The sequence below is a fragment of the Cyclopterus lumpus genome, chromosome 7 (assembly GCF_009769545.1).
Source record: "Cyclopterus lumpus isolate fCycLum1 chromosome 7, fCycLum1.pri, whole genome shotgun sequence".
Classification (NCBI taxonomy): Eukaryota; Metazoa; Chordata; class Actinopteri; order Perciformes; family Cyclopteridae; genus Cyclopterus; species Cyclopterus lumpus.
The window spans coordinates 3,252,139-3,363,467 of record NC_046972.1 but is presented as its reverse complement, the minus strand read 5'-3'; the positions used below and the strand labels follow the sequence as shown (position 1 = coordinate 3,363,467).

The following is a 111,329-nucleotide window of genomic DNA, read 5'->3' as shown; positions in this document are numbered from 1 at the left end:
AATAATGTGACATATGGATGTGAATATTAATGTAAATGTCCACTGAATGTGATGAGTGCAGATGGGTGAGTAGGCCACTTGAAAGAATACACACACACACACACACACACACACACACACACACACACACACACACACAGACACCCTGACCAGTCTCAGGTCGTTTCTCTTGGGACAGCTCCTCCCAAGCAAAGGTGCGAGCGGCAAAGCTCTTCACACCTTCGGGTGCTTTTGGGAGATCTAGACCCTTTTTCAAGTGCATTGACCTTATGGGTCACTCTTTGGCCCATTTTCAGCTCATTGAAGCCAAGACCTCTCTCTACCAAAAGGCCTGCGCCCCAGTGTTTTGGCCCCGGTTTCAGTCTTTCCTTTGAATAGACCAATAAGTCCCATTAGCTGACTTGTCACCTAGACTTCTGACATGTGGCTTCGCCGGCTTGCTGTACTTGAAGCTGACACAAGGGTGAATGGATGAGGACATTTTCACCGGGTGAGCATTTCTGTTTCAGCTTCCTATTGCAGCAGCATGCTAGCGATCCGGGACCCAACGGGCTCCCTAATTGATACTCTCGGCCCATTTGGCCTGAATCTCAGCCACGCCGGTCCAGATCGGTCCTCGCTGTGTTTGCTGCAGAATACTGTGTCACTGCGCGTGCCTGGAGACCTGCCGCTACGCCCAGCATGATGATTAAACTATCATCTCCAAGGTGGCGAGCGGCATTGGGCTGTCTGCCAAGCCCACTAGACGCTTTACCTCCGCCACACGTCCACTGGAAGGACAGGGAAACCTTGTGAAGTTTCATAAACTCTGACATGTGCTTGCAGATTAACAAGGTTGACAAATACCAATTTAGATTGAGCAGAAAAAAGGAATAGAGGTATATTTTATGTGAAGTCAAAAATGTCCAAATCCAGAAGTATTTTTTTTTTTTTTGATTTAACTTATGGTATTGTAAAGATCTAAGCCCCGCCCCCTCCGCTGCACAGTGCACTTGTTGATATTGAAAGTTCCACGCTTCCATATTGACACAACTTTGGGTCAATAAACCTGCTCAGTGTGAAGTAGATCGGATAAACGGTTCACGAGATATGCGAAGGACACACAGACAGATAGACAAAGATTCAAGGCTTTAAAGTTAGATGTTTGGATGTGAAGAATATTGAATTATGTTACTGTTCTAAGGTCCTGTAGACCAAAACATACACAAGTATGCAACTCAACTGTATAGTACTTACTGTGTGCTGTGAACAACATGGTAGAACTACATTTACCCGACGGAGCAGATTCAGATTTTACTGATGGAATATCACAATTAAATATGATGCGTCATTATTCATCAAACTATTCAGCACCACATTTCATTTTTCACTGAATGCAGAACTTTTCAATGAGGCTGGTAAAAAAACACATTTCCTTTCAGACGTTTGTTTTTCATCACAAATACTTTTCAAATGATAATCTGAGGCAGTCTGTGTAAGGAGGAGGACAGGGGGGGGGGGGGGGGGTCTCAAACAAACACAGGACTTTCACCTGCTTTGATTAATGAAGACCTGGGTTCAATTCCTGAAGTCATGACGATTAATAGAAGAAAGAAAATCTGTACCTCTTTCGACACACTCGGCAGAACAGAGGACGGAGTGCCTCTCTCTTCCTCTCCCCCCCTCTCTCTCTTTCTCTCCCCCCCTCTCTCTCTCTTTCTCTCTCCCCCCTCTCTCTCTTCCTCTCTCCCCCCCTCTCTCTCTTCCTCTCCCCCCTCTCTCTCTTTCTCTCTCCCCCTCTCTCTCTCTTTCTCTCTCCCCCCTCTCTCTCTTCCTCTCTCCCCCCTCTCTCTCTCTTTCTCTCTCCCCCCTCTCTCTCTTCCTCTCTCCCCCCCTCTCTCTCTTCCTCTCCCCCCTCTCTCTCTTTCTCTCTCCCCCTCTCTCTCTCTTTCTCTCTCCCCCTCTCTCTCTTCCTCTCTCCCCCCCTCTCTCTCTTCCCCCCCCCCCTCTCTCTCTTTCTCTCCCCCCTCTCTCTCTTCCTCTCCCCCCCCTCTCTCTTTCTCTCCCCTCGCTCTCTCTCTCTCCCCCCCTCTCTCTTTCTCGCTCCCTCTCCCCCCCTCTCTCTTTTTCTCTCTCCCCCCCTCTCTCTTTCTCGCTCCCTCTCTCTCTTTCTCTCTCCCCCCCTCTCTCTTTCTCGCTCCCTCTCTCTCTTCCTCTCTCCCCCCCTCTCTCTTTCTCTCCCCCCTCTCTCATTTAATATGCTGACTGTTTCCGTACAGAAAACTGACTCCCACCTATTCTGCCTGGCTTATTTATCACATTGATCAGCTGACGAAGGAGTCATACAGGATCTCTATGTGCTTATAGATCCTGCTGCTCTGGCGACTCACAGGTCAGGTCCTGCTGACGTGGTCATTTTACTCTCGGCCTGAAGATCCATGTGGATTGAATTTATTTCAGCATTTCTTTCGGAGAAAACAATCTTAATATTTTCTTGCAAACAAATCGCTGGAGATCAGCATAATATATATTTTTTACACACAGTAGCAATAAATCAGACCAAACTTCATAATGTAACAGTGTGGGTTATTCTGAATAATCAGTCAATATGAGCATCAGAGTCTTTATCCTGAAAGTGGAATCAAACTAAAAAAGTCAGGAAAGCAGCTCTTTTTAAAGATCTGATTCCAAATGTCAATATTTGCTGTTTTTCTGTGAACTGAACATCATTGAAAAAAAGATATTGTGCCATTATCGGCTTGTTGATTTAATTGACTATCAAGTAATCAATTTATTTTATTAATTTAGTTGTGTGTTAAGTGTTAGTTTTCACCCCCTACAGTTGTAGATGGAATATTAGCAATACTTTTGTGTTCAATTTTTTTTAATTAAATAAAATAAACGAAGTATATAATGACTACTATTCCCTATAATGTTGTCTCATGAGTTCTCACACATTGCCACCTCCATACGGGTCCTACAGCTGTGGCATTGGGCAGACCTAAACTTGTCAATGGCACACTCGTCGCCATCACTAAAGCTGTAATCTGCTCACGAGAGCAGGAGACAAAAAACAAAACATCTATAAAAACATGTAATCCTATCGACCTGGAATCATAAACAATAACCCCTAAACGGCATGTGCCATGAGTACATGTGCGCCTGCGCCGCTTTAAACCGACGCGTGTTGGTTTTCAGGCAAATTAAGAATACATTTTTTTTAAAAACACTTTTTTATTCTCACGTACACGCGAGAATTCTCACGTGATACGACGTTATTATCTGAGCGCGTGCCGGTGCCACTCCGGTACACTGACCTCAGAAAGCCGTAATGATGTTATGATGTCAGACCAGTTAGTCTCTCACGCAGTGTGGAATACAATATATATATATATATATATATATATATATATATATATATATCATTTAAGTTAGAGACCCTGCACATTTTGGTGGATTCAAGGGCTGAAAAAGGTGTCAATGCAGGATTGTGGGTAAAGTGATTATCTGATCAATCAGGAAAGGAGAACACTGTGTGCTGCATGGTGGCCTTTCCTGCAAACCAGGAGGGTCAGCTGAGTTCAGGACGGGGATTCCCCCTCATCAAACGGTCTTTTTTTATAATTGATGTCGTATTATTATTGTGTATGTAGTCTGTTCTAAGTGACAAAGTGTGCCCTACCGCACAGCAGCTGCATCCAGGCGCAGGTCTTGTAAACCGTGGAGGTGTTGCAGAAGAAGAAGAGCGCCATGCAGGCGATGCAGCCGAGGATCAGCACCATGGAGAGCAGCACGAACACCGCGGCCGCCTTGAAGGCGCCGGACGGGATGGAGCCGAAGTCGGAGAAGCTGCCCGTGCAGGTGAGATCCCGGGTGGGCGACGGCCCGGCGCCCACGCAGTAGTGGAAGAGGCCGAAGTAGCCGGCCTGCGGCGTGCTGACGCTGTCGCCGATCCAGTAGGGCTGCATGAACACCACCACGTTGACGATGGCGAAGCAGATGGTGAAGATGGCCCACAGCACGCCGATGGCGCGGGAGTTGCGCATGTAGTTGTCATGGTAGATCTTGGAGGCTTCTTGGGAAGGCAACATGTTTGGTCGTTTTTTCTTTTCTTTCTTTCCTTCTTCTCCTTGTATCTCTGTGTCTTTGTTTTTGGACTCTCAGGCACACACACACACACACACACACACACACACACACACACACACTTTGGCGACCTCAATGTGTCTGTTAAAGGCTATTTAAACAGGCCGACATAACCACACGGTCAAAAGGCAACCTGCACATGTGTGCGTGATATCACGAGGCTAAACATTGTAAAAAGAAAAAAGAAAAAAAGAAGAACAAAATTGAGTGAGTGAGGGGAAAATGCTACATTGAAGCAATAAAAAAAAAAGAAAACATAGCCTACCTACACCTCTAATGAATAATTGACCGAGACCAGTGAGTCAACATTGCCGTCTGAGGCGCGTCTCCTCGGAGCCACCATGAATGATTGAGAACAACAAAAAAATCCATCCAAACAGGATTTTTCTTTTATTTCACAGTGGGTGGGTGGATTGGTGGGTGAGGGGGGTGGGTGGGGGTTAAAGCTGAGTTTCTTCCTCATCCATCAGTCCGTCTCCCGGGTGTCCTTTTTTTTTTTTTTTTTACCATCCGTGGGATGAGGACGCGCCGGCCGTGGAGCCCGTTGTTACCGTTACCGAGGCATCCGCAGGGGCTGCATCCCCCCTTTTCCCCTCTGCTCGCCTTCAGCGTCCACGCAGCATGTGTGTGTGTGCGGGGAGGGGGAGGGGGGGCGTGGGGGGATCAAACGGAATCAAAACCGATAGAAGGTGGGAGAAGAAGAAAAAAAAGGAGTCAAATGTCAACAGTCCTTTCTCGTAAATCCGACATCTTCCACCGCCTCGACTCCATTATCAGCATGTTTCTCTTGTTCTTGTCGTATCCAGTGTGTCTCCTCTCGCTCCCTCTCTCCACCTCTCTCTCTCTCTCTCTCTCTTTCTCCGTCCTCTTCCTCCCGTTTCTCTGCGCGCCCCCCTCTCCCTCTCCTCCGGAAGATGCTGATGTTGTACTGATGACAGCGTCGATGCGCGTTCTCGTACGCGCGGGCGCAGCAGTATATTTTTTTAAAAAAAAAGGGGGGGGGGGGGGGGGGGGTCAAAGTGCGTCTCCGCCCCCAGTTCACCTCGACAGAGGTGCTAAAACTGATTGAATGCATAATAAATGTGTCATGTCAAAAGTTGTTCTTTTATTTGGGTCATATTATTGGCATGCGTTCAATATCGTATGCAATATACTTATAGAGTAAATAATGTGCATGGTGAATAGTCCCTGCAGTGTCATAGTAGTGTACTCTATATTTATACTATTGGATGATTATAACTGATTGTTACGTTTGTCGTTGCTGCACTCTCTCTCTCTCTCTCTCTCTCTCTCTCTCTCTCTCTCTCTCCACCCCAGGGTCCATACAGGTGACGCTGCCTGCAGATGAGCCAACAGCTGAGGGCAATTGGCTGATTGGAGCTTCAGGTGAATAAGAGGATGGGGAAGCCAGCCAGACGACCCCGTGGGCCCAGAGACGACTACAACCTGTGTTTGTGCTGTTACGTGTGGTCGGCCGGGAGCTGTCGTTGTAGAGTTCACACTGTTGTCAATATTTCCTGAGCATCGTCGCTTCCTCACTTTGAGGAAGTAGTTCTTGTTTTGCCTTTTGATTAATAAATTACCTTTTTGTTTATCCCTTTGTTGCCTGTGGGTAATTGCCCCTAGGGTAACGCTACACTTATTGTTGCTCCCCGTGTTGTCTCCCCTAGACTTCAGTCGGGGAACGTAACGCTGATGCATTGGTGTGTCAGTATGTTTGCGTTATAACTGATGTAAAGCTCTTATGGTTTATAAACTTATTTCAACGTTTTTTATTTAAGCCTGAATCGGCAACGTAACTCATGCCTGTCAGATGAATGTAGTTCAGTAAAAAGTACAATATTATCTCTGGTTGTAGTGGAGTAGACGACTCAAACTGAAATACTCAAGTAAGGTATAATTGTACAGGGCTCATTCAATTCCTCCACTGCATTTGTAATGCTAGTGCACTTGAGTTCCTGAGGACCACATCTGCCTATAGTTTATATGAATTTGGTGTTTCCGGTGTGAAATAGATTTTTATTTTCAAAGCTGTGACGTCTTTTTTAGTGAATGGTGTGCACATCCAGTTGGGTAAAGGTCGTATCAAAGTAGAATAGACACAACAGTGCTGGATGCTCAGAGTGGAGGCCATTTTTATGTCTACCTTTGCCAGTGCGACGTTTGCAGCGGGCTAACGTCCTTATAAACCAACCCGACGTACATCGAGTCTCGGACTCACGGGGGTCAGGTTGTGGTAGATTTGTAAAGTATAACAACTCAATGCTTCACCAACACACTCTTGTCCTGTAACCAATGCAGCATTAAAGTGTGGTATAATTAGAAAGTTAACCTAGCTAGTTTGCCTCATTTTCTGTAACCATTTTAACGCTAGCATTTAGTGTAGCTTTAATGCTACACTGGTTACAGAAAATGAGGACAAGCTAGCTAGCCAGTCGTCCATCTCCAGGGCAGCATCCACTCTCTTCCCGGCGAGGTGAGACAACACACTTACATTTAAAGTCACCATGACGAATCAACAACAATCTCCATTTTCTTTTGTACAACTCTTATTATAGAGAGGATGCCCCGTTATATTTCTATGGTACAGGTGGAGGACAGACACAGCAACGAAGGAAGGATGTTTTTGTTAATGCAATGTTTCAAAGTTGCAATGGTACATTAATAATAAAAAAATCGCAGATATCTGAAAATCCAATCAGGCTATATGCATATCTATGGCGTTCCACGTGATAAAATGGGCTCCTCTTCCCCAGGCCCATTCAATAACCCCTAGCATTGAACACAAATTACAGCTGAGGCTGATGGGAATGTCCTTAGTTTTGCGAGTATTTGGTCATTCACCAAAGTAAAGGGCGAATCCAAATGTTTAGCTCATGACAAAGTTTGACAAAAAGTTAGGGATTTACCAAAGTTATTAGAATTCATCCTGATATACAGTATAACTGAGCCAAATCTTGTAGCAAATCAATCCAATAGTTGTTAAGACTAGGCGGCAACCTCCGGTTCCGCAGATTGAAACCGATTAGAAAGTGTCCTGAAACTTGCTTTCTCTCTACTGACCAGAAGGGGGCGTCTCCTCCGATTGTATGGAAGTCTATGCGAAAAGTATTATTTCGCACTTGATTTATTCCCTCAGTAAACATTGAAAACATGAGTTTATGGTCTCAATCTCTAGTTTCAAGTCTTCTTCAATACAGTGTGATGTTAATTTTGTATATTATGCTCCATTTAGAGTCAAATTCACCATTAATGTAGTGACCCCGTTGCCTATCTAAAAAAGGCCACAGCGGTTGCTGTTGGCTTAGTTTAGGACGTGTGCGATTAACGAGGAAATGTTCAGGTTTTAAACGTAAAGGTTCTGAACAATTGTACACACAAAGAAAATAAACCACGTTCCGTCATAACCGTCAAATAAAAATAAATCAAAACATTGTCCTAAATTTCCACCCATTGTCACACACTCTCACAAGGTCCAAAACTGTGTGCTCCTGCCAACAACTGGCCCTAGTGCTCCTCCTGATTATATTGGCCTCTGTCCTAATTGACAGTGGCCCTACGCCCCCTAGTGGTGGGAGGTCAAACCAACCAAACAAAACAAAGAAAATGGCTCTTACAAACAGGGTATGCTTTAAGGCGGGCTTATGTGATTGACAAGCTGCTGTCGCTACGAGAAACATATCCAGTGTATCTACGTCTCACTCCTAAATCGCAGAAATGTAGGCTTTAAAAGGGCAGTCCACAAACCAATGGGTGATGTCGCGTTGAGTATGTCAACTTCTTATATACAGTTGACGGTTGATAACATGATAACGTGGTGACGCGAGAGGGAAAGTTACAGGATTAAAGACCATTTATAGGAGTCATTGGGACAATTCCAATCTGGACCTTCTTGCACACTCACACTCTGTAACAGAATGAAGTCCGTTTTGTAGTCATGGATGAACGTCTCTCTCTCTCTCTCTGGTGGAAACAGGAACTGTCGTAATTTTTCATTACCATGGTTTGTCACAGGGGAATGTTTATGGAAGTGGCAACCTAAGCATAGGGAGAACAATAAAACTCCCAGGCGTCTTTGGTAGCAGTTATTTTTTAATACAACTTCTTGTTTTCAACTAAAGATTGTTGATTTCTGCTGCAGTAATTACACAACACTCTACAATTAATTAAACATGTCTACCTTTCTCCAGACAAGAAAATTGTATATTTGGTCTTAAAAACAGCGTATTTACATTTCTGACAATATGAAATACCCATCTTAGTTTGAGCAGTTTTTACAGGTATGTTTATTTGGGAAGTTACGAAAACCACTTGTACGGAGCTTCTTCCATGGCAAACACGAAGCATTGCCTTATTAAGGACAATAAGTCAAGTGCAATTCACTTGAACGTACAAAAGTCCATGACAATTTATCATGTAGCTTATTATTTATCATGTTGATTTCAATCCAGGGCTGCACGGTGGTGTAGTGGCTAGCACTGTCGCCTCACAGCAAGAGGGCCGCGGGTTCAATTCCCGGTCGGAGCGGTCCTTCTGTGTGGAGTTTGCATGTTCTCTCCGGGCTCTCCGGCTTCCTCCCACAGTCCAAAGACATGCTGCAGGTTAATTGATCTCTAAATTGCCCATAGGTGTGAATGTGAGAGTGAATGGTTGTATGTCCCTACATGTGCCCTCGATGGACTGGCGGCCTGTCCAGGGTGTCCCCTGCCTTCGCCCTATGTCAGCTGGGATAGGCTCCAGCACCCCCGCGACCCTAATGAGGATAAGTGGTATTGAAAATGGATGGATGGATGGATGGATTTCAATCCAGTCCAAAGTGGTGGACCAACCGACTGATATCGCCATGCTAGGTGCTAGCATGTTCTGTGGGAAAATCCATCGCTTTTCCTTTCAGCTTTGGTGATCATGCAGAATAAAGCGATCAGTAGATAAAGGGTGAACTAAAGGTTATCACCATGTATGAGAGTGTAACATGAGGGCATCCCCGTACTCACTTCCTCTGGGCTCTGCATAGACTCTACAGTAGAAGAAGTGGACGTAGTCATCGTGAAAGTTTTGAATCCTCGACTTCAGCATATTGGCCATCGCCATCTTGGTTTTGTGCAACCAGAGGTGACGCGAGAGGGTGGAGCTAAGTTCGAAAACAGTAAGGCATTTTAGGCGACCAAAACATTAGATTTTCATGAACTGAAAGCAGTGTGAAAAGGTTCAAGTTCAAGAAAAAAACAACTCCCAGACACTGGAGAAAACCAGTTAGCCCCGCCCTAAGGAATACGTTATGGTTTATTTGACTGTAACATAATTTACTAAATGAACATTATGCTGTTTTGAAGAATTCTCAAAACTACAGATGGAGACCATAAACTCATGTTTACAATGTTTAGTGAGGGATTAATTCAAGAAACAAGTAGACTCATTTTCTCATAGACTTCTATACAAACTGACTTCTTTTTGCAACCAGAGGAGTCGCCCCCCGATGGCCAGTAGAGAGACTGCAGGTTCAAGGCGCTTTAGCGTCACTTTTCAGACTTTAGCGTTAAATTATCACCCAAATGTGGGTCCTCAAGCAAATTGTGTTTGAGTTTTTACAAAATAAAAGTCTGCGGAGATCTCCGAGGACCAAAAGCACATTCCTCCACGTCTCCACACGCATGCTTCACAATTCATACATAAATCCGATTAATGATGCACAAGCTCAATTCTTCCCGTCGTAGCTTCTGGCCGCGCTGCTCTCGCCCCGAACGCACGTAGCACATCTGGATGCTGTCTAAACAAACGTGTATTTTTTGCCTTCCTGCACTCAGACTATCTTTCTTCAACCTCGGGGGCCTCCTGTCATCTGCTCAGCGGGGGAGTTGACAAGCTGCGTTAGTGTGTTCCTGTGTGCCTGTCTTTCTTTCTTTTTTATACGTGTGCACATGTGGGGGATTGGTGTTTAGAGCGTGTGTGTGTGTGTGTGTGTGTGTGGTAGAGTGAGGGCAAAAAGGTGGCTGCTGAAGTGAGTACTTGTACACGGCGAAGGGAAGCACCTCTTGGGGAATGAGAGGTGTTTTCAGAAAGAAGAATGTCTGCATGACTGACTGCATTTGTGTGTGTGTGTGTGTGTGTGTGTGTGTGAAAATTGTCAGAGGCAGGCCAGCCTTATATTAAATCAATTGCTGTATATATTGCCCATTATTAGACAATATGTATGTTTAACACAGTATTTTCAGAGCACGTTCCCATCGTGGTCGTTCACATGATCTTGTGTTAGGTCGCCATCTGTTGGCAGAACCGTGAACTGCCAGTGCACTATGTGGAAAAGAGAGTCCACAGTTGTTTCCCAGAAATGATCTGATGACCTTAGAGCGCCTACGGAGCCGTTAAAGCTTTCAGCATGTCTGAAAACAGCTCATGAAATACAGAAGATAAGGCTCACGATATCTTGTGACTCCATTATGGTCAATATTTGGATAATTACAAATATTGGCCAATGAAACAACCTGTGTCTCTATATACTTCTACGCCCTGTTCATTCACTGTTATTATAATTATTAAAGGTATTACAAAGTGAAGTTCTATAGGTACTATCTTTAGCGACAACAAGCTGAGGAATATTTTCCGACAAATAACATACATCAGGCCTTTGGCTACACAGACAATACATGTTAGTTTGAGTTTTTCGTGGGATTTGTTGACAAAAGAAATATTTTTAAAAAGACAGAATTATCCTTTCAAAGGGACACATACCATTCACATGTTCAGGTTCATACTTATATTTTGGGTGACATGCTGTAATGTTTCTAAAATAAATTATAATAGCTGTTTTGCAAGAGTGTTAATTTATTTCTTGTTTTAGCTGTTATATCTACATTTATAGTTGTTTCACTTAGCATTCCCATTGCTTAGGAAATCCAACATCCCTGAACAAACACAAGCCATGCTTACTTTCACACACACACACACACACACACACACACACACACACACACACACACACACACACACACACACACACACACAATTTTATTATTTTTCTTCTTACTTTCTTTTTCTTTTGCTGTCTATCTTATGAATATTTCATGTTATGTTTGTAATTCTGTAAAAGATTAGATTGTAATATTATAAGGAGGCTTCAAATAAGCCCAGTTGGCTTTTTGCCACAGTGATATTAATTTATCTCTATTATGTTTGTTTATTTCTTAATTGTATTGCTTAAATTGTGCAAATAAATAAATCTAAACCTAAATGTTAAGAAACATTTTTTTATGTATTCCTCATACTGTCTGTCTGAATATACCCTCTGTTTGAAACAGGCCTGTCTCTTTAAGACCCCCTCCAGAAAAAGCCCAGTGTGCTATGATTGGCATGCGAGAACAATATGGTGCACAGGGTTCCCGTGTATCCTTAAAATGTCATCAAAGGCACTGCATTCATTATTCTAAAAGGTATTAAAATATCTTAAATCAATCTTTCAAAAGTCTTCAAGCATACTAACATTACTGACATTGTAATTAAAAAACTCATGCGCAGTTCTGGTTCTGGTTCTCCCGTGCCTCTCTTCCCTCCAGCGGGCCCAGTACCGCCTGGTTCTCCAGCAGCGTGGTGCCAGTGTTGGTTCCCTGTGGGGACCAGCGGAGTAGCTGGTCCAGTAGCTGGTCCAGTAGCTGGTCCAGTAGCCGGTCCAGTATCTGGTCCAGTAGCTGGTCCAGTAGCTGGTCCAGTATCTGGTCCAGTAGCTGGTCCAGTATCTGGTCCAGTAGCTGGTCCAGTAGCTGGTCCAGTAGCTGGTCCAAGCTCTGCTTCTGACCGGAGGCCAGAGCTTCCATCTGCATGTCGAAGGCGGCCGTGGAAACCGGATCTGGGCCGGTCCTTGGTGGGCTGGTTGCTGACATAGGAAGGGCAGCCAAACCTGAAGGGCTTGTTGAATGACATCTTTTCTCAACCAGGCAGACGGGGTTGTCTTATTGGTCCGTTTGTGGCTTCACAGGCAGAGCGCCCAGCTGTCCACTGCTGAAAAAGGTCGACGAGGACACGTTTAAGGAGCTTGGACAACCTGCAGGTCTTTTTGTTGTACAATTGCTGAGCTAGAATGAGCAAAACCTCATTCTGTTGCTCACGTTAAAGAACATCCACTCGGAGTAACTCTGATTGATTCAGACGCTCAAAGCAGAAGATGTAGCCACGAAGAAAGAATAAGGAAGCGAATAAAAACTCACTATTTGATTTGAGGCGTATTGTGCATCATCAACATCTGTATGTGGAACATGCCGCTGTCCGGCAGCCCCATTAAGTACAGCACACACAGCAGATTAAAGTCACATTAGGTGAGCTTCCAATCAATTGGCCAGAAGATTCTAAGTGAACTCTTGAAAGTAGGCGCCTTTTGCATCAACTGGTTTTGAGCGAATACACTCGGCTACAGCGAAGCTTCATCAGAAGTTGTCCAAATAAGACAGAGAGAGGTCTCCAGAGGGGTTTGTTTCAATAAGGATACTTTTTAAAAGTTCTTTCATGTTAGTTAGTACAGGCTGTGTTTCAGGCTGTCGGGAGACAAAGACAATATCAATATATATACCATCGATAAATATATCGTCACATGTAAGTTCAATGTTCACCACGTCAGCACTCATTTTCATCTCAACTCTGTGTTGACAAAAACAAAAAAAACACCTTGAGCGAGTGTAGAAACCTTTGTTGTGAAAATGTGCCATTTCCATGCAGCTTTTTTTCTGATCGATTTATCTATCTATCTATTGTTTAAGTAGCAAAGAAGATATACGTATATCCATCCATCCATCCATCCATTATCACCTCTTATCTGGGGTCGGGTCGCGGTGGCAGCAGGTTCAGCAGGCCGACCCAGGCTTCCCTCTCACCCGCAACACTTTCCAGCTCATTCTGGGGGATCCCGAGGCGTTCCAAGGCCAGCCGGGAGATATAATCCCTCCAGCGTGTCCTCGGTCTTCCCCGGGGCCTCCTACCAGTTGGACGTGCCCGGAAAACCTCTAATGGGAGGCGTCCAGGAGGCATCCTGACTAGATGCCCGAACCACCTCAGCTGACTCCTTTGGACACGAAGGAGCAGCGACTCGACTCCGAGCTCCCCCCTGATGTCCGAGCTCCTTACCCTATCTCTAAGGCTGAGCCCGGCCACCCTACGGAGGAAGCTCATTTCGGCCGCTTGTATCCGAGATCTCGTTCTTTCGGTCCCGACCCAGAGTTCGTGACCATAGGTGAGGGTTGGAACGTAGACCGACCAGTAAATGGAGAGCTTTGCCTTCCGGCTCAGCTCCCTCTTCACCAAGACGGACCGGTACAGCGCCTGTTTTACTGCTGCAGCCGCACCGATCCGCCTGTCGATCTCCCGCTCCACCTTACCCTCACTCGTGAACAAGACCCCGAGATACTTGAACTCCTTCGCTTGGGGTAGGCAGTTATGAACTGCAGATATACGTATAGAGAAACCAAATATCAAAGTATCATCTCAGCTACATGAGGAGGGTGGAGGGGGGGGGGGGGGGGGGGGGGGGACTCTGTCTCTGATATAAGTGTAAATGTGTATCTTTGAGGCACCAATCTACAATTTCCTTTCCTTGAAGTGAAACCGCTCTCCCCCATGTGTTGTTTCCAGCTCCTCGATCTAAGCCGATGTTCGTACATTTCCTCCCTCGCCTCTTACACGCAGAGAGCTTCAGTGATTACGCGCCAGGTGGATAGACCAAAATAAGAAGAGTAATGGCGTTGAATAAAACATGCAGTTTGGGGTGATTCCCGCAGGTAATTCCTTCCCTATGATGCTCGTAAGCTTCTGCCAGTCATATTGAGGCTAGAAACAACTGGAGAGTTTAATTATGCAGAGGTTTTTTAAAATACCTGCACGTAATCACCAGAACATTGTGCTGCCGCAATATACTGTTAAACTACACTCAAATAAATACCTAGTTTTCCCTAAAGAATGAGCGATTCCAGAGACATTGCTCTGGTTAAAATGCTCGTATTGATATGTTCTTGCATCTATAAATAACGAAATACGTGTTCGTCTTGAAATTAGTTGGATGTTGGATGTTGCATCCTGTGACATGATGAACACATTTGAACTGATGGATGAGAACATTCTCAAGGCCACCATCTGAGGCTGAATGCAACATATTGTAGTTGCAGTGTGCTGCACTGGACACTAGGAGGAAGCATTTCATCAAGCCTGGCACAGTCAGAGCTCAGACTGCTCCTCTTTCATACAGTTGCACTTTGTCATGGCTTTCTGCTCTTCATGTTAAGTCACAGTCCTCGACAAAAATGGAAAGTTAAAGGACAAAATGTAGCTCCAAAACTCATTTTCCATTAAGCAGTAAATAAAAATGAATAAATAACTCCTAAACACGCATGTCACACCCCAAAAAGTTTGTGAGTGTGGCAACGCAGTTCTCTCCTGTGCTGAATGCAATGTGGTGCTGAGTCGGGGGCGAACACACACGCCTTGTGAATCCAATATGCTGTCACATGATCAAAGGCTGTTTCAAACTGGGATCTGAGGTGAAAATGTGCAAATGGAAATGTGTTGCGAGGCTAGACGCGGTCAGAAACTCAGTGAGAAACTTCAACTGAAAGACGTTTCTGAATGGTGCAAAGCCCCAAAATGTGGAAAATCCGTACTGAAATTTCATCACAAAATACATAAATATCCCTCATTTTACATAGTGCCCATGTCGAATACAGACAACCCCAATGTACAGAGAATGCCTTATGAAAATAGAATTGTGAGTGTTTATTTAAGTCCCTGGCTGAAATAACCTCTATTGCTGCTTTCTACATGTTGTGCTTGTTGTAAGTACCAGGTATCCATGGTAAGCACCAGGTAACCAGGGTAAGCACCAGGTAACCAGGGTAAGTACCAGGTATCCAGGGTAAGTATCAGGTATCCAGGGTAAGCACCAGGTATCCAGGGTAAGCACCAGGTAACCAGGGTAAGTACCAGGTATCCAGGGTAAGCACCAGGTATCCAGGGTAAGTATCAGGTATCCAGGGTAAGTACCAGGTATCCAGGGTAAGCACCAGGTATCCAGGGTAAGTATCAGGTATCCAGGGTAAGTACCAGGTATCCAGGGTAAGCACCAGGTGTCCAGGGTAAGTAACAGGTATCCAGGGTAAGCACCAGGTATTCAATTCAATTCAATTCAGTTTATTTTGTATAGCCCAATATCACAAATTACAAATTTGGCTTTACAATCTGTACACATAAGACATCTCTGTCCCAGGACCTCACATCGGATCAGGAAAAACTCCCCAAAAATAACCTTTGACAGGGAAAAAAGGGAAGAAACCTTCAGGAGAGCAACAGAGGAGGATCCCTCTCCCCGGATGGACAGAAGCAATAGATGTTATGTGTACAGAATGAACAGCATTTACAAAGTTACATAAACACATTACATGAATATGACAATGTATGAATGGAACTCCAATCCATGAAACAGAAGGAGGTAGAGAGGAGGGGGCGGGGCATCAGCAGGGCCAACGCGGGAGGCCGGCTCACCAGGCATCAGACACCTCCAGGTCCAATGGACCCTATGAGACGTGAAGTCACAACGACTCCGGGGAGGAAGCAGAGTTAATAAGGTGCAATGGAGAGATGTAAATTCATCCATAGGAGAGAGAGAAGAGAGAGGTGCTCAGTGTATCCTAAAACATCCCCCAGCAGCCTATAAGCCTATAGCAGCATATCAAGGGGCTCGACCAGGGCAAACCTGATTCAGCCCTAACTATAAGCACTATCAAACAGGAAAGTCTTAAGTCTATTCTTGAATGAGGTGACTGTGTCTGCCTCCCGGACTGAAAGTGGAAGCTGGTTCCATAAAAGAGGAGCTTGATAACTGAAGGCTCTTGCTACCATCCTACTTTTTAGGACTCTAGGAACCACGAGTAGCCCCGCATTTAGTGAGCGCAGCTCTCTAGTGGGGCAATATGGTACTACAAGCTCCTTAAGATATGATGGTGCATCACCAATCAAGGCTTTCTAGGTGAGGAGAAGAATTTAAATGTGATTCTTGATTTTACAGGGAGCCAGTGCAGAGCAGCTAATACAGGAGTAATGTGATCTCTTTTCTTAGTTTTTGTGAGTACACGAGCTGCAGCATTCTGGATCAACTGGAGGGATTTAAGAGACTTATTAGAGCAGCCTGATAATAAGGAGTTGCAGTAATTTAGTCTGGAAGTAACAAACGCGTAGGTATCCAGGGTAAGTCCCAGGTATCCATGGTAAGTACCAGGTATCCGTACCAGGTATCCATGGTAAGTACCAGGTATCCATGGTAAGTACCATGTATTAAGGGTAATCCTGATTAAGTACCATGTATCACGGGTAATCCCGGGTAAGTACCAGGAATCCCGAGTAATCCTGGGTAAGTACCAGGTATACAGGGTAAGTACCAGGAATCCAGAGTAATCCAGGGTAAGTACCAGGTATACAGGGTAATCCTGGGTAAGTACCATGTATCCCGGGTAAGTACCAGGTATCCAGGGTAAGTACCAGGTATCCAGGGTAAATACCAGGTATCCAGGGTAAGTACCAGCTATCCAGGGTAAATACCAGGTATCCAGGGTAAATACCAGGTATCCAGGGTAAATACCAGGTATCCAGGGTAAGTACCATGTATCATGGGTAATCCTGATTAAGTACCATGTATCACAGGTAAGTACCAGGTATCACGGGTAATCCCGGGTAAATACCAGGTATCACGGGTAATCCTGGGTAAGTACCATGTATCACGGGTAAGTACCAGGTATCCAGGTATCTAGGGTAAGTACCAGGTATCACAGGTATCCAGGGTAAGTACCAGTACCTGGTATCCAGGGTACTTACCCTGGATACCAGGTATCCCGAGAAACTACGTTCACAACATCATCCAGAGGCCATCTGTGAAGTTCATTGATTTCACATTTTCTATCAAGCCACACATCGGCTGGTGTACTCCAGCTGTGTGAACCCAAAATAAACTAAATAAAATGGGCGACAGTGGTTTCATTCAGGGGGTTGGTGGTTCAATCCCCGCCCTAGTCGATGTGTCCTTGAGCAAGACACTTAACCCTGAGTTGTTCCCTGTAGCTGTGTCTACAGTGTATGAATGTAACATGATTGTAAGTCGTTTGGATAAAAGTGTCAGCTAAATGACATTTAATGTGAACTATTTATTTGATATTTAATTGCAACAGAAAAAGGAATGCTGAAATGTTGATGCCGATTTGTAAAAAGTCTAAATTTATGCTTTGTTGGGTCAAGTACACAACTTAAAATGCTTGTTTTGGAGTTTGGACCAATCAGTGCTCGGCTTTTTGCTAACATCGTGATGACAGGAGGAGAATCTCAACGTTGAAATATTATATTATCCGCATTGCTTCATTTGCCTCATCCCTTTCTGAACACAGCATGAGGGGGTAATGTTAAGGAAAAAATACACAAGACATTCCCCCATTTTGGCATTAAACTACCTGGAGCTCTACCTTGAAGTATGACATCACTTGAAACAAAGGGCTTCATTGGTCAAACATATATTTGAGCAGATCCGCTGATATTGGGGTCTGTTCCAATATTGTTTCCCACGCACGAATGTCCCGTAGGGTTGTGCACTCTTAGAACCAACACAATCTGTTTTTATGAATATGCGTGAACAATTTCAGACAAAAATCCATGTTTCGTGGGACACTGTATATAAGAAGTGGACCTAATCATAGAGACGTCATCTTTTAGTTTGTGGACTGCGGTTTTGGGACGATGGAGAACCTGAATAAGGTTTTTTAGCAATCAAAATGTTACAATTGTGAACTTCAAACAAACTGTGAAAGGGTTAAAGTTGTAAGAAAAAATGACGGACAACGCCGTGGTAACAACCTGTCAAGGTAGCCCCGCCCTGAAGCATACATGCTTTACGGTCTATTTGACTCTAAATGGACCATAATTCACTAAATGAACATCACGCTGTATTGAAGAAGACTTTAAACTAGAGATTGAGATCATAAACTCATGTTTACAATGTTTACTGAGGGAATAAATCAAGAGAAGTAGAGTCATTTTCTCATAGACTTCTATACAACCAGAGAAGTCGCCCCCTGGTGGTCAGCAGAGAGAATGCAGGTTTAAGCCATTTCAGCATTGGCTCTAAAGCAGAGGCCAGTTCATTGAAGACATTTTTGAGGAGCACCACATGGTTCCATGGTTGGCTTTTACCACTTCTCCTAGACATGTACATGTACTTGTATATTCTACAGCTACCTGCATCCCCTCCTCAACTCCTTCTAGACTGAATCCCAGAGGCAGATATGATGTGCTTGCCTTGCATAATGAGCTTATTTGTGGGTAGTTATGTGAGTTTGAACCATGAGGCACACTTAGCACACTCAGACTGGCTCTTCATATCCTAATCAGAGAGGATTGTGACTGTGGCGAGACGTCCTGAATGCAGCAGGTCTGAAATTAAATGTGCTTATTTAAAAGGAATTGAAATGTCGTTGCATTATTCATAGACATCTAAAGCAAGTTTTTGATGGATTGTTAAAAAATAAAGAAAAAATAAAGTTCTTGCTTTTACTCGACCAATATATGGGGTCAAAACTTTTTTCATTGTTATTCGGACTCAGTATTTATCACCACGTTAGTGCGACGGGACAGCAATAATGTAATGAGGAATGGAAAAAGAAAAAAACACCTGAAGAACTTCAACGAATTCATTTCTCCATATACTTTATTTTTCTCTCCATTATTGCTGGATGTTTGCTGTATTTGGGTGGCTGCTTTTTTTCTGCTGCGAAATGGAAACTAAACAGGATTTCTTCCTCCTTGAATAATTAGCTGATGCTGTGCTCACACACACACACACACACACACACACACACATACACACACACACACACACACCTAGCCAGTGGACGCTGCTCTCTCGTCAAACACTTTATTTATAGATCGTCCAGAGTGGAATATTTTTAAATAAGTAGACTTTATTCTCTCTCTCTCTCTCTCTCTCTCTCTCTCTATCTATCTCTCTCTCTCTCATTCTCTCTCTCTCTCATTCTGCATCCCCCCCACTCCTCTCGCTGGTGTTTTTCCTCAGCCCATGAAAAATGTAAATTTCTGTCTGATCAAATGCAAATCACACACACGCACGCACGCACGCACACACACACACACGCACACTTATGTCATTTTTGGTATCACACTTAATGTTATATTTGAACCAACACACAGTACAAACCAGTACAAAAACTACATATATATAACTTTTTTTTAACAAAATAGAACAATCCCTGACATAACACCTCACCAAGGCACATGATAAAAATATTTGCAATAATAATAATAATAGTGATAATAGTTTAGCAAATATACACGTGTACACAAAAACATTAATAAGAGGGACACCTATTATTTTATACTTAATAAAACATACTATGTCAAATTTCACAAAAGGGTATTATTTATTATATCAGAGCAGGATGATTTACCGATGAGCATAGCAATGGTACCTGGTAGGACTTCACTAGCCATCTTTATTTAAGTCTTTGTGTGTTTTGAAAAGCGCTATATAAATTCGATGTATTATTATTATTATTTAATATTATCTCAATTGTTTAAACCCCTCGGCACAAGGTGACTAACTCAGGTCCACCTTGGTATGAAAGGGTCCATCCTCAGTTTGCAGTCATTTCTTCCCACTGTATGAACCTGTTTCAGTCTCTGAAACCACTGTCTTATGGTTGGTGCTTTTGCATCCTCCCAGTTCACAGTTATCATTTCTCTGTCAATCATTAAAAGTACCCACAGTGTATAGCCAAGAAGCAGCACACAGATTGACTGATGAATCAACCTCCAGGAGATCGAGCTGCAGCGCCTCTCCTCTTTGTACTAAACTCGAACATTTGTTTTGAACACACTCCTTCCTTCCTCTCATCTGATTCCCGAACACCTTTTGCATCTTTGTTTTCCAAAAATACAATATTTCAAAACAACGCTTCTTTCCTTTTTCTTTCCGGAGCTCGAAAATGTAATTGTGTAGATTGGGTCACCGTAGGAGGCTTTAAAAGAGTGTGTCATGATGCTTTCAGGAGAGCTGATTAATGGGAAATTACAGAGAGGCTCCTCTCCAGATTTAGAGGCGTCTCATTAGCATATGACAGCTTTGGCTGCTTCTGTTAGGGTAAGTGACCTCGGCTGTGTGAGCCTCGCGGTTGGATCTCCTGCTCCAGTGAATACATGCAGCTCTGGTGTTAGAGGAGGAGAGGAGGAGAAAGGAAGTCCTGTTCAGGGTTTCCACAGCTGAACCTTTAGAGCTTTAGTTAAATCACATGAACGTATCACTAACATTAACTGGTTAACTTGTTTCATAATGCAAAACCTACCCTGGATACCTGGTACTTACCCAGGATACCTGATACTTACCCTGGATACCTGGTACTTACCCAGGATACCTGATACTTACCCTGGATACCTGGTTCTTACCCAGGATACCTGATACTTACCCTGGATACCTGGTACTTACCCATAATACCTGGTACTTACCCTGGATACCTGGTACTTACCCCGTGATACCTGGTGCTTACCCAGGATACCTGGTACTTACCCTGGATACCTGGTACTTACCCAGGATACCTGGTACTTACCCTGGATACCTGGTACTTACCCGGGATACCTGGTGCTTACCCCGTGATACCTGGTACTTACCCTGGATAACTGGTGCTTACCCCGTGATACCTGGTACTTACCCTGAATATCTGGTACTTACCCTGGATACCTGGTACTTACCCTGAATATATGGTACTTACCCTGGATACCTGGTACTTACCCTGGATACCTGGTACTTACCCTGGATACCTGGTACTTACCCGGGATACCTGGTGCTTACCCCGTGATACCTGGTACTTACCCTGGATACCTGGTACTTACCCGTGATACCTGGTACTTACCCGGGATACCTGGTGCTTACCCCGTGATACCTGGTACTTACCCTGAATACCTGGTACTTACCCTGGATACCTGGTACTTACCCGTGATACCTGGTGCTTACCCAGGATACCTGGTGCTTACCCCGTGATACCTGGTACTTACCCTGGATACCTGGTGCTTACCCTGGATCCCTGATACTTACCCTGGATATCTGGTACTTACCCAGGATACCTGGTACTTACCCCGTGATACCTGGTACTTAACCTGGATACCTGGTGCTTACCCTGGATCCCTGATACTTACCCTGGATACCTGGTACTTACCCTGGATACCTGGTACTTACCTGTGATACCTGGTACTTACCCATGATACCTGGTACTTACCCTGGATACCTGGTACTTACCTGTGATACCTGGTACTTACCCATGATACCTGGTACTTACCCTGGATACCTGGTACTTACCCTGGATACCTGGTACTTACCTGTGATACCTGGTACTTACCCATGATACCTGGTACTTACCCTGGATACCTGGTACTTACCTGTGATACCTGGTACTTACCCTGGATACCTGGTGCTTAACTATCTTTACATGTAAATCTGAATTGTTTTTGTGAAAATATATGTTGAAATAGTAGATGGGACTAATGACCTCCAGGATCACTCAAGTCTCTCCTCGTGTCTAATCATTTTATTTTTCCCCGTTGTAGCGTCACTATTTAATATTGTTCACAATTAATGAAGATATTCTTAGTTCATCACTGTCAATGTCGTAAATAAACTGAATTCAAACGCATTGCTTACAACACATAAGCGACGCACTGTATTAAACCTACATGGAGAAAAGTGCTGACTAACAGGTGATTTCTAACATTAAGACGATTCTTTCTTGCGTCACAAATTTTATGAAACTGTATGTTTAAATTTGTAAAATATCCCTTCTCTTGCAAATTGTCATACATTTCCAGAGCAGATATCTGAACATTGGATAAAGCCAGGTTCTATAGTCTTGCCTCATATTGTTGACATATTAGAGTCAAAGGTTTTTACAGAGAGGAATTTTGAATATGTCTTTGCGTCACTCCATAAATCAGAAAATACAGTCAATAAAATCATGTTTTTCCATGTTTTTCGTAATAAAATGTTGTATAAATAAGGCATGGGCGGACATATTCTGTGTGGAGTCTGCATGTTCTACCCGTGGCAGCGTGGGTTCCTTCCGGGTTCTCCAGGTTCTCCGGCTTCCAGTCCAAAGACATGTCAGGTTAACTGGAGACTTTAAATGGTTCTCTGTCTCTACATGAGCCCTGAGATGGACTGTAGACCGGTCCAGATGAACCCTGTCTTCACCCAATCAGCAATCCAGGGCCCTAAATAGGATAAGCAGTTTGAAAAATGGAATGGAATAAATCAGTCTTTAAATGATATGAACAGACCCCTCAATAGAAACCTTCAAAATACAGGAATGAAACTGGAAAGTTTTCTGTATTCAGTTCAATTCAGTTTATTTTGTATAGCCCAAAATCACAAATTTGCCTCAGAGGGCTTTACAATCTGTACACATACGACATCCCTGACCTTTGACCTCACATCGGACCAGAAAAAAACTCCCAAGAAACCCAGAAAAAAGGGAAGAAACCTTCAGGAGAGCAACAGAGGAGGATCCCTCTCCCCGGATGGACAGATGCAATAGATGTCATGTGTACAGAATGAACAGAGTTACAACACATTCAATGAATATGACAGAAATTATGAATAATTAGTAGGCATGGACCACAATCCAGACCTCCACAATCCATGAAACTCATATGTTTTGTAAAGTTACAGACATTGTGAAGAAACTACAGGTGAATACAGTGAAACATAGAGATCACCATGAAACGTCCCCATGATTACTTACATAAGGACAACTCTTTTTTGTAACACAAGTTTTCTGAAATGATATGTGATAAATATGCACATCTGGCGTAATCTAATGGTAACTTGTAGTGAATCGTTTTGTACCACTACCTTCTGAAAGAAAACATTTTTATGGAAGATACATTTTAATTCTTAATTCGCTTATTAAAATTGCAAGATATGAATCGGACTCCTGTTGCTATAGCATTGCCAAATGATCAATGCTCCTTCATTGGTGATCTCATTAGCACCACCTGAGAGAGAGAGAGAGAGAGAGAGAGAGAGAGAGAGAGAGAGAGAGAGAGAGAGAGCGAGACAGAGAGACAGAGAGAGAGAGAGAGAGAGAAAGTACCGAGCCGTTGCCGGTCCCTCCGGTTGGCTGCGCTCTCCTCCTCCTCCTCCTCCTCCTCCTCGTCCTCCTCCTCTTCCTCCTCCTCCTCCTCCTCCTCTTCCTCAGCGCCGGACAGAGAGACACCCGGGAGCGCACCGTGGACGCATTCAGGATGAATGAACTTTAAATCTGCCTCACAACTTTCACTGCCTCTCTCTCTCTCTCTCTCTCTCTCTCTCTTTCTCTCTCTCTCACTCCCTCTCTCTCCCTCCCTCTCTCTCTCTCCCTCTCTCTCTCTCCCTCCTCCGCGAAACACCACAAGAACATTTCTCCGACAATGGATTTACCGCAATCACGATCCTCTTGAATGATCGCACCTCCATCATCTTCATCTTCTCCTCCTCCTCCTCTTTCTCCTCCTTCTCCTCCTTCTCCTCCTTCTCCTCTGCGGATGCTCATTAGCGTCGCGAGTCGCGATGATGGCATCGATTGGGGAATTCGACCCTCTCAACACCAGAGTCCCTGCAACTAAAATAGAAGTTACCGTCTCGTGCCGGTAAGGTGGAACCCCTGCATGCAAATACACGCACGTGGACGTAAATGTGTAAATGTGCAGGTTAAAAGTGCGCATCTCTGGAAAAGAATATGCACACATAGATATGGAACCCAGATGCATGCGCGCGCCATCAAAGTGATATAAGTTAATTACACGTGTGTGTGTGTGTGTGTGTGTGTGTGTGTGTGTGTGTGTGTGGCGGATGTAAATGTCGCTTTTCTTCATCTGGTGAAACTAATGTGCACCTTTTAACATTAGTTTATTTTTTTACATTTTAGATTTAAATGTTAAGTGGCTGTATGTCCAATGCGTTGACCAAAAAAATATCTCAAAATAATTGATATGCATCCGTCCCATGAGTGACTTGCCCTCTGCTCTCTGGTGAAGGGTTAATCAACTGCCTCCCAATAAAAGCCGACGAGCCTCTGATTGACACAGACGCGCGTGCGTGATCATTGTTGCTGAGCACAGCTGTGTCACCGCTTTAATTAAGCATGATGCAATGTGATACATTTTTAAAAAAAAACGCTGTCAGTAAAATCGTCATCCTTAAAAAAAAGAAGAGAAAAGAAACCCGTATTGATTTCATCGCCCCTGACTAAACATCCCACCTGCTCCTCTGCTCGGGGGCCGCAGCAGGAACTCAGTCACGGGTTTCAGACTGCCAACCTGGTCTGAATAAATGAAGAGCATGCTGCTCCTGTGTGGCCCCTCCTCAGATCCGCCTGACACCGGAGTCAGAGACCCCCAACCTGGGAGAGGGAGTGGGCTTTTTGGATGACAGGGGTTTTTCATCCCCAATAAATACAGTACATATACCAAAAAAAAAAGGTAGAATTACACGTCAGATGTTTTTCGCATTATTGTTAAATGTATGGCATTAATTGACATCTTTATGTCGGCGAGACACCCCCGTCGCTTTTTCATGCATTTATCAATTTGGAGCTCTTTTGCTTCTGCAGGGAGCCTATTCTGTCCAAAGGTAACACAACATTAACATTAACAGTAAATACTTCTTCATCTTCCTCTTCATCAGACCTCGACTAGTGTACACTAGGTGGCTTACTGTGACTCGTGTGTCGGGGAAAAGGGTTGCCGGCACTTATTTTTAGATGTTGGTTCCACACAATTATTAAAGGAGCAATTTACATCGGCCCATGACCTGACTGAGACGGAAACACTCGGGGGAGCGAAATACGAGTTGAGGAAATGTAAATGAATGAATACATTGTCTCAAAACTATATAATAAAACAAAAAGGATCCATTCTTACCTGAACCTTTGCTGTTTCTACAGGAGTCTGCTGGATGTGGACACCTTCTCCAAGTCTGATCCAGGTATGAAGTCTTGTTGTCTGAGGCCTTAATAGAATAATGTTTGTTTTGTCTGCCATGTTGGCTTTAGCAAATCAATTAGTGTGTTACCAATTTGGACATTTAACTCAATTTAAAAAATAAAATAACAATGTATTTTGATTTATTCATCTGCTGACCCCGTTATGTGTCCACCAGTGTTCTTTCCTTCCGTAAGAACAGCAGTACGATATAATGGATGGTGCACTGGTAAATAACCCAGAAGGTCAGAGCTATTGATGGTCTGCTGATTAAATATAAGAGGAGGGAGAATAAAAAATGAGGACAGGAGTAAGTCAAGGTCGATGAAAGGTCAGGAGCTTCGGTATGTTGAATATCTAAATAAATAAATATCTATATATATACTGTATGTATAAGGGAAGTAATATATACTATCCAGAAACAGCCGAGGCATTCTGGACACTTTGAGAACGCCCGCTCGAATCCGTTTCTTTCCGGATCGTATCTACATTTATTTAAAAAATCTGGAAAGCAAAAAAAAACCAAAAACAAATGAAAGTCGGGTTTTTGCGAACCCACATTTTGAGGTGGTTTGAAATGTGATTATAATATATTTTCTACAGGTGCAGCTCAGTCATAGCATGTAGGGCAGACATGGCTGCAAACGGTCACATGACCGGATAGCGGCGGCCTTCAACTGCGAGACGGTTATTCCATTTTTTTTCCTCTTAAATCCTTGATCCTGGGTTGTGAATTGCCGACGAACGCAATGAAGGCCAATCGTCTGTCTGCGGGGACGCGGTCTGGTTGTCACTCCGCCAGCAAATTACAAGAAGCTCTCAAATATTTATTTTATTTTCGAAGCACAGCGTCTTTACAATCGAAGAGAATAAAGGAATAAAACATGACGAGATACAAAAAGGGCAGGGCGGCATTAAATAAACACAAAGAGCCCGGTAACACGCTGTGGAAGTGTTAGGGAGAGAAATTAGGAAGTCATTCAGTACAACTAATAATAATAATAATAATACATTTTATTTGGAGGCGCCTTTCAAGTCACCCAAGGTCACCTTACAATAAAATACAGGATAAAAGATAAAAGCATGAAAGATAGGAACAACTTTAAAACAGAACATTAACATAAAAACATGTGACGTGCACAGGGTCCAGTTATAAAGAGTATGCCAGTTTGAACAGGTGAGTTTTGAGGTGAGACTTGAATGATGTGATGGAGTCTGATTGTCTTATGTGTGGGGGGAGGGAGTTCCACTGTAACTCTAACACATTACTCATCAAACTCGACTGCCTGCTACAAGGGATCAATTTACACACTTTTCAAGAATTGTCATTAGCAAGAACTACCTTCACCTGCAGCTGTGTTTTAATCCATAATTAAATAACAATCATTTTTAGCTTCACAGATGTCGCACAAAGTGTGGCAGAAGAAATGCCAAGAAAGTGCTTTAGTCAGAAAACTCAAAAGACTGAGTGTGTTTGTCCCTCGACAAAGACCACAAAGAGCCGAGGGGCCGTTTCAAAGAAAATCTTATTTCTCTTCAGCTGGCAGTCCAAACTGCTCTTTTACAAGTTCTAGGTGTTTATCCACTTTGGCCCTCCTGACCCTGAAGCTTTCTACCAGCTGAACGTCTTTGAGAGCCCCTCAGGTGCAGCTTTCACAGACAAATGTTCCCCCAAATCAGCCAGACAGTCGGGCCTTTTTAATGAGTCACACAGCTGTCTTACTCCTCGCCCGATCTGGTCTCCAGGCTCGGGTCATAATGCCCCGTGACTGGCTGCAGATGTGAGGGGCTACTGGGCTCCAACCAGTACAGACAGGGAGAAGTGGTGCATGAGTTTTTCCTTCAGTCCAGAACATAAGCCGACGGGGTGAACAGTTCTCAGAGCTCCCTGGACAGATGTAATCATTATAGACGCTGTTACCAATTGTAACCTAAGTCACGAGGATGGCACAGGCGAGAGGGAAGAGATTTAAGGCACAGCGGAGGGCCGAACCAGGCGGCAACCTCCGCTTCTGAAAAGTGAAGCCGACGCTGAAGTGCCTTAAACGTGCATCCTCTCTGCTGACTCCTCTGGTTGTATAGAAGTCTATGCTTCATGTGTTAAAGCTGCATTCTCTCTCCTGACCACCAGGGGGCGACTCCTCTGGTTGTATAGAAGTCTATATAAATGACTCTACTTCTCTCTTGATTTATTCCCTCAGTAAACATTGTAAACACGAGTTTATGGTCTCAATCTCTAGTTTCAAGTCTTCCTTATTACAGCCGCCTCCTTCAGCATTCAGTTGTACTTATTACTTACTTATACTTATGTAGTTATTATTATTATTACTTAGCTCCTCCCTCTCGTGTCACAAACAAAATGGCAACGGTCAAAATGCCAAACCCGAAGCCAAAGCTTATATAGGGTCAATTATGTGCATTTAAGTTGAATTATAAAATGAAAAACTCCCTCCAATGAAAATCAATAATGTCCATATGGTGTTTTTTGTATATCCCACAAGACATAATATGATCATACACACCTTGAAAGTACAGCGTACAAATGACAGAATCACATGGTGAGACTGAAAGGGTCACATCCCTCAGGAACCAATCCTGCCAACGTGCGGGGCGGAGCGTTCCACATCCTTAGCGTGGTGCTACAGCCAAGAGAAGGGAATCAGACGAGGAGCAAGATGCCGGTAGTCAAATGTCAAAGGTGAAAGTCAAGGTGACCTGATGTCCAACCCATTCTTATGAATGCAATATCTCACCTGGAGGAACATTCTTAGAATTTGGCAAAAATGTCCACTTGCTGATGAACTGATTAGATTCTGGTTATGTGGGAGCCAATTCAAGGCTTGAAGGGGTTCTTTTAATGAAAAAACAAACAAATTGTAAATCTAATGAACAGAAACCAAAGCCTGGAGAGGACCTTTAAATGATCATGTCTTCTATCCTCTCTGGTTTAAACCCATTGAAAAATATAAGTATATGTTTGCTAAGATAACAGTAATCTGTTCAGTTAATTTAAATAAAACTTGCCAGTAGGTTGGATGTGCAATATTATTATATACAACTGTATGAAAACCTGTAATAGAATACATTTACAATGATATAGATCGACTTAGTTACACACATAATTGAACTGTACAGGAAACAACTGTTTGGTAGCAGAAAGTTCTTTAATACGACAAGATAATAATGCACATTAGAGTGTCGAGGACAAAAAATCACATCAGAATTATGTATAGTTATTTTTGCATTAATATGCACACAAATTAGGGTGATACTTGATAATGATTACTATTAGTATTCCAGTGTTTGCTAAAACTACGTGGGGATTTGAGCAAAGAATGACCAGAAACAGACAGAACAGGCAGTATATGACAGGAAGGAAGTCATTAACCGTGTGGGTGCCGTACATTGACCTCCTCAATCAGTCGCTCTCTTCCCACCTGCCTGTTTTAATCACATTTTACACGCTAACTCGGAGCTTCTCGTATGGGAGGAACTACTGTCGAGGCTGATTGTGGAAATGCTAAATATAGTAACATCACAGGACAGAGAAAGACAAAAATACACAAATATGAAACCAGGCTGAAAAGAGTTGCTTGACATCACACAGCTGAAGGTGAGTTAATCACTCCGTTCTTATGTTAATATTATTCAGTGCTAAAAGAGCGCACCCAGTAAATGGGTCAGCTGTATATAACCACCCCAAGTTGGTCCATGGTAGACGAGGTGAGGAATATGAGGAGCCCGCTTTATTAAAACGTGTTATTGCTCGGTATAGAAGCTTAAATGGAACTTCAGGGAGAGCCCCGACCGAAACAAGAACCACCATTCGAAACAAACGTCCCTGATGAGGCTGATAGAACGATGAGTTGATGAAGCTGATGGATCTGATGAAGACTGGGTGGAGATAGAGAGGTGGAGGGGTGCGTAACGGCAACATGAATGAACTGAAGGTAGAGAGACAGCAGCAAGATGATAGGCTAACCATGTTATTTTGTTGTTGTGCTTATTGGATAAAGGAGACCAGCAGATTTAAACAGCTGGTGTCTTGATTGACAAGTAAGTAAAGTAAACAATGAGTTGGCATGCGTGAGGAATGATTGACATAGGGCTTAGGCATGCAAGAGTTTGGTCTTCTTGACTGAACTTACGCTACAGCTTCATTAGGAGGAAACACAAATGGCTGCTCTACGTCACGCGACTTCTTGGCAAGGAAGCAAAGGTGGTAAGGCACCACAGAAAGTCTCGTCACATAATGACCTGATTAACTGAAATTGAAATGGCACACGGGCTGCACGGTGGTGTAGTGGCTAGCACTGTCGCCTCACAGCAAGAGGGCCGCGGGTTCGATTCCCGGTCGGAGCGGTCCTTCTGTGTGGAGTTTGCATGTTCTCCCCGTGGCAGCGTGGGTTCTCTCCGGGCTCTCCGGCTTCCTCCCACAGTCCAAAGACATGCTGCAGGTTAATTGATCTCTAAATTGCCCATAGGTGTGAATGTGAGAGTGAATGGTTGTATGTCCCTACATGTGCCCTCGATGGACTGGCGGCCTGTCCAGGGTGTCCCCTGCCTTCGCCCTATGTCAGCTGGGATAGGCTCCAGCGCCCCCGCGACCCTAATGAGGATAAGCGGTATTGGAAATGGATGGATGGATGGATGAAATGGCACACCTCACACCCCGCTGTTTTCAATACCAAGGGCCATTAAAGTGCCGATTATCAAGTCATAGTGGAGGACAGACTCCAATTATTTGATCACTATGAGTCACGATTAGACGGAGGTCACCTGAACACACCTCAGATGTGTTTTTTTTAAATAAATATTCTATTTAGTGAAACATTCAATTGATATATCATGTCAGTCGAAAACCAATTAACAAGTTTAACAGTTACATTATCCATTAGTTTATTAACATTTTAAACAAATTTCCAGAGGGAGTTGTCCGTGTTTTCAGTTCAAGAAAGTTAATTGTGACAATTTAGTTGCCTAATAAACGTCTTACTCAGCGTTTGGCTGCACTTAGCTCTGCCATCTCGTGTCACTTCTGGTTGCAATAAAAACAAGATGGCAACGACCAAAAACCAAGATGGCGACGGCCAAAAACCAAGACCAAAATGCTGAAATCAAGGCTTCGAAAGCGTAGTCCACAAACCAACGGGTGACGTCACGGTGACTACCTCCACTTCTTATATACAGTCTATGGTGCCAACATAGAGGATTCCAATAAAACAACACACCCACACAGTCACAATTGCAAAATAATAAAGTTCATCACAGTGATTGTGACCACCGACTGTGGCGGTATGCAAAGAGGATACATCAGGGGAACAGGGCAGAACATTTGGGCAGAACATTTGACAAACCAGGGACAAGTGATCATTCTTATTGGTGGGTGTAGATTTGTGACCTAATTAAGTCCTATCAAAGTTCCGGCGATCCTTCAACCAGAGAGGACAAGACTTTTTTTCAAGTATTGTTGTCCAATGTTTCTGCAATTCTGAAAGTGAAACCAGGCGTGCGTCATCAGGCCCTCTTTGCAATGAGTGACTGAGCTTTCCTCGTGTGGTTTGCGGAAGAGAACAGCGTTCGCTTTTGCAAAAAAAAAAGGACACGAAAAAATCTTGACCTACTTACTAACTTCCTTTTAGGAGCTTTCAACATGTTTTCGTGGTCTTAATCTTACTCGGCTCTTAAAGTCAAGGGTGAACTTTCACTCTCCAAAAGAAAGAAGCTCACTGCAAACGAAGAGAGTCAGAAGAAGCCAGCAAGAGCCTCGGAGGCCACGACGATGCAAATGCAAAATACCAAATGCGAGGCTCCAAGGAATCAAAGTTAGTGATCAATGACGGAATCCACAGTGCAGAGCGGTAACAACACCGACATGAAAGACGGGAGAACATGATTTCACATTTGGGACACGTACACAAATAGAAGGAGAGAGCAAATTAGAGATGGGAACCCAAAAAAAAGGAAAAAAAGCTTCCACACTTTGATGGTACTTGAAGATGCTCTGTGATACTCAGTTATTGATATTCACTCCCATTCCAGAGCGGTGTTGAATCACCGTCTCGTGTGTTACACCTGAGGTCGTCGGAGCCTCGTTGGCCCTGATTAGATTCTCCTCAAGGATGCGATGGGGAAAATCATTTTCTTTTTTTTCTCCTCTGCAGTTTTGTGCTGCAGCTCTGTACAAGAATGCACCGAGCAAAGACTTTGTAGCACTTCTCTTTATCTAATTTATCGGCGACTCAGTGTTTGCCCTTGGGGAGGTTGTATGGCGTTTTCCTGGTCATTGTGTAAATTACATTTATTTCTCTTACTTCCTTTCATCAAATTACCCGATGCCTCTTGGTATATCTGCCCACACGCTCCGGATGTATAACAATCAATGTGTGTCTGGAGGGAGGATCCAGGAGGCTGGCTTGCAAAAAAATGTCTCATTGCCGTTTCATGTTGGATGTTTGGAAAAGATACTGAATGAGAGACGGCATACTTTACAGTGAAGCAATAAAGCTTCCGGTTCTTTTCACCTTTCTTATTCTTTCGACTCACAATTTCTTTGTGCTGGGTTACATTGCAAGAGTTTTTACTTTTTACTTTGATGGTTATTTAATCTAATATGCTTTACAAAGAGTGTTACAAAGTTTTCAGGGTTGCAGAGCTGAAATTGGTTCTTGGTCTCGATTATATTTTCTTTCCCACTTATCTCAGACTCTCTCATTCTTTAGCCTCCGGCCTCGCCTACTACTGTCTGTGATCTTGATCTTGATCTTTTCCCCTCCTGCTCAACGATGTTGCCGGGTGATTTCTCATAGAATGCAAAGCGAAACTTGCTACCAACCAACAGAGATTCATCACCAGCTCGGCAGCTCCCTTGAGCTCCAAGCAGAGTTTTAGCGTCTTCAAAGCTCATTGTTTGGGTTTTTACAGCTGGCGGCTTGTTTTTGGTTGAGTCTCACCTACTTACCCTGCTCACCCCTCTCTTCGGCAACATAGAGGCTGTTTTACCTAATTCAGAGGCTGCTGGGATTGTAAGCAGCCTGAAAGAAACCAGCGTGGTTCTCTGTGACATTTTTACCTGACAGATTACAAACATGGCATATGTGCACGGGATCAAGATCAAAGAGAACCTTCTTAATAAATATTCAGGTAAAAGCCAAAAGGGCTTAAGATGTTAAGTAACATGGCGCAACAATGAGAATAAAATGTAACGTTTGGGCAACAACACTACTTGGTTAGGTTTTGAAAAGAACATATCATGTTTTGGGTTAAAAAACGGTTTGTTACTTAACTTCTTCTAACTACTTGAATTCTACGTACTTTAAAATAAGTCCCTTTTATTTTCAGGAGACAGATATTTCCCTCAATTGAGACCAAAACAGAGCTAAAAGGAGGGAAAACAGAACTCATAATGAATGCTTATACAGCTTAATAAACCGGATTAAACACGTCAGCAACATGTGGCGTAATAATCGAATCAATCACGTGTTGATTTTGACACTAATATTTTGCTACGTTTGGAAAGCACTCATGCATGCTGTGTACCAATTCACACCAGTCAGTCAGTGTTTCAGAGTAGCTGTCACATGTTTTAAATGATGGATGTTTTCATTTTGAAACAATGCTCCATTCATACGCCATGCTCTGCCTTGCTGCTAGTCAGCTGGATAAACTATCCGGTCCATTCTCAGACTGGGTTTTAACATATTCTGGGCATGTTTGACCTCAGACACACTGATGTCGCCCTTGGGGAGATGCAAACGGCTCCGGTGCAAATAAATGTCCTCTTCATTTGAACTGAAGAATTGAGATTATGGGCTGGTGAAGGGGGGGGGGGGGGGGGGGGGGGGGGGGCGACACAAGTTCTATCATTCGGTCAGAGACAAACTCATCTGTACGATTTCCTTCTTTGAGAGCCAGATTAAAATAATGGAATTCATGAGATATTTCCTTGCCGTTCCAAACCCCTTATAGATGTACTTCTTTTTGTTTCCCTCTCACTGGATCCAACCTTTTGGGCTTCAAGAAGCGTCATTTCTGGCTCCTATTATATCACATTGATATCATTTCAGTTCTGAATTGCGAGTCGGAAAGACAATCTCCGACGCTGGCTCGTTAAAACTTGAAAGTGCGAGAGTGAACACTGAGGCGATCTTTCAGCCGCTCCATGTGCTCAGTGTGCAGCTCCCGGAGCTCCGCACCACTTGTATTTCTATCCAACCACCATCTAAACCTCCAACAGGCTCCCATATGAAGCATCCCACTTCTCTTATGTAACATCATTTTCCAGTGGAGTGCTGGCAGTTTTCATCCACATGCGTGAGCGTCTAAATCTGTATTGGAAAAGACCAATACACCGCTCCCACCGGTCCGATAGTAGTTCAGATGAAATGATAGTAGTTCACATTAAATGCAATTAAATGTGTAGTGAAATCAATGAGGATTATTATTCTTCCACCATTGCCATGTCACATTTGTGATATTTCCTACACTGCGTGATACTCTCAACATTTCATTTTGTTGCATCTGCTTTAGGATTGTGACTCACTAGCAGGTAGGAGTTATGGTATATTATTAGTCATAGCATAGCAGGTGTGGTTTTACCTCAGAGTTGTTCAACGTCTTGCTGTGGTTTTACAATGACTCACCTTGGAAAACCATATTCTGAGACATGTACTATATGATTTATGTGACACACAAAGTCTTTGTCATCACGTTTTTGCGGTACGGCTGCGAAGTATTTGAGTATGAACTTTGTGAAAATTGCTTTTAAGCAGTGGGTAAGGAAGAAAGTCTGTCACGGCACTCACTTACAAACAGAAGAAATTATGATTATGTTTTCCTTTCATAACACTGGCTCATCCATTGTATACACGTTTTGTTGACAAGTTCCACTTGTAAATTATAATGCTCAGTGGCGGAGGAGAATGAAGGCTCGAGTCACACCGTCTCAATAAAGGTCACTGGTCTCTAATTACCCTGGAGGTCTCCTGATGAGATCTGAGGACCCCCCTCGCCCCCCGTTGATTCAGACGTCCATGGTCGTCCGTCTCACATCCGAGGCATTTAGCGGCCATGTTCATTTCAAAACGTATCCCCTCGGTCAGGAAGGTGACAGCTGTTAAATGCTTCGCTAGATTTGAGTTCAGTATTTCAGCTTGAACAAAGCGGGTGGTGCAGTTCACCTTTAGCTGGTTGTTGTTTTTGATGCCGTCGACACGGAGGTGGAATCAAAAGGTGACGAACCTAGTTTGCTAAGCACTAGAAATAGTTACAAGAAACAGTTGCATTTTTTTTTGTAGCATTCACCCACTCAAACCCATTCATACACTGATGACAAGGGCTTCCATGCAAGGTGGCACCTGCCCATCGGGGCTCTAACTAACCATTCACACATTTCACACAATTTGGATCTGGTTAAGAACGTTGCCTGAGGGACAAAATCGACAAAGACTTGCGGAGCCAGGGATTGGACCTTATTGAAGGACGACCCTGCTCGACCACAGCTACAGACAGAGCCGGGCTAGCTGTTTGCCTTGTTTCCAGTCTTTACGCCAAGCTAGGCTAATCGACTCCCCCCCCCCCCCAGTTACTTCAAGAACCATAATTTTGCGTTGATGTTGGTCTGTCCCTCTATGTCCCTCTGGGGCCCTTTAGACAGTCTGCTAGCAGTCTGTCCTGAACATGTGGAAGGGGACACGACATTTTGGACCTGCCGTTCAACAATGGACCCACACAGAATTATGTTCTGACTCCAGTTCCTTGTTAGCTTTTTTTTGTTTCTTTCTTTTTGTTGTTGTTCTGGCCTGAAGCTGTACTATTTGAATTCAATCTTCTTCTTCTTTTTTTATGTATTATTTATTGATTTTATTATTCCTTTCCGGCAATGAAAAATCCACACAGAACATCCGAATTTGAATTTGAGAATCACGACTTACTTACAGAAAGGAAAACATAAAAGCCTTCGTGGTGCAGGTTCCCTCCATATATATTAGCTCCCAGCTGAGCAGCTTTGTCATAGCTGCTCAGGCCTCAGGGTTTTGGGGCTTTCTGGCCTTATCCTGTCTTGGCAGTAGATCAATAGATCAGCGGGGGTTTGTGTTCCCACTCCGTCTCACCTGAAATTGCTGCGTGAGATGTGTGTGAGGCATTTCTGACAGACGAGCCATCCTTCTCCATCTGAAATCTGCCACCGCCTGACAGTGGATTCCCCCCAACATTTATCCATCTCATCTCGTTACCTCCATGCCCTCTTCTTCTATGCCCCTCATCTATTTCCATATTCCTTCTTCCACCCAAACTTCTCGTCATTCTTATTCCACCTCCCCTCCCTTCCCTTCTGTCCCCCCCCCCCCCCCCCCCCCCCCAGCCTCCTGCCACCTCTCTGTTTCACCTCACAGTGGGCAGCTTGTGCCCCCCAGCCTGTATGTAAACCTGTGGCATCCTGTCTATGTCTGCCTCCTCTCTGATTATACTCTCCTGCAGTACAAAAGCAAGAGGCAGGCTGCCAGAAATCCCCAGTCGAACAAAACAACCTCACACAGGTTGCTGTCAGCTCGTTCGGCATTAGCCCGATGAGTCCGAAGGTGCACTCGTGCCATTTTCAGTAACGCGTAACACACTGACGGGACGGGCAGTTTAATGTAGGCAGGTTTGAAACGTCTCTCGCTGTGTGCATGCTGGAGATTACATTGTTCTTGTCGCAGTCTGCTGAAATTATTAATTAGATGGGAAAACTTGCACTCATGGTGGTTAAAATGCATTGATATAAATGATCCGATTGTTGCAAATATAATCTCCGCCAGGAGCTCATGAGTGTGCACCTCTGCGTCTGTCCACGGCTAATCTCACTAATCTGAACAACTGCGGTTGCAGAGATCTGCGGTGTATTGAATGCACCTTTTCTTATTATTATTAAAATGAAAACAAACACACACACACACCTTTCAGTAAGTATTTTATTCTTTTGCGGTTATATTTGTGGCTTAATGCATAATTGGTGAAGAAAATTAGCCTCATAGTAATGCTCGCCTGGGAAATTCTTGCGAGCGCTAGCTTTAGGCAACCTGTCCTCACTCCCAACTCATCAAAAAACTCTGCATCACCCGCCATGACAAATTCCTTATATGTGAAAACATACGTGGCAATAAAAGGTTCTGATTCTGTAGGAGACGGTCAGAGCAACTGACGTAGTAGAAAGAACAGTCTGCAAGGGGGTAAAAGCTTGTTTGGAACTTTAGCTCGGACGGGTCAAACCAACAAAGGACTTTCAGCGATTCAAAACTCTTAAATGTTTTTGATATTTACCTGTATACCTATGTAATGATGCCCATCACATGCGTCAATGCCCCCTTTAGAGAGGTGACAGAGGCAGGAAATGTCTCCATCTCTTTTCTTAGTTAGAAGATTGCAGTTATAGACAAGAGGTGCATTCAAGAGAAGGCACAGGGACAATACATTGGATGTGGGAGAACAAAATGCCCCCAGTGACCATGTTTGTGTTTGTCTGTCACCTCAGAACTTTCTTATTTACTGTATACTGGATCCACGTGAGAACTTAATGTGATGTGAACTCAATTCCTAGTCCTCCTTGTCCAGAGTTGCTTGGGTGGGCGCTCAACTGTTGTCAGAAGTTGGAGTGGGAATCGGAGAGACAACGAATTGCCTTGTGAGTCGGCCGCTCCGTGGCCGACCAGATGGGCTCTTTCCTTTCTCAGTCACTTCCCATAAAGAACGCAATCAGTCAGGTTCTCAGGACACGGCCCGACGCCGCGGATTAGTCTGAGCCCACTGTCGGGCTGTGGCGCTGTTACTCTGCAACCTTGGGGAAACATCAAGGTGCCGTGACTTTGATGTCTGTTAAGTTTCTGCATCAATTCAGCTTTGCCAGAGAGAGCATTGGGATGTGACCTTGAGGCAAGCAGATTTCATCCTTGGAGTGTGTTTGCCTTTATTGTTTTCCTTTCTGTGATCTAATTGAAAGGCTAACATGTTATTCACAAAATGATTAACTTGTAATACCCTTTTAAGCAGCACTGTATGTCTTCCCGTGTGGTTAACAATCTGACAAAGTGCAGATTGTTTTCCTCTAAAGACGAAATGCCCAAAAGGATTGCTGCCTGCCGCCCTCTCTGTTATCTCCCCTCTGTTAATTGCTCATTAGGAGGGAAAATACACTTTTAATTGTCTGATGGTCCAGACAGTCTGAAGTTCGTTAGAGCTAATGTCCAAACTTCACAGAGGCGCACAGTGGCTGATGGCGCCCATCTAGACACATACAGCAACACTCGGCCAATTACCAACACAAAGAGCCTTTAGTGAGTGTTGTTTGTTTGCGTAAGCAAGAACTTATATATTCAAACATGACAACATGATGAATTTGTTGGTTGTAATTGCACTGCGCATTTATGCAGTTGTATTTAAAAAAAGAAATGTCCTCGGAAGACAAATGTATGGTGAACAAACCACAACGAGCCTTTGTAAACGGTAGAGCACGAATAATGACTAGTCAGGGGACCCCTACTTTACCTTTAACTTAGGTGTGAGGTGATGTCCCATTTCTTTCCAGTGTCCCCCACATAACTTTATTTCAATCAGGAGAAACTTGTTTAGTTTAACAATAATGTATTACATTTGCATATATTTGAATAGTGCAAAGTGCAATTGGACTCCATCCTGAATTAGGAGAAACAAGGGCTAGTGATGCTGATGAAGTCAGAATCCCCCATGGAGTCCAGACACTGCTGGTGGTGAAGAAGGAAGTTGCTGTAACCCGATGATGAATAATGAGCAGGACTGATGCTGACTGGAGGTGCCTGGGTTGGAGGAGGATGGAGGTACCTGGGTTGGAGGAGGCTGGAGGTGCCTGGGTGGGAGGAGGCAGGAGGTGCCTGGGTTGGAGGAGGCTGGAGGTGCCTGGGTTGGAGGAGGCTGGAGGTGCCTGGGATGGAGGAGGCTGGAGGTGCCTGGGTTGGAGGAGGCTGGAGGTGCCTGGGTTGGAGGAGGCTGGAGGTGCCTGGGTTGGAGGAGGCTGGAGGTGCCTGGGATGGAGGAGGTGCCTGGGTGGGAGGAGGCAGGAGGTGCCTGGGTTGGAGGAGGCTGGAGGTGCCTGGGTTGGAGGAGGCTGGAGGTGCCTGAGTTGGAGGAGGCTGGAGGTGCCTGGGATGGAGGAGGCTGGAGGTGCCTGGGTTGGAGGAGGCTGGAGGTGCCTGGGTTGGAGGAGGCTGGAGGTGCCGGGGTTGGAGGTGGGTTGCATCTGTTTGAACTGAAATGACAACTGACAGCAGCAGAGAGGAGAACCCATTTAAAGGTTTGACAACAACGATGTGATTGGTTTATAGAAACTGCAAATAATCGTATTGGTTCATTCCACGTACATGCCCCCCAATCAGCTGATGGAGTAATTGCTGAGAGAATTACAGACTTAGATTATGAATGAACCGGAGTGTAAATAGTGTCTTCCTCTGCTTGAGCGTCATTTCAGAAATACTCAATGACGAGATAACAATATTTCTTTTGGATCACGTTTGAACCGTGTTTTGTCAATTTAAAAGATAATTGAACGTTTTTCACACAACACTAGCTAGGTACCGTGGCTTTGTTGAAATGTAACGTTATCTCACCGGTTGTCTTTCATCCAGCGACTACTGATGGTTTCAGCAGTCGGGAGGCGAAAAGACGAGCCTGCTGCTAGCGCAGAGAAAACCAAATTGTTCGGTAGTAATAGTATAATTTTTGTACAGGCCATGTGCTTCTTGATGTAAGCCTTCAAAAGTATATATATATATATATATATATAGATATATATGTATTTTTTTGTGAATAATTTTTGTGGCAAAACGTTAAAAAATCTAAATGTTATTTTTGACTGCCCTTAAGTGCCCTTGTAAGTGTGTTTTGATCGGACACCACCATCCCGTATCATTTGTTCGTGTCTTCAAGAAATCTGTAAAACTGTTAAAAAGTAAACCTGTTTACTTAAAGCGCGAGGAAACGCACAATGAACAGTGCTCATGTTGTCAACATCGTCTATAAAATTATTTAGTTTTCTCATCTAAAATAATTGGATCTATCAAAGCTGTTAGCTTTGATAGATCCAATGAAAATAGATGTGGGTCTCATTGATTTTATTCCGAGTGTTTTGATATCAGGTGCTGCCGGTGCTAAAATATACAAACTATCAGGCCAATCACTATAATTGAATGTTGTCTTCATTTTTCTTTTTTTACTATTTTCCTCACGGTTACCCCTTTTTCCTTCTTCTTCCTTCCAGTGGTCGTGTTGTATTTGCAGGCCGTGGGAACCAAAGAATGGAGGGAGGTGAGTTGTACGTGTACTGCATGTGTGTATTTTTTTTTAGGAATGCTAAATTATCGACATCAAGAATATTCCTTGACGCTAGTTACCCTCAGTCGGGTATTAGAGTGGAGGCGGCGGAGGGACTTAAGATAAAGTTCAGAGGCAACTCACTGCAAACCCTGAGAACATTATTGTAGAAAATTGAAAATAGTCAACCTCATCGCTTGCCCACAGAAGTGTAACCACTGTCTGAAAAAACTGTAATATACTTGACTCAAACTGATGAATTAATAGTAAAGGTTAAGGAATGAATAAATAAAAAAGGATCTCATTAATTCAAGTTTCTGATGCTTGACAAAAGGAATTAATATCATTGATATTCCTTTATTCAGTCTCATCAAATATGCATCATCTGCTCCTCACGACTTCTTTCCGCCTCGCCCCTCTGTCGCTCTTCTTTTTTTTTGATGGGGAAAGTTGACTTTACATTCAATACTGCATCATTGAATGTCCCCTTTTTTCCTTTTTTTAGTTATGTCTCCCCAGCACAGATTTCCTTGTCATCTCTTATCCTCATTTCCCCTCATATTATTTGCCTATGATATTCCGTCTTTAGTCGCTCTATTTACCCATTTGCAAATTCAAAGTGCGAGCTTTGTCACCGCTGATCCCCTCACATCGAGACACCTCACACCTTTTTATTCCTCGTGGCGGGGCTTTGTCTAAAAAACACGCCATGAATCGCAGAGCAATCAGCAGAGTAAACATCGCGCTCTCGGACGTGCACGGCGTGAGCAGATAATTCTGCTTGAATGTTTTGAAGGTTTCTTTTGCATCATGGCAATACAGTACCTATTGTAAATCAAACGTTGTCCTTTGAGGGACAAATCGTGCATTTGCATTACAGAAAATCAATCGGTGCAAGTAGCATTTGTTTGAGCAACTCACTATAGCCCAACAGGATGTCCCCAGCTAGACCATCCTCCATTGTGCAGTAATTCTTCTTCTTTTTGTGGTTTGGGGGAAGTTATTGTTTTTTGTATTGTAATTTTTGCTTCTTTTATGGCTGTCCCTGCAGCACCAGGCTGTGCACTAAATTGTGTCCTGATCACAGGAGATTACATTCTTCCCAGCCAATGGATATGAGCCTCCACTCAAAAACAACAACTTACACTTATATTCACGATATCATGGACCTGTATCTGTACTTGTACAGTGCTTTTAACACTACATGACATCGTTCACCCATTCACACTCTGATGGGAGGGGCTACGGTTCCACCTGCACATCAGCAGTAACTAACATTCACACACAGTAGTCACAGCTACGGGAGCAATTTGGGGTTAAGTGTCTTGCCCAAGGACACATCAACATGGGCTAGCACAGCCGGGGATCGAACCGCCGATCATCTCATTGAAGGTAAACCCTGCTCTTCCACCGAGGCACAGTCGCCCCATTGGTGTTCAAACCGATCGAACTCGATACTGCTGACCTTTGACCCCCCTCTGTCAGAGTATAAAGTGCTCCACAAAGTCAAATGATTTGCGATCAGTGTTAGCATGTTTGTACTAAATTAAACCATTTACAATCCCCAGAACCAGATGCCACGAGTTAGTAAACGGTACGGAGAAAAAAGAAAGAAGATCGCGGGGAGCTGTGGGGACATCTGGGCTGACTAGCATGTTAACTGTTAGCTCAGAAGTTCACAAACAGTCCCCGTGTCACCAGGCTCCTAGATCCAAACATCTTACTATCCCATACCATGCATTATTGATATTATAGGACAGCTGTGCAGCACTTCTAACTGCAATACCTCACAAACAAACTGTACAACACACCTAGTTGCCAGACCTGCAGATTCCCTCAGGAACTATTGGACTGTGGTCTGCATGAATTCCATTTCATTTACCCGAAAAAGTCTTTTACAAGTCAACACATAACTACTGTGCACATTATCCATCCATCCATCCATTTTCAATACCGCTTATCCTCATTAGGGTCGCGGGGGCGCTGGAGCCTATCCCAGCTGACATAGGGCGAAGGCAGGGGACACCCTGGACAGGCCGCCATTACATGTCATTTAGCTGACGCTTTTATCGAAAGCGACTTACAACCATATTACATTCATACACTGTAGACACAGCTACAGGGAGCAATTCAGGGTTAAGTGTCTTGCTCAAGGACAGAACGACTAGGGCGGGGATTGAACCACCAACCCCCCACCAACATTGGGGGATACAACTCACAAATCCTCCTTTTGTGCACTGCTTCCATTGTTATTTAAATAAATAAAAATAAATATCTCTCCTCAGAGGTAAACTGAAGACCAGCAAATCAAAGAGATAGATTAGAGCTAGTTAAAAGAAATACAGACCCATTTGATAGACATATGTATACAGCCTTTGCTGATCCAATGATTGCCTTTCCAGCTGCTCTGCTAACTCTAGGACCCCCCCAGTTACAAAGTAATTCCTTAACCTTCAGAAATGCCCCAGCGCCTATTAACCAATCATGCCTGAGTGGGATTAAAAAAACCAAAGGTCCCGAGCCCTGAAAATAGAAACACTAAGAGGAAATATCATAGGATTTTCCCCGTCGGGTCGATACACCCAGTCGGCTCTGTGGTCCACTTTGCTCCCCTTGCACGGCCTTGGTAATGGCCGGGCTCGGGGACGCAGTTGATAGCCCGGATTATGTGCGCTGGGCACTAAAGAAGTGAGTCGAGGTATTGAGGTAGTGCCAAGATCAATAGCTCATTACACAGTGCTGTCGAGGCCGGGCACGAAGGTGAGGCTGCCAATCCAACAGGGGGGGGGGATTACCGGTGTGATTGTCAGGGACCTGGGACCCTGTGGACTTGCAAGGTGTAGAGCTGGGTCAAATGTAGCTGAAATTGAGCTTTCTGATTTCTCTGGGGACAAAGGAGTTACACATAGCACAATGAGGTGTGGTACAGTGTGGTCGTATTCTTCCGAAAGGAGATTCATATTCAGAGATTCCAAATCCTAAAATGGTCCGATGGTAATATGGGTTGCTGCTGAATCTCATTCATTTGATTCACTTCTTTCTCTGGTGTATCCTTCTCGATGGGAGCTTAATAACATTCATTCTCGTGAATCAATGCTGTTATTACCACCAATTATCACTCTACTTTTGTAGTTTGGCAGGACAGAGGTCATCGATAATACTCGGAATCCGGATTTCGTCAGGAAGTTCGTCCTGGATTTCTTCTTTGAAGAGAAACAAAATCTACGGTTTGATGTGTAAGTAGTCTTGACAGCATTTCTCAACTCAATTTGGATACATTCTGCTGTGCTCTGGATTCATAGTAACCACATGAAAATAGCAACACCTGTGATTGCATTTGAATAATTTCTCTCTCTGCAGGTCTTCAGTTTGGTTAAAAGCTCATTTTGCCTGATCAGGTTAAGTGACCGGGCTAATCACAGATTAGAATAAATGCTGGGATGTCCAATCATGAAAGGAGATTTTTTTTTAAAAAGATGTCACTTGCCAAGGTTGCCTGATTGCCCAACTGATTAAATAAGTGTCTGTTATCCCTAATCAAAAGCAGGGAGAGATCACTTACAGGCCTCTGGAGCTGTAATCAAGGCACTGACGAGTGTTTTCATTGCTCAGTGGGGTCTGTGTGGCAGAAGCTTGTCTAGAGTCTGAACATGAAAATGGAACAGGAACATTGTTTGTGATGACACCATTAGACTGGTGTTGTGTACATAATTTAAACCCCCGCTGCTTTGCCGGGTAATTTTTCTATTTTCAATCAAATAGCCTCTGTGAAACAACCCAGATACTACAGGAGACCTTCAAGATACTTTCACATTTTCTTTTATTCTTGGTTCTTTTGAGGCTGTGACACCCAGGCCAAAAACATTATTTTTCATGCATTGGCCAATTTTGAGATGTTGTGCTATTCTACTTCCATAATTAGAAGAACACATCCAAACTTAGTCTGCTATAGATTTCTCATAAATTCACCACAAATTAGCATTTGATAATGCCCAATTTCCATATTAATACATAACATTTCAGAAGACTTGTAATACAAACAGGAACGGTTTTGGTGATATCTATAAGTTACACATTTTCACTCCTCCTAGTGTTTTCAAAATGTATGGAATTTGCAGCAGAAAGTTGAGAAAAGCAACATCACGCTGCAGTGGCCAATCATGTAACAGGCGTCACGTAACCATATTTGTATTACGTGAAGGAACTAAAGACCGAAACCGACATTAACGGGCCACAGGTGTCCATGCCTTCACACAACCCTGCCCTAATCGCCACGACACCTGATTTGGTGTAAATGTGGCTTAAGCCAATCAGAGGCAGAGTAGGGTAGGTCATACCTTCGCCATCGTGTTCTCTGCACCAGTCTCTCCAAAGAGCATACTCAGGGGTTATATTCCCACCTGGGCTGCGGTGGAATAGTTATTTTTTGCTTTGGAAGGTTCCTAACAGAGTGAAATGACCCAGTGGTTTTTAACTTGCTGCCATGATAAGAGCTGTTCGAATCCTCTAAATGCTAAGGAAAGGTGCTTCAATGCTTCCTTCATTAGCTCCTTCAGCATAGGAAACACTGGCTCTTCCAAGACAAAAGGAAAGTAGATCATTCCGCCCCACAATTCCTTGCGGTGGCAACATTTGAACTGACACATCATTGTCATTCGACAAACGCAGATCGTGTAAATAACCGTTGCCATAACTTGGAAATACTTATCAAATATACTGATCCTCATGTTGAGGTAATATAGCATTACTACTAGTAGTAACTGCAATATAGTTAGCGGGATAGAGTTTTGACTCTATAAAGAATTCTTGCTATTGGAAGTAGACTGTTCTGTTTTTTCAAGACTAATATAATCTCTGGAAGTGCAATGTCACAACTTCTTCAATCCGTCCCATTTGTTTCCCGCAGGTACAACGTGGACTCCAGAAGCTGCAACATATCCAAACACGTAAGCACAATGTGTCCAACTCAAATGACTCAGCCCTGTATCACATTGTCTTTCAGCGTTACTCACAACCACTAAAGCTCATTTACAGTGAATGAGGTCAGCGGCTGACGATGATTTGCCATGAATGAATCTATTTGGTATTTAGAGGGCCTGTAATGTAAATCCATCTTCTGACTAAGCTGTTTGTTTTTTTTGTCCCCCCTTCTCAACAAATCAACGTATGTGGGAGAGCAGAAGGTGAGTGGTGTACATGCAGACTACATTATCCTCATCACTCCCGGCGTTTCAATGGCCTATCGTTCGTCTCCTTTTTTATTTTGTATTTCAAATTATATATTCCATTGTCCCCAGAAGAGAGCTGTGTATCATTCACTTACATGTTCATCGTATTTCTTTCTCCCAGTTCTTTCATTTCATCAAGGACAAACACCAGCGGAAAGCTTCCCACGTAGTCTCGTTCTTCATTTTGTCTGTCTGCGTTTCATCGCTCGCTCAGGTACAGCAACTTTCAGAACTCGACTTCAAAGTGAAAGCAGCCGCCGCCGCTCATGTCGGGGTATTAACCGCAGCCGCAAACATATCCGGCTTTGTGGGACTCGCGCCCACACCTGCTCTCTGCCGCGTTGCTGTGCAGGAGCGTAATTGTGTCGTGTCATCTCTGCTTTTGTTTTCCATGCTGCCATGTGTCGTTCCTCTGTACTTTGGTGCGGTTGTCTTCAAACTCTGTTGTTCAATGAAAAATGCTGCTAGAAGGTTCTTTTTCCACCGTGAGGACTGGCCTCACGCGCAGTGTGGTGCTTTCAAGAACAATCAGTCAACAAGCAACCTGAATAACACTAGGACTTCCGGGGCTTGACCTAGTTGGGTTTAATGTGTACTTGTAGAACAGGTGGAATTAAATTGAATGTTACATTTAAAGTGACACTTCAGTTAAATTAAATTACACTTTGATGGAACTTTAATAACTTTAATATCTTTATTACTATCCCCACTGAGTTTATCTTCAGTTTTTGAAAAGCACAGCTGGTACAGAAATGTGTAGAGTAATTAGTTTAATGTTCATGTACTTTAATGAGCTGGTTCCCCCATGCTAACAATGAATTCATATGATGAAAAAGAAGTTAAAGAGCTCCTGAAATAAATGGGAATCTGTAACAAACTGAGCACACTGCAGTGTCTTAGAGATGCATTATGCATTGCACCAAGCGCGGCGTTAATTAAAGGATAGGCTCACATTTTTTTAAGTTCATCTTCACATTAGTCAGGAGCGCATATGAAGGTTGAGACATGCTGTGATTACTTGCTCAGTCCATCCAGGCTATAAAGTGCTATTAGTGAAATCCCCTTCTAAGTGGGATTTCAATGGAAGTGATGGGGGGACTAATTAAGTACATATATTTCAAAGTTATGGTCTTTTTCATACTAAACTCTCGTCTTGGTTTCATTAGGGACATGAACAGTGGTCTCCTGGGTGAAAGTTTGTTTTACCCATCCATCCTCAATCTCCCACCTGCCTGAGTTGTTTGTCTCTAGCTTTTTAAACCACTAAAGTTGCATTGATAGTATAATAATTATGAAGATGGGTTTTCGTTGAAGGTAGCTGGAAGCCCGATTCGTCTCATACAGGCGATAAAGGGTGCCTTGGTACCACGGTATCAGAGGCCGTGGGGCACTGACAAAGCTGCGGCACTTGATGCGTTGGCAGCAGGCGGCAACCTTTAGTTCTGCCAAGTGAGGTGGAATTATCTTAAAACTTGCATTATTTCTACTGACCAGCAGGGGGCAACCTTTAGTTCTGCCGAGTGAGGTGGAATTATCTTAAAACTTGCATTATTTCTACTGACCAGCAGGGGGCAACCTTTAGTTCTGCTGAGTGAGGTGGAATTATCTTAAAACTTGCATTATTTCTACTGACCAGCAGGGGGCAACTCCTCCGGTTGCTAAAGAAGTCAGAATGTATGGAAGTCATTTGATTTATTACCTCATTAAATATTGTAAGCAGGTTATGGTCTAATTTCTATTTTCAAGTCTTCTTCAATACAGCATGATGTTCATTTCATAAATTATGGTAAATTTAGAGTCAAATAAACCATAAAGCATGGTATGCTTAGGGCGGGCTTACTGTGATTGACAGGTTGCTGCTGCTACCAGAGCCGTCCGTATATGGCGTCTCTACCTCACTCCGCATTCCAAGAATGATAACCTTAGTTTGCAAAAAGCCCAAATGGCGACAGCCATAATACAAAATGGCGACAGCGAAATCGTCAAACTCAAGGGCTTCAAATCTGTCTGCAAACCAATGGGTGACTTCACAATGTCTACGTCTTCTTCTTAAATACAGTCTATGATTGGGAGTAATTACCCTTCACCTCCAACACCATTGTGCCTGAGTAAGATACCAGGAATTGTGCCACACTAATAAAGGATTATCTTATCTTATCTTATGCCACTTCTCTTGTAATACATCCCATATTGGGTCACATAAACCTGAACATTATGCCCAATGTTTTCTCAGCCAATTCAATTGTCAAAGCTGCTATTGCTTGTCATTTCTTATGCCTCACTTACAAATTACTGGAATCGCCCTTGCCGGCAAATGTGCGGGGGGATCTTGGCGATTGCACAGAGGGAGGTTGAACATTTGCATTGTAGTGATACAAAGCCAGTGGAAAATTGGCAATGTTTCCCTTTTGAAGGCCATCATGTACACTAGGATTGATTACAGCAACCCAAAACTGTTCTTTAAGTTTCTCACATCGTATTTACCGAACTGTGAATGTCTGGACTCCATCTGGGTCCTGTCATGCAATTAACACTGTCTCTTCTATCCCCCCCCCCCCCCCCCCCAAGGACTTTCTGGGCCAGACCTTCTGTACCCTCGGAGAAATCATTGGCTCCACAGCAGGGCGGCTGGAGAGGACCCTCTCGTAAGTGCCCCAACAGCATCCTGTATTTTGTGTGGATGGGACCTTCCCGCCCTCCTTTTTGTCTGTTCAGGTTGTTGAATCGTATTCATGAAAGGAATTATGCCCATAAATAATTTCTCGAGGCAGGCAAAGTGAGAATAATACGAGTCTCCCTATCTATCGTGTCATATTTATTGATGGCTGTGGTGCAAAAACAACGCATGAGTCATCACACTAATGCAGTGTGTATAGACTCACCGCGTTTTAAATGGCCTCATCTATTATGTTGTTACACCGGAGTGTCGGATCAGCGTCACTGAGCTCTCATCACTGAAGGTTTTCATACGTCACACAAAGTATTACATGGAAGTCAATATAACTTTAGATATTGACAGAATCTGATCATATTTTCTGCTCGGTTACTTAGAAAGGAAACCTTTTTTTTTTTTTTTTTACATAATAAAAGGAGATACTGCATTGAATGGGGGCACAAACCCATACTTTGTATTGTATCTCTGCAGTGTGGGTTAACACACTGTATTCTGAGGAGTGAAAATAATTCTGGGAGACAGAGAGATGGGAGGTCATCACCAGTGGAGCTCATCAGACAGGCTGCAGGGACACGGTTCTTCACTGGAACGCATGCATCAGAAGCTGTGGCTGACACACAGCAGCACGTTCGCCTGCACGAGTAAAAAGAACCATAATGTGATTGGTTGTCGGCTTCTCTTTATTCTCTTCGTATAGCTTTGTGGCCGCAGCCGGTCCCGCCCCCCCAGATGAACAGTATCCCCACTGCCACAAAGAAGGTCCTCCGTAACGTCAGCTCTCTCTTCACTTAACCAAAGAACAGGGCCGACTGTGGCTCGGTGGTAGAGCAGGGTCGTCCTTCAATCAGAGCATCGGCGGATTGATCCCCAGCTCCACTATTCCATGTCGATGTGTCCTTGGGGAAGACACTTAACCACAAATTGCTCCCGCATGGGTATGAATGGTTAGTTAGAGTCCTGATTGGCAGGTGGCACCTTGTAGTGTAAAATAGCTTTGAGTGGTCGGATGACTAAGAACCTCAATTTACCAATGGCTATGGTAAGTTTATAATGAATAAAGATGAGAGAGAAAGATCAATGGGTAGGATCACAGGATCAGGAGACAGCGTCGAGAGACATGGTTGTTACTGAAGGATTCGTTGGGTCGTCTAGTTTAATATGACACCAGTATCTTCACTCTAGCTTTAAGGCTGATCCCGCTACAGCCTTAAAGATCCAGCCGGTCTACAGCAACTGACAACTGAGCTTTCTCCAAAGACCCTTGAATTAAGATTTTCTTTTCCCGTAGAAAGTGATCGAGAGTTTTTCTAAGTAATGTAGCACTTTGTTTTCTTTTCATACTTCTTCTCGCTGCCGTCCAACTTTGCCAGTCAGCTAATTTGCTCAAGCGTTTATTCACGGAGGTTCAGCTCAACCAGCGGCGACAGCTCGGCCTGTAAACACATACAACTCCAATCTGTCATAGTCAGTTTTAGTTTAAAGAGGGGTTTTTTTTCTTTACTTTTTTCGGGAATGGAAGCACAGTAAATGAATCGCTGCCACTGACTTCAGCTGGACTCGGTGGTCCCCTGAAGCCAGTTCGTGGTCCCCTGCAGCTGTTCCCTGCCAGCAGCGATACTGACATGTTTTAGAGAGCTTATCGCTCTCGGACAGACACGACAATCGGCCGAGGTTATGATCCAACGGCCCAAATGCCACCGAGCTGGGCGAGCACAAGGGTGGAGAGAGAGTTGTGGGGGTAATAAAGTATTTTACAGTTTGGCATCACTGGATTGCGAAAGTAAATGTGATGCCACATTCACGACATTTGCAAAAAGTAGATTTACACCCTCCCCCCTCTCTTGAATTGAATGGGCTTTTAAAGACTTGGACAATTACCTAGACTCATCAAAAACCTGCCATAAATTCCATGCCATTAATCATCTTTGCACCGTATCCATTAATTGGATTCACCTTGAGGAGAGGGATGAGAAAAGCGACAGGTTACATACAATAAGACCTCTGTCTGAAGGATTCCTATAATGACTCACTCTGTGATTAATGGGGGACGATGGAGCTTAAAGACACTGACATGGTGGGGGGGATTCTCCAACGGACAACGGCCCGGTCGATCCGTCAAGCGAGCGGACGCCTGCCGGTGGGAACGAAATAGTGCGAGTGGAAATTGCAAAGTATGTGACAGGACGTGTCAGCTTTTGAAATCTTTTTTTGGGGGGGGGGTCTTTCTTTTAAATTAACAAGTACGTGCTCCTCACGCGCGGCTCACTCTCGGTCTTCTACGTCACGACCGAAGTCCGCCGCTCTCGAGCTTGGCGTTGCAGGAAATCACTTTGCGGATCTCATTGCACGACCGTGAAACTTAATCTCAGCTCCATGACTCTTTATGTTTCCTGACGACGGGCTTGTTAAACTCCCCCAAAGGATTTGCTACCTGATATTTCGGAGGGTTTTTGCAAAGCTTACAAGATGACATGTTATCCTTTATGAGTAAACCAACACAATGGCTCCTGCTTTTGAAAAATGGGGCTCATTAGGTGCTGAATGTTCCCTTCAGCTAACTATAGGTGCCATTTTGTGCCGTGCAGGAAGCCTGCAGCGGGGTTTATCAGAGCTCTTTCACTGAAAAGCAGCAGTGAGAGGGTTCGTCTCCGCCAGTGACCCCCTTCAACATTACACACATTCATTTGATCCTTTTAATTCATAGAAGAATATTGATTGGTGCAGCGTTAAAATTATTACCTGCATTCTATTCTGAATGTGGTGTGCCGTGCTGAAAGTGACCAATATCTAACTCAAGCTGACATTTTATTTGTCATAACAACCAACAACATTTATTTGTAATTTTTTTTTGTAATTTTGATATCGCAAATGTTCTCTGCCATGCATACAAAAATAACCAAGACAAAAATACCTGGTGGCCTTTAAACAATTTGAGTTTAAACAGCCCGAACGATACAGCTGAGATGTGCAACTGTCCCTAATGGTCCCTCGATACACACCTCGGGTCCGTGGTTTCGTCCCAAAAATACACACACACACACACACACACACACCACAAACAACGCAGTTTGGCTCTCAACGGCCTGCAAGATTCAGCGAGGAGCAAAAAGTAGAGCAACCAAAAAGAACGGCAATACAAGTGTTTCGGGGAAAATGTGCTTAAAAAATGGAAAGAGGAAACAACCCCCCCCCCCATATGGTCAATGTCTCTGATGGCCCGCCTGCAGGGAATAGACAGCTGTCTGGAGCTTCTGATAGATGAGACACAGCAAAGCCCAGGGGGAAGAAACAAGGGAGGATGAAGGGAGAATGGAGAGGTAAAGGGGTGACACAAAGCAACAATGGGGGTATGCGAAAGGGTGAGTGACAACTCTGCAGACAAAAGGAGAGAGGGAGAATGGAGACGAAGAACGGCAACCTAATTTCCGCAAAAAAAAGGCGACAGAATCTGCGAAGATGGAGGAGGAGAGGGGGGAGAAGAGGGAGGGATGAAGTTGGGAGTTGGTGCGATAGATGGAGGAAGAGAGATGCAGAGTACGAGACATTTCCTGCGAGAGACTGAAGAAGACAGATTTGTGTTCCCAAACTGCAGAGTCCTCTATACGCAGTGTGTGCTGTCATATAGAAAGAAGACTGTGTTCACAGTTTGCTCCACAAGTGCACATACACATAAATATCATAATTCAATAATAAACTTGGACAAAGGCAACACAGGCCCTGTGTGTGTGTATATATACATGTATACATATGTGTGTGTATATATATATATATGTATACATATGTGTGTATATCTATATATATTTATGTTTATATAAATTGGATTATTGATTTTTCTTTCTGCTATTGCTGTCTTCACACACGGATTCCAAAACACATATGGCCCTGGAAGCCCCCTCGTGTTGGTGGGTGTATGCTTTTATAGGTCAACAGTTTTAGAAATGGGCTTCATGCTGCGTGGCGAACTGAGCACTCCTTTCCACTTACCTGCGTGTTGCCAAGGCAACCGAGGGGGGTGGGGGTCTATTAACCGAGGCGGTAAAAGTATAACAATGATCCAAACTGCACTTTTGAAAAAAGAAAAGATGGGGAGCTCTGCGGGATGTATTATATGGATGCCCATAAGAGCACACAGCGAAGGTATTTATGGACATGAATTGATTTTTCATCGAGAGAAGCATAACCTGTTATACACACAGACGGATGGATATATATATATATATATATAATGTATGAATTAATCCATACGCAGTTGAAGGCATAGTAGTTCTGAGCATGAGCTAAAACCTTTTACCTTTGTCCCCATTCGCAGTTGACAAGCAAAAACAGAAAAAAGCAACAGACAAATCACCTATTTGTAAATGCAATCTGAGAAAGAAAAAAAAAAAACGAGCCGATCTATTAACAAACCCACATGTTGCCAGTCGCCCAGATGTAGATTGATGAGGCGGACGGCGGGCTGAATAAGCTGTCCTCGGAAGGACGCTGGTGTCGCTGGGCGAGTGGCGATGATAACCAGCCTGTGTCGTGAAATTACACCTGAACCGAGACGCCGGTCGCTGTGTGTCAGAGGGCAGGGTGTGTAATTGGGGGGGCAGTTGGTGGGATGCCGGCTGCTCCGTGTGGCCGATGGACAAAAGAACAGCACACACATAGAGTCCCAAAATAAGAGATGTTCTGCTCTGTGAGATGACGCAAAAACAGTGACAGATTGCGGGCCGGTGTTGTGCTACGGAGCTGGAGGAGTCATCTGCAGATGCCATCTCATCCTGTTGCAACACACTTGTGATACAAACAGACAGGTAGGAACACGTTATTCAAAAAGTGTCTCCGGCTGTATTTAGCTGTGCGTGAGGTCTCAGTTTTTCTTTGGTCTGCTCAGTGACTTGATTGAAGGCAGGCGTCCACTCGGTTGTATTATATAAATAACTGTGGTGGGGCGATATGATGATGTGTACCGTTGTCAGAAATGTTGCCATATCCTTTGGCTGAATGAGGCTATTGTGGGCAATGTTGCAAATCAAGGCCGGCATTGGATTTTTAGCCATGCTAGTGGCATGGTTCTAAGGATGTCGATGTCTATCTGTCAGGTGGTCCATCCACCACTATGGCCCAGACCTTTGGTTGGATATCATTAAAAGGTGGTAGTTATTCTTAGTGGCAAGACGATGACTTTGGTGATCCTCTGACTTCCTGTAGCCAGCAAAAAAAACCACGCGACATTCAGACTCCCCAGAGGATGAATCCTCCTGACATTAATCATCCTTGACTTTCGCCATGAGGTCGACATTTGGCGATGTCAGTGAAAAGACGACTGTTTTGATGGATTTCTGTAGAACTTTGTGTCCACATTCATGTCCCCCTCAGAATGACTTGTAATAACTTTAGTGATACCATAGCCTCTTGTCCATCGCCACCATCAGGTCGAATTACTTAACCAATACTTTTGTTTTCAATTCAGTTTATTTTATATAGCCCAATATCACAAATTACAAATTTGCCTCAGAGGGCTTTACAATCTGTACACATACGACATCCCTGTCCCAGGACCTCACATCGAATCAGGAAAAACTCCCCAAAAATAACCTTTCACAGGGAAAAAAGGGAAGAAACCTTCAGGAGAGCAACAGAGGAGGATCCCTCTCCCCGGATGGACAGAAGCAATAGATGTCATGTGTACAGAATGAACAGCATTTACAAAGTTACATAAACACATTACATGAATATGACAATGTATGAATGGAACTCCAATCCATGAAACAGAAGGAGGTAGAGAGGAGGGGGCGGGGCATCAGCAGGGCCACGGTGGGAGGCCGGCTCACCAGGCATCAGACACCTCCAGGTCCAATGGACCCTATGAGACGTGAAGTCACAACGACTCCGGGGAGGAAGCAGAGTTAATAAGGTGCAATGGAGAGATGTAAATGTATCCATAAGGAGAGAGAGAAGAGGAGAGAGGTGCTCAGTGTATCCTTAAACATCCCCCAGCAGCCTATAAGCCTATAGCAGCATATCAAGGGGCTCGACCAGGGCAAACCTGATTCAGCCCTAACTATAAGCACTATCAAACAGGAAAGTCTTAAGTCTATTCTTGAATGAGGTGACTGTGTCTGCCTCCCGGACTGAAAGTGGAAGCTGGTTCCATAAAAGAGGAGCTTGATAACTGAAGGCTCTTGCTCCCATCCTACTTTTTAGGACTCTAGGAACCACAAGTAGCCCCGCATTTAGTGAGCGCAGCTCTCTAGTGGGGCAATATGGTACTACAAGCTCCTTAAGATATGATGGTGCATCACCAATCAAGGCTTTGTAGGTGAGGAGAAGAATTTTAAATGTGATTCTTAATTTTACAGGGAGCCAGTGCAGCGCAGCTAATACAGGAGTAATGTGATCTCTTTTCTTAGTTTTTGTAAGTACACGAGCTGCAGCATTCTGGATCAACTGGAGGGATTTAAGAGACTTATTAGGGCAGCCTGATAATAAGGAGTTGCAGTAATCTAGTCTGGAAGTAACAAACGCGTGAACCAGCTTTTCTGCATCTTTTTGAGACAAGATGTGCCTGATTTTTGAAATGTTACGTAGATGAAAAAATGCAATCCTTGAGATTTGCTTAACGTGGGAGTTAAAGGACAAGTCTCGGTCAAAGATAACGCCTAGATTCTTTACAGTGGTGTTGGATGCGAGGGAAATGCCATCTACAGAAACCACATCACCAGATAATTGATCTCTGAGGTGTTCAGGGCCCAGTAAAATAACTTCAGTTTTGTCTGAGTTTAACATCAGGAAGTTGCAGGTCATCCATGTTTTTATGTCTTTAAGACATTCTTGAATTTTAGCGAGCTGGTTGGTCTCCTCTGGTTTGATCGATAGATATAGTTGAGTATCGTCTGCATAGCAATGAAAGTTTATGCAGTGTTTCCTGATAATATTGCCCAAAGGAAGCATATATAAGGTAAATAAAATTGGTCCAAGCACAGAACCTTGTGGAACTCCGTGATTAACGTTGGTGGTCATTGAGGCTTCATCGTTTACAAATACAAATTGAGATCGATCTGATAAATAGGATTTAAACCAACTTAGTGCGGTACCTGAAATGCCAATCGACTGATCCAGTCTCTGTAATAGGATGTCATGATGAATGGTGTCGAACGCAGCACTAAGGTCTAATAATACCAGTACGGAGATGAGTCCTTTATCTGATGCAATTAGGAGGTCATTTGTAATTTTCACCAGTGCTGTCTCTGTGCTGTGGTGTTTTCTAAATCCTGACTGAAACTCCTCAAATAAACTATTCTGATGTAGGAAGTCGCACAACTGATTTGCGACTACTTTCTCAAGGATCTTAGAGAGGAAGGGAAGGTTAGAGATTGGTCTGTAGTTAGCCAACACCTGGATTAAGAGTGGGCTTTTTCAGGAGAGGTTTAATTACAGCTAATTTGAAGGAATGTGGTACATGGCCTGTTAGCAAAGACACATTAACAATATCCAGCAGAGAGGTGCCAATTAAAGGCAACACGTCTTTAAGCAGCCTCGTTGGGATGGGGTCTAAGAGACAGGTAGACGGTTTAGAAGTAGAAACCATTGAGGACAATTGGTCTAGGGGAATGGGAGAAAAGCTATCCAAATATACACCAGGGCATACAGCCGTTTCCAAGGCCACTCCTCTTGATGACAGATCGGTAGTAGTTAAGGGCAAGAGAGCATCAATCTTGCCTCTAATAGTTAAAATCTTTTCATTGAAGAAGTTCATGAAGTCATTACTACTGAGGTCTATAGGAATACACGGCTCCACAGAGCTGTGACTCTCTGTCAGCCTGGCTACAGTGCTAAAGAGAACCCTGGGGTTGTTCTTATTTTTCTCTATTACTGATGAGTAATAGGCTGCTCTGGCATTACGGAGAGCCTTTTTATATGTTTTAAGACTATCTCGCCAAACTAAGCGTGATTCTTCCAGATTGGTGGAACGCCATATGCTTTCAAGCTTTCGTGAAGTTTGCTTTAGGTCGCGGGTCTGAGGGTTATACCAGGGAGCAAACCTCCTTTGCCTCACTGTCTTTTTCTTCAGTGGGGCTATCAAGTCTAGTGTCATTCTCAGTGAGCCTGTAGCACTATCGACAATATGATCAATCTGGGACGGACTAAAGTTAGCACAGGAGTCCTCTGTCACATTGAGACGTGGTATTGAATCAAATGCAGAAGGAATCTTTTCTATAAATTTAGCTACAGCACTGTCAGTTAGACATCTGGTGTAGAAACTTTTGACTAACGGTGTATACTCCGGGAGTATAAACTCAAAAGTTATGAGGTAATGGTCTGACAGAAGAGGGTTCTGTGGGAAGACCTCCAAATGCTCAATGTCAATGCCATATGTAAGAACAAGGTCGAGGGTGTGGCCAAAGCAGTGAGTGGGTTTCTGTACTCTCTGACAGAAGCCAATCGAGTCCAACAATGAGATAAATGCAGTACTAAGGCAATCATTGTCAATATCCACATGAATATTAAAATCTCCTACAATAATAACCTTATCAGTTTTAAGGACTAAACTTGATAAACACTCAGAAAATTCAGATATAAATTCTGAATATGGACCTGGTGGCCGGTACAGTATAACAAATAGAATTGGCTGTAATGTTTTACAGGTTGGATGTGAAAGACTAAGAACAAGGCTTTCAAATGAGTTGTAGTTTAGTTTAGGTTTAGGATTCATTAATAGGCTTGAGTCAAAGATGGCTGCTACTCCACCTCCTCGGCCGGTGCCTCGAGGAATGTGAGTATTAATATGACTTGGAGGAGTTGATTCATTTAGGTTGACATATTCTTCATGCCTCAGCCAGGTTTCAGTAAGACACAATAAATCAATGTGATTGTCTGATATTAAATCATTTACTAATACAGCTTTAGATGACAGAGATCTAATATTTAGGAGTCCACATTTAATTCTCTTCTTTTGTTGCACTGTGGCAGTAGTGATGTTAACCTTTATGAGGTTATTTTGTATGACTCCTCTTCTGGTTACTTTTGATTTAATTAATTTAAGTGGCCGTGGGACAGACACAGTCTCTATAGAGTTAAGGTTAAGGGTGGGTAACTGCTCGAATGGAAGTGCAGAGAAGGGTGGAAGACTACAACTCTGCTTCTGCTTCCTGATCTGAACTCTGGGTCATGGATTAAGTCCGCTAATCAACTTGGCCATGTTCGCAGAAATGAGACGCGCTCCATCCCAAGTGGGATGAATGCCGTCTCGACTCATCAGATCAGGCTTTCCCCAGAAAGTCTGCCAGTTATCTATGTAGCCCACATTGTTTGCTGGGCACCACCTGGACAACCAGCGGTTGAACGACGACATGCGGCTATACATGTCATCATTGATCAGATTGGGGAGAGGGCCAGAGAAAACTACGGTTTTCTCTGTTTATGACCTAATACCTGCAAAACTAATGACATCCCAATCGATCTTGAGCGTTTAACAAACGTAAGCATGCCAACACACTGAACTAAGATGTGTTAGCATTTATTTTAAAGCTCTGCTGTGTCTTATTACATTATTTTTGCATTAAGGCAGAATCTGGATTTTTCAAGTATTTAATTTGCTGATGAAAAACTGTTTTTTAATCTGTAAACATTTTCTCGATTGTTTTACAGAAACTTTACTTAAAAAACAATTACTAAATTGTGGAGTAATGAATCCATTCACATGTTGAGTCCTAGTAGAGAGCCTCTTTTGAGAAAGTTCCTTGACAATAAAAAACTTTAATTTCAATTGGTTTAATATTAATTCCCCTTAATCTAGGGAGCTTGGTGGTAAAAGAGCATTTAAAAGACGAGGTGTTTTTAATCAGCTGGCCTAGTATACTGCTAAACTGCTGAGAAACCTCATCTCAGCTGCTTGTATCCACAGTATCATCCCTTTGGTCACTCACCAAAGCAAACAACTAAAATGAATACAGACCGACAAGCATGCTCAAGATGATCCAAATGTGTGAGCGGTGATCCTCTTTTTGAATGATTATGTCTCGCCCCTCTTGCAACTCTAAACACTCAGACATGGTTGGCCAACACTTTGTATGAACTTGTTGCATTTCGCGCCTTCAGCTAAAAACATGAATCATATCTCAGGGAATATGGTAGCAGATTCTCCAGATTTATCAAACACGCATATAATTAAGATTTCCAGGACCCCTTGACTACCTGTGACTGTGAATATTGTGATGTATGCTCTTGTTACTAACTGACAAAACACAATCTTGTTCAAATAAACTTACTAGGTCAGGGGTACAAGAGGCCCACTTTTCCACAGTGTCACAGATACAGAAATGAGGGATTTATTGACTGAGATCTATTTTCTATTTTTTAAAAGCCCCAGAACTATGTTCTCAAAACCAAGACAATCTGTCCAATATTGACGTTTGGTCAGTGGCCCTACACATCAAACTATGATGTTCTAGGCTTCCCTTGAGTGAACAGGGATGGCGTATCAGTTTTTGCTTGTTACAAGCACAGAGTCTTTTCAAAATAAACTTTCAACGTGGGTTTGCTTAATTTTTAGGTTTACTGACACAACAAAACTCTGTTTTGCACAGGACACAAACAGCAGTCTCCTGGGCAAAGGTCCTATGTTGGTTCGACCCATCCAACCTCCCCTCTACAAAGACTTTGTTACTGTTAATACTACATCAGTTATGGTCTATGGTTGAGTTTGCATTGGAGGTAGTTAGATTTACATTGGAGTTAATTAGATTTACATTGGAGTTAGTTAGATTTACATTGGAGTTAATTAGGTTTACATTGGAGTTAATTAGGTTTACATTGGAGTTAATTAGGTTTATATTGTAGTTAGTTTGGTTTATATTGTAGTTAGTTAGGTTTATATTGTAGTTAGGTTTATATTGTAGTTAGTTAGGTTTATATTGTAGTTAGTTAGGTTTCTATTGGAGTTAATTAGGTTTATATTGTAGTTAGTTAGGTTTACATTGTAGTTAGTTAGGTTTATATTGTAGTTAGTTAGGTTTATATTGTAGTTAGGTTTATATTGTAGTTAGTTAGGTTTATATTGTAGTTAGTTAGGTTTACATTGGAGTTAGTTAGGTTTATATTGTAGTTAGTTAGGTTTCTATTGGAGTTAATTAGGTTTATATTGGAGTTAATTAGGTTTATATTGTAGTTAGTTAGGTTTATATTGGAGTTAGTTAGGTTTACATTGGAGTTAATTAGGTTCATATTGGAGTTAGTTAGGTTTACATTGGAGTTAATTAGGTTTATATTGGAGTTAATTAAGTTTACATTGGAGTTAATTAGGTTTATATTGGAGTTAATTAGGTTTATATTGGAGTTAGTTAGGTTTACATTGGAGTTAATTAGGTTTACATTGGAGTTAATTAGGTTTATATTGGAGTTAGTTAGGTTTACATTGGAGTTAGTTAGGTTTATATTGTAGTTAATTAGGTTTACATTGGAGTTAATTAGGTTTACATTGGAGTTAGTTAGGTTTACATTGGAGTTAATTAGGTTTATATTGGAGTTAATTAAGTTTACATTGGAGTTAATTAGGTTTATATTGGAGTTAATTAGGTTTATATTGGAGTTAGTTAGGTTTACATTGGAGTTAATTAGGTTTATATTGGAGTTAGTTAGGTTTACATTGGAGTTAATTAGGTTTACATTGGAGTTAATTAGGTTTATATTGGAGTTAGTTAGGTTTACATTGGAGTTAGTTAGGTTTATATTGTAGTTAATTAGGTTTACATTGGAGTTAGTTAGGTTTACATTGGAGTTAGTTAGGTTTACATTGGAGTTAGTTAGGTTTACATTGGAGTTAGTTTGGTTTGCATTGGAGTTAATTAGGTTTATATTGTAGTTAGTTGGGTTTGCATTGGAGTTAGTTAGGTTTACATTGTAGTTAGTTCAGTTTGCATTGGAGTTAATTAGGTTTATATTGTAGTTAGTTGGGTTTGCATTGGAGTTAGTTGAAAGCCTGGTCTGTCTCATATAGATGCTAAAAGGTGCCACAGTGCGTGGGTGTCAGATGCCGACTGACACACTGGTGGTATTAGAATCTTTTTTTTTCAATTCAGTTTATTTTGTATAGCCCAATATCACAAATTACAAATTTACAATCTGTACACATATGACATCCCTGACCTTTGACCTCACATCGGAACAGGAAAAACTCCTGAAAAATGACCTTTCACAGGGAAAAAAGGAAAGAAACCTTCAGGAGAGCAACAGAGGAGGATCCCTCTCCCCGGATGGACAGAAGCAATAGATGTCATGTGTACAGAATAGTATTAGAAGAGTTGGGAGTGAGAAGTTGTGGCCGATACACATTTGAGTATAAAAATAACACCTTAATTGCGTAACCAAGTCTTTATACATGGGCAAACAAGCTGTGACGGCCGAGTAGACATGCTGATCAAAGGGTTTATTAATGAGTTCTCTGCGGTTACGTTTTCCCTGTATTCCACTGTATTTCCATTTTTTTGCCAGCTGCTGTTGTGTCATTCATTATACAATTATGTGAAGTTGTCAAGGTTATAGAGTGAGCTGACCTGGACGTCAAGCTTAAAAAACATTGCCTACAGCTATCTGCTATAGAAGCTAGTTGGCCGACCTACTGATCTTTAAAGGTCATGGATTTCATGGTCACCAATTAACATTTACCATATGTTTAAATTATAATGAAATTGTTTTCAGTTGCCAGGAGCCTCACCAGATACCCAGTAAAAGACTAAATTGAGTTTATTTTGTGACATTGGGAGTTTGGAATTTTAGTGAATTATAAACTCCAATGTCAACGGTAAAAGTCATGTTAAATCTCTCTCTATTCCTTTCAAGCTCTATCTGCCTCTTCCTTCACACAGACACACACAAACCAGTGTCGTCATTGTTTGTCCCCTGTGATCTGCGTCTCACAGAAGCATCACCTGCCATCTGGTTCAAGTCTCTTCTGGATTGCTCTGCTGTGACAGGCACGATGACAAAACACTTCTGCCGCTCTTCTGTAGGGAACTGTAAACTTTATCAAGCTTGAAGTCAAATATATGACATTTAATAATGCCCGTGCTGCAAATGTGATTACAATATAGATATCCTTGGCACCTTTTGGAGTTCAGTCTCTGCAAATATCTCCCTTAACCTGTGATTCTCGCAGTGTGTGAAAATGTGTAAAAATTATGTTTGCAAAAGGAAAAAGAAAAAAAAAATTTCTCAGTTCCAAACCTTCACGACACAGCAGAAGAATCCGCGCAGAGATTTACAAACGTGTCTCTTCCGCCTGGCAAGGATTAGCTGTTACTGTTACTTTATCTTGCAAACCAAAGATATGTTTGCAATTGGCTCTGTTTGAGCACACAGAAATGAGCTCAGAGCTAGTTTCATGCTTGCCAGGTTTGAGCATTTTGGCAAATAACACAACAACGTTGTTCGACAACAGCCACGGATACAGACAACACCAATCTGTTAGCAACACCACTTGTTGCGACAACAAAGAATATGGATTAGAAAGACAAAGTTTAGAATAAAATTAGATAACGTTAGACAGGACATTGAGAGACAACTTTCTTATTTGGCAGTTGAAATTTAAATGATTCTTTACAATACAATATTATCTTTATCTTTGCACTTTCCCCAATCTGCAATTAAAAGTGTCAAATCAAAATGAAAATCAAAGTCTTAAATAAAATTAATATCAAAATAATGGTGACGATGCAAAGCACTTCAAGCGCTGCCACTGGCTCCGACAATGTCCACTAGAAACATTTCAGAAGCTGGGTTTTTAATTTTTATTTTGAGTTTTACAATCTTAATACACACGAGTACATCTAATCTAGATGTGGTAACTGATGCTTTTATGCCTTAATTGAATCACAACTTTGTATTTCTTCTAACGTTCTTGGACTTTAGAAAATGTAATGAAAGCCGGTCCCAGCTGCTGTCATTGACTTTCAGTTGTCTGTATTTTGTTCGATGGTGTCGTGGCAGTTAAATAACGACTTGCTGGTCAGCAAATTCCATACACAAAAAAATATGTCAATGTGTTTCCATCGGTGCATATTTACAGCGGGGGCACCACCAGTGGTCCCTGGCATGGGGCAGCTCTGCACCACTATCCTTTACTACATCTAGTAAAATGAAACATGAATTCCACGTAGTCTCACTCTTTGGAAGTCAAAAGAATATTATTCTCTGGAGATTAGCAATCTTCATTTCGAGGTGGTTGTCATCTGTGGCTGCTGTGACAGATGTTTCAGTTTTCCATCTGTTACATGAGCAATCAGAAACGGTTGAACCAATCTTGAATCAGAAAGTAGTTACACTTTACAACACTTTAAGTGCTGACTCCTTCCAACAGATCCACTTTGAACTGACTTTTGAAAACTTGCTAGCCTTACAACATTGAAGCTGAAAACAAGCCATAGAAGGAGACTCTCTGCAAGGGTTGATATTACAGGAGGTACTAAGAGGTAAACCACTAGGTACACAACTCTTGCTAAATGGTTGAGGTGTGGTATTGACCTAGAATGTTAAGGTTGCGTATTGAACTGAAATGGTTAGAGTTGGGAATTGAACTTGAACATTGACCTAAAACGGTTAAGATTAGGCATTGATCTCAAATTGTTTAGTTTAGGCAATGGTTTTGAAAAGTTAAGGTTGGGTATTGACGTTAAGTGATTGGGGTTAGGCTTTGTCCTTGAATGGTAGAGCTTAGGTTTTGTCCTTGAATGTTAAGGTTGGGCATTGACCTTGAATGGTTACGGTCGGGTATTGATTTTAAATTTTTAAGGTTGGGCTCCTCAAATGGTTATGTTAGGGTTTAACGTTTGGTCAGGTCCAAGGATGTAACCCTACACTGCTTATTGAACCAAGCTGTTGAACCCAATGTGTTGTGACTGGAGGACACATGGACTCATTTAATTCACATGTGCAGAACCCATTTTGGCTTTTGCTGTAGGTATTATTATTAGCAATAGTTGTAAGGCTGTCATTATCTTGGAGGCCAAATACTTTGACCTCTCCCTCGTGGTAATTACAGCACACTCTCTAATCCCTTATTCATTTTTTTTCATATAATTGAAATATTTTTTAAATACTTGCTTCTTGTAGTTTTACCTTTCCATCCTTAAAATTCTCTTTAACTTTGTCAAAATGGTTTTATTTTAAAGTGCATTATTATGATTGGCGGCCCAGTGTCATGGCGGGTTGATGGTCCTACAAACCCAGGACTTTCAACCACGTCTCTTGGTCGTGGTTTTTGTTTTGCCTAAACCTAACTATTTGTAGTTATTTTAAGCCCAACCATATTGTTTTGACAAAAACATAGCCTGTATTTTTTTGTTTATACCCTGACATTCAATGGTGATAGTGAAGTGTGATTGTTACCTAAAATAACTGTAGTCAGTTAAGTATGTAAGTCTTGTAATAAAAGTGAGGGATAACAATAGGAACAAGTTTTTACCTTCAGGTCAGGAGATTCTTTTATTGCTGCCATAGCTGTATCCACAAACAAGACGGGGAAATAATCTCTCACCGCACCGAGCTAATCAATGAAATCACATTCTGCATTGTTTGGTCAGGATGAAATATTTGCACACTGAGTCTTCCATGTTTGATCACGCCTGAGTCACAGAGCCTGGCCTGAGAAATTACTGTTGGGTAGCTTCCAAGAAAGAAAGAATAAAGAGACCGGTACGCCCATGCATGGCAGTCCGTGAACCTTTCCAATGGTAGCTGTGACCCCGAGGTTAACCGGTGTTCTGTCAAGAGACTACACTTCACTGCACTTCATTAATAGCAGATGGCGGCTCAGCCGGTTGTGTTTCCCGTGAGCTGTTTACAGCTCATGAAATCACTCACAGCTGCCTGCACTTTGACAGACAAAATATTCAAAAGCAATACATTAAGACTGGCTGGTGTTTCTTTAAGATCCGACAACTCAAGCAAACAGATACAGTATGTCAAATAAAAACTCTTGAAAACCGAGCTCTAACAAGTCTCTATGGCCCATGTATGCATTTCCTAGTGAGAAACAGAACAGGCTAAATACTCTCAATATTTATCAGAGGAGCAGCATGTCCTTATTATTCAGTGTCAGTGCCAGTGTCCAGGCAGTTCTTGTATACAGTGGGATGGCTGGCAGGCCCGCAGTTGTACACACTGTAGATACATTCATAAATAATTCTCCCTCTGGAGCTGCTCCACTACAGCTGGCGTGCAGCGTGAGCAAGAGAATCCATCGATTTACGAAAAACTACGTCACGGAAGAAGGCCGACAGGACTTTCTTTTCTCCCGGTGGCTTTTGTTTTTTCCCTCTCCCTCTCACCCTGTCAGTCATCTTTCTCCTTCTGCTCCTTCTTTTGTGTCAGAGCTAGATCAGCCGGTGCCAACGGTCCCGCGGTGGGGCTGTGATTCTGCATTCTGCTTCATCGTGACTAAGACGCGGCTGAAATATTCCGGGTTAGCGGACGACGACTCTGCCTCCTGTTTTTGCCTCCTCCCCCCCCCCCTCTTTTCTAAAAAGTTGAATTTGGGCACAAGGCAGCAGATGAAAATGAGACGAAAAGACTGCACAAAAAGCACAAAGAGGGCCGCTATGAAAAAGAATAATTACTTATAATGAAAATTGCAAAAGCGGAGGACTTTTATTCAGTCTTACTCTCATACTCGAGACATTATTCAAATCAAGATGAACTGAATTACAAATCAACATTGTGACGACGTGCCCTGTACCGTTCTTTCATGCAGCGACGTGTGCTGTGCCCATGAACTCAATGCAAATATTCCTATTTTACAGAGATTTGCTCATGTGCATTCATGTATGATGTATGCATACGTGTTAATGAAAGGAAGAGGTGTCTGGATATCAAGGACGAAACACATTGTGAGCGTGCCATATAATTTGACTCAGCTGTCACTGGAGCTGTCAGATGTGGAAACACATGGATGTCTCAGAATTTTCTTTTAAAAAGCACACATGTTTTTAGTTTGTCCTCTGTTTTTTTTAGATTAAGTTTTGATGGCAGATGTTGTGCCCGCTGAGAGTAAAAACCAAATGGTGATGGAAAGCACAACAGTTCAGGAACACAAACGACTAGTTCATGATGACAAGACGCTGTTGATGCGCCGTTACGTAAACCTGCTTTAGATCAATGCCAATTCAAAGACCTCATCCACATTGTCGAAATCATCTAACTATTCAGCCATTACTTTGAGAGTCCTTTAGATAAAACTGAGCTTTGCTTTCTGGACTATTAAGACAACAAACTCTGCCCAGCTGGCAGTTGTATTTCCATTGTTGTCTCAGCGAGACTCCATAATGTTGTCAGGCTCAGATTTTCATTACGGGCTCAGTGTCTGTCAGTGGCAAAAACAAGTACTTCATATGGACATACAATGACGGTGCTAACTGGCCCCAATGCGATTACATTCGGCTGCTGTCTACATCTCTGGTGAGCTTTAGATTAGGGTGCATATATATATAGTATTTATTTACTGGGTATCAATAAAACACCTACTGGTAAATGTGGAGTAACAGTGTTGATAATGAAATACAATTTAGTTGAAAGGTTAGAGAAATTTAAATCCCGGAAACTTGAAGCTTCCAGATGGTAACATTAACGTATAGTTAACGACTTTAAAGCTTTGTTTTCCTCTTTTTTTCCTGCTTACTAAAAGTAGTCAAAGAATGCGTGATTAGCTGACCTCCTTCACCAAAATAATAGCCACTGGAATGAATATGTACAGTTGTTGGTGCTACATTAATGCTGCACTGTCCAGTTTAAACTATAATCTTACACTTATACTGCAGTTAGCATAGAGAGAGTGGGACAAAATAGTAAAACAAGCTGCACAATGTAATACAATCCAAGTGGAACTGCATAAAAACATTACTTACTTTAATTACTTAAAAGTCAGTTGTTAAACTTATTTTCAGAATAACTTTTTTAATTGAATGTTAAATGCAATGCTTAGGTTAATAGTGTTCCGGAGCTTTGATGGGAATGTATAGCTCACAAATCTTCACGACCAATAAGAATGATAAAACTGTCATTCCTCCCACCCTAATAGGGTTGACCCCCTGGCTAAACTCCGCCCTTCGCTGCTACTCCGTAAAACTGTTTAGAGCTACACTACCATTGAGCCCATACTGTCACTAACTGCACTTCCTGAAGACATTTTTTTGGAAATAAGTAAAAAGCAATTCCAAAGACAAGCATTTACAATATTTGTTTGAAGGATAGCGCAGTAATCCGATCCTCTGATTGAAGGACGACCCTGCTCACCACTGAGCCGCAGTCGCCTCGACAATCATCTCCCGGCTGAAGTCCGGGGTCATTAATTCCCCTTAACCAAGGGAGCTTGGTGGTAGAAAACCATTTAAAAGATGCAACGAGGTCTTTTCAATCAGCTGGCCTAGTATACTGCTAAACTGCTTAGAAATCTCATCTCAGCTGCTTGTATCCACCCGATGAGTCGGTCGTGGGCATCGGTTCTCTGGACACTCCCTGCTATTGAAAGCAGCGCCTTAGATAACTTGTTGATGGTGGTCGCCTTTGTCTTGGACACTACAGTACATGTGTCCTCCTAGTCCTTGGTACCTCTTACCTAGATTTCCGGCTCACCTCAGGGCTCACATTGATTTCAGTAGTTCGACTGTAACCCTCTGGCTCTCCACCAGGCTAACCAGGTCATCTAGATTGACTGGTCATTTTCTTGGCCCTTACAACTGTATATGGATGTCAAATTAAAGAACAACACTGTTCCTGTAAAGGCGTGTAGGTCTTTATTCACTGTTACGATCATAAAATCAACCTTCAGTACCTAGCGTGGCATAGAAGTGTTAACTGATGTGCTAACGTGCTCTGCTAATGTTAGATCTACAGGTTTTTACGTTACGCTTTAGAAAACTAGTATCATTATTACACAACATTTAACCATGTCAATGGCTCCAGTGCTCAGATATTGGAGCCTGTCACCAGGACATGAAAGCACCACATAACAAGTGTTCTAGTGCTAAGGTTCTATTTTCGTTCCAGCCTATCTCATGCAAACCCATCTAATATATTTATATTATTGTCACGTATCAAAGTTGAAGTAAGCTGTGTTCTGTTTAGTGTGCAACTGTTGCTAACATCAAAGGCAAAAGCTGCCTTACCCATCACTCATCTGTCTGTCAAGCCTCTTTTTTATTCTCACGCCCCTTACCCTCTTCCTCCTTCATCTCTTCAACCTCATCTTGTGATTCAGGAAAGTATGATGGGGTAGCAGCAAAGCTTGGCCCTGACTGTCACAAAGTTCCCCCCTCGTTTTTCTTCTCTCGCTCCCAATCCGTTGCTCCTTTCCTTTTCCGCTCAGTCTATTCTTTAAGACATCCACACTGTTTTTTTCTGTTCAATTCCTCACACTTGTCACGGTTCAGTGAATTGTTCTTTCATGACAGTCAGTTCCGTCTCAAGACATACAATTAATGTGAGTTTAAATGGGAGGGAAACAGAAGAAGGAACAAAAAACACAGCCTTTACAAGCTTTAACCTTGAATACATTGAAAAGGGTGTGATGGAAGGGATGTATACATTTTTGTTCTTGTGTGTGTCATTCCTCCAATTTGCAACATTAGTAATACTGAAAATTACAACAAAATGATATGGTCTAATAAGCAGTTAAAAGCGGTTGTTCTACATATAAAAGAAATAATAATCACACCAACAGCTACTATTAAAATGATTCAAGCTTCAACCCATCCCTTTATTACATTACACATTTTATAAGATTGTATCCTGCTCAATAAAGCCAATTGATTTGATTAAAACCAAATCCTTTCCTTAGTTTTTTATTAAACCTCCAATAGAGGTGAAACTCTGCCTGAATCTCTGGAGTAAATATGTAAATGCCTTATTTCTTTCCTTTTTATGTATCATTAAAACTACCTGGGCCCTATTTCTCGTACGTGGCTCAACAAAGTCGAGCACATGTCCTATTAGCGAGCTAAAAATTAACAAACTTATCAAACCATCTCGTTAATTTGAACCAGACGTCAGTTCACAGGATAGTTGCGCGTGCCCGTCCGACTTCAAAAGGAGGAAGTGTCGATCACAGAAACCATGATTTACTAACAGCATAAAGGCAAATAAACTCAAAGGAAGAGACTCTTTTTCTCCGTTGAGGAGCAGGAGATGATCATGAACGTATATGAGGAATTCCATACCATAATCATGGCAGAATCTAATCAATTAATTCACTTCACTCACGCTTGAGAGGGGGCGTGGCTTATCTCCATGGAAACATTTATAACTTCCGCCATTCACCATGGATTAAAAAATAACCACGATTTCTGCTTTATACTTGTTGTGGAAATCCCACAAACGTCGGAACATCTAATGCCCTCGTGTTTGGGTTTATAACATTAATATCATATATATATATATTTATACATAACATCACCCGTAGGCTCACACAGCTCGGTGACTTTCACCGACTATACGTCTAGATAAGTGGATGGAAATCCTCTTTATTCGCATCCATTCGTCTGTGCATTGACTTTCATGGAATCTACTCTCAACGCAGCATCCCTGTTGGGAAAATGTATCGGCTCATTTTAAGTGCCTCATTCTTTAAATGTGCCTGCTGGCAGTCGGCGTAATGGCATGCATCATCCAATGAGATCTAAAATAACTATCTCAACTCTTTCAGAACAAGTAGACGAAGTTCACGAGTTTATAGTTTTAATCTCTAGTTTCAAGTCTTCTTAAATACAGCATGATGTTCATTTTGTAAATTATAGTCCATTCAGAGTCAAACAGACCATAAAGTGGAGTGTGCTTTAGGGTAGGCTTATTGTGATTACATTACATGTCATTTAGCTGACGCTTTTATCCAAAGTGACTTACAATAAGTGCATTCAACCATGAGTCCAAACTCAGAACAACAAGAATCGTGAAAGTACAATTTCTTCAATAAAGTTAAACTCCAAAGTGCTATCAGTAAGAGACATTTAAGTGCTACTAAAGTGTTAAACTACAAAGTGCTATCAGTAAGAGACATTTAAGTGGTACTAAAGTGCTACTCCGGCGCTACCTTCCCTATTCAAGGTATAGTCAAAAAAGATGTGTTTTTAGTTTGCGACGGAAGATGTAGAGACTTTCTGCTGTCCTGATGTCAATGGGGAGCTTGTTCCACCAATGAGGAGCCAGCACAGCAAACAGTCGTGACTTTGTTGAGTGTTTAGCTCGTAGTGACGGAGCTACAAGCCGATTGGCAGAAACCGAGCGAAGTGAACAAGCTGGGGTGTACGGTTTGACCATGTCCTGGATGTACGGTTAGACCATGTCCTGGGTGTACGGTTAGACCATGTCCTGGGTGTGAGGTTAGACCATGTCCTGGGTGTACGGTTAGACCATGTCCTGGAAGTGAGGTTAGACCATGTCCTGGGTGTGAGGTTAGACCATGTCCTGGATGTGAGGTTAGACCATGTCCTGGGTGTGAGGTTAAACCATGTCCTGGATGTAGACCGGACCCGATCTGTTCGCAGCACGGTACGCAAGTACCAATGTTTTGAAGCGGATGCGGGCGGCCACCGGTAACCAGTGAAGGTCGCGGAGGAGCGGAGTAGTGTGGGTAAACTTCGGGAGGTTGAAGACCAGTCGAGCAGCTGCATTCTGGATGAGCTGTAGAGGTCGAATGACATTAGCAGGTGGACCTGCCAGGAGGGAGTCACAGTAGTCTAGACGCGAGATGAGCAGATCCTGGACCTGATTGAAAGGTCGCTACCGCTACGGCGTCTCTATGTAACTCCTCAGCATTAGTAATCCCAGATGGCGACGGCAAACTCGAGGCTTCAAATCCATCAGTCCACAAACCAACGGGTGGCGTCACGATGACTACGTCCACTTCTTATACACAGTCGATGGTTTAAAAGCAGCACTTACATGTGCCACATTCTAAATGAATGTAATGTAATGTAAGCCTGTTCAGTGAGGCTATTTAGCTAGCACTAAGACTAGCTAACCATATATTATATTACGTTGGGACCTAAGATACATTATTTACTGCACAGACGACTGCTTACTTGTCTCTTAATTGCTGCAACAAAATTCTGACGTCCTTTTATTTATTTAGGTAGTATACATTGAATTAAATATTTGGGTCTCCATTTTTTGCACAGCATAGGAAAAGGCATGTTCATGTTTGACAGTGGGCTTTCACCCAGAACCCAATATGGCAGCAGCAAACGGTAAACACTGTTGGAAAAAAGACAAGGATTCAAATCTGTACACAAGGTGTCTCTTCATTGTTACCACCTCTGACATGCCCTTAATCAAGGCACTATACCTTCATCTGCTCCAGTGGAGCTCCTCAGTGGCCAAATTAGATTGTTGTCATGAGTAGCTGCCAGCATTTGTGCTAAGAGCTATTACCCTGGTAGAAAGTAAGTCATTTTATTAAGTAACTACTGCTTTATGGTTTCAAGATGTTTAATTTGCATTAGCACGTTAGCCGTTTAATCACACACTGAAAGCCCTTTCAATCCACTGTGTGTGTTTGGAAGGGTGTTTTCAAAATTGTTTCAGATCGACAGGATTTATGTAGTGTGCCGTTTTTTGTTTTTTTTGTTAAATGTGAATGTTTATAACAAGTTAGGAAACTAATGCTCCGAAATTGAATAGAGTTCAGTTTGCTCAAAAGTTGCTATTTTCAGAAAAGTAAGTGGAGGACTGCATATTGTAAACATGACAATCCGCAGGCTGGGCTGTCACCTATTTCAATAATGGCTTGTAGTTATGAATGACATCTGCTTGGCAATTGTATTATTTATGACATGCCACAATTACCTGCTTTCTTTCTCTCTGTCTCTACTTTCGCCCTCAGTGGGATTCCAGGAAAGAAGTGTGGAGTCATTATCTTTGCTGCAGAGGAGCTCAGTAACTGCAGGGTCAGTACTCACACACACACACACACACACACACACACACACGCATGTACACACATGTGTGTATTTGTTTTTGGTAATATTTGTATTACAGATGAAATGTATATTGATCACATTAAAGTTAAATGATCCAAGTAGTTTTGTTAAATTACGGAGGTGCCCTCTTTGATAGGTAGATATAACTCAAGGATTTAAGTCACCGCTTGGCAATTTCTTAAAGCAAATTAAAAAGCACATTTGCAGTTAAATTTGGAGAATAGTTTTTAATAAAATGACAAAAAACAGCGGTCCTCACTGGATGGAAAGTATAGTGTGTAAGAGTGAGAGAGGGACTGGTACATACTGTATATCTTTCTGAGGACCAATTGGAGGCTTAGACCTTAAAAAATAGGACATTTTTATGGAAGGACAATTAAAAGCCTGTTTGGGGGTTCAGACCTTGTTTTAAGGTTACTTCCATGGTTAGGGTAAAGGTTGAGGTCAGGCATTTAGCTGTGGTGGTTAAGGTTATGGGCTAGGAAATGTATGGTGTCAATGATGGTCCTCACAAAGTTAGAAGTACAAGGTTGTGTGTGTGCGTGTGTGTGTGTGTGTGCACGCGCACACTCAAGAGACCATTATGTGAACAAGCTTATCCTGGTTGTGTTTCCCATCATTTCTCTGGGAGGGAAGTTTTGCTCTTGACAATTTCCAAATGCTCTTCAGAAATTCTGACAAGTACACACTGTATGTGTGTGCGAGTGCGTGTGCGTGTCTAGGCTGACAAACCCTATCTGTTATGACAAGCATAGGTTTCCCGTGATGCCTTCCTACTGGAGGCAATGACTAAAGTGCCTCATTAGGGGCAATCCATCCATCCATCTACCTTTCCATCCTCCCTTCCTTCCTTTCTTATCCCAGGCATTTCAACAAAGAAGCAGGAATGAAATAGTTTATCATTAACTGCTGCGCCCATGCATCCATATGTATGAAGCCATTCCTTCTGACTATATTACAGACAGCCCATAATAAAATTAATTTCATTAAAATGTGTAATTTTAAAGAAATGCAGGATTCAAATCACTGCAGTCTATGCATCGGTTATTAAGCCTATCCGAACGCTCTTGTGTGGAATTCTGATCCACGGGTGCATTTCCATTAAGTGTGAGCTTTTACCAATTACTCTGCATTCTGAAGGAGTCTCAGTTCCACGAAATAAGATTGCAAAGAATACGTTTTTTTTTGATGCTCCACTAAAAACTGCATGACTTCTCTCTCAGGACATTGCCACCATGCAGTTGTGTGCCAACAAGCTGGACAAAAAAGACTTTTTTGGCAAGTCTGACCCCTTCCTGGTTTTCTACCGGAGTAATGAGGACGGAACGTGAGTCTGAGCACTTGTCAGATATGAGCAGATATGAGCAGATATGAGCCGATAAGGCACTCTGAACAGACGGGAACAGATTGGATGTTGAAATAAACATTGAAGCCTGATTTAGGCTGTCTAAAACTAAATAATTAGAGAGCTTTTCACATTGTTGTTAAGAGTTTCAAACATATTTTAAGAAGAAAAAATATCATGCAAAATGGCTTACTTTTATTTTGACTCACTTCAGACTTACTTTTTATCTGTTATAGGTGGGTTTCAGATACACATCATGCATGAGATGGTCAGAGAGTACTTTATTGATCCCTAAAGGGAATAACAGGAAGCTGAAATCTTTAAAAGAAAGATATCTTCAAAATAATTTTGCAGTCTAACAATGTAATTTATCCCTGAGATTGTTATGCAAGCTGTGTTGAACAGCCTGTGAACAATATATTGGACAATGAATAAAACATTTTTCATTTCGAAAGTGACAAATACATATGTTCATGCCAGTAATATCAAATTTCTCATCTGGTTTCATATACAAATATATTTCTTTGTGATTTGAGTCCTATGACACCACGCATTGAGGTTTATCTCAACCCTGAACATTAGTACCTCCTTCTGCCACTCTTTTATAGTAGTAGTAATAAAACTATCTGCAATTCTGTCATGTCCGCCAGATACACTTAAACAGATGTAAAAAAACAACCTGCAAAGGAAGCTGGAGATAAGTGATGTGGGATTAGCTTCACAGGCAATAGGAACATGCTTTCCCTTTAGTGGCCCTGTGTGTGGTATTTTGCTGGCAGGTTCACCATCTGCCACAAGACCGAGGTGGTCAAGAACACACTGAATCCGGTGTGGCAGCCCTTCACCATCCCTGTTAGAGCTCTCTGCAACGGCGACTATGACAGGTCAGAGAACTCTATTATGTAAAGAAATGGATAGTTAATAAAATGTCATGATTAGATATCCAATTGCTATCTAGACGATGATGAATTTTAACTGTACTGACTTGTATCTGTACAAAGTTTGTCACCAGAGGGGTGTTTTCTCATTTCATTACTGACACACTGGTCTCGTAAAAATGACAGACTCATGCAACGAAACTGCATCATCAATTACGTTTCAAGGAAATCTATGTTCTCCCTAATTAGGTTTGTATCCGACGTATAACAAAAATGTTTAATCATAACTTGCACATGTCCAAAGTTGGGGTGGATGGGTCAAACATGGGACTTTAACCCAGGAGACCGGTGTTTGTGTCTTGTGTGAAACCAAAAGTTACATGTTTAAACCCAAAACATGATGTTTTATTGAACCTAACCAAGTAGTTGTGTTGCCTAAACCTAACCGTTATCGATAATGCAGTTTTCTAAGCAGCCAAAGCACCACAAGCGGTATAACACATATGTAAACGAAAAGATATGAAGCATATTTTGGGTTCAGAAACATTTATCTAGAGATGTTGACATTTTTTATTCAGAAACACATGTATGTAGAAATGTTGATTTGAACCGTATTTCTGGTTCAGAAACGTCCAGATTTCCATATCTGTGCTTTGCAGAAACATACAATAGCAACATTTAATTCTGGTGACTGAGTTGCTACTGAAGGGGAGAATGTCTGTGAACGTCCCTAAAAGCAAAGACTCAAACGTACCCTTGCAAGCTAGATCTGGTACTACACTCATTTGAAAGCCAATTGTTGTTTAATATGTAAATTCAGCCCTTATCGAAAATCTTTAACCTTTAGGTAAAGAAACCCTAAAACCTCCAGCACGAAGCAGACATATCAGTACAGAGTGAGAGTTTGACTTAAAAACCCACAGCATATATATATATATATATATGTATATATATATATATATATATATATATATGTGTATATATATATATAATTGTTGTTTTACAACAACTAACCTTGTTTCAGCCACTGACAGTTAGAAGCTAACAAACAACATGAACAAATAAAGTGCGCTTACTTCACTTAACAAGCTAACATACACACCAATAAAATATGCTAACGGCACTTAGCAGTTACATTCTAACACAACTACAACAATTAAAGATGGTGACTTCACTTAGCAGGTACAAGCTAACAAGCTAACATACACCAATAAAAGATGCTAACGACCATTAACAGTTACATTCTAACACAACTACAACAACTAAAGATGATAACTTCACTTAGCAGGTACAAGCTAACAAACAACATAAACAACAACACTACACTTTATTCTTAATAAATATGTCTATGTCTGCTCGTCATAGATGTTGGCGCTCAGCAGACTCCTCATCTCTGTCAATCATGTATGATTGTATCTCTCCAATATTTCCTCTAACGGAAGACACAGATCAAGGCCGAAACCTTCACTGCAGAGTGGGAGCCGGCCGTGGAGCTCTGCGCCGTCACCTTGATGCACGCTGTTCAACCTAGCATGACCCGCCGTGGTGGGCGGGGCGAGGACAGATTCACAATTTCTCAATAAGGGAGAAAAAGTAGTCGTTACCATGTTAAATAACACACTAAAACATGTCTGGAGGGGAAGGGTACAGGCAGACTCCTATGTGGATGACCCGTTGCTGGGGCGGTCAGAATAATGCCAGCAGTCGGTCATGGTGTCCCAGGGACCAGCACTGGTGTTATTGAGACTGACTCAGTTTTCACACAGCTCTGTTATGTAAGGTTGGACTGTGCCAGCCATTTGCTGCCAGAGAGAGCGTATAGTGCCACTTTTGCGAAAACTAGGGAGCAATTATCCTCTACTTCTCCTTGCTTTTTGGTAATTATCGTAGGGTCTGGCTATTCAAAATGGCCTCCATGACCCGTGTGACGCGTTAGGTTGAGTTAGAATGGTTTGCAAGCGCTTAAGTATAAATAAAAACGTCCACACACTTTTTTTCAATTAAATAGAATTTCAGGTTCTCGTTTTATTGAAAGGATGATCTGATTCAGAGCAAACCTTCGGAATTAAAATATCCTCCGTCTATTTCAGGACCGTGAAGGTAGATGTCTTTGACTGGGATCGAGATGGAAGGTAAAATCATCTGGGTAACCACTCACTGTGGCACCTTGTTTCATATTGATGTCTTTCAAATGTCAGAGAAAAAGTCTTGTGATACTGAAAAATAGACAGAAACAAAGTATCTAGGAAAGACACGTGGTTAGAGACAAAGACGTGACAATTTTCTCACCGATTTATGAAATCTGCATTCATGCTCGCCTGTCTATTGTGGGTGCTTTGCAGCCATGACTTCATTGGCGAGTTCACCACCAGCTACAGAGAGCTGTCTCGGGGGCAGAACCAGTTCAATGTCTACGAGGTGAGACGTGACATGCTTGTGGTTTGTTGTTTCTCACTGCTTGTCTTACCTTTTTCTTTTAGAATACAAGGTCAGGTGCCAACCACTCAGTCGAATATTCATTTTTTGGGACAAATCTTGTCAGGATATAGCCTACCTCTCCAGATCCCCTTCACCTGCACTATCCCTTTTTCCTCATTAGTAGGAGTAGGTTCAACATGTTCAACAGTTGAAACCAGAAATTCATCACAGCAACAAAAAATTCTTCTTTTTTGTAAAGTCAACACAAACACCAAAACTATATAAATGGTCAGGCCGCTCTCCTACACTGTTTGAGGCTAAAACCTACAAAAAGTAATGCAGTATAATTGTTATACAACCCATGTAATCCATTTGTAGGTAATCCACATAGTGGACTGTCTGACAAAGTCAGAGAAGTGTGTAGGTCAGAGTGGAAAGTACGGGTCCGAAAACACAGGACTGTCACTCAGGAGGCCACTGTGTGAAACCAGAAGTTTACATATTTGTTACGTAATTGTACGTAATTTGTTACGTAAGTGACGCCGTGTACATCGATGCCGCGATGTATACGCCGTCACTACGTCCAAATATTGCTACTTCTACTCATCGGTTATAAAGATCCAAGATGGCAACGACAAACCCCGATCTTTCCAAGTAGTGTTGTTGCCTGAATAGGTTCTGCACTGCCAAGGGCTTGTGCAGGCGCACCGATCGGTAGGATAGCGCACCAAAAATAAGTACAGCAAAACTTTTCTTAAGATATCATACGAAACGTTATATAAGGATATTGAAATCCAACGGACCCTTTTGCACTGTGGAGTTGTATTTAACTTCATTGAGGCGAGGCAATTAAGACCAAGAACTTTTCTGATGCTTAATCTTGAGGTTTGAATACGTGGTAATTTTGAATAAAATTGTCCAAACAAAACCATTACTTGACAAGAACTATTGATTAGTTGTGCTGGGAATAAAAGCCCATCAATGCCCACAGCTTATTAAAACCGGCTCAGATGAAGAATACTTCAAATGTGCTCCAAGCTAACCAATTACTACTGCAGCATAATGAATGAAGAGAAATGATTTAGTCCTCCAATATAAAGGAGAAGAGAAATTTAACTCGCATTTGTAAAGGAAAGATGGTTTAATCTCTTCACCTATCACTTTTTTCCATCTCTCCTCTCTAAACTCTCTATAAACACAGTTAAACATAACATCAGTAGTCTCCATTCGTGGCCTCTCAATATCAGGAATCTGTTGAATTATTCATGTAAACATCGTTCCGGGGTATGAAGTACTCGCTCAGTCACTAACTCGCTTTCCACCATCGCCGGCAGGTTTTGAATCCCAAGAAGAAAGGCAAAAAGAAGAAATACATCAATTCTGGAACTGTGAGTACGCCCACAGCTCTGATGTCCCATTTCATGTTTTACATATTTCCATAGGTAGCGTCACCTCTTCCATCCGCTTCTCTCTTGCTGACTCGGCTGCTGTCTGGCCACCTGTTTGTCTTCTTCCTTCCCGTCTACCTCCTCCGCCCCTCCTCCTCTGTTTACCACTTGGTATGTGGGTGTGTGTGTTCAGGTTACTCTGCTGTCCTTCAAAGTGGAGTCCGAGTATACCTTCGTGGATTTCATCCGAGGAGGGTGAGTGGAATAATAATAAGCCTGCTCTCGCGGTGAGTGCCAAACAGGTTGTTTTTTGGGCGAGGACATACATCTGTTTGTAGCATCCCATTGTGGGGACCAGTGCAGTATCCCCTTGTAAAGCATTACATTTGAGGGCGATGACTTGGTATAAGGGTTGGGCTAATCGCGGTCATCAGGAAATGAATGTAAGTCAATGTAATGTCCTCTAAAGGGATTTGTGTTTGTGTGGAGCCACTTGATTGAATTTCCAAATAGCCCCTCTGTGAGCATCACTCTAAATGAATATTGGCTATGGGTTTTTGGAGAAATGTGCATGTCTTAATAACTAATTTATTCAGTTAAATCCCTTTTAATTAATAGTTACATTTGTTTTATCTAATTAGGCCTTCGAGACAGTGGAGGGAATATTGTCCTGCCCTACTAATTAGCCGGTGAACCAGTAAACTAAGCAAATTATTTTGCTCTTAATTGCGTCAATGTGTATGCGTTGGAGATCCAGTGTGTATTTAGTGCACTGAAGTGTGTGATCTTTGCTGTTTTTTTGATTCCCGATGTCTTTTGCAACAGAACACAACTCAACTTCACAGTGGCCATAGACTTCACGGCATCCAATGGTACGTGCCGTACTGTTGTGTTGTAGATAAATGCCTTTGTCTTGCACGTATGTTCAGTCATTATGGTCAGCACGTGTGTTTTTTATAATACACGTGTTTATAATACACGCGTTCACACGAAGAGCGACGCAACAGGCTCAGTCATTTTCTGTGGAAGCCGACGTCGGGGAGTCACAAACTGAGACTCGACGTGTCGAACACACGTCAGAGGTTTTAGTCAGTGTATTTGTTAGTTCTGGGCACCACCAGATTTGGGGTTTCCAGTCATAATGCTAAGCTACTCAACGAGCTAGCTCTCGAGATGGGGACCTCCAACATGACTGCCAGGCAGTGTGTAATGCTCCGTATGGAGTGTGCCCTCCATATACATAATAATAATAATAATAATAATCCATTTAATTTAAGGTACTCAAAGACACTTTACATGTTACATTCATACACCGTAGACACAGCTACGGGGAGCGTTTACTTTAAAATGCAACACTTCAGTGTGAAAAGCCCTTGCCCCTGTTCCCCTCTGTAACGTAACATGACCTTTCCTCCATTTGTCATGGCGGACACGTGTTGTGGGCCCCTCGCCGTTTGGGAATACATTGTTACATTTAGGCTCTTATTGTCACATGGTGGAAAGTGCAGTCGACCGTGCAGCGAGCACGGGGCGTGGCGAATGCGTTTGGTATGTTTCGTGACCAGGTACACCTGCAGATGGGATGAGGGGGAATACATTACCGTGGCTAATCAAATCACGCCTCCTCCTTTCATTCCCTTTAAAGCGGGGCGATTGTTTCAGAATGGAGGAGGGACCTCGAGAACTGCTTATCTCGAGGGGAACATTCACAGTTGGCATTCGGTTGGATTTGGCTCTATTCCCATGTGTAAAACAGTATTTATGCCGCTTCAAATGTTGAAATAACTTGACGGCGTGAAACGATAACTCCCCCATAATAATCATGTTAACGCGACTCTTTGATCAATCTTTTTCTCTCCCCGTCAGTATCACATTTGACTGTTAGTGCCAAGATTCTGCGCGCAGTTAATCGCAGACAAAAGCTTTCTCTGATTAAAAAATGAAAATGAAAATGCTTATTCAGGTAAAAAAACGCACAAAAAGAAGATTGTCGGATGTATTATCATTCACTTCATTGTGTTGTGTGTGTGTGTGTGTGTGTGTGTGTGTGTGTGTGTGTCTTCCTCCAAGGTAACCCCTCCCAGCCCACTTCCCTCCACTATATGAGTCCCTACCAGATGAATGCATATGCCATGGCCCTGAAAGCGGTCGGAGAGATAATCCAGGACTACGACAGTGACAAGCTCTTTCCTGCCTATGGTTTCGGAGCTAAGCTGCCCCCCGACGGCAAAATCTCCCACGGCTTCCCGCTGGTAAGACACGTGTGTGAGCGCGCACACGCACACACACAAACGCAATTCACACATGCAATGGGCACACACGCCACGCCCGTGTAGCAGGGCGTCGACAGCTGGCCGCAGAAGGTGAGGAGTGGGCTCATCTGGCTGCCAGCGGGAACCTCCCAGCACTCCCCCAACACTTCCTCCTTGCATCCTCCTGGGGGATCGGGGCGGCCAGTTAGGAACCGCAGGACGCTAAGCTGAAGGGAAAGCCAAGTCTGGCTCTTGAGCATGGCCTCTGATCCATGGCGGGCCTCTGCCGCCTCGCTCATGATTTCTTTTCTTTCTTTTTTTGTTTGTTGAAACTCTCGTAAGTCCCGGTGTTTTATGGAAGGGCAACAACACATCACAGTAGTGACTCTTTTAAAACTTTATGGCTGTAACATTATGGATGAATTGAGTCCTAAATTCCTGTCACCAAGGTCAAGACCCGTCTCTGTGTTCATTTCATTGCGTGGATCAGTTTTTGTCGGACATGATGCCATCCTCGGCTCGGTGCCCCTCCTCTCTCATCCCCCCCCCCCCCCCCCCCCCCCACTCCTCTCTTTCTTTTTCTCTCCGCCCTCCTCATCTTGTCCCCCGTATCTCTTCCCTCCCCCAAAGCGGAGTTGTGATCGACGGAGCCTTTGAATGTCTCTCTCAGCCTGCATAGGAGCGATCCGTCGGAGGATGTCGGTCCGGGGATGAATGGCGTTGAACTATAGAAGCAGTCGACTCGTAAAGCCGACTAATCACCTGGATCACGCCATGTAGGGATTTAGCTGCCCGTCAGGTTCCCTCTAGTTGTTGGCAGAACCAAAGAACCCCTGTGTTGAGTAAAGGTTTTGTAGTAATGACAAGATCATCCACTTCACCAGACACACACACACACACAGAAGCAATGGCAGCACTCAGATAAGCACGTTAGTAATCTTGGCATCTTAATATAAGTATTTTTGGCCTGGGTACAAATTAAATAGCGCACCCCGGTGATCTCACTGACTGGGCACAGCCATGTCTGCACTTGTGTGAACTTGACAGTTGAAGTGAGAAAATGTACCAGTATTGCCCTCCGCAGAAACTCATTTTTCATGAGATGCTCTTCCTACCGCCGGCTGAAGAGACATTCATTCATTTGCGGCTCGCCTCTCGAGTTTTCTGGATGTGTTCTCTTTCATGGTGGGGGCAAGGCAAGTTTATTTATAGAGCACAATTCATACACAAGGCAATTCAAAGTGCTTTACAGCTACATACAATTACAAAAAGGCAAATAAAATCATTCCATAAAAATAATAATATATTAATTATATTAAAAGCGAAGAGTGCAAATAAAATACTTTCAGTTGTCAAATAGAACCGTTTTCAGCCTGGATTTAAACATTATCAGAGTTGAGGCCTGTCTCACATATTCTGGAAGACTGTTCCAGATTTTAGCATAAAAGTGAAACGCAGCCTCACCGTGTTTAGTCCTGACTCTGGACCAGCAGGAGACCACTCCCTGATCTTCTCAGAGCCCGAGATGGTTCATATGGCTCTAACATGTGAACCACTCCCTGATCTTCTCAGAGCCCGAGATGGTTCCTATGGCTCTAACATGTGAACCACTCCCTGAGCTTCTCAGAGCCCGAGATGGTTCATATGGCTCTAACATGTGAACCACTCCCTGATCTTCTCAGAGCCTGAGATGGTTCATATGGCTCTAACATGTGAACCACTCCCTGATCTTCTCAGAGCCTGAGATGGTTCCTATGGCTCTAACATGTGAACCACTCCCTGATCTTCTCAGAGCCAGAGATGGTTCATACGGCTCTAACATGTGAACCACTCCCTGATCTTCTCAGAGCCAGAGATGGTTCATACGGCTCTAACATGTGAACCACTCCCTGAGCTTCTCAGAGCCCGAGATGGTTCCTATGGCTCTAACATGTCACACATGTACGTTGGTGCTAGACCATGAAGAGATTTGTACACAAGCAGAGCTGTTTTAAAGTCTATTCTCTGAGCAACAGGAAGCCAGTGCAAAGACCTGAGCACTGGACTAATATGGTGGTATTTCCTGGTTCTAGTCAGGACTGGAGCAGCAGCGTTCTGCCTCCTTTCCCCCACTTCCACGTTTACAGTGTACCAGATAGCGGTACGTTGAATGAGGATAGACGGCTAATAGCAGCATGTACGAGATATGTTTAATGATCTCGTTTATTGCACCGCTCTGTTGATGATGCTGTCTGTACACTGGATGTGTGACCTCATTAGTGTCCTGTGTGCTGTCTGTTTCAGAGCGGCGACGCTGAGAATCCAAACTGTGTGGGCATAGAGGGGGTTCTGGAGGCTTATTTCCAGAGCCTGAGGACGGTGCAGCTGTACGGACCCACAAACTTTGCGCCTGTTATCAACAAAGTGGCAAAGTAAGTTTGAGTGTGTGTGTTAGCAATTATACCTAAGGGGATAATTATGGCATTTTTGTTATTTGTTTGCAAGTATTGAGGTGTTTTTAGTTTTTTGTGTTTATAAACCTTGATCAAAGCTTATTAGTGATTCATACCTTCGTGGTATGACTCATAAGAAGCTTTCACACCAGATTAGAGATTTATTTTTATTGTATTTATGAACAGCGGGTGCTATGTCAACATGTGCAAGATTAACATCCGTCAGCCACATTTCTGTTTTTCATCCCTCAAAGTGTGACATAAGAAGAAGAAAAGTTATTTTAAGGGAAAAGGGGCTTGATTATGGATTTGTTTTAAAATCACATGTAGAATCCAAAAGCGTATTTAGCAGAGCAGAGAAACTGTCAAAAATGCATCATACTATCTATTCAATATTGTTTGATTTCTTTAAACGCAGAACAATTTAACAAATCAACACTTGACATTGCTGATGTGGGGCTTTCACACACATATCTCATTTCTGTGTGTGGACTTTAAAATACCTTTTTCTAAAACATATTTTAAAACTTTTAAATTATATATCCATTATTAACTATATGAGTTGATGACAGAATCCCTTAAAGCGTAAATAGAAAGCATTTGTAAAACCTGAAATAGTTGTTTTTATCCAAAAGAGTTTCTTTAGCACATTGTTATTGCATTCTAGGTTCCCCGAAAGCTTTATACTATTTTAAATTGACAAAATTATATATCAGACGTATAGTTGCTCTGACAGAAAGGAAACCATGCTCACTGGGTAAAGACATTTTCAAAAGTGCTAAACGAAAGCTAAAATAAATACATAGAAAATTAACCTGGAGCCCAAAGATACCTCATATTTACATTAAAACACAGAGATGAATCAAGCATACGGTCCAATCCATGCCTTTCATAGTGTATCACCATACACATCATTCAAGAACAGATCAAAATGTGGACTAAACAATATTTCTTTCTTTTTTTTGCTGCGAAGGAAACACATTTCTTGAATATGAATGAAATGCTTAATCAAGAAATCATTTTCTTTACAAGGTCATGGATTTGAATATTGAAATCTAATTTGTCACTCAGCAATATTCCAAAATATCTGTATGAAGATACTTTTTAAATTAATTTCCAGGTCCTTAAGAGTAACACCTAAGTATAAAATTTAGTATATGTTGGACATGATCTCTAAATTATCCAAATTAATATTAGATTATTTTTGAATGGTAAAAGGATAACTGTGGATGACATTCTGTAGGTCAATTGGATGGATACTACACATGTAGGATTTCTCTTTCTGTCATCGTTTTGGAAGATGGAAAATCAAACAGGTGCTAAGTTAGAGTGGTACAGCTTTTTGACCTGAAGTGAGACGGGTTGTTACACACTGTTTGGAAAAGGGCAGAGCACTTCTAAAGACACTTGGCAAGTGATTGATTGAACCATCCGTCAATCAAACTATTGCAGAGGTCAGTGAGGAGTAGAGCGAGGAACATCCTTTCCACAGAGAAAGGCCTCCAGAACATCTTTTAATGAAGAAATACTCTCCGGTTCTGGTATAATTGATTTTGCAGCATTTACGTTCACCTCTTCAGGAGCCGCCATTGTTGTTTTGATTGAAGGAACGGTCATATCCGGCAGCCTAACATAATTGCTTGTCAACACACACACACACACACACACACACACACACACACACACACCAGACAATTGTAAAGCAGACAATGAGGCCAGGCCTTTGAGGCAGGAGGCACAACGAAGAATGCAGGGCCATTGGGAAGTAGGCCAGGCCAGGGCCTGGATGCAGGAAGCAGGGGCAAGGAATCAGGACCCAGGACCAGCTTCAGATACAACCAGGTCCAATGGACCCTGTGAGGCGAGAAGGCACAAAGACTCTGGGGAAGAAGTAGAGTTAGTAATGAGCAATGAAGAGACGTCAATTCATCCATAAGGAGAGAGAGAAGAGGAGATAGGAGCTCAGTGTGTGCTAAAACGTCCCCCAGCAGCCTATAAGCCTATAGCAGCATAGCTACGCCACCATCGAGAGGCTTAACCATGAACTGTCTCTAAGAAGTGGACGTAGTCATCGTGATGTCTCCCGTTGGTTTGTGGACTGATGCTTTGAAGCCTCTAGTTCGTCGATTTAATAGTCACCATCTTGGAATACGGCTGTTGCCATGTTGTTGTTGTTTTGCAGTCAATAAACAGAAGTTACCATATTTGGAACGCGATGGAGTAACGCAGAGACGCTGTATACTTCTCCGGTAGCGGCAGTGATCTGTCAATCACAGTAAGCCCGCCCTAAAGCACACTGCTTTATGGTCTGTTTAACTCTAAATGGAGCATACTTTACTAAATGAGAATCATGTTGTATTCAAGAAGACGTGAAACTAGAGATTGAGACCATAAACTCATGTTTACAATGTTTACTGAGGGAATAAATCAAGAGACAAGTAGAGTCATTTTTTCATAGACTTCTATACAACCAGACTTCTTTTTGCTTCTCTTTGAGTCGCCCCCCTGCTGGTCGGCAGAGAGAATGCAGGTTTTAAGACACGTCCTGGTTAACATGCAACTCCAGCCTTTGATCAGCACCATGGGCAGCAACCAAAAAGCCAAATGTATCACCACTAATGTAACAGCCTGCCACATGTTCACAGTTCACCTTACGGGCCTGAACAACACTGCTCCAGAACCGTGTCCTCTTCTATCGGGATGTCCTGGCGGATAGCGTTCGTGCATGGCGTTTTGAGCGGAGCTTTTATCAGACGCCCGGTTTCTATTTAGATTTGGCCACCAAAATAGACCTTTTGAGTTACGATTAAAATAAGATGATGAGGAAAAAAAGCCAGTCCTCCTCCACCTCTATGGGTATCAGCATAGGGGCAAATTGACAGTTAATTGACATTTAGTTAATTGATGTCTGTCTATGTTTGCGTCTTAAAACTAAGACCTGCAATAAATGACAGGTCTACACGTCAATAAAAGATATGATGCCACGCGCAATTCCATGTTTTTGCTGTGAAAACACGGATTAACCTCCTTCCTGGACCAGAAAGGTGTTGGACCTTTACCCCGCGTGTCACTGTAATGAGTTTCTTTAAAAATCCCACCCTGTGTTTGACAGGCAGCGAGAGGCGTAGAGGTGGCATAGATCACCCACTGAAAAAACACACAGACACTGTGTGTGTGTGTGTGTGTGTGTGTGTGTGTGTGTGTGTGTGTGTGTGTGTGTGTGTGTGTGTGTGTGTGTGTGTGTGTGTGTGTGTGTGTGTGTGTGTGTGTGTGTGTGTGTGTGTGTGTGTGTGTGTGTGTGTGTGTGTGTGTGTGTGCGTGCTCATTTTCCTATAACGCAGGGCAAGAATCCCCACACACACACACACAAGTATAGACTAACAGATCGATGTGATGTTCCGCCAGGTGGAACAGCTAAAGTCGCTGGCATGAGACACTGTCTCCTTGCAATAAACACACAAACAGCAGGTGAAGGACACACACACACACACCTACGTGTTGAATCACCCAACACTCAGGTGCCAAATATCAACTCAAGCTTAAAATGATGCCAGATGAGTTTGGAGATGTGGAAACTTCTGTTTTCTCACCGAGCCCCATGTTGGAAACAACAGGAAGCAGGGTCATGGCGGTGTCCTTCATGCCGTGTTTTTCTGTGCTTGTTATTTTACAAGTTGCAACTCTTGTTGCTTAAGGTTGCGTTTTTAGGTGGTAAACAACTCTGTGAACAAAGGGGTTGCCATGGTGTTTGTAAGGAGATCAAAGTGTTTATGTTACATTCAAATAAAAATTTACTTAATCCCAGAAATGGCACATTTCTTTTGGGGTATAATAATGTTTTTTTCATTTATGTTGAATATGAAAACCATCATGTCCTGTAGTCGCACATGTACTGAATGTACATGTGCATTTTTAAATGTGAATTGCGGAATAGCTATTTAACCCTAGTTTTGTATTATAAACAATGTGTGGCCTATAGCTTTCCCTTCCAGTGGATAGTACGTGATGAAGAGCTATTCTGGATGTCTGGATACACCGGGTGCTCAGGTCGAATGTTGGCTCTAACCTCGGTTCATTTGTGTCTCTGTGTGAGTGTGTGTGTGTGTGTCTCTGTGTGTGTGTGTGTGTGTGTGTGTGTGTGTGTGTGTGTGTGTGTGTGTGTGTGTGCACGTTTCCCAGCTGCGCCGCAGAGATTACAGATGGCTCTCAGTACTTTGTCCTACTGATGATCACAGATGGAGTGATATCCGACATGGTCCAGACCAAAGAGGCTGTGGTCAATGTGAGTAAACAAAACACACACACACACACACACACACACACACACACACACACACACACACACAGCACACACAGAGTCTGATGGATGTTCATCTCAGTATCCTCTCTGGTATTTAGTGTGGAGGGCAAAAGCTCCATTATATTTCTGAAGAATAATGCTTCGCATTATGTTTGGATGAAAGCAGCTTCTCAGTATTCTGTGATAAGATTAAGAAAGAAGGAAAAGTACAAAACTCAAATTCGGGGAGAAGAAATTGTGACTCTCTTCCATGGAGGGATCAATAGTTCTTTGAATTGCAGGTCAAATTCATGTTTGAGAGGTGCCTGATCCAATTAGTTGGTTTGTTTCATTTCATGGCAGGCGGTGTAGAATATTAAAAGAAAGTTATTTGTTATTTTTCTCCCTCCTAATTAAAAAGCGTAAGTGTCAGATATTTGCTATAAATCCATCTAATGCTACAACTCTTCTTACCTGGTTTTTTTCTCCAGGCGCTGGACTTTTGATTTTGTGACAAGGAGAGTGGTAATTGCTGCAAAAAAAGTTAGGAATCAATGCTTAATTTATTTTCTGCAAAACCATACTCACCACACCAAAAGAGTTTAAAGGTGCACTGTGAATACATTACCAGCAGAACGTGGAGAGGTAACAGTCTCTGTACATGAGAGGAAGTAGAGCTCGTCATTACAGGTCAATACAATTATTTTTATTGTCCACACACAAAAACTGATGACTGCTCGACACAAAGTTTGAAATTCTAATGCACAAGTTTAACTACATTAGAACATTCAACACTAAAAGCCTGTGTGTGTTGTTGGATAAACACTGCCATTGAATTACCTACACTCTATTTCTGCACACTGACACTGAATTTAGACTGCGTGGACCCAGTAGAAGAAGTGAAATGCCGCCAGATATTTCTTTAAAGCTCGCGGCTTCATTACACGTTGCACCTTTAAAGCTCTTTTGTGAATCCAAAGCTGATTGGATACCTTCAGCTGGGCTACACGTTCATGGTCTTTGCTTTTGTCTCCTGCGCAGGCAGCGGGACTCCCCCTGTCCATAATTATCGTAGGCGTTGGACCCGCTGAGTTTGATGGTGAGTGTTTCCGTTAGCTTAACGGGTTCCGGGATGTGTCGCGTCAACGTGAGCTAACGGGACAGAGGAGAAGACGAAAAGTCACTTTATTCCCAGTAGAGTCGTCTCTTCAATCCCAATCACACACGTGGTCCACGTTAAGGGGGCCGGCTTCACACCCGGTTGAAGCAGTCGGCTGCCAAACAACAAATGAGCATCCAGCATGCTAATACCCGTTGTCTTCATAAACAGACACTCTGAACTGTGACAGCAGTGTCTTGAAGTGGCTTCATTTTAATATAAAAAGGGCTGGGCAAGTAGGATACATTCAATATCAATTACAGAAAGACCACTGGATAATATTATTCATTCAGGCCATAAAGATGTCATGGTGCACATGACATCTGTTTACATTCTGTAAATATTCTTCAACATATCTGCCTCTGGGAATCATTTTTCCAACACTGATGCATTAATTTTATTTTTTTATAGCAACCTTGTGGTACGAAGTACCTTTCGGTGGATCCCCTGTGCTGTTTGTTATTTAGGAGGCATCACTCAATGTTATAAGGACAAGACATTCAACATGCCTTGTGTATGTGTCCATCTTTATACTGTCACTCCAATATGAATTGAAACAGTAAAGTTTGTCAATTTAAAAACGAGCGGAAAGATGCAGCAGCAGAACTCCCATATTCAAGAAGAAGGTTGAGGGCGTGGTAAAGCACTAAATGGTTTTCTATACTCTGACAGAAGCCAATCGGGTGTAATAGTGAGATGAACGCAGCACTAAGGCTATCATTATCGACATCCCCATGAATATTAAAATCACCTACAATAATAACTTAAGGACTAAACTTGATAAAAACTCTGAAAATTCAGATAGAAATTCCGAATATAGACCTGGGGCCCGGTGCACTATAATAATTATAATTGGCTGTAATGTTTTTGTTAGTAATGTGCAATGAAGAGACATAAAGAAGAGAGAGAAGAGGAGATAGGTGCTCAGTGTATCCTAAAACATCCCCCAGCAGCCTATAAGCCTATAGCAGCATATCAAGGGGCTGGACCAGGGCAAACCTGATTCAGCCCTAACTATAAGCACTATCAAACAGGAAAGTCTTAAGTCTATTCTTAAATGAGGTGACTGTGTCTGCCTCCCGGACTGAAAGTGGAAGCTGGTTCCATAAAAGAGGAGCTTGATAACTGAAGGCTCTGGCTCCCATCCTACTTTTGAAGACTCTAGGAACCACAAGTAGCCACACATTTAGTGAGCGCAGTGGTGCTGGTTGCCAGGGCAATGCAATCTACAGAAACCACATCACCAGATAATTGATCTCTAAGGTGTTCTGGGCCGATGAAAATAACTTCAGTTTTGTCTGAGTTTAACATCAGGAAGTTGCAGGTCATCCATGTTTTTGTGTCTTTAAGACATTCTTGAATTTTAGCGAGCTGGTTGGTCTCCTCTGGTTTGATCGATAGATATAATTGAGTATCATCTGCATAGCAATGAAAGTTTATGGAGTGTTTACTGATAATGTTGCCCAAAGGAAGCATATATAAGGTAAATAAAATTGGTCCAAGCACAGAACCTTGTGGAACTCCGTGATTAACGTTGGTGGTCATTGAGGCTTCATTGTTTACAAATACAAATTGAGATCGATCTGATAAATAGGATTTAAACCAACTTCGACTGATCCAGTCTCTGTAATAGGATGTCATGATCAATGGTGTCGAACGCAGCACTAAGGTCTAATAATACCAGTACGGAGATGAGTCCTTTATCTGATGCAATTAGGAGGTCATTTGTAATTTTCACCAGTGCTGTCTCTGTGCTGTGGTGTTTTCTAAATCCTGACTGAAACTCCTCAAATAAACTATTCTGATGTAGAAAGTCACACAACTGATTTGCGACTACTTTCTCAAGGATCTTAGAGAGGAAGGGAAGGTTAGAGATTGGTCTGTAGTTAGCCAACACCTCTGGATTAAGAGTGGGCTTCTTCAGGAGAAGTTTAATTACAGCTACTTTGAAGGAATGTGGTACATGGCCTGTTAGCAAAGACACATTAACAATATCCAACAGAGAGGTGCCAATTAAAGGCAATACGTCTTTAAGCAGCCTCGTTGGGATGGGGTCTAAGAGACAGGTAGACGGTTTAGAAGTAGAAACCGTTGAAGACAATTGGTCTAGGTTAATGGGAGAAAATTAACATTAACAAAAAATACAAATTTATAAGAAATATATATCTGTATCCTTTTTTAATAAAATTTCATAAAATGGTTAATGGCTGCTCAACACTCCTGGATTAGAAGCATTAAGCAGCATGAGTAATATAACATCACTACTAATAATATGTTTCAACATTTTTTTTATCGAAATCATATTGAAATGTGGACAGGATGAACCTGGGGATCGAACCACCAACCCCGCGATTAGTGGCAGATAAGCAAAGTGGCATAAGCACATCTTCAATCATTTTGCCCTCCAGATCCACTTTGGTCTCAGCGGTCTGCCAGTTTTGATGGTAGAGCTCTCTCTTAGCGACGGCTTCGGTGTTCTCTTCCTCCAACTCTGCGATCAGATTCTTGAGATTGATTATCTCCTGATCTTTGGAGTTGATATTCGTCAACTCGCTCTCCTTCTGTTCCAGTTTAGTTTTGACTTCACTGACATGAAGGAGGTCATTTTTCAGCAAGTTAATGATGTTTTGCAACATGCCTGGTTTTTGTGACTGATTTGTTCCTCCACTATAACTTCCTCTAAGTTGTTTACCACGCCTTCTTGTTGCAGTGAACACGACTTTATTGATTCATTCATGGTTTATTCCATAGTGACAGATTCATCATACTGCACTCACTGGAGCAGAGGAGTAACCAAGGGTGATGTCATTCACCTTCTCCAGTCACCTCACCTTCATCTTCATCACCTGACCGTCGGGAATGAGTAAATTAGCAAAGTGTGGAAATAAAGCCAGTTTAAGCTCTCGTATGATCACTCCATATCCTCATCATCAGTATGAATCTGAGTATTTCTTGGCGTATACGTGCATTTCCTCTTTTGAACGTATGCAGAAATTCAGTGTGGCTCCTACGCACTGTTTTATAGATGATTCCCGTGGACCTTCCAGACTATATAAACTGGCCCATGTGCTCACTTTCTTTCTTCATTCAACGGCTCCTGAAATAACTTCACACTCCATTGTTCATTTGAGTTTATAATGATGTCTATTTTTTAAAGCCCTCCTCCCCTGAGCCAGTTTAAAACAAACCCAGGAGCTGTCAAAAACCAAAATAACGATAAATAGGACCCATCCAGAACAATACATCAATACAACGATAAATAGGACCCATCCAGAACAATACATCAACACAACGATAAATAGGACCCATCCAGAACAATACATCAACACAACGGGGTGTGTGCCGTGATTGGACATTGCTGGAGTTTAGGAAATGAGGTCTCCCTGTTCACATGTAATCCTCCTCACCAATATGCATGCCATGTATCCAAAAGAATACCGTTTTTATTCCATAGACAATATGTGGACCTACTCGGCACCGTGGCACCACTGGCGATTTCATTTGTTATGAAGGGCGGCGTTCGACTGTCTGCGTTCTTTACCCGACTCGTTGGGACTCCCGTGAGCAAATGGGACCGGCCTTGTCAGCCGTATCATAATTGGTTCCTCATATACACACCAGTCCAGTGGGCTCCTCCACGTCCTGGAAGGGTTGCAGCCAAAAGTCAAAGGAGTCAAGTGTGCACACGTTTTTTTACAGTCCACAGATGAATGACTTTCTCAGAGGGAACCGCTGTGACGACTTAATGCCTCATCATTGGCTCTTCGCATATTACTTGTTAAAGCCATTGAATGGTGGAATAGGTTGTGAAAGCAAGGTCAAACTGGTGTGTGTGCGTGTGTGTGTGTGTGTGTGTGTACCTTATTGCCAGGCCTAATTGCCTCGATTTATTATTTGCTTTGTCTTCAGTCTTTGTCCTCCATTTCTGAAGGTTAGGGCGTTTAATCTCCCGAGTGTGTCACTTGGGCACCAACACAGATTCTTTTAATCTAAGATTAATTCTTGTCAGAGTTTAGCTAAACTAGATTTAAAATGAGTCCATCTTAATTTAAAGTAAGCGGAGCTCTGTTGCACAGTTTAAAAATAAATCTCTGGTCAGTGAATCCAAGTTTAAAAGAAAATTAAATAGAGTTTAATCAATATGGAGATCCTTTCTTACCCAAATAATAATGTGTGTACTGTCAGGAGCTGGTAATTAGGTTATAATGGGGGGGGGGTGCATACACTTTTGAACGGTCTGTGTTGATTAACCCTGTGATTCTCAAAGTCTGTGGACCACAAAGGGGTGCTATAAATAAGACAACTGTGCTGTGTTCATTAAACAAGTGCTTCACTACAGATGGGCCCCATTTGCGCCACAGAACAACCACATTGAGTCCATTACCTCCATTACCTCCATTACCTCCTGTTAAAGGAGCCCAGTCTCCTACTTCGGCTACTGAGGTGTTTTTCCCTCGGACGCTCTAGTTCAGCCTCCACCTGCGCGTCCTTTTCACCCACGGACACATTTGATGTTGTATAAATATATTGGGTATATTCTCTTTGCCGAGGTATGCCAAGATATCGGTGGAAACAGCAAACACTCGTAACCCCAGAGCGGTCAAAACCGTTTGCCCTTTCCAACACCTGTCAATCATGATCTGATTGACGATATAGGCAAGCACAGAACCACAGAACAGCGCCACCCAGTGTACATATGTAGTTACATTTTCATTACCACATTTGGCTCTTGCACCTCCGTTAGCTGTGGGCCAATAGAAACTCAGAACAGTTTGCTGAGAAGTTCAGCAGCAGCATCACAATACCCATATCGAAAATGTATTTCAAATATGATTCAGTATTAACTTCAGTTTAAAGTTTGGTTTTAAAGGGAACGCGTGATTCAACCAGGTTCACGAGTGAATCCTTGTTGGTGCCACCAAAGCCTTTAAGTATTACGCCATCAGTTGGATCATTTGACCCCTGCGTTGTACTCCGTCACCTCTGCAGAGTGACTCCAGATGCTGTCGCAGGTGCATCTCCATCAGAGAGCACATTTAGAGCCTCGTCCTACGTTTGGCCATCGTTGCATATCGGCTGTCTGAATATGCCTGTTCTCACTCCCCGTGCCGTGCTCCACGTCAGCAAATGACATTATGAAAATACAACAGAACATCCTGTGCCCTCTCTAAGTTCTCCCTCCGTGGTTCCAGTAGTGAGTCGTGCTCTGTCTCTCTCCCTTTTTAGCTATGGAGGAGCTGGATGGAGATGAAGTGAGGGTGTCCTCCAGGGGACGTCTTGCCGAGAGAGACATTGTACAGGTACTCACCATTATACTGCTCAATGTCGCTGGTTAAACTGGAGCATGTTTCTGTCAACAGCAGCTGCATGGGGGGATTTCTACCAGGAGGAGGGCGGCTTAAATTCATGCCACGCACTCAAACACACACTGGGGACTGCCTCCTACATCACAACACCCGTCTATGGTGGGCCACTGAACAAGCTCTGTGTCTTGCTCAAGGGCACAACACCGTGATTCTGGTTTCACTTGCACACACAACTCAAAGGTCCACCTGTCCGAGGATCACATGTAGATTGCCGTGGCGGCTGCCTGCATAAGAAGAGCTCAATGTAAAAAGTCTCAATGTATTGAAAGAAAAAGAACTTCCAGAATTAACAACAGAATTTTTCTTCTCAACGCAATACTCCGCTTCAATAAATATATGTCGGTGCCTTTCAAGAACGACATTTGGCGAACCCGCCAAATGGAAATAAAATAAATGCAGGCGCACCTGTTCTTCGAAGGGAACGGGTTCAATTTGCATAACGCCCAAAACACACCTATGATTAATTAAGAGAGTAAATGCAACCCCTTTACCCCTCGCATCTTACGTTACGGTCAGTTAGGGCGCCGTGTAACCGCCTCGCTGTTACGCCACCTCCACTTTTGCTCCTGAAAAATAACAATCAATATGTTATTTTCTTGTGCCCTCGATGGACTGGCGGCCTGTCCAGGGTGTCCCCTGCCTTCGCCCTATGTCAGCTGGGATAGGCTCCAGCGCCCCGCGACCCTAATGAGGATAAGCGGTATTGAAAATGGATGGATGGATGGATGTTATTTTCAGCATTTTAATAACCGACCAAACGTGTCAGAAGAAGACCAACAATGTAATCTCTGAACATAAAGGTCAGGGAACATAAAGTGAACAACTGGCCCTTGTGGCCCTATTGCCTTGTGGGTAATTGATCTTGGTAACATCATACGTGATGTCTCAAACCTGATTTAAAGTCAACGAATTGAGAGAAATCATATTTAGGATAGTTTCACGTATTTATTGAGTAAAGAAAATTAATCATACTAGGCTTTCAAAGTTCTATACTAAAATGTTTTGTATCTGACTAATAACCTCCAGCTCTGCTGTGACTGTTTGAAGAGTCCACCCCAGGACATGCATGGCTGGGGTCATGGATCTATTTCCACAGACGACAGTCCTCTAATCCAAGCCGCTAGCCGACCGTATTATATTTAACATTTTACTTAACAGTGACTAAAACTGGCGAGACATTTCCTTACTGAGTACCAAGAAAGAGCAGAAGAAATTGTTTTGCAGTGAGTTTTCTAAAGAGCAGCAACCCCATCAGGGACCGATCAAAACCAGAACTGGCAACAGTAAAAAGTCATTTTAGAGAACACAAAATATATTGGCCTCTGATAACAACGCGCCTTTTGAATTGTTGTATAGTACTGGAGAGGACGGGCCAGTCAGCTGGCAGAGGATAAGCTACAAAACGAGCTCTCACAATGATAAATGTGCACTGTCGAGATGTGGAGAGGAGCCATGTGAGTGTATAAGATTGCAAAAATGTAGTTTTGGCAAAGTGGCAGTAGCAATTTACTGCAAACCATTGATATCTTATGTTATGGCCTAAAGTACCAGTAATCATCAATATATTCCTAAATACTTCAATACTTTTTCTTTTGCTACTCTGGTATAAGTGAACACAGAAACGGTTTCGATAAACATCAATGTTCCATTTTCTAACTTGAGCGCCACTTTTGGTTGTTGAAAAAAGTGTCCGACAACGAACTTCCTAAAAAGAGAATTACAAAAAGAAACCTGGCAAGAGAAAAAAAACAAGGGGAGAAAATAAAGTGATGACCCAATATATTCTGCTTTCCATCACTGTTTACAAAATGAATGTATGCATATTTCCGGTGTCACTCTTTCCTTTCAAAAGACAAGACGTCACCAGCGAACACGTTTGTCTTTACCTGATGATGTGTTTGAGATTATAATGTAACAATGTATAATATAAAATATGTATTATTATTACAGCACATTTAGATGTACGAATACGAATCTTAGCATGCTTTTCTCCTGACCCACACTCCTCTGCACAACGGATATATGAACAAGAGGGTATCCATATTTGAAAGACTGCGTACTGTTCATAAAGACTTAGTATCCACCTGCAGATTACTAGTTAGAAAGCTTTTTATGTATTCCATGTTCACTTTATTTACCTGTGAGCAATTTGGGCAGAAGGGCGTTGGAGTGCAGAGGCGTGTTAATTATAGGTTATTGCAGTGACATAAAGTATATTACTGTTCAAATGTGTCTTGAGTGCACTTGCAGTATCCACATATATATTCATAGGGGGAGGTTCTTATGAAATGTCTACAGAGGACTGAAGTGGTTTATGGTTCTTCTTGTATTGGCCAGTCTGAATACATGTAGGTTTCCTTCCATCTATACTCTAAAAATATAAATACCTAGTTCGATGCAAGCAGCCCTGGAATTAATGATTAAATAATCATGTGTTATACTCAAAGAAAGGGAGAACAAATAAATCAATTTGAATACATTTGAAAACAAAAGTGTGTGAAACGTTGTTTCACCTGTTTGCTGCAGGGCAATGGACTTTGAATATAACAGCAGTCTGAGTGGGCAAAAGAAAAAGCTCACGATATATCACCGTCAGATAAAAGATGAAAAATGTATGAGAACATAATTAAAGGAAACCCAAAGTTTAAATAAAAGGAGACTTTAACACACGGATGAAGCCGGGGATTTCATGTGTTTTCGTTCTGTTTTAAAACGGGCTTGTCTAACATCATGAGACCAAAGATATGTCATCAATCTTCATACACATCCACCATATCTATAGACGAATGATATCCAAACTATTGTTTTCCCCCGTTTCCAGTTTGTGCCGTTCAGAGACTACATCGACCGATCCGGCAACCAGGTCCTCAGCATGGCCCGGCTGGCGAAGGACGTCCTGGCCGAGATCCCCGACCAGCTGCTGTCTTTCATGAAGAGCCGCGGGGTCGAACCCCGACCGGCCCTCTCCTCCTCGCCGCTACCGGAGCTGCACCGGCACATCTGACCCCCGCCCCCCCTCCCACACACACACACACACACACACTCCCCACCCTCACCGTCTCCGTTCACCTCCCATACAGCCATTTGTCACTTTAAAACAGGAGCAGAAGGATCGACCCGACGGCTTAACCTCTTCCTGTCTTGTCGCCGGTGAACTGGTACATCACAGCGGGCGCTCATCCCTGAATGATCTTTTTATATATATATATATATATATATATATATATATATATATATATATATATATATATATATAGATATAGAGAGAGAGAGAGAGAGAGAGAGAGAGTTTCCACTCTTGTCCTCAGCGGAGTGTTGACTCCAGTCACATTTGGCAGCGGTCCCAGGAAGTGCAAGACAGTAAATTAAATTGAAGCCAGTCCCCGAATGAAAGCAGAGCTTCTTGATGGCCACTATACGGCAGCTTGTATCAGGTAATTAGGGGAGGGGGGTGTTTCTGGCCAAGCTTTGCCTGTAATCTGTTTAGGGTACTTTGTCGCCATGAGGACAGGTGTTTGTTTCTTTTTTCTTTTCTTTTTTTACCATCGTCGTTCTCATCGAGCTGTGCCAAATCTCAAACTGAAATGGAGGCTGACGAACGATTAGTTGAGTCCAAAGGGTTCTCAAACTGAGGTTTGCCCCCCCCCCCCCCCCCCCCCCCCCCCCCCCCCCCCCCCCCCCCCCCAGTTTGAGTCAAGGCGGGGTGGGGGACAAGGCCAAGAGACAGGTGGATGTTGGTGTTCTAGAAGACTGGGTCTGCTTCTCACAGTCAACAGTTTGATCCCCAGTGGCTGTGACTCGCAGCTCGTGGAGGCCCTTGAGGCCCTTGGAGCGCCCGATTGGCTCAATTTGCATCCAACAACACGAGTCCGTCGCCCCTCAGATCTCTAACGAAGTGGGTACATCGCGATCAGGAGCTGCTGATTGTTTATTCGACATACTTTTAAAGGTGTCAGTCAACGCGTCGTCTTGGTTTCGTTCAGCTGGGTGATTTAGTGACTAGAGGATAGACTTTCAGATGTGGGACGTCATACAGAGGCGTTGGGGGGTGTAGCGTGGGGGTTCCGGTCACATGCTCATTATTACCAGTCACAGACCTTCACGCACACACACACACACACCTGTGTCTGCCACGCCACACCCACCCTCCCTTTGCTCAGCGTGGGTCGAGGCCGGTTGCAGATTTCTCCTCCTGCTGTTCGAGAAATGCCAGTCCCTCCGGCTGCCCCGCAGGGAGGAGGAGGAAGGAAGGAAGGAAGGAAGGAAGGAAAGAAAGAAAGGGAAGGAAGGAAAGGGAAGGGAAGAGAAGGGAAGGTTGAATGGAAAGAAAAATAATTTGGCGTGAGGACGAAAGAGAGAGGAGAGGAGGAAGAGTTGGAAGGCGCCAGTGGGGAAAGACAAATGGGAGGAACAGGCGGTGGCAGTTGGGGCGGTAAGAGAGAGGAAGACTAATGGCTCAGTCTCTACTTTTGAGTTTTTCCAAGTCCGATAAGAAAGAAACGCCAAAAGAAGGATAAATGCACATTCTCCGAAAAGCAATATAGCCGACCCCGAGTGTGATGTTCCCCCGATGCATGTCCCTCCCTCTCCCCCTCTCCTACCATGACTTGACATTTCACTCCCAGGCAGACCGGGGCTGTGTGCAAAGTGGACAGAGTCTGCCACCCAGTGTTCACCGTTTGTATAGCAGGCTCCCTTTTATTATGCATGACTACTGTACATTCCTATACTAACTCAGCACTGCTCGGACACGTGGGCCGCAAGCGTGTGCTCATGTGAAGTGTGGCGGGTCACCTTTTGAAGACTTCTGGTTATTGTCAGTATGATGATGATGATGAAGATGACGGCAGTGGGGTGTTTATGCAGTTTTAATGTGTTGTGGAAATGTATTGTTTCTTTTTTTTATAAACTTGGACAAAGTTTAATCGTAAAGTTGTTGCATGTCGAAGGAATAAAGTAGTTGTTGTCATGGCAACTTGATTGTCAAAAAAGAGAAAAAAAGAGGCTATATCTCGAAAATAATATGCACTGTACATTTTCATTTGTAGATTTCAGAACGACCGAGAAGAAATGTCGTCATTGTACTGTACCACAGGAATACGTTGAATATTTATGTTATTGAACCAAAAATACGTTTTCATACCAGCCTCGTGTCACGCCTGCAGAAACGCCACGTTGGTTTTAACGTTGTGAGATTATGTTTTTACCCCCAACAATAAGCTCATGTTGGAGTTCTTACCAGATGTAGTGTATCAACCGTAACTACCGTGAGTAAATACAACGGCCCAGAGCCAACTTTTTTACATAACGTCACGTCTCAAACTTAACAAATGTGACTAATATATTAATCAAAAAGCGCCCTTAGCCGTCTTTCTTAAGTAACTTTATGTTTACGAATTTCCCCATCAAGAAACACGTATTTTTGATATTTTGCAACGATATGGAATATTCCCGGGGTCGTAAAGAAATAGACTTGGAAGGTCTCTGCAAGACACGGATGGTATCAAACAGTATTCTGCACTTATTCTGAGTTTTTTTGTACAACAAGAGCATTTTTGTCCGTCTCTTATCTTCATATATGTATATTCAGCCCACAGTGTTTTGGAAATGGTTCTTTTCATTGTATATACAGCAAAGTCCACAAAGAAAAAAATGTTTCCCCCCTCGTTTGCTTACAGTAGAACTACAAACGTGTCTCTAATAATAAATGTATATTGTATGTTGACGTTTTTATGAATGTCCAATAAGAAGAATGTAGACGTTTGAACAAGAAACCCCAAAACAGTTTTGACAAATATGTTGTGTTTTGATATGCGCTTTGACTGCGTTTGTGTTCAATCGTATCTCAAGTTGATAAACGGCATCACAGTAAAAAACGTGTTTAATTAATTTAATTTATTGAACCGCCGACACGTGATTTAAGGTGGCGAGTTGATCCTCTTCCAAGGGGGCGACGCCTTCTGGAACCCTCCACAGGATGGTTACTATGGCACCAAACAGATTACTATGCAGAGCAGTAGTCTGATTGACAGTTCCATCCCAGCTGCTGGTGTTTCCAGCCATCACACGCCCGATCCCAAACCCACGGCCTTGGAGGCTCCTGTGAAGTCCTTGAGGGTTTCATGTCAAATGGAGTGCTCGAGGGCTCTCGCACACATTTTGATCCCTTTATGAACACTTAAAGGGCTCATGTCTGCAGACGTTGCCCACGGGAATTACCCACAATTCATAGCAACGTAAACGTTAAAACTGGGGTAACCAGTGGAAGCATGGAGGCTTAAAAAAAGGGGAAGGCACAAGGGAAGTTCAGCCTGGAATATTACATGTACACAGAAACCTCAAGGAGTAGAGATGGAACATAAAAACACATTAAATCAGAGGAATGGAGGAATTATACACCGATGTATTCATCAAACATTTGATTTGTCATAATTAACTAACTAGAACTAAATCGATTAAATGAAATGAACTCTCGTGAACAAAGAGCCTGGAAGACGAGTAGTAAATAGTATAAAATAAATACCCACTGTTGTCCATAATATTTGTTGATGTTGTCATGGTTATGTAATATGTTGCAGCAAAGTGCTGTCCCATTAGTATTTACACCATTTCAAGCCCTGACACACCCCTGAGGGTCTGGGTTTGAGGCCTTTTGGGGGGACATTGGGATTGGGCCTCAGTACCCGACAGAGTTGTGATGCATATATAAATGTGAGATCAAGTATGAAATTGCATTAGTGGCTCTGTATGTTTGCTCTGAATCTACAGGGGGAAACAGTCTGGGTTAAAATGAACTAAATGCCCTTCAGAGCCTTTCAAGAAGAAGACTTTTAAATTAGATTATGATACAAATAGACCACCAGTAGGCTGCAGTTGTATGTTTTGGTAGAAAACCACAAGCGACACCCTTCACAATACACATGGGCACTTTATCCATTAATATAAAAGTATTGATCATAGCAGGTTCAGCTCAGTCAAATCACAAAATACACACGTCTCATATGTGGTATAGTTTTGCTTTAATATGTCCACTTTCTGAGACCTTGTTTTCCTCCACCGCAAAACAATACACTGGTGAACAAATTGTATTGATGACACTCCAACAAGCACAAGGTCCTGGACCATCTGCACACCAGGTGTCCTTTTTGGGAACGGGTGAAAACTGTCCACAAAGTCTGTCCTCGAATGCACCAACGGGGACGCTTTTCATAGCCAGCCCTCCTCACGTTACTGTGATAATGACGTGGTCATAACAGTGATGACATGGTCATGACAGTGATGGATTACCACCAAATTTGGCACTTTTTGCTAATTGATTTTCAAGCCGTGCGGAGAAAGGCGACGGCTCTCCGGAGGGCAGGGAACCAGTGGAAAAAACTTTACTTTCATCTGGAAAATGTAATGCAGTATTTATATGTGCATGTGATTCAAATCATGACTAAAGTCCCTGCACAGGGAAACATAAAGTAGGCTGTTTATTATGATTGCAATATGTAGACACTCATGATCAGATCACAGAGGAACAGCTGGTGCCGGCTGCGAGCGCCTATTGTGACTTAAAGAGGCCGACTGTAAACATGCTGATAGAGGAGGTGCATTCGGGGCGGCCAGGAGTCAAGGAGGGGTCGCTCAGAGAGGAGGCTCAGGAAGTGAAGGAGCTCCTTGTGGAACCTAGTCTCCAACGTGGTGGGGTGAGACGGATCCGGTCCCGTAATAAACCCGCGAGCACATCACTCTGCGCAACAACAAGCACGTTCTGATGTCATCGCAGAGTTCACACACATTTCTTTCTTCTTTTTTTTTTTCTTTTTTTTTACGAGTACGTGGAAAGAGGCAAGGAACAACATCTGGCTAGAACATGTTTTTTCTTTTTCTTTTTTTTTCTTGACTGGACTTGAACAAACCCGGTTTTGTAGGACTTTGGGTAATAGGTCAGAGAGGCTGAGCTCAGGGAAACTTTGGGCACACAGGAATAAAAAAAAAAGAAGAGGAGAAGCAAAAGGAGCCACACTTGAAGTTTTAAGCCGGTTGCTTTAGTTTTCAACTGGCTACTGTAGGACAACATGCACAACATTGTTCTAGAATTCATGGTGTCAAACAAATGATATTTGTTGTCAAAAGTCCAGAGTGATTTCCTCAAACATTAACTGGAAACAAGTTTACGGCCACGCGATCAGTTACCAGACAGATCCTCGCTGCAGATCAAGAGGTAAACGTATTTTAAAAAGGCCCAATAAAAGTCTCAGCGGCGGTATCAATAACAACAACGTGGCCTTTTCTGCTTCTCCACTTACCTCAGTGCTGGGCTGCTTCGTGGAACACCTTGTTGTTGTTGTTCTGCCGTCACAGCCGAGCGGTGCCGTGGACGGAGTGATGGACCGAGGAGGAACGAGGCCAAAGTCGGCACAATCACACGCTGTGGAGATCCGTGGGATGAAGTCGATTCCTTTTTGAGAGTTTTGTGAACACACAAATTTGCATCCTTTGCGAGATGAGAAGATTGATAGCGTCCATATGACAAACCATCTCTGACGAAATGACAAAAACTAAACTGCGCTCTCAGTTACGTTTCAAGGGAAACGCAATTTTAATGTTGTATATGGAACCAATACAAAACATTTCTACTCGGTTGGTTTTGTTATTTATATTACAGAAGTAAATCAAAATACAGTGAACATTGACTTTGGGTTTCACACAGGACACGGTCAATGGCGTCCTGGGTGAAAGTCCTGTGTTGAGGCACCCATTATCTCCAACATCCTTACTACCTGAACATCTGCGCACTTTGATTCACAACGTCAAAAGCAAACGTAATCTGGGGGGAAATATTTTTCCCTCAAAATGTAATTGGCAGAGCAATTTTGTTGTATTGGAACGTCCTTTTTTAAAGGTTGTTTAGAGATGGGCATTGTTTACCGACACTTCGTACCAGCGTTCTGGGGTTTGATACCAACGCACAACACACCCTTCAGCTTTTTTATGAGACACACTTGACACACTGGGCTTTCAAGTCATTCCCATCTGAATATAAGCCAGACAAAGTAGGATAAAGAGTGACTGCTTATGACTTTAACCCAGGAGACCACTGTTTGTGGGCCGTGTGTCAACGTAACTTCATTTACCAAACAAACTCACCTATTCTAATCCCAAACCTCTACGTATCAGGACTAAGAACAGATTGCTTTATGCTAAATATGAAGCCACTGCCGGCAACCGGTTAGCTTAGCTTAGCATAAATACTGGCAGCCGTCTTTACCTAATTCATAAATACACATTCTAAATATTTTTCATTTTTAATTGAATACATTCAAATGACAATTTTACCATTAAAGAGGCCGCATTTTATAAATAATTTGACACTGTTAGACAAAATTCTGCTGCACCTTCTCGCTATAACGTTATTCACGAATACTGTAACGTGAGCTGGTGGTTTGGATAAAGTCCTCCACTGGAAGGCTGCCATGCTCTGCCACCAAGGCCACCACAATTATTCTAACAGCATATTTGGATGGCATTGCATCGTACATATTGTACTTTTTCTCATTTCACTTAATTCCCTGGATTCTTCCCATGACTGATGATCTTAATGTGAGCCAGCAGTCCAGTGTTTGACAATACATTTCTTCCTGGTCACATAGTCTCTCTGACTTTCCCCCCGTCACTGGGACCTGCAAATAGGCAGAGACGTGACTTAAAGCCAGTAAATTACGAGCTGGCCACCATTCTGTACAAACTGAAGCAAACCATTTTTAGCTCGGAACAGAGAGAGGAGCAAGGGGACATATAATACCCCTGTTTTGGAGTTTGAATAAAGGCAATGCTTTGTTCTTTGTGTCTGTAAACGGTTTGGATTGAGACTACAGATCCAGGACTTGGAGGCATAGTATTCTCTGAGGAGACCGGCAGTAGCCATGGCAGCAGCGCTAAACACTGCAGTCTCTGTCCTGTAGAAAAACAGCAGTATCTGGGACCTGGGTGTTTTTGGAAGACAATGGTGGGGATGACTTAAGAAGCGTAGTTCCCAGCAGCAAGAGGTCATGTTCAAGACAAACAATATGTATATGGTGTATCTATACCTGCTTTACTGTCAGAGCAGCTGCCAAAGGTGCGTTTGCTGCCCCCAGTGGTCACTGTGAAAGAAACTCTGGGACTTTAGTTTGAAAAGCTATCAGGCTGCCGGTCGTAGCTTCATAATTAGTGGACAGAAAAAAGAGTGGGATACATTATTTGTATTTAACTCTGGACAAGACAATGGAATAAGCAACAAAAATGTCTTCTGCTGTAAAAAAAGGTATGTGGAGCTGAAGAGAACTGAAGAGTAAGGGTGTAATTATGTGGGTTTAAATAAATGAAACGCATTACTTATTTAAAGGAGCTTTGAATGAGAACTCAAATCCTGCTCTGAATGTTTTATCAAGCTCCTTTTACTGGAACTAATACGTTTGCCAAGCCACACTTTTCGGGAACACACTTTGATACTTACAGCATCATCACCCATAGAACACGCTTCTTCATCAGCTTCTTCCCGGCCACAGTCAGACTGATGGCAACACATAACCACTGAAATATGTTCAATAACCCAACACTACCAACTACACTTATGTGCAATATGTGCCATTTTATTACTTAAAACTATAGCATTTAAAACTGTCTAATTTAAAACTGTACCCCAAACTGTACATATTAGCACCTCTCTTGTCCTTGTACATAGTACCACCCCTCTGTATACATCACCACTTCTGTATAGTGTTCTCTTTTATATTTTGTATTTTTCTTTTTCTTTCTTATAATGTTATTTCTGAAACGTTGACTCGGAGATCCCTGCATAAGAGTTCCAATGTGTCTGGACTGTTGGTCCAGGAACAAATGGCAAATAAAAATCTTGAATCAGTCAGTTAAGATCAAGCCAGGTGGAGCGGTGGTTATCCTGCTTCCTCGAAGACCCACTTACAAACCGTTTGCAAGCCAATTTCCATTCGGCCGTATGGATAAGATAACAGGCTTTTTAAATGTTGTCTTTCCTCTCCTCAGTTAAACAAACAGAATGAACGCCAGCCCGATTATATCAGATTCAATGTTTTAAGCATAGACTGCGTATAAGACGTGGACGCAGTCCTCGCTGCGTCACCCATTGGTGGACTACAGTTTTGAAGCCTTGATTATCGGCATTTTGTTAGCAACCTGCCAATCACAAAGTTGCCTCGACCTAAAGCATCCTCTGCTTTATGGTCTATTTGACTCTAAATGGACCTTAATTTACTAAATGAACATCACGCTGTGTTGAAGAAGACTTGAAACTAGAGATTGAGACCATAAACTCATGTTTACAATGTTTACTGAGGGAATACATCAAGAGAGCAGTAGAGTCATTTATATAGACTTCTATACAACCAGACTTTTTGCACTTTTTTGTCGCCCCTGCTTCCCAGTAGAGAGAATGCAAATGTAGGGCCACTCCCGTATTGGCTTTACTCTTCTGAATCGGAGGTTGATGCCTTGTTATAGGTAGCTACAATTATCAGAACAATATCAACATGTAGGCTCCCTCACGTGGCTCAACGGTGTATTGGAGTTACGAATGTTCAATGAGTTATTAAGTTATACTTTTATTTGGCGACCGTTATAAAATCCCTTACGCTGCCTGATCTGAACTACTGAACAGTTTTCTACCGATGGGCCTGAGAAGCAGTCAAATGAAAGCCAAGCAAGAGCATCTTTTATATATCTGATCCACTTGTCCACCAGCTAGTACAAAGCATTAGCGGAGCCAAAAAAGCCGGGACATTAATCTCACAGCAGGCATTAGGGGGATTTGGCATATTTTTGGTGCCATTTTTTTGTCAGAGTATCAAACACCCACTCACAGAGAAAGATCACATCCATTAGTTCCTTTAGATGAAATATCTGCTTCAGATATCATATTGGATTGTTGCTAATCTACTTCCACAGGCCTCCTGTTGTTAAATAATCAAAATCTACATTGGGATATGAATGTGCTATGAGGGATGAAAGACAATTAAAGAGTTATAAAAAAAAATGTCAGACATGTTTTCAAAGAATTGCCTCCACAAGCAAGTGTGTGTGTGTGTGTGTGTGCGTGTGTGTGTGCGTGTGTGTGTCTGCGTGTGCGTGCGTGCGTGTGTGTGTGTGTGCATGTGTGCGCGTGTGCATTTGTGCGTGTGTGCATGTGTGCGTGTGTCTGTGTGTGTGTGTGTGTGTGTGCATGCGTGCGTGTGTCTGTGTGTGCATGTGTGTGTGTGTGCATGTGTGCGTGTGTGCATGTGTGTGCATGTGTGCGTGTGTCTGTGTGTGTCTGTGTGTGTGTGTGTGTGTGCATGCGTGCGTGTGTCTGTGTGTGTATGTGTGCGTGTGTGTGTGTGTGTGTGTGTGCATGTGTGCGTGTGTCTGTGTGTGTGTGCGTGTGTGCATGTGTGCGTGTGTCTGTGTGTGTGTGTGTGCATGTGTGTGTGCGTGTGTGCATGTGTGCGCGTGGGTGTGCGTGTGTGCATGTGTGTGCGTGCGTGTGTGCATGTGTGCGTGTGTGTGCGTGCGTGTGTGCGTGTGTGCGTGTGTCTGTGTGTGTGTGTGCGTGTGTGTGTGTGTGCGTGTGTGCATGTGTGCGCGTGTGTGTGCGTGTGTGCATGTGTGTGCGTGCGTGTGTGCATGTGTGCGTGTGTCTGTGTGTGTGTGCGTGCGTGTGTGCATGTGTGCGTGTGTCTGTGTGTGTGTGTGCGTGTGTGCATGTGTGCGTGTGTCTGTGTGTGTGTGCGTGTGTGTGTGCGTGTGTGCATGTGTGCATGTGTGCGTGTGTTTGTACATGTGTGTGTGTGTGCATGTGTGTGCGTGCGTGTGTGCATGTGTGCTTGTGTCTGTGTGTGTGTGTGTGCGTGCGTGTGTGCATGTGTGCGTGTGTCTGTGTGTGTGTGTGCGTGTGTGCATGTGTGCGTGTGTCTGTGTGTGTGTGCGTGTGTGTGTGCGTGTGTGCATGTGTGCATGTGTGCGTGTGTTTGTACATGTGTGTGTGTGTGTGTGTGTGTGTGTGTGTGTGTGTGTGTAAGCGACAGCGGGCAGGTATTTGCCAATGAAAGCCCCGCCCCCGAGGTTTGTTGACGACCGAGCTGGTTCACGACCTTGAGAGGTAGGCTCTGGACTCTGGCCTGGACATGTTTTTATGGGTTAAAACAAGATGAAAAAAAGGGAAGCGGAGTCAACAAGTGCCAGACGTATGCACACGGAGTAACAGCACAACAGTTCAAAATACGTCATAAACAAAGCGGTGAACTTTGTTACATGTCGTGTGCGTCATTGTGTCTGAAGTCAGTTCATTAACCTGCTGCTCGAGCTTTCTCTCTCGCTCTCTGACCTTGACACATACTGTACTCTCTCTTCTGACCAGTGTCATGTGTTGCTACACTCTACATCCACTGCAGCAAGAGCCCCATGTAACTGTAGCATCCACTCCTAACAACTATTGTGTCTACAATCAAATTCATTTTCATCTGGTTTCATTGAACGTAAAGCAATAGCGATGTTCCTGTCACCATCTTGGATTACGGTCCTATCCAGGTGGTTTTTTACACAACCAATGAACAGAAGTTACCATATTTGGAATGTGACATAGAGAGTTTCTGGTAGCGGCCTCACAGTAAGCCCGCCCTAAAGCATACTCTGATTTATGGTCTGTTTGACTCTAAATGGACCATACTTTTTGAAAATGAACATCATGCTGTATTGAAGCAGACTTTAAAGTAGGATATAGATCATAAACTCATGTTTACAATGTTTACTGAGGGAATAAATCAAGAGAGAAGTAGAGTCATTTTATATAGACTTCCAGGAGGCTGCCACCTGGTTAAAACTAGGATATACTGTAGCTTTCCTGCAATACAGCCACCATGCTGTTTGATGGCTAAAGATACACCCCAGGCGAAAGACATGAAATCAATCACATTATTTTCCCTTTTCTCAGTGTTCTTGGACAAAGTCACTCTTTAACATTAATTCGCTGGCTGAAAAGACGCTCTGTGCTCAATCTTATAACCCAGCTTGGCTCAGGAACACCCGAGGATTAGATTAGGGTTATTCAGGGTTATTAAGAGTCTGACAAGATTGCAGCAGTATGCAAGCAAAAGACACCTAATCCATCAAAGAGGACGAGAGTGTAACTAAAAACCAACAAAGCTGTGTAAGAAGTGCATTACACATTGTTGGTGTCAGTAGTTGTGGTTGTTGGTTGGTTGGGGGTGGAAGGGTCGAGGTCCTTTGCAGCTTTATTACAAGCTCATTGCACAACTCTTGGGGGAAACATTTGTTCCCAACAACAAGCTGGGCGACAATATGTTACAATGCTGTTGGTACTGTGAGTCTCAGGGGAGTGTCTGAAAATAGATAGTGTGCTGGCAAGTGGGGGAAAAACAGCCACTTTAGGCAAAAAGGGTGAAGTGTCATCTCCCACAAAGATACTTTTCTTGGAAATGTATTTATTATCGTCTCAAGGGGAGGGGGGCGAACAAAACGTAAAAGGCCACAGTTGGATCAGTGTTTTCTCCACTGACACGCACAGATCGGGTCATCTCGCAGAACTCAACGTGTGATAAGCCCCCCAGGACCCCATTCACATCCCCTCACCTGACGTTACATGCAGTGGAACTTCCTGTGTACAGGGTGAGCCGGTAATGCCAAAGCTGGTTAGAGGCTTAGAAGTTGTGGAACAAAGCTGTGCTTCATTTAAATATCTCCAAAAGGAGACACAGCTGCCACTATGGCCAAAACCACTAACTCCTCAAAATGTTATGTAACCTTTCAAAAATGTATTGTTTATGGCTCAGGAAGTGTTTCATTAAGTGACCCAGAAGTATCACAGTGGCAGCCATGATAGCTGTTTGAATCCTCTCAAAGCAAAGAAAAGGTGATCAAATGCTTCTTTTCTAATCTCCTTTGGGTAGGAAACACTGGACCAGAAGAGAAAGACAATTAGATATTGCCTTCCCACAATTGCTTGCGGTAGCAACATTAAAAGCAAGGCACCGTCTGCTGCCGTTGATTAGTTGAACACTGTGGGTAATTTGAAAACATCCTTCAGAGGTTTAATTCGGTTTTGGAGAGGAATCCTTAATAGCATTACACAGCAGTTGAGTTTCTCACTGTACACCTACGTCCTTATGCATTCTCTTTAACTTCTTTCCTTGACCTCATGATGTTTCTCATCTAGGTCAAGGAGAGGTGTTTAGGAAAAGACGTAGGATGCAGGTGGCAACCTGCGGTTCTGCCTACTGAAGCCGATGCAAAAGTGTCTTAAAAACATGCTTCCACTCTACTGACCACCAGGGGGCGACTCTTCTGGTTGCAAAAATAAGTCAGGTTGTGCAGAAGTCTATGAGAAAATGACTCTACTTCTCTCTTGATTTATTCCCTCAGTAAACATTGTAAACATGAGTTTATAGTTTCAATCTCTGATTGACAGATCACTGCCGCTATACGGCGTATCTACATCCCGCCTCCGCATTCCAAATATGGTAGCTTCTGTTTCAAAGCGCACACCGCCTGGACTCTTCAAACTCCCCTCTACGAGTGGTATGCTCCACCTCCCCTGAGAGTGGTATGCTCCACCTCCCCTGAGAGTGGTATGTATCATCTCCTCAGGATAGTTCACTCAGGCCACAAGAGATATTTTTTAAGCCCCAAACGGGTGTTAGTGCCTTTGTTTGACTGTCGAGTGTGTCCATTGAACTGGAGGTGCATTACGATACATATTTCTATGGTGTATGTACAGTATTTATTTCTGTTTGGGTGATTATTGATCAGTTTTTATTTCTGTTACTGCTGGTCATGCTAATTAGAATAACCATTGTTGGGCTGAAATCAAAATAAGTCTGTACATTTAGTCAGATACTATGTCCACAGGTTAGTATTTGTTATATTCACAATCTGTAGTCTCGGTGTCCTACCTGTGGGTCGTATAACTAAATGTCTTGAAGGTTAATTGCTTAGCTATGGTATGATTGAGTGTTGGTAGCTGTCACCATTGTGGCCTCATGGTTCCACCTTGTGGCCTCGCTAAGCATAGCGGTGCATTCCATGTTGTTCTTTACAATGCTTGGGTTTAATGGTTTTTCCCTATTTCAGAAACCACACACACACCTACTTACAAACACAACCTACAAAGGTATTTCTGTCCACCCTGTCAAGCCAAACTCAGCAATAAAGTTGTCTATCTAGAACCACTGGACTATTTGTGATTTGACCAGTCACTTTAGTGGTGGGTGGTGATTTTCTTTGACCTAAGCTTTTGAGAGAAACCACTGTCAGCCAACCTCTTTCTTTTAATTCCGTTCATTGGTCGTGAAAATAAAAGCAACATGGCGACGGCCGTAATCCAAGATGGCGCCGAAAATAATCGCAGAACTCAAGGCTTCAAAACAGCAGATCACAAACCTGCGGGTGACGTCACGAGGAAACGCCCACTTCTTATATACAGTCCATGGTAGGATGTCATTTATTTGGACTATTCAACCCCTAATTTCCTGTCCCGTTCTTTTTTCTATCTTTATAAAAGAGCATTGTCTGTGATCATTACAACTGTAGAAAAATGCGCCAGAGAAGCACACATTTTTCCCATTTCTCTTTTGGCCCATTGCAAGCAATAACCAAATGAAATAAATCAGTTTGGCTCATTAGGTCCATCTGGAGGCTTACATAATATGCACGAATGTACTGTAGGTGTTCGTGAGTTGGAATGGAGCAGCCGAAACCAATTAGTTTGCGGGGCAGAGAAAAAGAACCTCTGTGGACTTCATTAGACCGTGTGGGTGAGTAATCACTGCGAGCCCTACATTTCCTCCAATGTGACTTCAGATCAGACCTAAAACGCACAACGTCTGGGGAGCTAAGATGGTCACGGAGATAACTTACGTAGAGTCGATCCCCGACACGCCACCAGGACTTCCTCTTGTGTCCAACGAGCTGACTATTGATATGAGCGGGGGGCAGTGAACAGCAAGCCGCCCAGCTTCGCTTGAAGCGCGTTGTAAACAACAACCTCTGTCTGATCCCAGGTCAGTTGGAAAACGACAATCTGAAGGACGCTGAAGGCCAATTCACTTATAAATACTTTCGAAACTGGAGGTCTTAAAATTCTTTTAGTTTGTATTTTGACAGCCCAATTAAATCGTTTACAGGATATTTAACCATTGTTTCTTTACAATGCATTTATTTCTGAACTTATTTCCTTATCAGGGCTTGTATAAAGTAGTCCATGAAGTAGTCCTTGTATAGAGTATGAGATATGTCTTTACAGATAATTACAATCCCTCCTGCGCATTGTGGAGGTTGGTTTATGGATTTTTGACGGTGAGGCATATATCTGAGTTACACCCGTTGTTTTTTTGATTCTTCAATTTCCTAACTCTGCTTCCTCCCCGGAGTCGTTGTGACTTCACGTCTCAGAGGGTCCATTGGACCTGGAGGTGTCTGATGCCTGGTGAGCCTCTGTTGCTCTCCTGAAGGTTTCTTCACTTTTTTCCCTGTGAAAGGTTATTTTTGGGGAGTTTTTCCTGATTCGATGTGAGGTCAAAGGTCAGGGATGTCGTATGTGTACAGATTGTAAAGCCCTCTGAGGAAAATTTGTAATTTGTTATATTGGGCTATACAAAATAAACTGAATTGAATTGAATTTGTACGTCCTCTGGTGTTTTCGGAGAATAATCCACCTCGAGTATGAACCTCGCTTTAGCGGGTTATCGCTGCCTTCACCTAACTTCCTGTGAAGACAGAAGTTAGTTTTGAAAAGACTCCACGGGTGTTGTCAAGTTTCCCCCCTTGATAGGGATTGATCCATCTACCACGGATTCAAACTGTATTTCACTCACAACACAACAACTTGTCCTTGTTTCCCTCCTTCAAGCCGTTTGAATTATTCCATACAAAGCTCCGTTACTTGACTTAGATGTCTCTTTTGCATTTGCTCCGTCTTTTCAAAAGCGCCCGGCTGTTACTTCTGGTCTTTTTAGCTCCGCCCCGTTTCCCATGTTGGATATTTGGTGCTGAGTATCTTACCAATTCCTTTGTTTATTAGTTAATTTGCGATTGTTTCTCCATGTCCCTAATTGCTTTATTAATTTACAATTATTTTTATTTATATCTTTTTTTTCCTAGTTTTTATATATTTTTCTATAAAATCAAAATCACGTTTGACTTGACACCTCCCACTTGATCTTCCCATGGAACCACTGGGTAGATCACCAACTTTAAAGGCAAACTTTGTCATCCCAGTTTAGTTCTCCTAATCATCTGGAGATGTTGTTCTGTCTCTTCAGCAGGCAGTAAGACAACCGCCTGACGTCTCTGTGAAGGATGGTAGCCTGGACCTTCCTGTTCTGCTCCTTCAAGGCCGGATGACTTGCTCTTGCTTCCTTTGTAGATCTCGTCATTAGTTAATTTGCAATTGTTTCTCCATATCCCTAACTGCTTTATTAATTTACAATTATTTTTATTTATATCTTTTTTTCTTAGTTTTTATATCTTTTTCTATAAAATCAAAATCACGTTTGACTTGACAGGCGCCGTCCCCGGCACGTCCAAACCCGACGCCGGAGGATAGAGCGTCTTTTTATTTACAGTTTTTCTCGATTGCTAAGACACAATTCCTGGAACAACTCACCATTTTTTCAAATCTTGACACACAATTTTAAAAACTCACACCCAACAGTCCAAACATCTAACTTCTGGGTCCCAATCAGTCTTTACCCTCAGACAATACACACAAGCTGTCAAAACACAGACTACATTAATGTTTGTTACACACAGGAGGGAATAATTCAACACACTGCCACCAACATGTCAAAAATAGGGTTTATTCACAGCACTTCCAGATTGAGCACATATACAGGTTAATCAGCATCGGCATCAATATCAGCATGATCTTGTCTCAGGTCAGGGTCAGCCCATAGGATTTCATCAACGTCACACATTATGTCTTCTCCCGCCAGGCAGCGTGGGAAATATCCCCTCGTGTGTCTGATCCAACCCTGGAGAGATTCCAGAGAAATATCCTCACATGCATTCACCATTGCCTCCAGGAGATTGTGCTGTGTGTATGGGTTGCGGTCATAGACTCTCCACCGCCATACTGAGAAAAAATCCTCTATTGGATTCAGAAAAGGGGAGTATGCTGGCAGAAAAAGGACCCTGAACCTGGGGTGGTCATTGAACCAGGTGCGAACCAGAGCAGCCCGATGGAAGCTCACGTTATCCCAAATGACAACATATTGGGCTTGCACTGGTTGCCCTGGCTCCCCTTCTTGTTGGAGAATGTTATTGTGCAGCTGATCTAGAAACTGAAGGAGTAGTGCAGTGTTGTATGGACCCAGTACAGCATGGCGGTGGAGGATGCCACGGTTGCTAATGGCTGCACACATGGTGATGTTGCCCCCCCTCTGACCGGGAACTTGGATGATTGCACGGTGTCCAATGATGTTGCGGCCCCATTTGCA

The 111,329-nt window shown here is 42.8% G+C and overlaps 2 protein-coding genes across 4 annotated transcripts in view; one reads left to right on the top strand and one right to left on the bottom strand.

The window, feature by feature from the left end:
• The window catches only part of LOC117733735 (LHFPL tetraspan subfamily member 4 protein-like), a 25,463-nt gene extending 21,393 nt beyond the window's left edge, over positions 1-4,070 (bottom strand). The window contains exon 1 of the mRNA XM_034537576.1: positions 3,662-4,070. Coding sequence (XP_034393467.1) covers positions 3,662-4,070 — 409 coding nt within the window. The remainder of the gene's footprint in view (positions 1-3,661) is intronic.
• Positions 4,071-23,740: 19,670 nt separating this feature from the next.
• LOC117733489 (copine-9-like) lies at positions 23,741-94,843 on the top strand. 3 transcript variants are annotated; one of them, XM_034537177.1, is made up of 21 exons: positions 23,741-23,820; positions 25,116-25,156; positions 39,419-39,465; positions 42,604-42,707; positions 44,378-44,417; positions 44,652-44,654; positions 47,268-47,344; positions 70,226-70,289; positions 71,546-71,649; positions 72,447-72,551; positions 74,636-74,677; positions 74,888-74,963; positions 76,298-76,351; positions 76,545-76,606; positions 77,177-77,223; positions 78,422-78,603; positions 80,887-81,014; positions 85,215-85,317; positions 86,356-86,413; positions 91,700-91,773; positions 94,661-94,843. In XM_034537177.1, the coding sequence occupies exons 1-21, from the start codon at positions 23,741-23,743 to the stop codon at positions 94,841-94,843; spliced, it is 1,674 nt and encodes a 557-aa protein (XP_034393068.1). The 3 variants fall into 3 exon arrangements, with proteins under 3 accessions (XP_034393068.1, XP_034393067.1, XP_034393069.1); XM_034537176.1 differs by lacking the exon at positions 44,652-44,654 and adding an exon at positions 46,571-46,585 and having other exon boundaries at positions 23,744-23,820; XM_034537178.1 differs by lacking the exon at positions 44,652-44,654 and having other exon boundaries at positions 23,744-23,820.
• Positions 94,844-111,329: the final 16,486 nt, after the last annotated feature.

What these genes read in the sequence shown, in the direction of transcription:
- LOC117733489 (XM_034537176.1), top strand. Translation starts at nt 23,744, where the DNA reads ATGGCATCGATTGGGGAATTCGACCCTCTCAACACCAGAGTCCCTGCA. An exon ending in AGGAGCTCAGTAACTGCAGG is followed by an intron (nt 70,290 to 71,545) that starts GTCAGTACTCAC and finishes CTTCTCTCTCAG; the next exon opens with GACATTGCCACCATGCAGTT. An exon ending in ACCAGTTCAATGTCTACGAG is followed by an intron (nt 74,964 to 76,297) that starts GTGAGACGTGAC and finishes CATCGCCGGCAG; the next exon opens with GTTTTGAATCCCAAGAAGAA.